Raw genomic sequence first — 110,796 nt, 5'->3', positions numbered from 1 at the left:
CTCAGGCCCCAAAATCTGCCTCCTTTTACACTATTTCCTCTCTTCACTCATGCACTATAGGCAAACACATTTTCACTGATACATGCTTCAGTAGATATAAACATGTTGGTGATACATTCACACACCATTAATGGAGAATATATTTTCATATAATAACCCTTTATTGGTTTGACAGGCGACAGCATCAAGCTGAACTGCACTGTTTACTGTGGGATTAATACAAAAAGAGAATGCATGGCCAGCTGGAGAATTAATGGATCATCAGTAAACCAGATGGAAGGATATAATGAAACCACAATATTGTAAGTATAAAATGTATATTTACTGTTTTAGTTTAAACTTAGATAAAAAGTCTGAATATGCACTTTTCCCTGAAGGGACCTGTATGCCATTAGAACTTTTTATGATATGTTCATATTAGAGAAGTAGAAGAAATGTATTAAATGTAAATTGACTTTTAAATCAATGGCATAACAATTCAGTCAAGACTTGTTGAAGGAGCAATGTAACAAGTTTTTCTCTGTTTATTCGTTATTGGTGTTTTTATTACTTTATAATGAATCAAACCTTTTTTCATTTCCTAGAGAGATCGGGGAACTTTCGAAGAGAACCTACTCCACAGCGATCCTGACCATCAAAAGAGTTTCTGCAAGAGATTTCCATTATGAGTTTAAGTGTTATGGCTCAGGTTTTTATGAAACAATCTCTTCAACTTTAACGCTCAAGCAAAGAGGTTAGTGTGGGCAAACCTTTCTTTTTGTTTTTCCAAATCTATACATTGTGGTCTTCATTATTTCATTCAGCTATTTCACTTTTAAGTTGTTTCTTGTGAGATTTTAATAAGGTTTTTGGCAATTTTTTTTCTCCCACTTATTCAAGTATTTTTTCAATGTTCCACTCATTCATTCTGGAGGTCCGGATTCTCACTGCTGTTTCCCATGAGCAGCTTTTTGTTTCCCCAAACCTGCAACGTCTGGCTTTAATTATAAGAGTTCCAGGAACTTAGGACCCTTGATGTCACTAGCTTTTCTTTGGTAATTTTGCTAATAATCCAAAAAAGTTACTTTATTTACCACAAATGAAAATTATATATTGTTGTAACTCTTATTATCCATATTACATGTAAGAAACATGGATAAAATAAATAATTCCTATTTAAATAACTATGAGTGTGATGTTTTTCTATCTTTTCAAATTAACTGGGTACTATTTAGTCAGGATAGAAAGCATTTTAGTGAACAAATATGTTTAGCAATTTTTTCCGAATTCTAAAAACCCAATTGCTAGCTTTGACTTTGTGACTTTGTATTCTCATGTCTTAGCTTTGGGAACAACGAGTTAGATTGGTTCGTTATTATTTAATAAACCAATCTATCTGTGTTTTTCTTCCAGAATCCATCACTCCCTTCATGATTGCAAGAGTGTGTGTGGTTCTTATTGGTGTGTTTGCTGCTATGCTAGTGAAATACTTTGCCATTGACCTTGCTCTGTTGCTCAGGCCCTACCTCCCACCAGGAAGACACAACAAAGGTACAATATATTCAAGGTTTCCTTCTTTCAAAAGCTGAAATATGAGCCATTTTATGTGTGTATATGTTTGTATCATTTGAAGAAGAAGGCTCTGGATTAATTAACTGAATTTGAACCACACAGCAGTATTTTATCTATTAAACGATCCTAACTAAAGGTTTTTATGAGAGAAATTATGTAGGATGTCCAATTAGCCTTCATTCTTTAGTTTGCTGCACAAAGGTCCAACCTAATATCACCCAGCACTCCTTGACTACAATCAAAGAAACATGTTTCTTTGATTGTAGTCAATTTACCATGTAGTCAATTGTTGTCAATTTGCCATGTACCATTTAGGTTTTGCTAAAATTGCTAATGGTAGCGCTCGTTCTCTAATCAGTATATAGATTAATTCTGAGCCAATTATGATTTCTCCAGAGCCATATTCTACAAAACTGTGCAGGATATCCCATCTCCATTTGTGGTTTATGATTGGTAGGAGGACACTAGGAGCCGACTCATCTTTATAGAACAAAACTATTACAGAGTACAAGATTTTTTTTATTTATTGTTTTGCATTTCCTCAACAGATGAATTAAATGCTTCATGTGTTCCAGATTTGGCCTCACCATGCACTGGTGCAGAGGGAGATGAGTGTGATTCTGATTCAGCTTGGGGAGACCAGGCCACAAGGTTACACACTCCTTTCTCCATACCTGCAGCATCTAATCCGTTAGAACGTCCCCATCAGCTGGCCGGAGGGCTCACACAAAGTCCAAATCTCCAAATGGAACTCGATGTTCTGGAGGAGAGTGCGATACCTGATGCCTACCATACCCGCCGTAAAATGTGATTCATCTTGTATCATCTGAAACCGCAGAGCTTTGTGGGTGGGTAGCTGGGACACTTTCACACACCTGCAGGGAAGCAGACACACCATCTTAACTCTAGAAATATAAAGCGTATATGTAACATTACAGATTAAAGATTCTGTGGGCATTGCAGTTATTCGCCATTCTTCTATGTTCTATGTTGGCTTCATGACACTTTATTTGACTTCATGATACTTTATTTTACTTTTGATTATTTTATACACACACACACACACACACACACACACACACACATATATATATATATATATATATATATATATATATATATATATATATATATATATATATATATATATATATATATATATATATATATATATATATATATATATGTGTGTGTGTGTGTGTGTGTGTGTGTGTGTGTGTGTGAACGCTGGAGATAGGCACCAGCAACCCCGCGACCCCATGAGGGACTAAGCGGATTAGAAAATGGATGGATGGATGTGTGTGTACGTGTGTATGTATCTGTACATGTATATTGAGTTCAGTTCTCCTCAGAGTCCAGCAGGTGTCAGTGTCGAGTTCTAGCTCATCTTACCGTAGAAATTGGACAGATTTTCAGAACTTTTATCCAAAAAAGGTTTTCAGCACTCAATAGAAGATTGACTTTTATTTCAGGTAACCACAGTTTCACACAAATAAATCCACACTTTGAGAAACATTTCTCATGTAGATTGACTATGCCCTCTTTACAGTTTCTTATTGTTTTTTTCTTGTTATATTTCTTGACATTTGTTTGCCATTGCTTCTAGTGACCAATCACTTTGCTGTTAGACCATTCACTGTGTGAGAATAGAAGATATTAATTCCATCCTAAAAATACATACATCAAGAAAACGTAGCTTGCAGATTGTGGCCACTAGATGGAGACTTTGAGGCAGAATTAGAGGAAACTCAGTTCTGCGCCTTTGTATATATGTGTGAAATTCCTGAAGACACAGTTATTGTTTAACTACAGTCGGTGCAGTCATGAAGGAGAACTGTAATATGTGATGGACAGTTAAGCAAAGAAGCCTGGGTTACCATATAAAGGTAAGCAGAGGCCAGTTTTGTTTTCAGCTTTATCTGATTTTGTGTGGCCTCCCACACCAATTCAAGAATTATACCAATTTGTCCTGTTTGTACAGATGATTAATGCCGATAAAAACATTTATTTACTTGGACAATATTATTACGAACAGCTTAAAATCATCAAACAGGGGAACAGGTTAGGTACCACTCAAAGTATTTGTCTTTTAATATTCAATATTAAATAAGCCAAACTTGCGAAACCATTTTTTTTTTTTTTTTTTGTTTTGGGTGATGATTTACCATGATAATACAATAATCACACTTTTTTTAATCAATCAATCAATAATTTATTTCAGACAATCTGATGAAATTTAAAATTTTACGCTTACAGACATTATGTATAAATAATAATATATATATATTTACATATATATTAAAATTTAGTGATTGTGTGTGTGTTATTAAAATATTACAGCCTAGTTTTGTTGTTAGGCCAGAAGAAAATTCCACAATAAGTTTTAATGTGATATTAGTTTACTTTATTAGTATTTTTTTGTGCTTTTTTTTTTTTACTGTCAGCGAGTGCGTTTGACTTGATTACTTTGACTCACATGTCAAAACGTTTGGACACCCCTCATCTAAACAGTCTGACAAAAAAAAAAGGTTCAGCAAGATTATGTCTCTTCTAAGCTTATTAAACAGTAGAACAGTGTCCTCTAATGTAGCAGTCAGAGTCAAAAATGATCTTCAGTAAGAGGGAAGTTGTTAAAAACAGGAATGTCAACACAAATAAGTGTTGTATCTCAAACCCAACTGTAAGGCTGGGCCGGTCTGAGATTCTCCCACTAGCATAACCTTGTGTAGAAGAAACACAATCTCACATTTTTAGGCAAACAAAAACCGCATTACATGATCTAATGGCTTCTATTTTTTTGTTCCTGTGCAGAATATAAGAAAGAACCTGATCACATTTTCTTCTCTATAGAATAACACCAGGAGTTTTTGTGTAATTACTCTATAATGCATTTCGCTTGGTGATGGAGTTACTGCAATAAATAATATTTTAATTTATTGTATGGGTCTGTATTTCCCAAGAGCTAAATTTCTGTAAAGAAGGAAAAAGTCTGGGAGCCATTTTCAGCCTCCTGATCCAGCAGTGTGCAGCAACAGGCCAAACTCAGAAGTACCAATGCATTCCTATTTTCAAGCACGCACGGCATCCTTGCTGAGCTTATCTGGCTTATATGCAAATCCGGTGTGTTGGTGAGCTGCTGTTAAACAACATTTTTTGTGGTTTATGAATGTTACAAATATTTAATTGCTTTGTGATAAAACCTGTACGCAACAACAATTGTTCTTGATGATTTGATGTCTGTTTGTTTTGTTTTTGGTTCTTTTTTATTGGTGGGGGGGGGGGTGGGGCGGGGGGTCGTCAGAGTTCAGCACAAAATCAAGCAGCTCAAAATCAGCTGTTCAATTGGGAATTCCATAACTTTTTAAATCCTAGTAGTAGCGTCATATCATATGATGCTGTGGATTTCCATATAATTGACTCTTCTGGATGAATCCAGCCTGCTTCTTCATCTAATTCTCTGCATGCTCTGCATATGTCCCCATGTGCCCTTTTACCTCATTTTCTGGCAAGATGTGGGTCAGGCTGGGATGGGTGCATGTGTATGTGTGTGTATGAGTGATCAGCAGGAGCAGCACCGAGGCACACTCCTAAAGAAAAGGCTGGGGGATGGGAGGGGCAGAGGGGCTGCTGGATGACGTTTGGCCTGGCAGCTGGGAGCTGTTCCACGCCATTGTTCCCCTCTGACCCCCTGACCCGGCACTCGCCCCGGTGACACACAGACACTTTCACACACCTGCAGAGAAGCAGACACATGACCCCACATGCGCACGCACACACACACACACATACACACACACACATGCAAAAGGATGCTCAAGCATATGTAAATGTGGATCTTTGCTAAATCACACTGGAGCGACATGCACATACGCACATAGCATTCAATAGGGGCGATCTATCATGACTTAATCAGAAAGCTGTGAGTTTAAGTGTGTGTGAGGCTGACTCATTATATATATAAAAAAAGAGAATTTTGCACAAAAATGACAAGAACTTGCTTTTACCTACATTCTTTCGATAATTACATTAAAGGAAAATGTTTTCCCTTCCCAATATTATTTGAAATATTCCAATTTCTCAAATCTAATAATATTAAAGGTATACTATGATTGATATGTTGATTTTCCAGCGAGGCTCCCCCCAAAGGACGAAAGTAAAAGTGCACTGTCGTAAAGATGCTCAGCTGTTCTTGTTTCTCCGTCAAGCCAGGCGCGGTTGTTTTGAGCTTAGCAGACAGGCGAACGCAATGAAAGGTAGAAAAAAACGGCAGTACAAACAATGACTAACACAGTGAAAGTATGAACATCAGGGTTTCCCGCAGCGCTATCTTGGCGAGGCGGCCGCCGCGGCCGCCGCGGTAGCGTCTCGCCAACATAAAAAAATAAAATAATAATAATAATAATAATAAAAAAAACTCGATATGCTTGCATGTTTATGTGACGTTAACACGCGGTTCTTTGTTGTTGCTTTTGCGCGTGCATATAGTGAATGGCAGGGCAAAAACACATGGAGTTCTCGCAGTAAAGCAAGACCGACTCTCGCGGTCTTGCACGAGACTTCTGAGCCTGTGTGTGCGGGCCGAGGGCTCCTGCAATTGCAAGTGCGGTATTTCCCCCACAGACCACCAGGGCGGCCGAGAAAACCTTTGTTCGACCTGAAATGACTCATTTAATCATCCAAAATGGTATGGAACACATTAATTAACTGAAAAATGTTGCATAGTATGCCTTTAAAATGCAGAAACAAAAGTGTTCTGATCAACCCAGCTGAGACACACATTTAGTAAAACTGCCTAGGTGCAGTTAGTAAGAGTTCGGAGTCTGAAAGGAAATAATTGCCAAAGTATGGATGAGGCACAAAAAGGAGTTTGGATAGAGTGTACAAAATATTTGGGCTAAAAAGGGCAAAACAGCTTTATTCCTATGCAGACACACTGCAGAACACCAAGGCATACAGCAGACTGGTCTGAGGTAAAGCTGCGGAGACGTTTAAAGCAGGATTAAGAAAAAAAGCAACGTCCCAAGCTTTGAACAGGAACTTTGAAAAGGGACAAAGTGTCGCACAACTCAGATCCTACATGACCACCCACCATCTGACACTTCCATTCAAGGAGCCCTTTAACTTGTAGTACCTCTGGAGGAGCTGTAGAGATTCACAACTAATTTAGGAAGATCTGTCAACAGGACAACTGTGAGTTAGGAAAATCACAAACGGAGTGGCAAGACGAAGGCAAATGTTAAAAGGAAGCCATAAGAAGTCCTCTTAGCTATTTACCACAAGCCATGTAGGGCCCCTGCAAGCAAGTGGAAAAACATCTTCTGGTCAACTGTGTGTGTGTGTGTGTGTGTGTGTGTGTGTGTGTGTGTGTGTGTGTGTGTGTGTGTGTGTGTGTGTGTGTGTGTGTGTGTGTGTGTGTGTGTGTGCGCGCGCGTGAGCAGGGGGGAAAGTATCGCTGCTTCTTCTCGCCCCGCACTCATCATCCTCACAGTAAAGTATGACGTGGCAGCATCATGCTACTGGGACCTTTTTCTTCCGTGTTTTCTCTACCAATGTTTTAAACTATTCCAATGTTGTTAACGAGACTCTTGTTGTTCCATGACTTCCAAGCAAGTTGCCATGGAGGTTTAATTGGCCTGAGTTATGTGGTAAATCTCAGCAATGTGTCTTTCTTTCTATAGATGTTCAACCACTCCATCTCCATTACACCAAACACAAGCCTGCAGGAAACAGCAGGTGGTGTGTGTGTGTGTGTGTGTGTGTGTGTGTGTGTGTGTGTGTGTGTGTGTGTGTGTGTGTGTGTGTGTGTGTGTGTGTGTGTGTGTGTGTGTGTGTGTGTGTTTTGATGCTGCCTCCTAAAGTGACCCCGAGGCCACCGGCCCTAAAACCACACTTCTGTGCCTTCAAAGTCCTCAGTGACCCTGTTTCATCCCCCTCTACACACGCACACAAACACACACTCCTGTGGTCTGGTTTGTTTAGCTTCCCTCTTCATAGGTAGGAGCATGTGTAAGGGTTGTTAGTATAGTATTTTGACTGTGACGTGTATGCGTGTGTGGCTGATACCAGCTGGACTCCCTCTTCCTCTCCCTGTGTCCACCCCTCAGGCATTGTTAAGAGGCCGGTGTAATCCCTGCTGCCCGGGTCAGTGTTTATCCAGTGGGCCGAAAGAAGGTCTGCTGCATCCTCTGCTTCGGCTGTTTTGCAAAGTATATCTTTGCTCATCACTTACTTCATGTTAGCAACTGCATACAGTGACAGATTTGTATTTGTTGAAAATTGCTGTGAAACGTGGGGCTGGTGAAAGAGGTCGTGCAAAGTTGTGAGTTGGAACCCAAATGATGCATGGTTTTCAAAATTACACAAAGTAAAGAGCTGAAAAGCGTGCTGGGTGTTAGTATTCAGTGCCCTCAACTCGGGACTCCCCTTAAAAAAAAGTCACCCAGTCAGTAAATAGAGTCAGACTGTGTATAACTGCGGCTGTCCTGTGAAGGCCTCAGAAGTTTGCTAGAGAACATTAGTGAGCAAATTTTTAGGGAGAACGTATTGGAGATGTTTAAAGCAGGTGAGAGAATAACATCTCAAAGTTTAAACATCTCACAGAGTTCTGTTCAATCTATCTGGAAATGCAAACCTATCAACCATAGTGTCCACCTAAACTGACAGGCCAAGTATATATTTTATCAGAAAGGCAGCCAAAATACCAACGGCAACTTTTGAGGAGCAATAAAGGCTCAGAGTATGGTAGAAAAAAATCGGCCGACAGGACTGCTATTAACTTTGCGCTGATTACCAACTGGCCTGGACTTAGACCGGGCCATTGAAACACATGGGTATGCAGCTCTGGCTGTAGGTTAAGGTTGAGGTCCTGCTGGAAGGTAGGACATCCACTTTCCCGTCCCTGCTAAAGTAAAGCATTCCCGACGCATGACGTCGCCACAACCACTTATTTCAAAATTTGTTGTAAGTGGATTATTTTCCATCTTGGTTCAAAGCAAACTAGAATAGCATTGTGTTGCCTGCTATGAAAGTGGCCAAAGAACACAAAATAGACTCTTGAACACAGAGGGGGGGAGGGGGGGGGGGGGAAATCCTTCTGTCGTTCAGTGCAGTCTGCTAGCATGTTGAAACAGCTCTGTGTGGTAACAAAGTATGTACTATACAACCGATAAACCGCTTCCTCTCAACTTCTGACTCAGTAGGTAGTTATATTTGGTTGCTGCCAGCCCGCTGAGCAAAGTTTCAATGAAAACAAATTAAACTTCCATCCAAAAATCATTAATAGGGTTTGGGAAGGGAAATGTGAAGAATCCTAAACACACATGCTTGAGTTTAGTGTCTTTATTTTGTCAAAACTTGGATAGGGCTAAAATAAATATATTCTGGGCTACATGGCAGATCAGAAAAACAAGAAAACAATATAAGCATTCAGTTTGATATTCTGCTCTAAGCCCTGTGCTTCAAGCAAAATCAAAGTTGCACATGTGCAACCGGAAATTGTCTGATGGAAAACATTTTTTTTGTATTGAATTCAGTAAATTTAATAGAAATTTACTGAAGCTTAACCTTACAATCCATTATTTGTCAGCATTACAGATGCCGTTTAAAGGTTCAATGACATCCAAAGCCGAACATTTTCGTGAACGTCTCTGATGCAGACGTAGACAACTACCGCTGGAGTTTGGCTGACACAGAAAAACAATAGTTTGACACCCCTGATCGCTTCGCCAGATTAGGCTCCACTTCCATGTGCTTCACCGCCACGTTTCACGTAACAGATTCTGTGCAGGTCGAAGGAAACCGTGCTTATCTGTGCTGCGCAAACAGCAGCAAGGCCATGCAGCTCTGCTCCGTTCGCTGGTTCCACGGGCCTGGTAAGGTGCAGGCAGGCGGCTGAGAGCGGGACACCTGTTCATCCTGCGACTGGAAGCAGATGGTCCACATGGCTCCTGCTCCCCAAGGGCAAAACCTGTCAGCTGAGCCCCAATTAGGCAGTCCGAGTCAGAGAAGAGCTAAGGGGGTGGGGGTGCCGGTGGGTGGTGCTGAATATATGCTCACCAGGAAATTACCCTGATGGAGAAATTATAGGAAAAAGCTGCAAAAGTAAATTCAGAAAAGTGATTTAGTTTGGTTCAATTTTCTCTTTCAGCCAAAAGTGTTTCAACTAACTCAACTGGTTCCTGGTGTCAGGGTACATATTAATGTTTCAAAACTGCTGAAAATGTCTAACGTAAGGAGATGTGTAGCCCCACACCTACATGCTGCTGCACACTGCTGCTCCGCTGGCTGAAAGAAGGCTGCTGGACTTTCTTATGGCAAAACCAACTTCTCCCGTTTGGAAGTATTTCCTGTCACAAAACACATGGACAATCATAGAATGTAAAGTAAAGAAGCACACCGTTGTGAATGTAACTATCATTGGCAAGATACAAGTGGCATGTCTGTAAAGCAGTCGGCTGCGGGCTTGCTAGCAGAGCAAATAGCGTGTCCAATTAACAAGCTAACATCTTTTTCTTGTAACCATTATGTAAATGTCTTCATACGGTCAAGACATGCTACTTTCCTTCAAGATTATATATAGTTTGAGCATCAGCCATCAGTAATAACTGGCAGTGATTTTTTTTCATCTCTGTGGATGGATTTTGTCAGTCTTACTTAATTTTCTTGGGAGGATCATTTATTAACATGAGATGCTGAAATCATTCCACAGCATTTCATTTAGTTTTCAGTTCGGACATTGACTTGGCCACTCCAAAACCAGTGTTTGGTTTGATTTATTTTGGGGCCATGCAGAAATGGACTTGCTGGTGTGCTTTGGATCATTGTTTTGCTGCATAAAGCAAGTGTCCTTAAGCTTTAGGTCATAAACTGGACAGACATGTTTTTTCTGAATCTCCCAAATACAATCTGGTCTCATTTCTTTCATCTGAGGTTTTTCTCTGCCTCTCATAAACATGAACATTTTGCTTCTTCTGACTCTCAGTCATAAAATAGAAGTAGTGGAGCCTTCATGAACGGCTTATACCGAAGCTCACTGGATACATAAACACTGGAAGTGCACATACGCAGCAAGAGTAACTAGCGAGAAACGTGCCCACACATTGGCGTCATGTGAGCGTGTCACAATGATTGGCAGGTGGGACAACCAGTAGATAAGATGTTCCCCTGAAACTGTTAGTAGGGTGACCAGATCTCAAATAACAAATGTAGGACAACAGGATGCTTTGGAGGGATACACGTTACCAACTCTATGATGATGCCATACATTTTAATTTAACACAGACCACACAATACATTCATTAATCTGTGCTTTGTCTGTTAGAGCACAACAAAGAGTTATCAGGACTCAAGAGTTTATAATAACCATTATTTGACTGTTTTGAAGTTTAATAAAACTCTCGCCCATTGAAGATGGGTATTTCCCTGCCCACCCCTACCCTGCATTTAAAAGCGGGTATAGTAAATTGATTGATGGATGGGATGTTAAACTTTAAAAAAGTGTAATACAATTGTTCTAAGTTTAACAGAAAAAAATACTAGATTTCAAATATTAACATTTTTTAAAAATGTATTAGAAAAATTTTTATTAAACTTTTGCGTAAAGTTAAATATTGTTTAAGTTCAGTTTGGCTGCTGTTGCTTGTCTGTCTGGCAGGTGTTTTGGGTTGGAGTAAAAATGAGTCCATAGATCGACAGGAAGCTTTTCAGCTGTTTCTGGTGCGACTAGCTTCTACAGTGTTGCTTCACATCCTGTTCCCCTCCATTTGAAATTGAAAAATAACTTTGGCAAACTTCACAAAAAGCTCTCTGAGAATCACCTTTCTCTGGCCTCACCCAGTTAAAAACTGTTCCCTGGTCTTTGAAACACCATTTCCCTTATTTTTACATAGTTTCCATACTATTCTGTATGCGTCAAAATCCTTTTCGTTTTACTTTTTGAGCATCCTGGTGCACAGCTGCTCATGAACACTCCATATTTTCATTGACAGCTGAAGCAGCTCTCATTGACAATGACTGCAGCTCTGCCTTCTTTGTTTCAGGAAAGTGCATGTTCACTTTTTTTCCCGAATCTAACCCAATCAAATGTGGGACAATAGCTATGTTTACATAACCTGACAAAAGCCAGCTGTATGTTGCTCCGCCTAGCTCCACTCACATACATCTGGGACATCGCCGGTAGAAAGTGATTTCTCCAACCAGTTTTATGGTCTGGCCAATCAGGACGCAGGGCTGGCATTTCATAGATGTGACGTAGTGGAGACGCGACCGTGACGTGAGACTGTTTTGACAGCAATGGCGGCTCGTTGAGGAAGCAAGCGTTAACATTGATGCTGCTATTTCTTCCGTGTTGTCCAAGCTACCTAATATTGTTTCATTAAAAGAACATCAGAGAACGCCTCTGAAGGTTTTTGTTGGCGAAAACAATGTTTTCGCCCTTCTCCCGACCGGATTAGGCAAGTTTTGTTTTACGGGGCGCGTCCGCTGCAGACGCGCCCCGGAGCGGTTAGCGGTTAGCGTGAACCATGTAAGGAGGCCTTTAGTTCTTGACGCGGTCGGCCCGGGATCGACTCCGACCCGCGGCGCTTTGCCGCCTGTCTTCCCCCTCTTCCTGTCAGCTCACTGTCAGTAAAACGCATGCCACTAGAGCCGCAAACACATTATTATTATTTTTTTTTTTTTTTCCTGCGTCGCTATCATCAGCGTCACGGGTTAGCTTTGGTGTGAGTGGTTGAAATAGCACGTCAATAAAGATGACAGACAAGTGGCTTATCCAATCATATGCAAGGAGTTTTGATAAGGCCCAGCCTTCAGTAAAGGTAATTCCTATGGAGAGGTCCCAGATGTATGTGAGTGGAGCTAGGCGGAGCAACATACAGCTGGCTTTTGTCAGGTTAATGTTTACATGCACAAAATTTATCGATTGGATTAAAATGTGTTCGGATGAAGTAATTGGATTGTACCCCTAATATGGGCACACAATCAGTTAATCCAATCACACTGTGTGTGTATATGCACCTGGCTTTATTCAGAATATAACTGCTCTGACGCAGTTATGAAATTCCCCTAAAAAACACAGAAGAAGAAGTGCTTGCGTCTTTGCTAAACTACAAAATAGTAAACAAAGCAGTATTATACAAGTTTGTTTGTCTTCCAAGCACCCAGGCAGGACTTGCACGATGTACTAATTACGTTTGAAACTTTCTGAGTAAGCAACGATTTTGAGCTCTTTTATTTTTTTTCGAACAGAAAGGTGGAGCACAGACAGTTTTGCTTTCTGTGATATTTCCGCCTCTCACCAATGCAGAAATATGTCACGTTTACGTCGGGGCGCACATGCGCGCTTGGGTCAGTTTGCCACATTGAGAATAACTTGAGCGGGACAAGCGTTTTTATGCATGTTGATTATCAATTGACATAAACCACCCCTCTCATTCAGAAAACAATTTCATTCTGATTGAGCTTAATCCAATCACAGTATTCTAATTGGCCTGTTTACGTGATGCATTTTTATTCCGATCTGCCGTTTATTCCCATTACTTTTGTCCATGTAAACATAGCTACCGTTTCAGTTTGGAGGACACTAGGTGTAAAATGGGGCACAGTCCTGCACAAATCGGGACATCTGGTCACCCTAACTCGAAGCCAAGTTATACCTTTAATGTTATTCATCAACTAGTGATGATTTAGGTTTTTGTTGTTTTTGTTTTAGACTTTTCTGGACTAATTATTCCACTCCATGCTCCACTCCTCTCAGCCTATCCAGACTATCCTGTCTGTTCAGTCACCTCCTAATCACCACTCAGCACCTTATTCAGCTCCACCTGCAGCTGCAATTAGTCTCAACTCCTCGTCTGTCACTCATGCTTATGTTTACCTGCTACATGCTACCACTCCCTGCCAGAACATCTTGTTTCACAGCCTGCATTACAATAAACATCTTTAAACATAACTGTGTGTTGGCTTGAATATCAGGTTCACAACGTACTGACATTACACAACTCTGACCTTAACTGAGGCAAGTTTGGCCAGCAGTGCTTTAGATGTTGGTCTGAGTTTTTTGTGACCTCTCGGCTGAGTTATTGATATGCTATTGGAGTAATTCTGGTTGGACCACCATTTTTGTTTTTTTATGGATAGTGGTTCTCACTGCATTGTACAGCAGATGTCAGTGAGTTTATTGCTTTATTTCTTTTACACATAGGAGTCTGTGTTGATTTGTGGGATTTGATAACCTACTTCATGTTGTCTGACTAGGTTCTATTCGACCAATTTTTGATTCTAGAAGTCTGCCAGTAAGCACTACAAAATGAAATTGACCTCAGCCTCACAGAAAATGTGGACAATCACAATTAATTGATGATTTAACAAGAGTGGCAATTCATTTTTTTTTTACAAAGCGACAGGTTGGAGTGGACAGAGTTTTCCTTTTTTCCCCTCAACAAATGAAATCATTTACAAACTGTATTTTATATTAACTCAGGTTATTTGAAGCTCTTAAACATTTAAATGGGACAAAAAAGTGTAATCATAAGAAATGTTTTATGGGCAAATACTTTTTCATGCAACTTTATCCATCTGATGTTACAAATCATGCATCAAGAATATTTTGCTATATTATGTGAATTCATTTATTTTATGCCATGGTCTGGGTGAATACTTGATTGTCATTGCCTACAGGGTGTCCATTAAAAAGTCAAATATCCTGATTGTTGTAAATTATTACGCTGGCTCAAACATTAGCTGGTAACAGCAAGACAGTTGGCAAATCATGAGTGATTTTATTGCTTCCTTTAACCTATTTTGTGAATTTGATCATTTTAAAGGCTGAGATGTAGCAGAAGAAAAAGAGGTGAGTGGTGCATTTGCCCTCTGAAAAGATACTTTTTAGGTTTCATGGCCAGAGCTGATTACCTTTGCAACGCGTCACAACGACAGATATTAAATAGTTATTTGCATCAGATGATTCATGCCTCTGCATCATCAATTGATTTACTTGGACTTAATTCCAAGTAAACTTGCTGTTGCCTTAAATGTACACCATTTAGAAGTTATTTTTCTTTTGAGTCAAAAAAGATTAATCCACATCTAACCCAAACTAAGGCCAAACTGTGTTTTCAAGCTTGTACTAAATATTGTAAAGACATAAAAGCCTGATGTGTCAGTTGAACAAACATGTTATTTTGCTTCTTTTTTTGTAAGTTATTACCAATGCAACCCTGTGCTGCAGCTGTATTTAACAAGGAAGAGCAGGTTTTGTCAGGTGATGAAGTCAGATAAATTTGCATAGTAAAACTTCTGACATTTGCTTTGAAAGCACTCCCCCACAGACAATAAACACTCCTATGCTGGAGCTAAAGTGGAGCTACGTGTAACCAAATGATTTGCATAAACAGTTGTAGTGCCAGGCAACACTTGTAACTATAAAAAGGGAATGTAAAGAAAACAAGTTAGGAATAAAATGACAAAGGCAAACAGGAATAGCGTGCACTATGTATGTATTGTTGGTGCTAGTGTGCTTGTGTGCACTGCTCTGATAAAACGGAGGAGATAAAGCAGATCAAATGAGGAAGCAATCAAAGAAGCACGGATATAGGAAAATATAGACCTGTAGGCTAAACTTGTTGCTGCTGGAATTAAAAATGTGTTTAATAGTACATTTTGATCATAACTTAATTGAACATTGCTGATAGCACTTTACATGCTGCCTTTACAGACCAGTCTCTAAAGGCAGATCAGGCCACCACAAAGGAAACTCCAGAGGAAGCCAGCAGGTCTGGGCCTGCTGGCTGAGTCATAGTATTACACCAGAGGAACAGCTAAGGCTACTTATCTTATCCAGCAATAGCCTCACAGCTGAATTAGGAAAAAATAGACAGCAGACCTAAATGAGATAGGACATCCTATGATTACTGTTTGTGTCTGGCTGTCCAAAAGATTGCGTGTAGATGATGTTAGGAGACAATCTAATTATTTGTCGGTTATCTAAGTTAAACGTCCCCTAAATCAGCGACCAGAGATGCTGTGAGGTCAGCTGTAACATTTATTTTTCCTTTTTTTTTTTTCAAGCTTCAACAGGTCACACAACTTGAACTTTGTTAGAAAGACCATACGCACAACATGCATATGAATGTTGGCCTCAGGAGGAAAACAAGTGTTCACAAGATAATTTTTGACTCAAAAAAAAACAGTCCATGAGATTGATGCTGAAATTTTTTTTGACAATTGAAACTAGCATAAAATTTAGAACAAACATCACATTTCTTCCACTCTCCCAATGAGACAAATTCTTTTGCGTTAGTTTTTATTACATTAATGGTTTGTTTTGCAATATAATAGACTATTATTACACTCTAAATTCTCAAGTTCACTTACACTGAGATTACCAAACCCTTAAACCAAAACCAAAATGATGCCATGTAATAATGATGCAGTATGTTCAATGATGCCCTTGCCATGTAAGCCTCCGATAGGTTAAATCACAATATTTGAGTTACATGGAGACAGATCTGCAGATTTATTGTGAGGCAACACCTCAAAGGCACTGCGCCTTTCAAAAGAAAATCGGGTTAGAAATTAGAGAGAGATCTTTGGACCTCCTCAAGTCCTTTTCTGGTTAATTCTGGGGTACAATTTCTGCATGCCAAACAGTGCTGTCCATCTGTTCAAATAAATACATGCCATTACAAATGCCACAGGATTGTCCAGCCATCGTGATGTTCTAAAAGGGGAAAGGTTCTGCATCACAGAAATAAAGGTGTTTAGGTGAAAATCTGAACATGTATCCTAGAACAAAAAACAAAAAGACCTTGTACAGATGGTGTCTAAAGCTGTTTGGAGTGTGATGAGCCACAGTTCAGCAAGTCCTGCTCTGTCTTCTCTAACCACCAGTCAGTCGAGGCAGATGACTGTTCACACTGAGCCTGGTTCTGCTGGAGGTTTTTCCCTCCCTGTTAAAGGGGGGTTTTCCTCTCCACTGTCGCTTCATGCATGCTCAGTATGAGGGATTGCTGCAAAGCCATCAACAATGCAGACAACCGTCCACTGTGGCTCTACGCTCTTTCAGGAGGAGTGAATGCTGCTTGTCAAGACTTGATGCAATCTGCTGGATTTCCTTAGATAGGACATTTTTTGACCAATCTGTATGATTTGACAGAATTTGACTTTGCAAAGTGCCCTGAGATGACATGTGTCATGAATTGCCGCTATATAAATAAAATTTAATTGGATTTAATTGAATTGAAAAGGTATGGTTCATTTGACAAAGTTCAACGTGAAAGCAGACCACACCAGCTGAGAATGTGCAATTTGGTCCCCAATAGAACCCAATCTACCAGACTTTCAGGGCTAGGCAAGTTATCCATAAAGAACTTTTCAGTAACAAGACGATTAAAAATGCTGATCATGTGTGACAATGGTTCACACATGACCTGTTCATCAATTCTCTACTCTTACTTCTTTCCCTGTATGCCTTGTTAGTTTCAACATGTTCTCATTTCGTTGTTTTCTTCCCCACCAGCTAACCTTCCATTAAAGGTGTGCTAAAGCACATACAAACATAGTCTAGCATTCCAGTTTGGTATCACACACTACCTTTAGCGTAATTGTGTTATTGTCTGCTCCATGCCTGTCCCTCCACCCATACGACAAAGGGGTTTGAGGCAGCAGTCGCCTTTACTGGACCAGGTGCTCCGCAAAGCTCAGAACTGGGTTCTTAGATTTTTTTTTTAATGGTGCTTTCTGATCCATGCATGTGTGTTTGATGTGTGTAAATATGGTGTGTCTGTGTGCAGCTGCCAGTCGAGGGCCCTCAATTGTACTCCCCTCCCCACCATTGTCAACTCACACCCTCTCGTCCATTCATGGGTTGAGATGGCTGACGGGCTGGCGGTGTGTGTGTGTGTGTGTGTGCGCGTGCGTGCGTGCGTGCATGCGTGCGTGTGAGAGAGAGAGGTAGGGGAGGGTGGAAAGGGGTGGAGTTATTTTTACCATATCTTAGTGGTCTTTCTTATTGGTAGATAGATGGGTGTTTGGAGAGTACTCAGAGGAAACTGTGCTGAAGTCAGGGAGTGAGAAGTTCTTGTTAGTTAGTCAGATATTGGTCAATGGAGCAGCTCAGGGCAGGAAGGGAATGGTAGATGCACTGTATCTGTTATCAGTCACAGTGATAAACCTGCAGATTCAGGACATCATATTGTGCTTCTTAATCAAAAAGGACAATGCAAATGGTTGATCTCTTAGGACTGCTTCCAGCTTAAAAGGAATCCCCTTATGTACAACCCACTTGGACTGGCATCATTTTTCCCAGCTATCCATTGGATCTTGTTGTACCATTCACCTTTAAAAAAAGGAAAATTGCCAATATCTTTGCATACTCGGCTTATTTCACCATTAACTGCACTGGAAAATCCCCTCCTTAGACTTTCAGCTTTGCTCCTGAATCGACCAAAGGTTGCATTTCATGACAGAACTTTGAGGGGTTGTTGCTTTTTCTCTGCTCAGTTTTTGAACTGTGTGGTAAGTTGTCTTCCATTTTTCTTTAACTTGAGGCAGCACACATTTTGCACACATGCTTTTTTGTAGGTTGTAACATTTTTGCGATGCACATGCTGAAACCTTTCTATATTACAAATATCTCTCCCTCTGTGTCAGGAGAGGGAGAGATATTTGGGGAAAACTTGCTCTGACTAGTTTTATGATGGCTTTTCCAACATTTATGTTCTCAAAATCATTGAGAGTTTTTCACAGAAGTGTTTGCCGAGCTTAACATTTAAAAATGTTCACTACGTAATTAAATAAAAATCTTTTTGTTGGAGATTGCCAACTATATTTGGTATAAATGGGCGCCAAAATAGCTGTGAATAAATGAATAATTCAGACAATCCAGTGAAATTACAAATGTAACACATACAAACATGATGTACAAATAATTATATGTATAGTTTGGTGATTATGTCTGAAAAGGGATAGTGAAATTTATCTAATCATACCCCTTCACCTAAGAACTAAGAGTGATAATTAGCAGTGCATTTTTCCCATTTATGAAAGCTTTTTCATGTAGAAAACTGGAAATATTTACCAATCTATCATGGCTTTTTGGGAGAATTTGTTCAGGTTCTGCTTAAATCTGACTACCTTTCTCTTTGCTTTTATACATAAGTACAATTGAGAATCATTTAAATGAGGATACCTGTGAAACCAATGCTGATCGGTGACACTTTTCCAAGTGTTTCCTGTGACCTCCGCCATCCTGGTTTTAGCTATGAATGTGGAGATGAAAATAAGGGTTTACCCTGAAACCCCCTCCACCCCCTCCCACGGGGTAACAGAACAGATAGAAAGTGGTGTTATGCATCTTTGAAAGATGAATCTGGACACCACCAGTTGCAGGAAAGCGGCAAAGGTGGTTAGAGGAGGAGGATACTTTCAGGGAGGTCCCCTGTGGCCTTAGTAGGCATCTGTTTCCCCACACCCCTGCCCACATTACCCTTATTTAGCCCATCCCCTCCACCCAGCCGGTTGCTGATCGGGCTGGGTTGATCACTGCCGGGCTCAGACAAATGGCAGCCGTCCGGCGCCGGGCCCTAAGGGACTGGTCAGGGTCTGGTCTCCAGGGAGCTCATCCTTCCCCACACCCCCAGGGGGGCTAACCCTGGATCATCACATACATGGAGAAGCATGCAGTGCAGCGGCAGTGCAGGCAGTGAGGGTCACTGAGGTGGAGGCTGCAACATCTGCTCTCTGTGGAAAAGCTTACACAGAAGGTATCTGGCATAAATAGGTTATGTTTGCTGTGTGATGGGCTATTAAGATTGAGTTTGCTCACTTTATCAGGTACGGTCATAACAGATTATCTTATCTTATGGTTATCATGTTAGTATGAATGTTTCTCACCAAATTTCTAAGATTAGGTTCCCAACCTTAGAAATTGCAAAACTCTGCTAGACTACTGAATAAATGAAAATAATTTAAACAAATGCATTTAAAAAAAACAGTGAAATACAATATTATTGCATATTTTTGCATTCTTCACATTTGATAGATGAGCAGATTGCTGCATAAAAAGATCTTTTCCTATTAAGTTTTGCAAAATCGTTATGATGAAAATGAGAACCTGAATAAATATGTATAAGTTCCTCAATTGAGAGGGTGATTTTTCTGCAAATGAAATATTTTAAATACAATTATACTATCAAATTTCTTTTGCCAAGACAACAGCTAAAATTGGGAAATTTTGAAGTAGACTAATTGGTCCTTTAGAGCATGAATAACGTCAAAAGAATGGTGCCTCACAAGATGTAAACGTTTTTCAAAATGCTTTATTTTCAGAATATAAACATTTAGGAATTTAATATTTCAGCCTAAATAATAGTTGCTTTCTTTTGTCTTAGTTGTGTTAGTCAGCCAGTGTTGTAACAGACAGCACAGACAGCACTGGCTTTTTTTTTTGTTTTTTTTAAGTTTTCCTTAAAATTTCTGCTGACTCCTCAGATTCTATCCACAGCTGATCCTGTGTCTGCTGCATTACCAGCCATATTTTGCATATGTGTATGTGTGAGTGTGATTTGAAAGGGTGGGGTGGGGGGTGGGGTGGGGGGGGGGGGGGCTGAACAGGTTTAAAACCACCCCCAACCCACCCCACCCCCTGCCTGCGTCTGTGCATGCTGCCGCAGCCCGAGAGAACAATACTGCCGTCACAGGGGGACAGATTGGGTGGCAGCTGCATTGTTGAAGGACAGCAAGCCAGACACACTTCTACCCCCTACCCCATCCAACACACACAAGCTCGCTCTCGCTCCTTCTTTTTGTACGTCTTTTGTTGTCGGCGGACTAAATTATTCCAGCTCTCTTGTGGCATTCAGGATGACAAACAGTGGCACGGCAGATTAGACGTCGGGGTCGGGACATAAAGAGGCCCCTGCTTTCCGGTGCCTCAGTCTGCAATCTCAGATATTACTCGTTAGATCTAAAATGTAATCACAAGCACGCTTTTTCATCTTTTGAACTTTGTACAGGGTGGTGGGTAGACAGAATGTTATGCATGTGTATGACACGCATATTTTATTGTCTCACATCAAAAAACAACTACTTGCTAAAGAGATAGTTTGAGGTGAAGGTCTGTGAAGTCATTAGCAGTTATAGCTTCCTTACATGTCATATTAGAGTCAATTTGTAGCCTGTTGTCAAGTTTTTCTGCTCATTTCTCGGCTACACAACATTCATGATACTACAAGAAGTACGTCAAGTATAAAACCTAGAAAAGCACGGGAAAATGCCGTTCTAAAAGTAACCTGAAAATCCTAAAATTTGTAAGAGGCAGACTTAGCACAACAGTGAGACACATTAAACCCATGGCACACATTGTAGTGACACTCTTTGTATCACCTTCCCACCCTCTCCCATTATAATTGTGGAGGACAGATTCTGTTTATATTGGGACGTCAGAATTTCTGTGTTTCCATTCGGGAGTGCATGTCACCTTGAGTCATGACTCCAATTTACAAAGTCTAACAGTTTGAGTTAAATATCCAATATGGTCGCAATGTGTAAAACACTGAAAGTTACAGATATAAACTATGGACACTTTTAATAATTGGAGTTGACACAATGTTATTTTGTTGCAGTGCTTTCATACTTGGATGTAAGATTTCTTGAGCTCCTAATTGGAAATATGACAAGAAAGTTACCTAAAGTTAGAGTTCCCACTTGGAAAGTCGGAGGTATTCAAGCAGTTCAGAGTCCAGTATGGCTGCTGCATGTGTAAAACTCAGTGAACATTGCAGATGGAGTATTACCAATTTATTGACAGTGTGATAGACAATTTAAAAAGCTTGTGGTACATGTAGTGCCGTATTAACTTTATCTAAATTTGTTACCAGCTTGCATTGGTACTTGTCAGCAACATGGCAATCACCAAATTCCACTGGTTTGCCTGCTTGCAGCTTGATGTGTGTCATCGCTTTGTGGGATGAAATTCCCAGATCCCTTCTGAAGCAAATGGGGTGGAGCATTAGCATCCGCTCTCTGTTTCAATTCTTTTTTGCTATTTCACAATTCACCTTTGAAGCTTCAGCCAGAGTGTTGTGGTATTCTTAAATCAAAACGGAGTGCTGCACGTTCTGAGAAACTAGGTCAGCGAAAGCTGTAATTCCTAACAAGAAAAAAATGTTTTCTAACCTAAATACAGATAGATCTTAATCTCCAAGCTTGCACAATCTGCTGGCATCAGATTTTAACCCTACGTAAAATTAGTAAAAGGGCAAGTTGCAGTGTTACATATTACTTCCTGCCTTATTTTCATATTGTTTTTGAGACCTACTTTATATTTCTCAGCCGCATCTTGAGTCTGAAGCGCATCCGTGAGCATCTGCAGTCAGATGCAATCAGATACATGTTAAACAAAGCCTGAAGCACTTTGGTGGAAGTACCCTATAAAATGAAGGGTATTTCCACTGACCAGCAAACCGCTCTAATGTTGTTTGTTGGTGTGAAAAGCAACAGAAAATGCCTATATTGTCTGCAGTTATTGTATGACTGGTCTGCGACTGTAAATACCTTTGGGACTGAACAGTGTGTTTCGCACTGTGCACAAAAGACGAGATTTGGTGAGTCCCAATAAACAGAAGGTATTTTAGTGCACAGACATGTTTTTATGCATGGAGCTAATAAAAGGCTGACCCAAATCCATGGATGGGGAATTATCCCATAGTCACTGAAAGACCCACTATTTAAAATGTGCACTTAATGCTTGTTTATGCACCCTGGATATATAGGAGCAATTATTATTAGTTCTTATTTCTTGCTATTAGGATAAGTCTTTGCATACTTAAATTTTGACAAACTAATTTAAACTGCATACAAGTTTAAATTATTCATATTCACCAGTACAAAAAAAATCCTGCATTTCTTTATGTAATTCCTCCTTGCTTTCCTGCTACAGTTTTTGTTGCTTGTTTTCTTGGTTAAAATTAGTAAGCTGCAAAACCATGAATCAAAGAAACCCAGCAGAAATACATGGGGGAAATCACAAAAACACATTAGAATAACCACAGTTGCACCACCACATGACAGGGATGCACACGCTGCTCCTGGGAGAGTCAGATGCAACAACAAAACCTATGTTACTTTCCACATTGCATATTGTTTGCTGCAGTGAGTTCAAATGGAACCTTTTTGTCTGTCTTCAAGATTTAGCAAAGACTTCCTTAGACTTTTTTATTTCCTAAACCGTAACTATTGGAAGTCAACAAAGTCAATTAAAAAGCTGACAATTGTCAATTTGCCAAATGCCAATTTGAGTCCTGAATTAATACACTTCCTGAAGTTTTTTTCTGTGTTTGAAAGCTGATATCATAGGGGTGTTCTTGTTTTATGAAAGAGATACTAACAGGCAAATTAGATGGGTGTAGCAGGGAGGCTTTGTCTCAACTTGTCCCAGTCACCAGGAAGTGATGCTGCTGTGCCATGCATCTCATATTTAGAATGCATTATCTGCAATACCGTTTTACAGTTTGCTTTGGTAGACATCCAGCCATCCACTCATCCATTGTCTACACCCGCTAATCCATGCTGCGTCACCGGGGTTGTGGGAGGGGCCTATCTGCAACAGTCGTTGATAAGGTGGAGCACACCGTGGACAGGTCGCCAGTCCATCACAGGGCAACAAACAGGCACACACTCGTACCTAAGGACAATTGTGTGTGACAAATTTACCATCGTTTTTTTAGACTGTGGGAGGAAGCCAGAGTAACCAAAGAAAACCCACTAATGCCCCGGGAGAGGATTAAAAACCCTTTTTACTGCCAAGAAACTGCACACACCTCTTCTCCACAGCGCAGCCCATGAACAACAAAGGACGCTAATCAATTTTATTAAACTTTTTTTTGCCTGAAGACACACAATGGGAACACCTAAATATCAAAAAGCAAACTGGTAATGGTTTTTATCCAGCAGAATGGTATATTTAGAGACTGGTTAGGCAGGTATTCTCTGATTTTATCTCTTCGCAAAATTTCATCTTGGAGAAATTACTCATAGCAACACTTGGATATTCAAATCAATGTGCAAATCCTGCTGTATTTCCCTGGAAATTACCCATTTGTTTGTATTTGTTTTCTCCTAGCCTCCTTCGCAGAGCCTGTCGGGGAGCAGTTTTACACCAGCACAAGTTGTGAGCTTGATCAGGTGCCTGGGAGCTGACGGAGGAAGAGGAGCTGGATGCATGAGAAGGATTCATGGGCCTGAAGGACCATCTGGAGGATGGAACTGGCCACATGCTCAGCCTAGGGCTGGATCTGGACTATCTCCATTTGGATGGTGCTGAGAGGCAGGGAGCCTCAAATATTCTGAAGGCTTCTGAAGTCTTGCAGGTCAGAGGTGATGTCCAAAGCAGGAGCAGTTACAGTATTGGTGGGAGCACGAATAGCCTGAGTACAAATCTGAGTTACAGCAGCAGCAGCAGTTGCAGTGTTTTTTCAGAGGAGAGTGCTCTTTCCGACAATGATGAAGAACAACATCAGACCAGCTTTGATTCTGGACCTGACATCTCCCGCCAAGATCAGCTTCACTCACCCCAAAACTCCTCCTTCCAGTGCAAACAAGTCAGGCTGGACCTGGCAACAAACCTGTCCACAGGAGAGCCACCACAGTCACAAGCATTAGCTCCCTCTGACCTCATTTCAGACTGTCGCACCAAGGTTGAGTTTGCTCTCAAGCTGGGCTACTCTGAGGAGCTGGTGCTGCTAGTCCTGAGGAAATTGGGCCCAGATGCACTTATTAATGACATTCTGGGAGAGCTGGTCAAACTGGGAACCAAGACAGAGATGGAACATCAGAAAGGTCCAACTGTGTCTCAGTCTCCTTCCTCATCTTTGTCATCCTTGACTTCTAACTCTTCACTTGAATCCTGTCGGCTGCAGTCCCCGTCGCCTCTGCTGGAAGACAAGGACAACTTTCGACCTGTTGTCATAGATGGCAGCAACGTAGCCATGAGGTGAGGAACAAAGCTCTTCTTACTTGGCAAACAGACGACAGTAGCTCACACCAGCATATTTGATTTAGAAAAAGATCTGCGATATAAGTTGTTATTTTTTCCACTGAGGTTGAAGAATGGGACAACCCAAATATCTGAATGTCCAAATTAGCAAACAGTAGTACCTAACATGCTGGTAAGTTTGTAATCTAATGTTTCAGGAGTTCTGATGGGATCCTGAGTTTATATATCTGGAGATAGTTTCCCATCTCCAGATATATAAACTCAGTGTATAAAGCAGTTTTTGGTGTTGCTGAAGCTTATGTGAATAAGGAAAAGGCTTTTACAGCCATTATTCTGAGTTTCTTTATTAATATCTTCAATTCTATCTATATTCACAAAGTTGATAATTACATTAGAGGCATGATGGTGGTTCATTCATCCCCGTTCTTGCCAATTGCTGATTTGCTGAATCTTAAATATAGACTGTTGGGTGAGAGGGTGTCTGTGTGTGTGTGTGTGTGTGTGTGTGTGTGTGTGTGTGTGTGTGTGTGTGTGTGTGTGTGTGTGTGTGTGTGTGTGTGTGTGTGGGGGGGGCTCTTTAAAAGCCGCGATCTTCAGCAACACAGTGACTGACTGACGGAGCAATTTACCAAGTCTTTCTACAGTAAACAGCATTATTTATTCTTAAGCGAAGCACAGGTTTCACTGTGTGAGTGTGTGAAAGATAGAGAGAAGTAAAACCACACAGTATAATATAAAATTGAGAGTTTCACCATTTCAGTGAAACAAAGTCGAGAAAATAAAAACCGATGATAATAATAATTTGAAAAATCTGTATTAGCAGCATACTATTAGTAGTTGCTAGCAGTCAGCACCATTGGCACACCACTAATTGTAACCACAGTATACTTGTTTTTTTCTAGTTTTTCTAGTAAATATTCTTACTTTGTAGCAAGTTAATTCAAGATGGCCGCATTCCCTTCCAAATCACAAATTATCCGAGGCACAAAGAGATTAAAGGTGCTTAAAACATAAAACCACTTTTTGTAATTCATAAAGTTGTCTAATGAAGCTCTGCTGTGAAGCTCCAACTATCCAAATACAAAGTTGTGATCTCGGTTTACAGTATATTAAAGTATCACTTTCAAATGTTCTAAAAGTATCTTTTATTTTCTCCTTCTCAACAGTAAAGTAGAACCAAAAAGACTGTGATGACAGAGCAGACAGCTCATTCTATAGCAAGCAGCCTGTCCAATAGCAGAGGGCTTCCATGACAAGCTCTGCGTGTGCATTTATATTTTGGGTAACCCGGCAAAATATATTTGATAAATGTCAAAGATCTAATTACATATGATTTATGTGAATACAATGTATATTTGAATATAAAAGTGTGCAACAGTGTATGTCTTTGTAAAATTAGCTACCATAGAGTCTGGATCAGTGGATGGATCCCTGCCTTCAGTTTATTTAATCTAAGAAGGATCAGATTTAGCTCCAGGTGGGATTGGTCACAACTTTGTTATTATTCTTACTACATTATAGAATTTGAAGTCAGAAGCCCCCTGTAAAATGTCTGCAGAAAAACATTTTCCTTATGTCAATTTAAGGTGCTTTTCAGACCAGCATAGTGGGAGTGACTCGTTTCGAATGCAAAAGGAATGCAAAAAAAAAATAATTCACACCATTTGGACTGGTAATTTCCCCCAACACTTTTGAAAGTGGACCAAACCAATTGGACAACATCATACAGTTAGAAAAGCTGCTTGTTTGTGGTGCTGTCACAGGAAGCTGTCCAGTATGAGCAGGAGGTGAGTTAGTGTTGAGTATGTTGTTCTGTATGCATGAGAAGAATGCTGCATAATAGAAGATAAGAGCAGAGACTCGCAGATCATGATGTGCTGTTGTGGCAAGCCAAGACATTGTAGGGATTTGAAGTCTTTAGATTGCATATATTCATAAATCATACATCACATCCTTCTTCAGCTCAAAGTTTAAGGTGCTCAACACTTCATGGTCATCATCTCATTCTCATCTTGATGATTAGCTGTATGCTGTGTTTTCGGCAGGAAACTGTCAAGCAGACTCATCTACCTCAATAAAGACTTGGTTAGACTTTGACAACTAACATTGTTTTTTACCAAAAAGTAAGCAGAGAACCAAGCACCAAAGCTTGATAGGTGGATATTCCCTCTGAAAAGCTGATGAACTATCAGCTTCCATGATTCTTTTTACAACATCAGATGATATGTTTTTCTAAAATGTGATGTAACTTGCCAGGAGGGATGGATAAAGTAAAATTCACCATCAGGCTCTAGCCGCACGAGAACAAGATTAGGCATATTTGCACGTTTTGTCAGTTAGACTGCGCGTTCACAAGGATCCAGCATTTTGGGAGAGCCTAAGCAATCACTTTTGGAAAACAGGTCCCAGAGTTTTACATGTTTCAAAATGCCAGTTCCGTGTTTTCATGTGTACATGCAAACTGCATCTTTTCTGAAACGACGACGTTGCAGCTTCGCCTTTCTCTGTACCCTGCCTGGGCATCACTTGCACAAATAACAACAAAACATGGCAGCGTTTGGTATTGCATTCATGTTAAGGCAAAATATTGGCTTTGTTATGGCTGTCAGTAGCATCCTCGGATTCTTCTCTTCTCGTGAGCCCGCTCTACACAGTCCCCTGCCAACCCACAAAAAGATCATGTTGAACATGTTTAAATGTTTGTTTTGTAATCCCCCGGCATGGTGCTGTGTTTACTTCACGTGAGTTGTCTGCACATGCCTGATGTTTTTTAGGTGTTTCTGTAGCAGTGTCACAGCGCCACCAATGGGCCCGGCATACCTACTGCAGTATTTTCAGTGGTGCTGCATCCTCTCGTGAGGTCATGCATTTTTTCTTTAATGTTTATGTGATTGTCTTCGTGTGGACAGAGCCTTATATTCGATAAGGACTTGTTTGAGAGCAACATTAAAGTGGTCAGTTAAATTCCCGTCCAGGAGAAAACCCCCCAGTCAAAATAAGGTAACACTGGCTGCTATTAGTTTGACGCACACTGAGCTTGACGTGTACTGAGCTGCTGCCCTCCTTCGAGCCTCGAATCCCCTGATCTGCTTCCACCACCACCACCCCCTCACCTCCTCTTCATACATTTCTGACCACCCTTAACATGTCAGCTGCCCTCGCGCTGTGAAGGTAGTTTGAGGTTGAATATGTGATTGTCTGCCTCCTGCTTGAGCCGATACAGGGGAGGCTGATCTGGGGCTGCCGTCTGCTCGCTGCTCCGCCTTCCTCCTCTCAAGTCAGATGGTGCAGCAGCTGGGAGGAAGAGGGGAGAGGGGAGGGGAGGGGGAAGGCTGTTTTCTTGATGGTGTGCTCTGATTGGAGAATATGAATTACATAGAAAGACAACTTACATAGAAAGACAACCTGTTTTCTGATCTGACCGTTTTTGAGCAAATTAAGAAAGCTGACCATCCCTGAGCAGGTCCTTTGTTATTCGGTTTAGATATTAACACTAGCCTCATCAGTGCACAACAAGCCATATTATACCCCCAAAGCCTCGGAAAAATTAAAATTGTTGTCATGGTCCCTTTAAAAGACAGTAGTTTCAGAATATTTTCTGGTGTTTCACACAAGATTGATAAATGCCTACTGTCTAGGTTCAATGTTTTGATGCAGAGCCAACTTTGTCATTCCCAATGTGCCTATGTTAATCACAGGACTAAAACCCATCCCAAATCTGTTATAATAAACGTTTTGTCATGGATGGGCACCTGTCCATCCTAGAATATCAAAAGAATTTAAAGTATTCCGTCTAATGTATGTGTTTCTATGTCGCTAGTTTGACTGAATGTTAGATAAGCTAAACTAAAAAAAAATGAAAATTACGCGCCATGGGTTTTAGAAGCTTTCCAGCTCTTCTCAATGTCATGGAGAAATCTAAAGTCTTACAGTTTAATAATTTTGCTTACTCCTTAGATCAATCATATTCACACTGCAGAGTCAATTTTCTAGCAACAACCACGTGTACTAAATTTTTCTTTCTGCCCATGCAGTCATGGAAATAAGGAGGTGTTCTCCTGCCAAGGGATTCAGCTGGCTGTTGATTGGTTCTTGGAGCGAGGTCACCGTGACATCACAGTTTTTGTCCCAGCCTGGAGAAAGGAGCAGTCGCGTCCTGATGCTCCCATTACTGGTAACAACTACCACAGCTTTCAGTAATCATTTTAAATCCCTGTGAAAGAAAGCATGTGCTTTTATTGTTGGAGGGGAAACGTCCCCCTTCCACAAAACAAAAAACAAACTCTGATCCATTTCCTACTCTATTGTTTTTAATCGTTACGTGCTTCTCCCTCCATTTTTGTAGATCAAGAGCTCCTGAGGCGACTAGAGAAAGAAAAGATACTAGTTTTCACTCCGTCCCGCCGTGTGCAGGGACGACGTGTGGTCTGTTATGATGACAGATTCATTGTCAAACTGGCCTATGAATCGGATGGCATAATTGTTTCTAATGACAACTACCGAGACCTAGCCAATGAGAAGACAGAGTGGAAGAAGTTTATTGACGAGCGCCTGCTGATGTACTCCTTTGTGAATGACAAGTAAGCATCCCCAAATGAAACAAGTCAGAGACCAAATAAAAACCTAAACTTTCCAGGAAAACTACCAAGAACAAAATTTGGGGGGGGGCTTCTTAACTCAAGTTATCTGTATTAGTAAAAATATTGAGGGGTATCAAATATGTGAAAAGGTAAAAGAGCACCTGATGCTGTGGCTGTCAAAGATCTTGATTCTTTGGCATTGCAAAACAAAAAAGAGAACCTTAGCTTTTCAATGTTTGATATACTCTTATTTGATCAAATTTTATGAATTGTGCAATTAGATTCATGCCTCCAGATGATCCACTTGGACGCCACGGACCAAGCCTGGAAAATTTCCTAAGGAAGAGGCCAGTTGCTCCTGAACCTCGGAAACAGCCCTGTCCTTATGGTATTATATTTAAATGTATACATATATTCCAAAACCTTTTCAACTGTGTCTTTTTTGTCATCATCTTGTCAGTAATTGCATTGGTTTTATAAACTGTACACAGTCCTAAAATGCCATATTTTTGCGGGAATAAAACTTTTTTTCCATGTGAGGGGTATATTATGCAAGGAGAAATATTAAAAATGAAAGGATGCATGAGCACAGCCTTAAACTAATACACTGCCTAAAACAATTAAAGGATAATATCAAATCAATCAAACTTTTGGAATATTGATATGGTCAGTTCGGCTGTAAAGGGGGTTATAAATCAGTGTCGGCTGTTCTGATGTTAAAGGTATACTATGCAACCGGGGTTGATTTTCCTGCGAGGCTCCCCCCAGAGGGCGAAAGTAAAAGTGCACTGTCATAAAGATGCTCAGCTTTTCTACTGGTTTCTCCGTCAAGCCAAACGCGGTTGTTTTGAGCTTAGCAGACAGGCGAACGCAACGAATCACCATGTCTACTAACACAGTAAAAGTATGAACATGCACACAGAGAGAGAGAAACCATTCCAATGCAGTGTTTCTCCTAGGAATTTGCTTACCGGATGAGCGGAGCGGGGGGGAGACAAGCTTAGCGCGATGGAGCGGGGGGGGGGGGGGGGGGGGGGGACAAGCTTTTGCGCGACCGGCAGAGCGGGGAGGGGGGGGGGGAAGACAAGCTTTGCGGATATGGAGTTAGTTTTTTTTTTTTTGGAATGTTGGCCAGGCGGTAGCATGAGGGAAACCCTATAATGTTACTTACAATCGCATCAGCAGAAACGCGAGGTCCGCATCAGCCTTGCAGCCTTCTTTTTCTTTTAGCTCTCACCATTCTGAAAAAGCTTGCTCGATGTTCACCCGTGTAGGACTCTTCTCTCTGTCCAGAGCCATTTTCCTCTTTCTTGCCTGCTCCGACATGGGCTTTCGCTGTTTTCTCGCTGGTTCCGCCATAATAACTGCACAAATCTAGCAACGAGCATGCCTTTCACTGGGGGCGTGTAGCAGTTCTCGCCGTAAAGCAAGACCGAGGGCTCTTGCAATTGCAAGTGCAGTATTTCCCCCACAGACCACTAGGGCGGCCAAGAAAACCTTTGTTCGACCTGAAATGACTCATTTAATCATCCAAAACGGTATGGAACACAATAATTAACTAAAAAATGTTGCATAGTATGCCTTTAATGAAATTGGCAAGAGGTGGACTGAAGGGGCGATGATGAGACGACCCCACAAACAGGAATGGTGTTGCAGGTGGAGGACACAGACATTATTTTCCTCCTCATTTTATTGGTTGTAGTCTTCCTTGACCAGGGTCAGTTTCACCACTGACAGCATGATGCGATACCTGGATCTTTCAGAGGTTGTACAGGCAGTCCAACTCCACCAGGATGCCACAGTATGTGCCATTACCTGAACGTTTTATCTGTCTCCCAGAGCATGAAGGAAATTCCAGGAGATAGGCATGTACTCTAGAAGCCGCCTGAGGTCCTTAACTCAGCAGCAGGACTGGTATCTGCTCCTTTGTGCAGGGAGGAACAAAATAAGTACTACAAAGCCCTACAAAGTGACTTCTGGCATTAATTTCTCTGACTAAAGAATTAGTAACAGACTTCATGAGGGTGGCCTGAGGGCCCGACGTCCTCTGGTAGGCCCTGTGCTCACTGCCCAGCACTGTGGAGCTTGTCTGGCAATTGTCAGAGAACACTGGAATTGGCAGGTTCAGCACCAGAGCCCTGCTCTTTTTACAGATGAGAGCAGCTTCACTCTGAGCTCACGTGACAGACATGAAAGTGTCTGGAGAATAAATGGCTTGTACTTGTATAGTGCTTTAACTAGTCTTGACGACCCCCAAAGCGCTTCACACTACAATCAGTCATTCACACACACATTCACACCCTGACGGTGGTGAGCTATGTTAGTAGCCACAGCTGCCCTGGGGCAGACTGACAGAGGTGAGGCTGCCATGCACGGGCGCCACCGGGCTCTCTGACCACCGCTAGCAGGCAAAGCGGGTGAAGTGTCTTGCCCAAGGACACAACGACAGAGACAGTCAGTACGGGGGGATCGAACTGGCAACCCGCCAATTGCAAGACAAACTCCCTAACCTCTGTGCCACGTCGCCCCGAGAAGCTGCGGTGAACGCTATGCTGCCTGCAACAGTATTCAGGATGATCTGTTTGGTGGTGGGTCAGTGTTGGTGTGGGGAACCGTATCCACAGAGGGATGCACAGACCTGTAAAGGATAAACGGTGTCACCCTGTCTGCCCTTCGGATATCATGATGAAATCCTTAGATCAGTTGTTAGACCATTTGCTGGTGTAGTGGTTCCTTCTGTTGAATGATAATGCCTGGCCTCATAAGGCAAGCTTATGCAGGCAGTTCCGGGAGGATGAAGGAATTGATAACATTGACTGGCCTCCAGGCTTCCTTGACCGAAATCCAATAGAGCATCTCTGGAACATCACGTTTAGGTCAATCTGACGCCACCAGGTTGCACCTCAAATTGTCCAGGAGCTCAGTGATGCTGTGGTAAGGATTTGCGAGGCTAATCCGAGGATATCATTCATCATCTCAGACGAAGCATACCCTGACATTGTAAGCCATCCATACAAGCACACAGGAGTTATAAAAAAAAACTACTAAGTACCATTTTTTTTAAAAAACAAGTACTGAGTGTGTTCTACATGTGAAAACAATCTCTTACATTCTCCCACAGTGTCAACCCAAAACCTTAAGTTATCAGGGAGAAAACTGGATACAAAGTACATTTTATTTTTCAGTATCAAAGCAATTTCACCCGTAGATCCAAATCAACAAAGAATGACTTCATGGGAGGAATATTCAAGTTCTGGACTGGCCTAGCCAGAGCTTAAAGATAATTTGACAGAATATCTTTGAGGTCACCTAAAGGGTTGTGGACAAGGGATGCCTTCACACTCTGATAGATGTTGAAAACTTTAGCAAATGCTGGCAAGTCAAGAAGTAGGATGCTGGTAGATTCCCAATAGAAAAGACTCAATGCTGAGGTGCTTCAAATTAGTACTAGTATTACCAGTATTGCACCTTTTTATTCTTCTTTTCCTTTTATCCGATTTGGGCTCTTTCCAGTTGAATTGCGAATAATTTGTGTCACGTCATTGGTGTAAAACGTTTTGATAGTTTACAATGGCCCTTTTATTTATATCACAAAAACATGTTTTTTAACAGGCACACTAAGAGCCACTGGTTATACATGAAAGTACCTTAATGTATTTTTTTTATTGTTCATCGACTTTAATATCTGAAAACGTGTCAATTCACAAAAAATACCCATATTTTACACTCTTCTTTGTTCCCTAGGAAAGAAATGCACATATGGCCATAAGTGTAAATTCTACCACCCAGAAAGAGGAAGTCAGCCCCAGCGCTCAGTGGCTGACGAGCTCCGTGCCAGTGCCAGAATTTCATCAGCAGCTTCCAGAGGCCTGATGGAACATGCCTTGATGGGGAAGAGCCAAAGCAGGTGTCAACCAGAAGAGATGCCTGAAGCTGAACCAGGACATGGTAGTAAACTTCCAAACCAGAGTCCCAGGAGTGCACCTTGTGAGCTCACGGAGGACAAACTTCAAATGTATTCCAAACCAGAGGGGTTTAAGGGAAGCAGCATCAATCGGGGTCATTCTTCATTAGGACATCTGGACAGGTGGCCGCAACTCGAGGAGAGTCACGGAGCTTATGGTTCAAGTTTAGTTGACAGCTACAACAGATGCAGTTCTCCAGTGGTGGGCTGCAGGTCTCTGGTAAAGGCCTATTCAAGTCTCCGTCTCATGGTGCCAGAGACCCCAGAAAGTAACTTACCAGCTGGTCTGCAAGCAAGTTCTCTTCCATCTGACTGCAGCAGTGATAACAGTATTAGCTCAAATTATTTCCCCCCTGGCCCTATGTCAGACAACTGCCCCAAATGCCAACATCAACTTCCTCACTACCATCATCACTATGGTGGCCCATATGGCCATGCAGCAAGTCGGGTGTCCTCTGGAATGGGCCAGCATTCCCCTTGTGGTTATTCCGTTTCTCAAAGATTGCAGAGAACGCAAGGGTCTGTCATTGAGGAACTTCCTTGTTCAGTTAGCTCTCATGCATCTCCATGCCGCCGCAAAACCACTTCAGCTAACATCCTACCCCAGCATCAACATCCCCTGCTAAGCAACTATCCAGGGGAACAACCACCTCATCTACCTCAAACATCAACTTCTCATCCCCATTCCCAGAACTCACCCTTCCGTCCTAATGTGTTAACTTCGTGGGAAGGTGAACTCCAGGACTCGGCAATATACAAAGGATCACCCCTTAATACAAGAAAAAACTACTCTGGGGTAACCCGACATCATCAGGATAAGACACATTGGGATTCTGACCACGAGCCATCTATGAAGCCTTGCTATGATCTGTTTTCCTACAAGAGCTTTCCCCCACTTCACGGCAAGGGTTGGCACTCTCCTTGGGGCCAGCAATTCCCATCGGCCCCACATGGTGTCTCAGCTTCAAGTGTCCCACCATCCCCACAGCAGTCCCTCAGATCCAATGCCACTCACAAGAGCCCCCCGCTGAACGAGCGCCACTACTCTGGGCAATTTTCCTCGGGTCAGTATCAGGACCTCAGAGAGAGGGTTTTTGTCAACCTATGTGCCATCTTCCCAACAGATTTGGTGAGGAAGGTGATGACCAAAAACCCTCACGTGACAGATGCCCAGGAGCTTGCAGCTTCAATTCTGCTAGAGAAATTGCAGCAGGTTTCTTAAAAGCAGACTACAGGGGAAGTGCACACAATTACTGCCCCTTTCAGGTTAAACCCAATGAAGTCGTCTCAGTATTGAAAGCCTACTTTAACTTTAGGGAAGTTATTCCTTTTATGGTATTTTTGAATACAAAAGTTTTAAAATTAACATATCCTTGTCTAAATATGCCTTTTATTTCAGCACTTAAGATGAGGAAAGGTTGGGGTTAAATTATTTTATTTTCTGAGAATTGATGGATGGCTTAGAGGGACCATTAAAGAGGGACACAGTTCTTCATATTTATTTGTTACATTTTAAGTTATATAGTTTTTTTAAATTAAGTTTTTGGCACTTTCTGTAGTTGTGTTGATTTTTTTCTTTTGTCTCGGCATATTTTAAAGGGGCAATCATATCAGGGTATAAATTAAACTGTCCGTCTGTCAACATAGCGTGTATAAAATAATATATTTATTTGTATTCCTTTCCCCTACTTTACTTTCTTTAGAAATGCATTTGTGCATTTTATTGCATTTCTGCTTTGGTTGGCTTAACTTGCTGAGCTAGTGTTTCAGTCTGCGCTGACAGGTGCCACATCGGTTGTTGGGAGATGTTGTGGATTTCCCCCAAAGGGAAGTGAAACTCTAACAGCACCCACAAAAAAAGATAGCAAAAACTCCACTTGAAAACCCCAAGCCGTTTTTCACCACTGAGAAAGCGTTATTTCCTCTGCTCGGCTCACTTCCTAGTTCATCAGGTTTTAACACAGATTTTCTTACTCCCAAAAACCACAAAATTCTCCCTCTTTTTTATATTAAAAGAGTATAAATCTGTTAAATGATATTACAGTAATGGGTGAAAATGTTCACACTGAATGACGTTTATTTTATTTTTTATTGGAAAGGTGTTGATTACATGACTGTGTTGCGTAAAATCCACAGTCTGTGGCATCCACCACTACAGTTTAGTCTTCCTTAGATGGGGAATCATTTCTAACCATCTGACCATTTTCAGTATCTGTTAATTGTACCTTGTGTAAAATAACATTCACAGATCATTTGACTAGACAAACAGCAACGTAAACAAAGTTATGGTACAAAAAAAACTACCTCTTTCAGTCTTGTGTTTTTCACACCATTACATGAAAGTCATCTTGTGTACCAGAGTGTATTATTAATTAAATTTAACCTTAAGGGAAAACCATGCAAAAGATTCAATAATTAGATTGTTTTAAGTCAAAGATGAAGTCAAAATAAAGAAGCTCAGCTCAAAAACAAACCAAAGTACCCATAATCAAAAATAATCATTTTAAAACCATTTTTGGCAGCAAAGGATTGATGCAGTCATTTCTGTATGATTGTACCAGTCTTGTTCATTGTTGCGGAGGAACTTTGGCCCTCTCTTCTTAACGTTGCTCCAGTTTATTGAAGTCTTCTTTTTCATCCATTCTGTTGCAGATTTGCTAATTTATTTGACAATTATCTGTTTTTTCCCAGGCGCATTTTTTTTTAAACTTTAGTGCAAAGAAAGTGTAAACATGGTGGTATCTTTTTTGTATTTGTTCAAACTCTTGAATCGAAAGAGGGGGTGCTTTTTCTTGTGCGAGACTGTTAACGGTATATTTGAGCTCTACACAATGTTCTTGGAAACAGCTGGAAACTGTGAAGTTGGAAAAAAGAAAGTTGGACCAAAAAAGCTATTTTGATCAAATTTGACTGCACCATTCTCAAGGCAAAAAGGATAATATTCTATTTGTAAGTTGTTGTTTTTCCAAATGTTTTTGTTGTTTTCATGCCTGTGCAAATTCTCAGTTATCCGGGACATCGCAACAGTAAACAGGCTTGAAACGGACTTGCGCTCAGTTTTTTTTTTTGTTTTTTTTTTTTCTGAAAACGTTTCAACACCTTTCCAAGAGTCTTTGTCAGTTCTGGTGCCACCAAGATTTGCCGTTCTATTTATTTGATTATTTTTATTATTTAGTTAATTACGTCAGTCTTCTTTGTTGGGCTCTTCAACTCTACTGTTGCATCCAAAATTATACATACACCTGGTAGATTTCCATTACAAATTAACTATGAAGAAGATCGTCTTTGATTAAAAAAGGAGGAATCCAAAGAAAGTAAAGCAATATTAAAAGGGCTTAAATTTTAAATACAAATTCTATTGCTTAGATTTTCTAGTTTTATATACATTGTATTCGCAATGTCATATCAAGATATTTACACCCTTCTTAATAATCAGTTTATCTGTTTATTATTATCGGCAATGTATCAAAAGAAATTAATTGTTATTGTGATGAGCTCCAAGTCTTTGAGGTTGGGAGGATTCCTAACCATCACCCAAATCCAAAACATCCAAACTCCTTCTGCCATTCAGAACAATTGGTAAAACTAAATGGCTAGTTTAAATCTAAATATGCCAGGGGTTTAAATAATTTTGGGCTTAACAGCATCATGGTGTGAAAAAAAACACACGGAGTGGAACACAGAGTATTCCGCGGAATATTGTTCAAATTAGTTTCAAATGCGACATCCCAATTATTCAGCTTTAATTTATTACAACCGTTTCAAGAGTCACATGTGCTTCCCTTAGTAGTTTGATGTCCTTTTGAAGCAATTTTTCAATTTTGCTAGAGATTCTTTAATGTAACCGACTTAAACTGCAACTGTTAAAAGAAATAGTCAAGTTTATTTATCCAGAAGTTGGGTCATTTGAATGCTGAGGAACTTTCTGGAGAAAATTCATGCCTAGATGGCATAATTTATAGTAGCAAGAATAACCCTTCTTTGTTGATACAAATTGTATCCTTAAACCTTTGAAACAAGGGCATTGTTTTATATGAAAGTTAAACAAAAGGGTTTTGCGCTGAATACTTTAGATTGTGTGGCTAACTTTTGTCACCTTTGGTACCGAGGCTTTTATTTGACAGGGATTTGTATTCCTTTTTGCAAGATTGTGATTGCGAAGAAATGGAAACTGTCAAGTGTATTTTTGGGAGAAGCATTTGTTTGTGAACTCAAATTGTAATACAATGTAGTTCAAAATAAAGAACATATCTTTACCACTGGTTGGGAAGAGGCTGAGTTGGTCTGGGTGTAAGTATTTTCCGATATGTACATAAAGCTGGGGTATTCTCACTATTTATGGGACAGTTACTTAGTCAGGGTAGAACAGGTATGAAACCAAACAGTCTGTAATAACCTGTGAAGTAAATCAATGACTAAAAGGTTATCAGAGCAGCACAACAGGCTTTAAACATTTATTTTCCTTAAATGTGCAACCTTATTTGTTTTACTGCTGCCTGGAATCTCTTGAGCAGGCAAAACCGCTCTCCTCCATCACTGCTATTTGTTCAACGGAAAGCTGATTTCCCTCCTAACAAATGTTTTTGTATCCTGCTCACCTGGCACTGTGTGCTGTGTAAACTTATCACGCCCTTAGGGATGTTCTGTTCATTTTTGCATGTAAGAACATTTCGTTTGTGTGAGAGCAAAGCATTTTTTGTATTGTCCTAAGGTTTTTTTGGAAACCAATTTTTCCAACTGTATTTTATCTTAAGAGATTTAGTATGTTTGACTGATGCTGAATACATAATAGTTTTTAAAGATTAGCCTACACCAAAACAACATTACTTGACGCAATGATTCCAGATTAAACTTGAAACAAATATCCAGTTTTCTGTTACTGGCTAACCAAGGTTGCTATTGTTCGTAAGCTGCATGCTAGCTTATTTTTGGGAGACATGAAAACAAACAAATTTAAAACAAATGTTTTGTGTGTTTTTTTTCTCGACTTTTTTGATAGTTTTTTTTTTTACTTGATATGAATTTCCAAATATCGTCCTTTTCCACCAAATTATTCAACACTTGTTAAGATTTTCATTTTTTTTTTTTAGAACAAATGCAACAAGGCTGCAAGCTAACATAACAAGTGTATACAGTACACTGGGATGTGCATTTCATTCCTGTTTCTTCATGCTCAGGCTAACGGTGCTTATAATTTGCAAAATGCAAATTTGTCATTCAGTTTTATAAATTTGCAAATTGCTTCCTGAATTTAATGAACAGTAATTAGTCAAACCCCTGTAGTCAAGATGGAGACTTGACTACAGTCAAGTCTGAATACAAAGTCATAATTACTATCTGCAAATTACATTTTTATAGTCTTGTCCAACACTATAATTTGGGAAAGGTGATTTTTTTTTTTAGACATTATGTGGGACTACAAAAAGGTTGAATGATATTATCTGCTACCAGTTTTGTCACACCACCATTTCTACCCTGCTGTAACACAACTTAATTAGCGCAACAGTAACAGGGTTGCCATTTTGGAGGCCCAAGCCAAATAAACATGTAGGTTCCAGCGTTTCTTTATGCTCAGGCTAACGGTGCTTATATTAAACCAAAAGACATTTTAAATGGCAATTCAAGAGTTTACCATTGTTTCAATACCAACTCTTCTGTCAGATATGAAGAGCTTTAAAGCAAAAGACGTTACAATGCTGGGTCCTTAAACCCCAAAAGTTGTTTACTGCATATTTCAACATGGATTCTGGGGAATTAGCTAAATGAGGCATTGTGACTGTTCTTGTATGTGATTTAACTAAGACTAATAAAAGCTCTACTCAAACTTCAATACGTTGCTTGGATCTGCATCTGAACAGAGAATGTCATTAAAAGGGAAAGCTAGAACATTATCCCACAGATTTTTAACTTTTGTTACTGTATGGTTAATAGTTTGAAGGTGGTAGTACATCAATTCTGCATATAGTTTTCTTTAATAAGTAAATTTGCTGACTGAATCAACATTGAGTTTACACTAAAATCTCTATGAAGTACGGGATTAAAAGAATGTATCGACTGTGATTGGTAAAGTCAGAACCTTATATTACCATTAAATAACTTTTTTAACTTTATGTTATTTAAAAGATCACAATATTTGATGAATATGCAAGTTAATTATGGATAACACAAAATAAACCGGCTTAAACCAGCTACTACAGGCTCAATTCTTTGAGTTTTAATCAACACTGCGCATCAGAATTTGTGTTTCTGCCAATATCATACTCTGAACCCCCACAAGAAAAAAAATAAAAATAAAAATTAACTCAGCTCTATAAACTCCGACTTCAGTTTAGGACCATACTCCAGCTGCATATTTGGAAATATAAAGTCCTTCTTTATTATGGGGCAAAATACATATTTCAACAAATGTCTCAACGGACAGAGAGAAATAACAGAACGTAAAATAAGCAGATCTGGTTTGCATATTGGTGACCTTTGCAAACTTATATTTCATGAATACATTAATGTAACAACAACAACAGAAAAGTGACTGTCCAAAAATATGACAACTAAATGGAAGAGAAATGGTCAAAATAAGGCGGTTTAAAAAAGAAATACAAGTTATGGTCAAGACAAAAGAAATAAGAGTACATATATTAAAGCGTACCACCATCATCAGCGAGCTACAGCTACAAATGGCCTTTTTTTTGTTTAGGGAGAGCACATCCATTTCAGTCCAGTCTCTAGTTTTATCATGGGGTCTTGTAATCGTTTAGTTACAACACATGCGAGGATTAAAACAACCAGAGATGTACAATCCAAGGACATCTGCCATTTTTTTTCAGCTTAATTTAACAAAAAATGTGCTTTGTTAGGTCAAGGGCGGAGCCCTGATAGCAGAAAGGAGTGCAATAGGCCAGCTGCTTGCAGGCAGACCTTTAATGAGGCTGGACTTGCAAAGCCTCGCAGCTGCTCTTCCTCCTGGGCAGAAAAAAAAAAAGCAAAAAAGGTCCTGGAGTGGCAAGCAGGTTTGGGCTTTTACAAGTAAAGTGAGGCGTTGACATGGCAATGAGACCAAAAGTCTCTTCAGCTTTTATCTGTCCACTGTTCTTTGCGCTTCACATGGACTCAAACTCATCGATGCGCTGCTTGGTGTTGCCTTGGCGGATCTGGCGCAGGGTTTTGTACTTGTCTCTTCCTGCCCTGACGTTCTCGGCGTGCAGCATGTCGTTCTGAGTTTTCTTAGTTTCATCCCGAGCGTCGGCCAACTCTGAGCTCAGAGCCTGCAGGAGGACAAACAGTATTGTAATCCAGCACAGGCATGAACAGTGATGACAAATGTGATTTTAATCCTGAAGCCAGTGGGTGTTGAAATATGAGTTGGGTTTTGTCAAAATTAAATGAAGCTTTAATATGACACATTTGGCATCCAGTGTTTAGACCTTGAAATGTGCAACTACTTGATTGGTTCTACCAGACAGCACTAACACCCTTCAGAGCAAAAGTTTTGGCTGCATGAAGATTCTCCCAATTTGGTATCAGCAAGGTGTTTAAAATGAGGTCAAAGGAAGCCCAAACGGCTATAGAAGCTTTTTGAAAGAAAACTTTGTTATATGAAGTCATGTCAGCCGTGCATTCAAACTGCTTCAGAAAGACCCTGGTAATTTCCCTCCTTCCTCAAATTAGTCTTTTGTCCTGTGGTGGTGTCATGCAGATTTCAACAGGTTTGAAAGAATGTCATCTCCAAACGGACGTCAGCCTTTTCCCGCCTCGGGGACATTTTGTCAAATTTACAGTTATTTTCCTTTTCTATTTCAGCAGCTATGAGAAAGACTGAACGTGTGATAGCAAAGTGCTCCGCCTTGTAGTTTTGGTAGTTTTGATCAGCTGTTTATTGATGGAAATTGCTGTATTTGGAAATGTTGGCAGCATTTTGGACATCGAGTTAAGATCTGGGTATATACACGTAAATATACACTCAAGAGGATACAGCCGGAGACTGATGTACACAGTTGCTAAAAACTCATAGCTTGCATAATATGCAAAATGTCAGCCTCATCATCATTTTCTCTTTGTTGTCAATTAGTAAATCTATGTTTTATGGAATGTGACCTCTGCTAAAAATTAAAAAAAATTAATGACCTCACAAAGAAAGGTGAGAACTTTTTATTTTTTTTTTAGAGGATTACATAATACCTTAAGAGTATCGGAACCAGCAGAATTTTGTTATCAACAGACTACAACTTTACAAAAACCAAATATCAGAACTCCGCTCTGACTGCTGCATCTCTAAACCATGCCTATATATTGAATTAAGACTCTTTATGGCATTTCTTATGGTGACCATCCTTGCTCTCTAACAGTTTGAATTTATTCAAAATCTGTATGACACCACAGTTTTTTCCCTATTAAGTGATAAAACATCAAAAATAGCTATTGCCAAGACTTTTTTCTCTTATTTATCCTACAAGGACCACATTCATCTCTGACACACCATGTTTCAAGAAGGTGAGGGTATCTCCATGCAATGTTAACTAAATGATTGATCTAAGATTGTGTCTATAATCAATTTCTTCTAAGGAACTTGGATTGAAGAAAAGTGAAACAAAAAATAATTAGCATGTTAGGAAACGGGAACTTTCTAAACAACAGAAGGCAAACATGTATTTTCCAGTTGGATTAAGTAACAGCAACAACAAGAGACTAATGAGAGTGAAAAACGAAACAAAAATCAGATGACACAAAGGGGCCCGTTTACTTGAAAATTTTCCTGATGTGGCCGCCAAGATGTGCTCTGATGCCTTTTACAGGGCTTTTACGGGAATCTGCCTTTTCATAAAAACTGTACACCTTTTCATTCACTGAGGGAATGCTCTTCATTTGTTCTAAACATTGTTTACATCCCACCATAAGCCTGCGCAACAGACACTGGGAAAAACCTGCACTTGGAGCCAATAACAGAGGAGGAGAAAATGTACCCAGACTCTCTCGTCGTTGTTCTTGAGGATTTTAAAAGTGCATTCACATTGAGCGCAGATGTGTGAGGCCGAGCGACAGATTTACATGATGTCCCCATGCACAGGTGCCACACGGGAGCGTCGTGTTGCAATTCTAGTGCAAAACCAGCAATTTTGCCAAATAAAGTGATGCCAGAGTGACACGACACCTGTGATGGATGCAAAGCCACAGTTGTTTGTTTTTAAAAAGCTGAACTTTTGTGTCTTGTCGCACCGCGCCAACCAATCAGGAACCGGATATAGCTGGAACGTGGGGTAAAGCAGAGACAAAGCAGTTTTCACTCAACATGGAAGAAAAACTGATGGTAGCGGTCTGTAGTCGGCCTGAGTTGTATGACAACAACTAATTGTTACTACCCAGACAAGTCCAGAACGGAGAAAGCCTGGAGAAGAGTGAGTGAGGAGACCGGAGTGGCAGTGAAAGCATCACTAGATAGCGCCATTGTTCTGCTGTATTTCTGGCTTGTCGCTCGCTGTGTATATGCTCTCGCCTGCTGTGAGAACGGCCGGCGACAACACGCAAATGTGGCGACTCTGTAGCACCAATTTGAACGCACCTTTAGAGCTCAAACCTCACTGATAAACTTCCAAAATACAAACAGCATGTAAAAATCACCTACCAGAGATTTAAACACTGCATCCCTGTTACACAGCATCTCTGCAGAACCCACACACCCTTGACACAAGCACTTTAGACTGTTCCCTTCAGGTCTAAACTATTCTTATCTACTATTCTTATGTTTCCTTTTTTTTGTATATTTGTACTAAAATGTCTTCATTGAGAGCTAAGTGGAACCAGAGTCAAATTCCTTGATATATGGACCAACTTGCCGATTAAAGCCGATTCTGATAACAGCGAATCAAAGCAGGGGTGGCCAATCCAGTCCTCCAGAGCTACTGTCCCACCACTTTTAGACGCTACCCAGCTCCACCAGAGCTGAATCATGCGGCTGAATACCCTCATCAGCATGTCGATCAGCTCTGCAGAGGTGTGATAAGGAGCTGTTCATTCAATTCAGGCGTGTTGGAAAGTGATGCATCCAAAAGTCAGGATAGTAATTTCGCCGGGACTGGACTTGTACACCGGATCCAAAGTGAAATGTAAAAAAAAAAAAAACGTTTTTAAAAAAGAAAATGGAAATGAAATGGCACACTTTTGTAGATGACAAAAAACTGGAGCTTTTAAAGGTTTCACACATTTGACTTGACAGACCATTATTAAGAATTAAAACAGTTTGAGTGTCCAAAAGGCTATTGCATAATGGGACATAAAATTCATTTAATTGTAGATTTTTAATCATTGCTTTTTTCTAAGGAATGCAAAAGTCTCAAAAAGTTGTGCGGTGCAATAATTTCTCACTTAATTTCTTTGAAGTAAAACAACTTTTCTCATTTTTACCGCATAGTTAAATCTATAAGTGGGTTTGTTCATCTACATGCTTAATAAAAAAGTAAATTATTTTTCAAACAGCATATTCTGCAGCGTAACTTAGCAAATAATACATATCTTTACCTTTTCCGTTGGATTTTATGTGACACACCAAAACAAAGCGTTGCTTGATTATTAAGTGGAAGGAAAACGGCACCGTTTTAAATTTTTTACAAATAAAATCTAAAAAGCGGGACATGCATTTTAAGTAGGGATATCCGAAGGACTGAATTTTTATGCAAAAAAATTTCAAAAACAAAGACTTTCTTTTATGTTTTCCGAACATAACATTTTGGACGGCTCTATAACAGCATCTGTGTGCATACCTGCAGCTGTTTCTTCACACGTTCGTTCTTCTGCGCCTCGGTGATGCGTTCCTCTTCACTGCGGTGGCTGCTGACGCCGTCGCTGACCAGCTCGGCGCTTGCCTCCTCATTCGTTTCATCGTGCTCGTCGTGTTCGGGCGCCGGCGGAGAGGTTATGGCCGTCTTTAGCTCTTCCTTGGTCTTCTCCAGGTCCTCCTGTGCTGAAATGGCCTAGAGGGGAACAGATGAGTGGTCTCAGACAGGAAACACTTGGGTGTCTCTTATTTATAGTCCTCTGTGGGTTTTGGTTCTGAAATGTACCTTGATAATTATATGGGTGTATATCTAAATAACAGCAGAGCAATATTTAAATAGAGAACATTCTGTGTATAAGTAGTGAACAAAAGACCAGAAAAAGAAACAAGCCCTATTTAGTAGTGCTGGTTGACTTTTGGTCATTTTTAATCTTCCTTGGAGTCTCCACTGAGATTTTGCAACCATCACGTGTCACAGAGACTCAATAACACAAAACAATAGCTTTTTATGCATCATGTCGACGTGTACAAAGACCTGAAGGCAAGTGTTTAGCAATCTAACCTCAAAGTGCAGGAGCCAAGGAGCTAATGTGTCACAAATATATGACAAGGTCTAATTACTTTGTGCTGCCACTCTGACGCTTCCTCCTCTTTTTTCCTTTTTGCCTCCTCAAGCAGAGCGATTTTGGCGGTGAACTCTGCTAACTCAGCTGCCTGGATAAAGCAAAACATGCCAGGAAGAAGTTACAACACAGAGCTCACGGATAGCATCTACGCAACAAACACAAACAGAGTCATTGATGATTTATCATGACAAAATTGATACTAGGGCTGAACGATTTTGGAAAATAATCTAATTGCGATTTTTTTTCTTAATATTGTGATTTAATGCGATAGATACCCCCAGTTTAATTTATCATGTCTTTTTAAACATATACAAACAATAAATCAATCTGTTTCCTCGCTGTGCAGATTAGTTGCTAAAACTAATCAGCATCTAAACTCAGAGCAGAAATAATTGCGTTCTGCCTACAATATATTTCAACCAAAATTGCAATTTTGACTTTTCTCTGCATTAAACACAAGCAACAAAAATGGCCTCTAAAAAAAGATGTTTGTAAACACGGACTATTTAAAACAAGAACTTTTAATGTTTCTATGAATCAGAATATTGTTCAAGAGAACAGCTTTTAGTTGATTTGGACATCAATCCTTGTTGAACATAAAGTGCAACCAGTCTATGTATTAAACTGATTGACCTGTACTTAATGCTATGTATGATTATATAAACTCTAAAACAAGTAATACATATAGATTATCTCACTGCTGCAACTGTCTTCCCTTCCATGTGGAGGCAAACCCACTTTAAACATTTTCCTGACACCTAATGGACGTGTCTAATTCCCCAATTGTTACATAGCCAAAAATTGCAGACTCTGCGATTTGGAAATTGCGTTTTTTTTAAATCGCGATTATACTGAAAATGCGATTAATTGTTCAGCCCTAACTGATACAAAAAGACAAAAAAAAATAATAAATACATATAAATAATCCTGCTGTAGTTGCAAAAACAGCTAGAACACACACTCCAGGGGTTCTATGCTCGTTTTGTCTGCTAATGTAGTCATGAAATACCAACAAATGGGAAAATAAATGTGTGGCAACAGATACCAGTTGTTCCTGGGTCTTCATTTGGTCGGCGGCCTGCTGAGCCAGTGCTGCCTTGGCCTCCTCGGCCGCCTGCCTCTCCCGCTCCAGCCGCTCGGCTTCTTCCTTTGCTCGCTTTCGTTCCTGCTCCAGCTCCAGGGCCCGGCGGGTCTGCTCCTCCAGCTCTGCGGGGACACACCAGAACACATGAATCGCTGTTTGTGATCAGTGAAAATGTAAATGCCGGCCACTGAGCAACCAAATGCAGCAGGTCCAGTTTATGATCTTGAGTTTGCACACCAAAAGCTACAAAATCATTTTTACAAGGTTTATTTGCAAACGTTGCAACGGCAAAACTAGAAAATGTAGGTCCAAACAATAAAAAAAGACGACAAGAACCATTCTTGATCCTCCTGAAGATGTTCCCTTTTACACAAGCTGATAGTCTTTACATTCTTGTTTTGACATACCTGAAAATCTGTTAATTTGATACCTCAGAAAACATTTTTAGGCCCCAAAAAATGATGTCTGCACATTTAAAACACTATAGGTTCAAATCTGTATCACTTGAGGGTGGGGTCAGGAGTGACTGGCACACATTCACAAAATTAAAAATGAAACCAGTGAATAAACAAACACCGACCTGAGACCGGCCAGCTGCAACCTCAAAAACCTTTTTTAAGAGAGTATAAACGGCAAACTTTACCATCACTGGGTTCTCCTTTCCTGATGATTAAAAAAGAAACTGTCTCTATGGCTCGTCAAGTGATGTTTCCGGTTCATTTAAGCTTCAGAAGGCCAAGAGGACCAAATAGTGCCGATACAAATCAGTCGCAAAATTCAGTGCAGCTCTGTCAGGAACCACCGTAGCAGAGAGTAGATAAACGGGAGTCTTGCCAAATATATTCAACCGGTTTCCAGTGTCTGTTATTTTGTCCTTTATTTTACCAGTTTGGTCACTCTGTGTAACATCGCACCTGCAACGTGGATAACTCTAAAGAAAACATTAAGAACAAATAGTCAGAAATCAAGTTCAAGGTTTTAGGTTAAAAGACAAAAACTTTTCAGTAAAAACTTGATAAAACATTGTATAAATTATAAAAAGACAACTAAACCCGCTCTCTTGAACTGTTTTAATAAATACAAAAACGGTCAAAACTATCTCAGAGAAAAAGGCTTTGTGTGATGATTTTTATGTCATAAATGACAGGATAGTTTCAATGAAAATCTATTTTATTTGCATCAGCCTGCAGTGCACTGAGTCGTCATGCCCAACAAAAGCAGTTGCTCTTGTCCCTTAACTGGTTTAACTTTTCCAGCGGTGAAAGAAGCAGACCGAAGGCAGGGCAGGAGTATCAGCATGTCAGCTAGTTTCCTACCTTTCTGGGCCCTCTGTGTCTGCTCTTCGATCTGCCTCAGCCTCTCGATCAGCTCGGCCTTCTCTCTTTCTATTCGCTCCTTCTCCTTCTCGGCGAGCTCGCGCTTTTTCTTCTCGTTCTCCAGCTGCGCCCTGTCCGAAAATCAAAATCACAACACCCAGTTGGCCGTCAAACCATCTTTCAATTGACGTTACAAATACACGTCTGCATTTTATACCAAATCCTCAGCGCTGCATTTTAAACCAATCTGCTGAGTCCAGACTGAAGACTACAACATGGTACTTTATATTTCAGCAGGACAATAAAATCTCGTGAGCCTAAGAAGAGATGAACCGTTAACATGGATGAATGCAAGGGCGTGTGGGTGGACTGCTTAGTTTTGTTTTTGTGTGTAAATGGGTTTGTTACAAATCGAATCACCAACTTGTTCAACTGCATATTCTTGAAATTTCCGTTCCTTTTTTGCACACAAAGCAAAAACCTAAATTTGTTCCCTTCTGTCCCAGCTATGATTTTTCTCTCCGCTGCTATAACACCGCCCCCTACTGTTCACTAGGGGTTATGAAAGAAACAACAAAATATGTCAATGCACGTGTGTTAGTAAAAATTGGCCGTCAAGGTGAACTGAGAGTCTTGTTTAGTAGCCGGTGCCGTACCTCTCCATCTGTTTATGGTGCTTCTCCTCTCTTGCCTGAGCCTTCATCTGCTGCACCTCGATGGTGTCGGGCTTCCGTCTTCTCATGTACAACTCGTGGTTTCCCATACACAGCGCCAGGATGCGCTTGTTGATCCGCAGCCGAGGGGCATAGAACACAAAGTCCTGAAGGAAACGCAGATCATGATTTGAAATAAATGACGTGTGCATTTAATAAAAGACCGTCACAGAGCGATTTGGATAAATCCAGAGGGACTTACTGGAGCTTTCTTGTCAATGGGTTTGATCACAAACTTCTTGTCGTTGAAGGAAATGTTTCTGATCTCGCTCCAAGGGAAGCCGATCTTTGGTGACAACCTGGGGAGATATTGGATAAGCTGTTACTGAACATTTAGGATGCAAATTTGGATTTACTCACAAGTTCACAAATAACTCTCTTCCAATCAATCAATTTCGTGGATATTTTCACAGCATTGGTCGTGCTGATTGTTTTACAGCAGAAGATGGAGCTAGAGTGACATGAAAAACACTGCAGAGCTCTCAAAGCTGGTTAAACACATCGGATCACTGCATTAAAACAAAAATTTTAAATCAGCTGTCAAATAAATGCAGCTTCAATATATGAAAAGAAAATAAATTGAGTTTTCTCTTTTGATCATCGACCGTTATGCGAGGGCAATAAATAGATCTAGAGTGGGTGTTGCTGACAGTTCGGTTGTGGTTTCACTTTCCTCCTCTTTTATGTCAGTTTTAAGTTTCCTACAGGGCCTTGCAAAAGTATAAAAACTCAATTTGACCACCTTCTGCTCTATCATAATGTCCATTCATTGTTACAATACAGCCAGCTGCAACAGATATTTACACTGTTCATAATGTCTTACATATCTTTTTCTGTACAAGATCTAGTTTGCTGTTTGCTGCTACATTTCTGAAAAATGTCACAATAGCTTTTTAATTTGTTTCTGTGTCTTTTCTATTTTTCTATTGCATATACTTATATTTGCACTGTTTTTCTTCTACTTATCATGTCTTCTGTTTTTATTCAGAACCTTGTAAAGAAGCTTCGCTCAGATGTACATTGTAAATGCGCAGTTAAATGACGATAACGTCGGAAGTGTATGTGACTCATAAAAAGCTGTACATAATTATGTAATGGAAGGAAATGTTCACCACATGTTTATTTTATTGATTACACACACACACATACATATATATATATATATATATATTTTTTTTTTATACACTCAGCCATAAAATTTAGGTCACCCAATCTATGTCCACCTGAGTGTAATTTAATCTTCATAATGATTTATCAGAAGTTCTTTGGACGTCTTGTGTGAACAAAAGGTCCCATGAAAACCAAGAAATGGTCGAGGACGGTTGGGGACGCATCGTCCCCAATGTGAAACACGGTGTTGGCAGCATCGCTCTGTTTGGACACTTTCATCTAATCTGGCTGAGTTTGGACTATTTTGCAAAGGAGAAACAATAAAAAATGTAATCTCTTGATGTGCAAATCCAGCAGAGACGTACCAATAAGTGTTACTCTGTTGCTTTAACAGCAGCGAAGGTGAAGTTACAAATGATCAAATTTATTATCTACTTTTGATTTCATCAACCCGGTTCATTAACTTCAGCAATAGTTCCTGACCCTCACCCTGCTGTGAACCAACATTCAACTGTAATGCCTCAGAAAAATAAAAAGAATAGTTTCTGATCAGAGTTGCATTTAAAGCAAAGAACTTGTGAGCCACACCAGCTAAACTATACCGTGTAACTTTGCATGTGTGTGAGGTTTCGTTTTTCGTTTACTTGTCTTCGTGCTCGTAAATGTTGAGCCCCAAAGCGTCCACGCCCAGCCACAGCTCCGTGCCCTTCTTGTTTTTGATTTCAAAGTAGTTAACGCCGTACATCTCCAGGTCCTGAGCAATCTTCAGGTACTCCATCATTGCGTCCTCCCTGCACACGCGCACAAACAGAAACAACAGTGAACAGAGGGACTTCAACGCGACTTTAGAAATGTAGCGCATCTAAAGGAATAAACGCCAGCCAGAATCCCTTAAAATACATTAAAACGTGACAAACTCGAGACCCATAACGTCTAGCTACGCACCCAGAAAAGGCACTCACCTGAGCATTCCTCTGTGTTCCTCATGCCACGTCTGTATTCTGTCCTCCCACTGCTCCTTTGTCAACTTGTGTTGTTCCAAAACTCTACAGAGAAGACAAACGCATAAAAAAATAATAAAACCTGCCAGTCCATACTTCTTTGTTGGAAAACTGGAAACACTCGGGGCAGAAGAACTGAAAAGCTATTTATCTTGTGGCATTCAGCATGCAAATAATCTAGCGACACAACATCTATTTTAGAATACATGACAACATAATTCTCTCCTGACACTGCGTGACCCTGAGGGTGCTGCCAAACAGCAGTATCAGTCAATTCCTCATGATAACGTTTAAAAGGCCTTAAGCCATGATGCACCTCTTTCAAAATTTTGTTAATTTCTGATCTGAAAAAAGGTCTGTTTAAATAGTCATCAGACATATGACAGGGAAAAAGTCGCCTAAGGTATAGCAGCAGCAATGCAGCCCAGCTCTACCCACAGTAGCATGGCTTTTTTGCTAAACGGTAAGCAATGAGGTAGACTACAGTCAAGATACTCCAAAGATTTATTTTTCTTTCCCAGAGACAGATCAGGGGCGATTGAGAAGATGGTAATGGTAAAAGGCTCGTACTTGTACAGTGCTTTAACTTGTCTAACGACCCCAAAGCGCTTTACACTGCAGTCATTCACCCACTCACACAGTCGTTCACACCCTGACGGTGGTGAGCTATGTTACCAGCCAGAGCCACCCTGGGGCAGACTGACAGAGGCGAGGCTGCCATACATCGGCGCCACCAGCAAGTGTCTTGTTTAAGGACAAGATGACTCCCTAACTCCTGTGGCACTGTCGCAGGAGTTAGGGAGTTATGTAGTGTCTGTTGGGTGACAAAAACTGGGAAGACTGAGCTGAAAATGTGCCGTTATTTGTACCAACTTCGGTTATTATAAGAGCCGAAATGAGTGTTTTGTTGGTGAAAGGACGAGAAATTATTATTTTTCTCTGGTGTCTTCAAATGTAGAGACTTTATTATTTTTATTTGATCTGTTTTATCGTTGCATACTAATGTGAAACAGTAGGTTCACCTGGAGCAGCGGATGTATTTACGCAAATGCTCTTAAACTCTGTCCTTCAAAGCTACAAATCAAAGAATGTCAAAGAATGTGCTGAGTTACTTATTCTTTGATTATTACAAATCGAACAAAATGTAGTAAATGAAGTAATGAATAAATAAAAATAACAATGGCACATTTTCTTTGTACTGCACATAGCATAATAATAATAATAATAATAATAATAATAATAATAATAATAATAATAGTTATAATAATAGTAATAATAATAATAATATCTTGTGTTTGCCTATTATGTGTAATCTGTGTGCATTCTGAGCTGGTGTCCCATTACAAATTTCTTTATGGTAACACACAGAGACAATAAAGAGTCTTGATTCTGGAGTCAATATCCAAATTCCAAAGTCTTACGGGATTTTAAAAACAAATTTACTGGGAAATATAGCTGTTAACAAGGTCAGTTAAAACAACAACGCTGCTTTTTTTTCTCCTGTTTTTACGGCTCCGCATCACTCGCCCCGTTGTCTTTTACTGCTCAATTTCAAGGATATGAGGAGAGATTGTGTCTGCATGTTCATAGCATGCTTGACTGCATAGCAGATTAGTACCACTTTACAATAAGGTTCCCTTTATTGAGGCTTATAAATGGTTTGTAGACACATAATTATCATAATTTAATCTGTGAACACTTTATAAATCATTAACAACAGTTTATTACGCATTAATAAAGAGTAAGAGACAAAAGTGACCGGTTACTTTCCAAATAGTGAGCCAAATCTATATTTGGATAAAAGTTTCAAATTGTACTTCATCACTGCATTATAAACACCTACAGCTGATAGCTGTGGGTGTTTATAATGCAAAAAGTATAAAAAGTGGACTCAGCATGGGAATTGGATGGGTGCTGACTCAGCATATAGAGATGTGAAAGATACTGATATGTTCCACAAACTGGGTAGCACAACAGTATATTTTCAACAACAACAAAAATAAAACTATTAGTGTAGTTTGTTCTTGTTTAATAGTTTTGTGGTGAAAAGACTCACAAAAGGAAGGCCTCTAAGTGTGTCTCTCTATTTACTTTACCTCTGTGGCAGCAGTCGGTCGTTTGCCAAGTAGCCAGGCTTATGGATGTCTTTGCTGTGATCTCCATACTTGGCTTGAACAGCATAGGAGGCCAGTAAGACGGCCGTTTCTGGAGGACAGTAGTTCTCGTCGTTCAGGATGGCCTCTTTCACCTTTAGAAGGGAAACACATATTCAAAGGTAGAATCAGATTGCAGCAGCAGTAAAGCCACTTATTGCGTTTCTCAATAGAATCAACCCTTTTTAGGGATACTTCAAGAATCCGTAAGAAATGTGGAGAAAAAAGAGCAACTCAAGATCAAGATTTGCTTTGTGGTGATGGCTTGGATTGCAAGCAGCTCGTCTTCCAGCAGAGGGCGCTGTTGCATTAGAATTGCTTTCTTATTGCCAGGTTAACCTCCTAATAAAAACAATTATGCAATGTTATGTTTGCTGCGGAAACACAGTGAACTGGCAGATAAAAACCTTCTGGGATGAATATCTGCAACCCAGACAAAAAAAAATATTTGAATCAGTTTTAGAAAAACTCTTAATTTTGGAATATTAAGCTGTTTTCACTTGGTGTAAAGTTGACTTTTATTCTTTTTGATGATAAACCTACACAATCAACTGCTTACTGTGTGTTAGGCCAGAATTGTGCATGTCAGTTTTCATGTCCGTGACGTAGGTGATGTTTTATGTTCCTCTTTTTAGTAAAAGCAAATGGATGGGGGTTCGTGCTAAGGCTAGCTTCTACACTCCTAATCCAGCTCCCTTCCAGCGGGTTCCTAGAATTCCTGTTAATCATGTACGAAAATAAAAACTCAGTCCATTGTTTGGCTGCTTCATAAATGTAGCACTTTGACTTAAACGGCATTATTTTTGACTTAAGCTGCACGGTCTGCTTTCATCACGTTTTTCCCACACGGACAGCGGTGCGCTGTTCAGAGGAGACTTGAGGCTGAGTGCAGAAACATGTGCAGGGAGAGGCATCCAGTCAAACCCAGATTTGTTTGAAATATTAAAAAAATGCCCACTTCCTATTGTACAATTTTACAAAAAAAAAAAAAAGGGGGGGGGGCGGGGGGGGGGGGGTGTAGATTAAAAAAAATTGGTAGTGCAAGACATGGCTGCATGGTTGGCCTAGTTATGGTTTACACATATTAATTAAGTTTGCTCTCTATGCAAGGACTGCACAAACAAAACAACATGATTTGGTCCATACTTTTTTTCTTGTTTGATGTGGAAGAGCCATCGTCTTGAAATGTTGCAGTAGGAACAGCCTATGAAGACCTTACAAGTTTTCAACACTTGGAACACTTTCTCTGGCCCAGACATTTGAGACTTCACAAGAACTCATGCTCTTGCCACCCGTGTAAAAGCACACATTTCTCTGTTCCTGCAGAGTTTGGATTAACCTCATCACCATGCCTGGTTACCATCTGAGAAAGGCAGCCAACCTAAAGTACATCATATGCCCTTCTCACCCCCATGAACCGGTCTGTCTCCATGTGGCGGGCTGCTTTATGTTGGCCAAACAAATTAATCTGATCCCTTTGCATACTAAATCTACTTTGTCATCATTTAATTTTTGCATCAGTTGAACAAGCAATTTGTTGAGTACCTGAAGGAAGAAGAGTTTCTGTGTGATCTCCTGGATGAGCTCCTCAGAGACGTCTTCTGGGAAGAACTTCGCTCTGAACTTGAACTGCAGAGGATTCTCCTTTTTAACATCCTGCTGGGTCACCTGACGGGGAACAGGCAAACGCATTTCATCGCTCGCTTATACAACTCCAAAAGTCATCATGCATCATTGACTCGTTTCTATAACTTAATTAAAATGAGATTAAACAGGTAACACTGTCAAATTTATTTTCAGCTGAAGATGGCTCTGGGTATTGCCTGAAAAACTGAGTTACAGAAACAAACTCCAGCTACATTGCCTGGCAGATTCAAAGACTGTCCGTGGGGTAGATGTGCAGTTTCTCACCTTCTTGTTGAGTTTGAGCCACGTCACGTAGCCTTTGCTGTCTGTGTACTGCAGGCCGAAGAACCAGACCTCCCTCAAACCCACAGTCTTCACCACCTGAAACAACAGAAATACTTTCTGTTCCGTTTACAGCCCCCTGTGCTCGGTGGTAGTTGGAAATCGTTCACTAAGCCTGAATAGAGCTTCTCCAAGCGTCTTTATCCCAACAACACTTTGTATTATTCAACCCATGTGTTATTGTCTTTAAAAATAGAGAGCTATCAGAAAATCTGATTTGCTTTATTCATATTAAGCCAGTTCACCACAATGGCCATGTTGCGGCACCTAAAAGAACAAACCAGCTCAACCCAGATAGCCTGTTGTCTAAATTTCAGTTCAAATCCATCCAATTCACTCCAATGCAATCCAACTGCAGTGCCAAACAAGACTCTTTATAACCTTTTGTCATGTTATAACCACAAACATAATTGTATTTGTTATTTTATGTGATGGGCCAACACAAACTAGAGCTTAATTGTGAAGAGGAGGAAGGAAAGTGAAAGATGGATCTCAAAAGTTTTGCTAATTTAAATCTGGAAAGTGTGGCATGGAGGTATATATATTCAGTCCCCCAAAACAGTCGTCATAAGACATGATTACACTTTGATCCATTCCACCCCACCGCCATCTGTATGTGTAAGGCTGTTATCCTGCTGGAAGGTGAAACTTTGATCCAGTGTCATGTCTTTTATAGCATTTACAGATATTCTGGAGTGCGTTGCATTTAGCTTACCACATCTTCTCATCAGCTCTGAGCAGTTCTATTGAAGAAAACCATCTCCGTGTTTCACCGTAGGAAGGAAGTGTTCAGGGTAATGTGCAGTCAGAGCTTTTTGCCTCACAGTGTTTTACACGAAGGCCAAGAAGTTTACGTTTGTTCTGATCTCATCAGAACACCTTCTTCCACAACTTTTGCCGCGGCGTGGCGTGCAACAAACTGCAATCCCCCTCTGAGCTTCACACCTCTGAAGGTCTACAATGGGGCTCATGGCTGCTTCGCTGTTTAATGCCGACACCCTGTAGCTTTTTCCTTTGACTTCACATTTTGTGTGCTACTATGCATCAGGCCGTCACATAAAATTTCAATAAAATACACTAACGATTGCTGATGTAACATAAAACACGTACAGTTTATTAAAATTACTGCAAAGCACTGTACTGTCAGATTGTAACCAAAATACATTTTAGTTACAGACATTGCTGTGGTTATAAATTCAAATCCCTGTTGAGAGAATAAGCAAAAAAAAAGAGCAAAAGGAAACCAAAACACAAACATTTTCAATTCTGGTACCACTATGTTTTCTAGAGGAGATAAAAAGCTATGGGCCTACATGATCTCACTGGAGACTGATATAATTTTCCTCTTCATCTGCTGTTTATCCTCCTCCCATCCTTTAAAACACTCCTTGTTCAACCACACCATCATCTAACCTCAACCCATTTCCCAGAGGGGATGTGGACGCTCCGTCTGACTCTTAAGTGAATTTACAGTCAATATGGCGGCACTCCCAGCGTGTAATTAACTCTGTTTTACGTGTCAACAGAGAGACCGGCTCACATAAACAAATTGAAAACGTATGTGAATCAAATAATCACAGAAACGCACAAGTCGCACATGTAGTCGATTAAATAGCGGGGGTATCTGGGAGAATGATTACATTTGCTAAAATACGCTCAGTCCTACAGATCCTCCCGGGAGATGCAGCACGAAGCATTTGGAGGCGGATAAATCAAGATGAACTGAGGGAAAGCCTCAGAGAGAAGATGAATGGATTGAGGATGAGAAAGAGTGAGTTACAAGTGGACCAGAGAGGAGGACTCTGTGGTCTCATATTGGATTAAAAAAAAAAACCACTGGGTGTGTAATTATCACTAATCAAAGAGTCTGTGTTCAGGCCGGATTAGCTTAGGAGCGTTTGATTTAAAAGCTCACAATGGCCTTTTTCATCTCCATGAGTGTGTGTTTAAGTGAGCTTATGGCTGCGCACATTTAGATCTGCAACCTCTCCATCAATGGACTCGCTTCTCATTCATGGGAACCTGGGATGATTTCAAATGAAACCACCGTCAGTCAAAACGGAAGGTTGGTTCCTGGGAGATGTAGTAGCTTAAAATGCATCTCCACTGTGAAACCAGAATAGTTTTCTAGGGTCCTAATTTTACACTATGTTGTTTCCACTGCAGGAACTGGGGCCAAGTCAAATTAGGAGCGCAGAAATATACCTTTGGGGGGGGGGGGGAAAGCAGCTCTGGTAGGGAGGTAGGACCTTGGTGGAAGGGTGGTAAACATCCCCCCCCCCCCATTCATCCCCCAGTTAAACTCCTCTGCAATTCATGTTTTATGTTAACTTTTAAATATACCACAGGACTAGCTGGTATTGATGTTTGCAAACACAATATTTAAAATTAGTCAGTCATGTGAAATATCACAACGCTTCCAGTGATCACATTCAAAAAGTGGAAAAGCTAATTACACGGACTTCCCCTTTCAGCCTCTGTGGCGGGGTAGAAAAGGAACTCTTGTCCAAGCCATTGTAAAGGGCTTTAAACCAGTCCTACAGCATTAATGTTCTGAAATATAAATGAAAACAATAACAACCCATGGGAATGGGAATCAAGTATGAAAGAAAAGAGTCTGCCTCAGCTCTGCGTGCGTGAGGTTAACGCCTGTTCATGTTACAAACCTCTTCTTTAAAAGATGATTATCTTACAGTGGTTACACTGTGAAACAACATATTAATCAAAGTGATATCTTTAGAAAACCAGGTCCAAGTCCAACCTCTACTCTCCTATGCTCTGCTCCAAAAGCGAGAAAACTCAAAGTCTGCGATATTTGCCACAGTTACACCTTTCCAAATTGTATGGAGTGACTTTAGAGAAGTTATAAAGTGTAATCGCTGAGACAAAACTTTGGTTGCATTATGGTTGCAGAAATATCACACAATCTGAGTGATTTTTCATATCTGGGGGAATGAATTTACATTAATTTCCACCCAGCAGAGGTAATCACTCAAGAAATGGGAAGGAACAAAAAGTTGGTTCAGGATATTCAGCTCCGGTGATAATAGATCCAGGGAGCATGGCCCTAAAGTTCACTGTAGAAAGTTCAAATTGTAGAATTTCCAGAAATTTAACATCCAGTATGTCAAATATTTATTTGTCTAGGACTATGCACAAACATGTAGTCAGAACTCTAGCACTGTTAGAGAAACTAGTTCATTGCAATGAGAATTTAAATGTGAAACTCCAGTTTTTGAGTGCCAGTATTCTCCAACTTTCAACACAATGATCCCAATTCTTATGTTATGTGGCATCCTTGAGAGCCTGATTGTATTTTCAAAAGGTAATTCAGTTATTTGATTCAGGTGTGTAGAGCCAGGGACACGTCGAAAAATTAGAGGACATCGAGTTTGAGGACTGGAGTTTGACACCTGTTTTCAATTATGGTGATAAATTAACAATATAATCCAAATAACCTTTGCCAAAGACAAATCCATACATTCATCTAACATAGCGGTTTGCAAACATTTTTAGCCGTGCAACCCTTTTGTGTTGCAAAAAAAAAAAAAAAATGCAACAAGCTTATTTATAGCCATGCTCAAATCAGAAAATTTAAAAAGTTTTTTTATTTGAGCGTTATAAACACACCCATGGCAACAAACCTCAGCTCTCCGCAGCCCAACCACCGGTTGCCAGTTCCCCTATTTCCCTGTTCGAGTCTGAATATGCACTAAAACTACATCTGTAAAATGAAATGCACCTGTCTGAATCATATTATCCAATTATCCAATGAAAATTGGATAATATTCCCCGATTTCAGCCAATTGAGCATATTTGTGAGAATAAATGAAGTAGACGCCTCAAGCTAGGTGTGCATATACAGCACAATGCGCAGAAGACTTCTTCTATATTTCATCTTAAAATGAAACGTAGAAGAAGACTTCATCTCTAAATACATACATTTTCGTGTGGATATACTATTTATTTATTAAATTTACAGTTTGGGGTTTTAATTTTTACATAGGAAATATTTATTTACACATCTTTATTGTGTTGGGAAAAACACTGTCAGAACGCCATTAAATTTTTCATCTTGCGCACCCCCAAGGGAGCACGCAACACACTTTGGGAATCCCTGATCTAAGACATTAAAAGACACATACAGCATTTGCTGTCAGTAGTGTTTATTTGGCATCAAAAATATAAAGCAGAACAAAAGCAGAAAACAAAGACATGTCTCTTGTTCTTTCTTCCTTCCTCCATGTCACCAGAAACACAACAACCCTGCACAGTCTGACATGAAACAACTCTGAAAGCTGCCCTTTTACTTCACTTCCACACACACACACACACACACACACACACACACACACACACACACACACACACACACACACACACACACACACACACACACACACACACACACACACAAACAATACACCCAACACTACAATACACCCATCTTCTGTCTTCTAAAAGATCCCTGATTAAAACAAAAGGACCTTTGTGTATGTCGCCACAAAACCAGTACCAACCTAAAACCAGCCGAGCTCTAACTGGTACAACCACACCCAACAATTACAGCTGCACAATATATAAAAAAAATATACCATTACTTCAGTATCTGTGAGCCACAATAATATTGCAAAAGACCGCTAGCAGTTAAATATTTGTTGGGTGTCTAATATGCAGCACCAACAATATTATGCTTCCTGTTGGTCAGACTTAAACAAACCACAGGTAAAATTCCACTCAGATATATTTTTGAAGATCTGCCGATTTGAAAAATGGATAGGTTTACATGAACGTTTATTGTTAAGAAAATAAATAAATGACACTCTCACCTGGTCAAAAAGCTGTTTTCCTGTTGTGTTTGGCTGGATGGCAAACTCCAGCTCAGCGTCCATGGTGGTGACGCGTACATTGATCTGGAAACACAAGAAAGGAAGAAATACATGAAGGAATGACACCCGCTTTTAACCTGAAATTAATTCCAAGGCATGTCATCTGGACAATAAAGACACCTATGCCTGAATAATATAACTTTGTTTTATAAGATAATAAAAGACAATTTTTTTCTGCTTGGGCTTAATGCTCCCACTAGTCTCTGGATTCTGAAAACTCTTGACTCTTGAGAGCATAGTCAGTCTGCATAGAAAAAGAAACACTTCTAACACCATCATGCTAGGTACTGGTTCCCATTAAGGCTGTGTGCTTGGCCCACTGCCGTTCACACTGCATACATATACAACTGAGTAGCCACACATGAGGAAAACCAGTTTATTAAGTCTGCAAATGTTACCAAAGCAGTGAGACCTATAAGAATGATGACTCAACGTAAAGGGGAAAGTCAAACACCTAAAGTACAGTGGCAGAGTCAATAAGGTTCACAATGTGGACTAAATTGAGAAAACTGTTGACTGTAGTGAGCTAAGCCCATAACAATCTGCAACAACAAACAGACCTTTGACTTCAAAAAGGGATTTAATTTAATCTAAAAGAGGAAAAGGAGTAAATAAAAATAAAAATAGTTCTTGTTACTGAACTAAACAGAATTTAGGATGTCTAGGTTCAATTTAAATTCAATTTAGTTTAAATTGAACTCCTCTAATAGAGAGAAGAATTGAGATGCAAAAAAGAAGTGTATAAAACTGATAAAATAGAAAATAAAATCCAAAGCAAAACAAAACAGTCAAGTTAAATAACGCAAAGTCTTTCTATCTGCTGGTGAGCATTGGCCTTTTAAGTGAGCGTGTCCTCCCGTCTAACTTCTATAAATATGCTTCACCCATAGTGAACACATGCACAAACACAGCGTAACAGCCAGCATCCATATATGGAGCTGCGTGTTTACACTGTTCCTCTCTGCCAGACAGCAGAGGGGAAGTTGCTTCCACTTCACTCTAATGAGGAAAAATCATTAGGAAGATTGAAGGCAGTAACACCTGTAGCCATTTTCCCCCTGCTACCAGTCACTGTAGAGTGATAAGTGTTTTTTTTTAAAGTAGTTTCCTATGGAATGATAGAGTGTTTCTACCATTGCTCTTCTTGAAGTGTTTAAAAGGTCGAAGCAGGAAAGATTGCAAAAATTCCATTAGTTTACCACATTTATTGATCCAGTAAAGCATACTTTCTGTTTAAACTTGGAACTCTTTAAAGGTGCAGTAAAATAGCATATGTTTCATCAGTAGTACACAGTCCACATGGGTGTGATTGTGTCCCACTTGACTCACTTACCAGTCCAATATTCATTTTTGTATAACATAATTTCTCCCAGGCGGCGTGCCTGCAGAAAAGACTTCCCTGTCTGAAGATGTATTTGAGCCAATACCAACTCAAGCAACAGTCTTCCATAAACTTAAGTTTTCATCTTCTCCTGATGTTTTCATGTAGAATAGTGTGCAAACCGAGGGTGAACATCGGTCAAGTTTTTGAGCTTTGGTGCTGACTTAAGGAAGCAAAGGGGCTCAGAAGCCACACAGAGGTTGCCGCTTTCCTTCTGGAAGAGTAAGTTAAATGTTTGCTAATCATAATGCTAATGGTAATGCTATTGGACCTGGCAACCGTCTGGAAAACAGTAGCGGGTGAGCGCAAGTGCGCTACCTACTGGCCTGGAGGATCTAAACTTGTAGCTATATTCATTAAGTTTAGTAGGGGAACAGGAAGGTATGTCTCTTTCCTATCAATAATATAAAATTAGTTGTGATTGGCACAAAATGGCCCTCAAGTGCCATTTTCACTGCACTTCAGCCCAAGGTCCTTTTTACGCAACATTTTTGATGAAAATGGAAAAACAGTTTCGTTTGTCCATTTACACAACAATGGCTTTTGTTGTGTAACGTGCACATTACATCTGCCTACAGTTTTAAAAACCACAGGAGATGAAAATATCAACAATGGCAGATAGCAAAGTATTGTTTGTGCTGCTAACTCTTCTGAATACAACCGAATGTGGTGGTTTTAAAATGCAATGCAAATTCAAAGCAACAGCTGAATCTTGGCGTCTGTCCATAGGAAAACTTCATTATCTGCCATTTCCATCAAAACCTGGAACAATCTAGAAGCAGTGGGTTTAAGGCAGAGTTTTTGTACATGTGCATGTTGAATTTCAAAGAACATTGCACCAACTAGTGGTGGGAATTACGTAATTTTCAATTCACTGTTGCCGTGTAAACATAGATTTTAATTAGAACGTTTTCAATGGATTATCAATGGATCGTTGTCAGGTAAACAGGGTTTTATTGACCCTCCTTGGTGAACAAGCTAATTGCTCGACAACACCTGCCTCTAAATAAGAATATCTCCTTTTATGAAAAAGATGTTTATAGCACATGTAAAAATAAGTCCAGACATCAAATGTCAAATGAATTATGATTTACTGTCAGCTGTAAGGCATTCAGTTTCTTTATTGGGTTTCAATCAAAACCTCTTTCTACATCCTGGGAGAAGTAAACAGCAAAGGAATGATTACCACACTGCTTGCACCTACCTTGACCTTAGTACTTCTAAATTGCATTGATTTAAAAAAGTCATTGCTCTTTAATTTTATAAAATTAACTTGAAGCCAATGAAGCAATTAAAGCACTGGAGCGGTGTGGTCACTTCTGGGTCATTTGGTTAGGTTTAGATGGGGTGCAACATTTTGGACTAGCTGAAGGTGGCACACACAGTCTTAAACTGAAAAGTATCAATGATTAAACATTGGTGAGGAGACTAAGCTAGTTAAAACTTGCCCTGACAACAGAATCAATCTGCCAAATTTTGAAGCAGTTGTGGAAAGTAACAGATTTTTCACTTTCTGACTGAAAGTTTAGGCTAAACGAAAACCCAGGCCATCTAATGTTTTAAAAAGTATGTTAAAGCAACAAAACATTAAGTCAGTTTTGTTGAACTGATGACTTAATTGATTACTTGAATTATCATTAATACAAGCTGACTTGAAATTTGATTAAAAATATTAAATTTGTGATACATTTTCACTAAGCAATTAACATCCCTATTTTTTCCGTATCCCATGCTAAACACTCTTTAACCTGTTTGCTCATCTGTAAAATGACAGCGATTTAATAAATCAATGTTCTGCTTTCCAGATTTTATTTAATTTTTTGTAGTGAGTTAAGTTCTACAGACTTTCAGTTCTTTTTTCTGATTTCAGCCAACCTGAACTCAAATAGATGGGTTTCATTCTGAATTATTAATAAAGTAAGGTTTTGTTGATGCTGGCAGAAATGAGGTGGTGTACAGTGGTGCTCAGCTGCAACAATATCATTCACAGGAGGCTGTTTAGTCAGGTGGGAAGAGCCAGAAATCAACATTTTCAGTCTTAAACTGACATTGACAATGAAACAGACAGGCATCCCTACTCTACTGTGGGATTAAACCATTGTCCTGGGCTCATTTTAAAAATACTGAACTCTGATTGATATACAATCACACCCATGTATCCGTTTATCTGAGCATCTATCATTTCCCTCAGGAGGTGTACTATATTACATTAAACTGTTCCATGTTTTTATCTGCTGCAGTATGCAAGCTCCTTTCTGCAGTACAACCCATCAGCACTGTCCTCAAGTAACCCTGACACAATGCAGAAGACCCAGAGAGAGGCAAAGAAGCTGAGAAAGGCAACAAACAGAAATTTACCAGCCTTAGGCATGAAACTGCAGAGGATTTTTGAGCTAGATTTTATCCTAACAGAGTCTAAAATCAAGAAGATTGCTATACTTCTGAGGTCTTTTGAGGACAAAAACATTGAGTTAACTTACAGAGGGTCAGGTTTTGAGGTTAAAATTGCTTTTGGCATATTTTCAGTATACAGGGCTGATTATTTTTGGCACGAGTTAGAGGGTAGGTACCATTTACTCTACATAAATTCCCACCAAGATAGTACGACAGACAAGGTTTATGTGAGCTCTGTTATTGAGGAAGAAAGACAGGGACAGATAATGCCTGTGGTGAACTCAATGCATCAATCTCTCTCAAGAAAGCAGCAATCAGAAGACAGAAGGACTGCAGACTGCGCAGTGATCCGAGACAAATACAGGTGTATGCACCAACACACGCGGCGCATCAAAAAGAATGTTCCAGAGAGCAAAGCAAAGACACGGCATCGCTTTCCCCTTTATCATAAATGGACTGCAAAAATTAGTAGTGTCTGGGAGAATCAGCTGTGGTGGCATATATTTTTTTCCCATTGCAATTTGCTACTAAAATCTACTGTTAAGAAAGGGAGAAAACTGTCTTTTGAAGATAAAAAGGTGTGTATGCTGCCACTCAGTTCAGAGTTTGATGATGTGTCTGTGCTATAGCTGTCAGGAAAGTGTGGGAACACAACCATATGGTGGTGGCAGCGGCGGGGCGCGTGTGGACAGCTTCACAATGGTACTTCCGCCTGTGCCTCTGTACTGCAGCACAGTGATATGGCTGCATTGCATTAAAAGCGTCTACAACATACACAGGGTTTCATTGTTCCGTGCACGCTGCACTGCACGTTGAGTTAAAGTCTGACTGATAACGTCGCCATGGCAACGTCCTTGTGGCTGATTTTTGTGTCATTTTCTAAAAAGCCATGTGGCTTCCCGCAGAGGGGATTTTAACACTTTGACAGGGTGGCCTAGAGAGAATTGACTGTTCATGCAGAACAATGCAAGTTTAAAAGGTCAGGAGAGAATCAATAGCAAACAACAGAGTGCAACAGGGAATACACATTTATTCCTTTGTATATACTTTAGCAATAAGTAAGTTTGCCAATTCGGAGTGGGAGCTCACAAGCAAAACCAGTATAAATGAAAACCGGCTAGCATTAAAGCTGATTTCTAAACAAGAGGTGACATTTTCACAATGATTAGAGGCAAAACTAAGAATTCAAGCATTCTTTGTTTTCACAAAGAAGGTTTCAGAAGTCACCAACTGTGTTTTGAAAGAATCTGTAATAAGTGAGGAATAATTCAGTCCAGGATTTATTAGTCTATATCAGGGGTCTGCAACATTTATGATCCAAAGAGTTATTTTTGACTTTAGTCCAACTAAATAAAACCCATCCTTGAACCACAAATGTTACAACACCATTTTGGGGGGGGAAAAGATCAACTTATAATCTTTGATAAACGACTTTATACTAGTGAAAATTTGTTGTCCTAAAAAAATAAAATAAAATAAAAAGGCATTTTATTTCTATTTTTAAGTTCTGAAATAAAGAAAAACCTAAAACTTGCAAAAAGAAGATCTTTTTTTGTGCCACCACTCAAAACATTCTAAAAGTGGTAGAGGCTTCCTTAATACCTGTGTAGCTGAGTAAAAATATGAATCTAACACATGCTGTCTAGTGTGAAGCATTGCCCTTCATAGAGCTTTCTGAGACAGACTTCAGTGCGTGGAGAAATATGGTGCCGTTTCAATAACGTGAGCCACAAGATCTTGTTACATCCCTGAATAATCCGATTGCTTGTGCTCATTTTCTCTACCACATTTTCTCCTTACATTAAACTTTCCATTAATGTGCTTGGATACAGCACGCCTTGAACAGCCAGCTATTTTAGCATTGCCTTTGTGTTGCTAACCCTGCTTTTGGCGGATGTCAGTGTCTACTGGCTGGATAGTCAACTCAGCAATGTATCACATGATTGGGATTCCATACTCCCGATTGTGTATTGAAAATCCTGTTTTAAGTTTGTCTTACAATAAATTGCAATTTTGTGATTAACACTATTTTTGGCCTTCATTCACAGTCTGCTATAAATCATATAAAATCAATAGAAATAATGCTTAAGAAAACTCTCTCTGTGTAAACAATCTATAAAATATGTATAAGTTTTGCTTTTGCAATCTAATTATATAAATATTCTAATTATAATCTAATTATATAAAATAACTTTTACTATAATAACTTTATTTATTGCAATGTATCTTTATTTGAAAAGGCAGATGAATGAGAAATTGTTGCAAAGTTAGAGTCTGCACTAAAACACCCACCTTTGTTGCATGCTTACTCAGGAAGCCGGGTGGTAGCAATATGGCAGAAACACATGGATGCTATTAAACTGTGGCTATATAAATGATAGTTACCAAAATTAATAATAACGTGTACTGTTCATTATGTCCAAGTGCAATAATGCATAATACACTAATCTAAATCATATCAGTTCTTTAATTACACAATTACTGAAATGCTTATTAGGTTTAGTCTCAAAATAACTTCTTTGTTTCCAGTTTTCAAAGATCAAGCAAGAAATTTAATATTTCAATGAATCTACTGATGGATCTGAAGGAATACTTAAAGCTTGATGCAGTGGAAAATCTAATCACAGCACAGAGTCTTATTGCCTGTTTAACTGGGCCAAGAAAATCTCAGTTTTGTGGAAAATCCCATGAAGTTGTCTGAAGATGCAAAAGACATATGACTGGGATTTGAGACAGTTTTTACATATTGAAAACTATGTAGTAGAAGGCTTTCAACTATCAGTCATCACTGACACTAATTAGACTGTTTTGAGAGACATATGACCCCAAATTGAGGTCCAAAAAACCCAGAAAAAATGTCAGGAACCCCTTACAGACTTGGTATGAAACTGTTTGTCCAATTAACTATGCTTGGAAACAGAAATAAATGTAGTATCAGTCATCATTTTGGTGTTTGCTTTTAAAGAAGTTATTTCAATGAATTATTAGGTAGAACCGATGAAAAAGTTTGTTAACTTGTTTGCTCCCTGGAACCCATTTATTTTGTTGTTTAACGCTTCCCGCTTTGTGTCATTTACTTGCAACACCCAGAGTTTAATATATTATACCCTTAAATGACAGCTATTTAAAAAAACGATAGAAGAAACGGCTGATAACGATTTTCTGGAGAAAAATTAACAACACTGTAGTAGCAATGCAGAATAAGATGAATGAAAGTACACTGGTGCATTCTCCTGCACACGTCATGTTTAGAATGTATGCATCTATCCTCAGCAGTTTTCTGAGACTGCTGAGGATAGAGACCGATAAGGAAGCAGAGCAAGCCTTCTCCCTGATAACAGAATACGTTAAAAGATAAAGTTGGTAGTTTCAGTCCACACCAAGACCGCAATCCATAGCCTCTCTGCCAGGTGACTGCTACAGATAAAAGCTTTTTTTGCTCATGTGTTGCAGAGATTAAGAGTTAATTTGCAACTCGTACAATAGCAAAATCTTATATCAGCAAAACCTTTGTTTTTACTTTTATTTTGGCTCCAAGTATAAAATAAGGCAAAGGCAACTGATAAACAACCTGTCTGTTCAAGTGCCTAATTCAGAGCCAATTCCGACACATTTTTCAAACGATAAAGGTAGCTGGAGATGCTTATAGAAAACATGGCTGAATTTCTGAAAAAATACATAAACTAGGGGAAAAAACTAAATGTAGTCAAGTAAAAAACATAGAAAGGGCTGCACTTTCTTTAATGTATCTAATTCAAACAAAAAGCCCAAATACTCAGTTGCTGTCCAGTTAATGCAAAGACCGCTGCATGTGTGGGATAGGGGCACATCCTCAAAAATGTGTTTTTTTTCCCCTTTCTTACTGGGAATAAGACTCTTGTCTCTCTCTTGAAACGTAAAAAAGAAAAAAATATATATATAAACCTATCAGGATCTATTAGAAAGAGCCAGCGAGTCCTGCTCATGTAGTTCTGCAAATAAAATCAACTCCTCTGAGTCATTCAATAACCAAGTTATTCTCCCCGCTCCATTCAGGTCAGAGCAGAAGTGTGGTGAATAAGCTGTTACTACTAAACATCACAAGTGTTGTACTAATCTACAGAATTTCCAACTAAGACACAAGGACACACTACAGACTGCAGTAATTGTATGTAGTTTTCGAAGTATTGTAAAAACCTAAACAAAAATTACTTTTTTACCATTAGTGATGTTCCTGTCTTTGAACATCCATTGACCAAAAATCCTATCAGGTCATGTTGTTAATATATTGTTCCGTACAAGGTATTATTAAAATCTATTAGGGATCGTCCAATATATTTATCTATGATGTTGGAGTCGAACACATATGTTTGATTATGAATGAGACCAGGTTGGACCCGAACCACTCTTTAGCGTGACAGTTATTTAGTGAAGAGGACTCTACATACGCTATTTTTGATATCAATAAGGTGTTTAACAGAGTTGTACAGCCATGTCAGCTGTTCATCCAGGCTGATACAACAATAGATTAGATTTAGAGGGTAATGTTCATTTTGCTCCTTTACCAGTAGTTTAGTATCCAGGATTTCCACTACATGTAACTGACTGCGGTGCACCACCACGGCAAAATAAAAGCTCTCACACCTTCAGAATTAATACGTTAAAATAATGTAAAGCATACAAGATATATTATGTAGAGCCTATATTTGCACACTTATACTAACCATAATCAGAGTATAAATTTATTTAAATGTCATGAAATGTTCAAATGTACCTTATTTGGAAAAACCAACACCGCCTGCTCCTTCCTGTGAAGCTGGCTAGCAGCTACTGTGCTGCCTGTGCTGTGCAGCACAGTAAGGAAGGAAGATGGAGCACTGCTGTTTTTAAAGACATGGAGGGCCATCCTCCCAGGTGCATGCTACGTCAGATGCAAATCAATGACCCACTCGCCACTGTCCTGGGTCGTTAGAAGCTATCGCTTGTTGTGAGCAGAGTACTTGGTCGCCTGAATTATGATGAGACTGCTGATTTAATTTTAGTGGGATACTGCAGGAAAGTGCAAGATCTCTTACTTAGTGTTTTAATGTTATCAAAGGGATGCTGATTTCTACGTTGGCAATGTGACTGACTGTTAACAATGTGTGTCTAATCAATGTTAAACCGTACAAATTCACCAACCTACAGATCTCTGGTCGTTTATTTCCAATTGACTACCTTGGCACCACAAAGTATTTCTGTCTTCGGCCTCAGCATCGAGACTTCAACGTAAAAAGCGTACGTGGAACATTATAAACATTACAGTTGGTTTACGTTGAGGAGAAAAGGCGCTTGAACGTCAGATGTTTTACACAGGAACAATGCAGTTCAACTTCGCCTTGATTTTGAAAGACCCTGATAGGCTGACATAGGTTTCAGCTTTGCAGCTCACTGCCCCTATGAGTCTGGCATGTTTAAAACAACGAATTTACACGAGTTTGTGTGGATGAAAACGTTTCTAAAAAAAAAAACGATCCGGTGAGTACAATATTATTATGTGGGGGAGATATATAATTTTTAGATGAGATCTAAGGAAAAAAAACAATTTGACAGTGGGATCATCTATGAAGGTCTGTTCGTCTTTTGTCTTCCAGGTGTGTAAATGGCTGATACTTCAGTTGATTCAACATGTGAAATTGAAGTCAGAAAAAAAAAAGAAAAAAAAAAAAAAGAAAATCACCCTGACCAACCCTCTATACAGCGACAGATTGTACATCTGAGGAGGCAGTTTGAGGCTTGATAAAGTGCAATTTTTCCTCCCCTCTGAAGCTGCAAGTATAAAGTAAGACAGCAGGGAGGCCTGTTGTCGCCGATTGTCCCTGACAGTTTACTGTTTGAGATCCTTTATGGTGAAATTGTAGCCATTTAACGTCACAGGAAAATGAAGGCTGTGTGTGTTTGCGGCCGTCTGTGTTTGCCAGAATCCTTTAGTAACTCCGTGTTATTTACAATTAGTGACAGCTTAATACTAGGCTAGTGTGTACAGGCAGAGGCCGCCCACGCAGCACAGCTGAACTTGTTGACTGTGCTTATGAGACTGAATGAGAGATGCTAAGACAGCCATGATTAAAAGCTGTTGGTGGCTGAGCTACTTTATGAAAGGTTTTAAAGCCAGTGTTGTGTTGCCTTCTTAACCATGTCTGTTATCAGTTTTTCATTATTGTTTATAATTCCACACATCTGCCATAATGTTTGTTTTACACCTCTTCCCCGCTCATCTTTTCCACACACCTGTCCCGTTCTACATCAGGTCCTCATCCAAAAAAAAAAAAAAAAAAAACATTTACACTAGTTTCTGATTCAATTTATTTCTGGTTTATATTTTTCAATGCATTCATGATGGATACTTTACGTTTACGTCCCAGAAAGCATTAAATGAGCATGTGGCAAGGTCTATCAACGTCATCCCAGATCCTTTAGTTATTCCTGGAATTTGTGCATTTTAAAGAATTTGGAAAATGACTCTGCTGTGTGGGCTGATTTGGACTCAAAAAGTTACCATGGCAAATACAGCTTCAGTAAATGCATGTTCCACAGAAATAAAACGACATGAGTTAAACAAATCAATGATTGACAGAAGTCTGCAAATAAAATGTATTTAGTGTTAGACACTGTCTCTTTCCCTCATCTCCATTTTGTGTTTTTAAACATGTTTTGTTATGAACACTGGACTCCAATCAGGCACTTTTTACCTAAATTTATTCTTGACCTGAGATTCATAGTATTCCATAAAACATTTCAAGATGTATTAGTAGGTTTAAACTAATATATTCAAAAATACCAATATTAGTTGTCCTCCTTAATATAGAGGCCAAATAAGACAATAATTTGGGCTGCACAAATTAATACTTTATATGTTAATAGCATATTGAGTCTGATGAATAGTCTCATAGCAATGGATTCTGACATTATACACAAATGATATTTGCGATGATGCTAAAAGTCAAGAGTGATCAGAAGCCTCATAAAAACAGGAGAAAGATGAGTCAAGGAAATAGAGTTTTATTGAAATAATTGCGCTTATTGAGAAATTCAACAAAATTATAACTGATTTCTTGAAATTGTGTTGCCATAGCAACAATACTGAGTGTGTAATTAACATGAGGGAGGGAAGAGGGAACCTGGATGTGCATACATTGCTGGGTTTCCTTTGTGATAAACAACAAGAAATTACTTTAAAAAAAAAAAATCTAGAAAATGGGCCCGTATGTGGGTACATTTTATGATTTCTTACGTGACTTGTGTTGGTTTTAAAACAATCAGACATTAGCTATGTTTACATGCACATAATTTCACAATCGGATTAAAACGTATTGGGATTGAAAACAAAAAACTCATAGGATTAGGTTGGATTGTCAGATTTTGGGCTGCATTTAACTCATATGTTATTATGTGACGGAAACCCATGTGTATTATGCAAGTCAAATCATACAGACTTCACACAAGCAAACAAATGTATCTTGTAGCCATTATTTTATGAATAGATTTTGTTTTTAACAGGAATTTGTGATTACCGGTATATGCTAAGTGACCAAGGTGTACAATATAAACAAATAATCTCTTTAATTTTCAAGGTTATATATATATATATATATATATATATATATATATATATATATATATATATATATATATATATATATATAGATATATATATATATATATATATATATATATATATATATATACATACACACACACATTATATTTCATCACATCTCACGATTTTATTGCTTCCCTTGATTTAAAATTTTGCCGTTACACTATCTTTCAGATTTTATTTGCTGTAGACAACAAAGGCGAAGATGGCCAAAGACCTCGTATCCACATAGATGACCAACAAGTCATGTAACGTGAAAGAGTAAATTCCGCTACTTACAAGTTCACGCACTCTTCTCTCTAGACATTTTCATTAATTTCCGTGAGGTGGTTGTACTTATAGGTCACATCACACAAAGAATTGTGGGATTCCTTATAGCCTCAAAGAGCTGGTAAGGGTCATTGTGAGGTTCCAATGCTAAAGAAGCTGTGAGAGGAAGCATACAGGCTCCTCACTGCACTATTCTCACAGCACTCATCATAATGAACACTGAAGCACTTCTGCTTAGGCCAAAGGGTTCCTACCCAAAAGAGGTTTTTCGGATGCAGCCCATGTTCTCTCAGAGCAGCATTTGCGGCCATCTTTAGTTGAAAGGAAACATGTTGTTGGAGGTATTTTGACTGAGGCAGATGAACAGGAAAGGCCTTGGATGTTGCAAAGCCCTGATGCTAGGTGTGCTATGAAGTAAAGTATCACTACAAAACTAGAGATTAATCTTAGATACGATGCTCAAAGACATTTTTAAAATGTCAGTAAAGCTCCTGTATCTGCAACAGTAAAGTAGTAATAGTATTGGATGGCATTTGTTAACAATATCTGCTTAAATATTAGCAAGTTCCTCCTAATATAATGTTGGTTTAAACTTCCCCACAAAAATACATTTCCCCACTGATTCTGCATTGCACAGCAACTTCACCTTACCACAGGAATAAATTATCACAATAAAATGGCCAGGAGCAGATGGCTCCATCAGGTAAGAGATGGTGGCTAATGTGACTAAGAAGAGTAAACTCTAAAATGTCAACCCAGAATGAAGCTGAAACTTTCAGCAGAATATGATGCTAAATTACCAGAAACACACAGAAATCAAACTGTGCTGCTGCAGAGTACATTCACAATAAACCAGGAAAGCAAGATTTTATGATTTTATTCCAAATATGTGCAAGACTTCCAACTGCTTGATGGTTGGGCCCTAAACAATGAACATACTGTCACATTGCAATGAGTTATACTGTTCTAATCTGAATCAGAACCCTGTGCATTCCAAAAAAAAGTTGCTGCAGAATTATAGGTAGCGATTTTTTTAAGGATCATATTGGATATAGGATTGACCTGACTAAACCTAGTGAGGGCAAGCCTATTAAAAAATAAGTAAAAAAAAAAAAAAAATCAGTGCAGCTGTAAGAGTGAAAATATGTCTATCCATAAGGATATTTTCATTCTTTCATTACCTTTTTATTACTTTGCATGAAAGAGTGAGAGAATTTAATGAAATTTGAAGGTAGGCTTCCCAGCACATTTCTCACCCTCCCTATAATTAGATTTAGTGACTTGGATAATTCCCATCATATTGATGAAAATGGGCCTCCGATATATTTAAGCTCACCAGCAAAGCCTCAGTGCTGCAAAGCCTCAGTGCTGCACCCCCTCCCCACACACACACACACACACACACACACACACACACACACACACACACACACACACACACACACCTACTTCTAAAAGAAAAAGAAAAAAAAGCACTGGCTCTCATGGACACCATCGCCAGCAGGGGCAACATGTGCATAACGCAGCAATAAATCAATAATGCACGATGTCCCATCACCTCTCACACCCTCAATTAAAGGGTCTGACATAAACTTAGAAACATCTAAAACACCAGCTGTGCAAAACATACAAACACTCAGGATATCAGATAAATTATTTCATATTCACACACACACACACACACACATTACAAAATCAATGCATGTTCCAACAACCTTTATTCCTCCAGGGTTCATGAAAAGGTTTGGTTGCACCAATTATTAAGGTTTGTTTTCGCTCTTCATAATATCTTCTCATGTAACTAGCTTTCCTTTAAAATTTCTAACGAGATTTTCCCCTTTTTCAACGCTAGCTATACTGATTCATAATAATGCATACAAAAAGCATGAACATCTACCCGACACACCACGCAGACATGGGAATCTTAGATCTGCTGCTCAACTTAAATGGATCGAAATATTATCTGGAACAAATAAAACAAAACTTATTACAGAAAATCAGTCCAGCAAAGAGGAATTAATGTCTATTCAGCTATTCACAAGAATAACAGTGATGTTGTTCTTCATATAACTCTAGTCATTGTATTAAATATAATTCAAGAGGCTCCAGGTACAAGATTCAGACTGAGCTTTTCGATTTAAAAAGAAAAATAAAGAAGATGTAAAAAAAAAAACATCTGTTATAGGCAGGGATCCAAGGTGCTATTCACAGGTGTCCGAAAAAATAAAAAAATAAATTATAAAAGATTAATATCGGCGCATGATCTCATTTAAAATAAATTATCATTTTTTTTCTACAAACTGCAAGTTCTCCTACTTTACCATTTGGCTCAACCGTTGAATTATTTTTTTGTCACTACAGTACCACAATGTGATGTGTGAGGGGGGAAAAAAGATTTTAAGCCATATCCTCTTTATTCAATTTAATAACCACTTCTTTGTAAAAACAACCTTTTCCTGGTTACTTACATAAAACCCAGTTTGTACAATCCCCACTTATGAAAGAGGTGAGTGTGCACACAGAAACACCATTAAAACGCAGCTCTAGGGCAGGTTACGGTGCAGAGCAAATTCAATTTTAAAGGCTTGCCTGCAAGTAACTTCTTTTTTAGTGTTTTCATGTGGCCACCGGAGACTTTTATAGAGCTCAATAAAAATAAAAACAATTGTTACAGCTCTTAGTTGCAGCAAAATCATTTTTTTCTCTCTTTTGCTGTTCTTCATCTACAAGCTAATGGCCTAAAGTTAGTTTGCGATTATCATGCAGGCTTGCACAGCCAACTCTCTCCTTCTAATGCTGAGTGATGTTTAAGAATTTTCGTGCTTTCGGAAGGAAAAAATAAAAACACGGGATACACAAACAAAACAGTGAAAAGGCTAGTGAGTTTAGTATCCAACTTTAGAGCTTAATGTCAAAGTGCAGTTTAATGTAATTGGAGTGGGGCTTCCCCCCGAGGGCAGCTGGGGTATCATTTTTCTGAACGGGTTGCAAACAAAGTCCCTGTCACTCAGTCCCTCCTAAATCCTCTTTTACCCTTTGTCTACTTTTTTTTCCTATGGTATGTTTAGACAATCTAAGCTTTAGCTCATCATTTCAACTTTCTCTTTCACTCTTGCTGCTTTTTCCTTTTTCCAGACTGGTCACATTTCTCTGTTACGTTTCTTTAAACTACATTATTTCTATAACGGTTTCCATCTGAAACAATCCCCCAAAACTCCACTATGCTTTATAAAAGAGAAAGCAGTTGATAGCTTCCCATGAAATTCATCATGGTGCAACAAAATAGACATATAAAAGGACAAGTCACCCGCCTGTAACACTTAGCACCACCCCTATGCTTTCCACATGCACGTCCTATGTGATGTTAGCAGGGTTCATTCTTTTAGAAATATTCTACATGCCTTTTTGGCACCAAGAGGGGTTACCTTGGTGCAATATCAGCTATGAGCCACAAGTCATGCTTGCAAATATACTAAAATAAAAGTATTACTGCAGTTAAAAAGACTATAACCATTATAATGTATAGTTTGATGTATTCCTATATCATAAGAGATCACATTCACAAAAAAAAAAAAAAACTTGTATTTTATTTCACAACAACATTTATGGTGTCAAGTTTGATGGATTCTAGTGTACCAGATTTTAGGGATGTGCTTTTTTTGTCTGTGCTTTTGTGTCTCTGCTCTGTCTTCTCTAACCCCCAGTCGGTCGAGGCAGATGACCGTTCACACTGAGCCTGGTTCTGCTGGAGGTTTTTCTCTCCACTGTCACTTCATGCTTGCTCAGTATGAGGGATTGCTGCAAAGCCATCAACAATGCAGACAACCGTCCACTGTGGCTCTACGCTCTTTTAGGAGGAGTGAATGTTGCTTGTCAAGACTTGATGCAATCTACTGGGTTTCCTTAGATAGGAAGCTTTGACCAATCTATATCATTTGATTGAATTTGACTTTATAAAGTGCCTTGAGAAGACATGTATCATGAATTGGCGCTATATAAATAAAACTGAATTGAATTGAGTTGATCAGGACCCTGATCGATTAACTACTATTGGAAAGTGTATGATGCTGGAAAAAAGAAACGTCTGTAAAAGAATAAATTAAAAAAAATATACACAGACCTCTCAACTTTTATCAAAAGTTAAGAGTGAGATTATGCTAATTTGGGGGCGGGGCTTGTTTGGGGGCGGGGCTAACCGGACCCTGGAAGAGCCGGTGGAATCAACTCCATCTCATTTTTATCCCACCAGACAATGAAGTAGACATGTATTACTTGTGTTAAAAAGAGAAAGAGACGTATTAATACTTTATTGTTCAGTTAATGGATTAAGACATAAAAAATACACAATTGTTCAAATAATACTGAATAAAATTAAGTAGTTTTAAGTTATTGACCGAATTATTACACTGTTACACATTCATCTATGGGTTGTTTATCATTGTAAATCTATAACCTGATTGGTGAATCAGGCTGAGTTTCATCAAGCCTTTATGGTCAACAATTTCCCCTCAGCAGCAACACTGAAGCACACAGAGGTTCCCGCTGCGTCTTTACGCACGATCCAGCTGCTGATGTCTCCCTCCTTTCAGCTCAATGCACTTCTAGACTGTTACAGTTTAAAACATTCTCATCACCTTTCACAGCGACAGGTTTCTCCGCCAGTCGCCGCGCTGATCAGACGAATTTCTATTGCTCTCGTCAGCTCTGGGCGGTGCGGTGGGCGGATTTTACCCCGGGGTACTGACAGGTCTGAGATGAAGCCCCTGATGTTACAAGTTCTTTAAAATGACCCTTAAAAGTGCGCACCTGAATTAAAGCGCGAGGCAGCACGCCCACCGAAGCGCCACTGATTCTATGTTGTTAAAAATAAAATAGCATGAAATACAGCTACTAACTCTCCTATTGACTTTAACTGGCACACGTTGCTACCGATGTGAGGACATTAAACGTAGTGATTCACGTTTTGAATGGTGAACAGTGATAAAAGCACCTGCTCCGAGGGAAAGGAGGGGGGAGAGCAGCAAGCGCGGAGGCACAGAAATACGATGCATGTAGTTAAAAAATGCAGAATTAATAAAAACTAAACTTATAAACAGACTAAGTGGCGTTTTAAACTGCATCTGGTTAGCAGAACAGCTTTATGATCCAGCGTGCAGCCATGACTGGTTCTGAATAAACTGATTATCTGGCAGCAGCTCTCCCCCCGCCCCCTCCCCTCCTGTGTACGCGGTACAGGACTTTACCGGCTTACTTTCACCACTGTTAAGACTAAAATTATTCATAATTCTGATCACTCTTCCTGCTGCTCTGTTAAAAAGAACTGCAGCAGGAATTACTGATGGCCACAAGCTGTGAAAGAAGCCGAAACAGCTCAGCAGAAGGTGGAGTTTTGTCGTCCGCAGCCCAGAGGGGCTTTGTGATTTTTATGCGTGAGAAATTCCATGTTTGCGTGTGAAATGTCATGTGTTGCGTGTGAGCGTGTGGAGTCAGTGAAATGCGTGTGTCACACGGTCAATGCGTGAGAGTTGAGAGCTATGTATACATTTGTATGCAGACAAGCAGGTGATTAACTGGATGGGGTGAGCCAAATGATCAACCACTCATTAAAACAGAAAACATGCCAACAGAGCTAACATGCTAATATTAGCCAGGCTAATATTAGCATGGCCTGGCTATGCATACTGGGTTGCATATCTTTAAAAACTAGTTCTATGGCTAAAGCAAGTTAACCCAGTGTTGGAGCAGAATACATAAATATTGTCCAAGAGAAACTCTAGTTGGTATTAAATTTAAAATAAGAATCCATTTGAATGACTTCAGCGACTACCAGTGGCTAATATTAAATGGCTTAGATCCATATCAAGGACAAAAAGAACCTCGACCCCGAGTATGTCTGAGGACATGCTCTTTACTGAGAATTAGAAAATAGACTTGGATGCTGATAAGAGTCATAGATCAACCAACACAGCTTGACGGAGAGCCAGCAAAAACATGTCAATGTAACATGTCAATGTAGGTTTAAATTTTTTTTTAAATCAGCAACAAGTGATTGACTAATTAAAAAGGGTGTAATTTTGCATAAATGCACAAATGTATTATGGATTAGTCTGATAACAGTAGTAAAAATGCTATTTAATTCACCTATTCAGTATCTGAGTCTAATATGCTTGAACATCTCCCACTCTTCCTTCTTAAGGTTTACTTTGCATTCATGTTTCACTTTTGATTTCTTGCTGCTTTGTTTCTCCTTGATCACATATCACTGGACTCTACACAAGAGCCTGGCCAAGTTCCCCATTACCAAGATTGAAGGACCACTTGTTAATCACCCACAAGCTCTGTGTAACTACACAAGGAACCGGTGTGTAACGAAGGGATAAATACAAGGCAATGACAAGCCGTATTTAATGATCACAGTTTTCCCTGATCCCTAATCAATATGTTCTGACACTACGGTCAGAAATAAGTTTATATAGGAAGGAAAGGTGAATGCAAAAGTCTTTCATTTTTGACTAGAGTATCACCTAACAGCTAAGGATTTACAATGTCAACTGATTAATTTGTATTCTAGTAGAGTCAATGCAATTTTCCACACTGTAATTCCATATTTATTCACTTTCCAGCTGACCATGGAAACATTCAGGTAAAATTAAGCATATAAATGACTTTAGAACCATCCACATCTAATTCTGTTATTTAGGTTGCTGTGCGATCTCTCCCTGTATGTGTCACAGCAACATGAAAGCTTCCAGTGTCCCCCAACTTAAAAGTAGAGCAGAGAAAGCCTCTTTGTATTTGTTCCTTTCAACAGAGATTTCCACAAAGTGTTCCACTGTTGCACTTTTCAGTGAGCCTGGTCCATGTGTTTTCCCAAAAACTCTGGACCCCTTCACTTCTGGCTGCCGGAATGGCTTACACTACTTGTATAGAAACTAAACCTGCATGACGGTTATGAATGGCACTAATAACCTAATTTATACTGCACTTTGGAGATAAACAAGAAGAAAGAAAGGATCAATTACTCCCATCTTTCGTACTAGAATTTAAAACGGATCCTGTGCAAACAATCAACCCTCTTTACCAATAGATTTTTGCCTCAGGAGGATAATTCACAGAGGTCTAAACAGAGTATCTGGAAATAAATAAATTGTGCTCCATTCATGTTGATTCAGTCCTAGTGCCATGTATAAAAATTTGCATTCCAGTAAATCCCAAACTAATAATGCTAAATTTAAAAAAAAAAAAGTGAACTCACATAGCTTGCATTTAGCTCCTCTTGGCTTTCCATTCAGGATGTGGAAAGCCATCAGGAATTTATTTGGACTACTCTGTGGAAATCTCAAACGAAATAACAGAGTTTTCTCCTTTTAGTCAGGGATTTAAACTTGAGGGGGGGAAGGTTGAAATCCAAGATCCAATGCTCTGGTGTATAAATTGAACACAGACAGTAGATGTCCACTTTAAAATATTCTACATATCAATAAATTGTTACCCTCACCAATTTCAGTTCAATTAATAGAAGGACCATAGCACAGCAGCTATGCAAACAACCCTTCCAACACAGAGAACTGTAAAACTCATAACAAGTATGAATCAAAGAGGACAACACTTAGTTTTTTTACAGAAAAAATGTGGGGGAATCTTGCAGTGCAAAGAAACACAGCAGAAGAAGAAATTTCTAACATGTCAGTATTGCACAGGGCAGATTATGAACATCAATTAATTTCTGCAGTAATCCCAGCATATCAGGTACCAACCGGTTTGGGCATCTTTCCCTCTGCTCTCGTTCCCAGTCGATGATTAAACAGAAAGAAGTCGTCCTCCGTCTTCCCACCGCTCTCTTGGGCACCACCGTCTGAATCACAAATAAAAAAGGAAAAAGTTTCAAACATCATGAAATGGTTTAATTTACATTCCTACTTTTGTTCTAATTAGGCCTTTTTTTTATATATGCAGGATGATTAATGTCCCTACTGTTGAACCCCCCCCAGGCAAATGCAAGGAGTTTCTTGACTTTCCTCGCTGTCCTTATTTCTCAACCACTCAACACACTCCACTGCAGTGATACACTATATTGACAATACTCCCGCTCAGCTCCCCAAATGATTAATTTTGGAAGTTCCAGTCACTTCCATGACCACAGGTATATATGACCCAGCCCCTAGACCTGCAGAGTTCTTTTACAAACATTTGTGAAAAGATGGGGCACGCTCAGGTGCTCAGTGAATTCCAGCAATGCACCAGGATAGGATGCTACATGTACATTAAGTTAAGTTGTGAAAATTCCTCCTAACTAAATATTCTACATTGAGCTGCTAACAGTATTATACCAAAACAAAAGCCTCTGGTATTAACAACCAACTCAGCTGTGAAGAGGTAGGCCACATAAAATCACAGAGTAGAGTCAGCAGATGCTGAGAGGCACAGTGCTAAGAACACAGTGTGTACAGATCGTCATAAAATGAGTATTCATGGTCGAGCAGTTGCATCTAAGCCTTTCATCGCCCAGTACAACGTAAAACACTGGATGGAGTGATGCAAAGCACAGCACCACTGGACTCTAGAGCAGTGGTGACAAATCATGCCTCAGTGTCTGGACAGCTCTGGGTTTGGCAGCTGCCAGGATTGTGTCAAGTGTAAAGTTTGGTGCAGGGAGGATTATGGTGTGGGGCTGTCTTCCACGAGTTGGGGTCAGCCCCCTCCAAGTGAACAGAACTCTTAAGGCTGCAGCGCACTGACACATTTTGTACTATTGCATGCTCCCAGCTCTGTGGCACAGTTTGAGAATGGCCTTTTCCTGTTTCTACATGACTAGCGAAGAAAGACAAGATTATTTGGATAGCCCGATTTATACATCCGGTATTCCCGAGGTTCTCACCAGGATTTTTGTCAGCGTTATGAGGGACTCGCAGCATTGTGTAGTGCAGCTCGAAGGGGGAGCACAGACAGAAAACCGTCACTGAACTGTTCCTCAAGCTAATAACAGCTAACGCTAGCTTCTGTTTACAATTTCGCCGATGCACGTGCAAGAGCTTTACTGATCTTTCTGTTTTACTCTGAAACATCCATGTCGTACTGTTAGCCAAGCACGTAGCACTGAGCGACAGATTTACATGATATCCCCATGTACAGTTTGCCACACGGGAGCGACGTGTCACAAAGCGACGCTAAGCAAGGCCACAGAGGAAATTCTAGCGACGCAAAACGTCTAATGCCAAGTAGTGATGCGTTTTGTGTTAACAACGTAGAATCAGTGTCCAAATTACTTTTACAGAGACTAAGCTCAAATTAGAAAAGTGAACTCTTTGTGCTCAGGCAAATAAAATACCTATAGAAATTAGCAATAATCAATGAAAACCTTTCTGGTACCGACCAATTGTCCCAAAACAACACTGAGAGAGACTTGAAAAAATTACAATAACTCATTGGTAATGATAGCTTCCAAAGAACATTTTACAATATGTAAAATCAGTGCTCTTCCTGTTACCAAACAATTGTTAGAGATAAAAACAAAACAGGGGAAAAGGAACAAAATGGGTAACAACAGATAATAGAACCATGACTAATATACAGAAAAGGCCAATACATGATCCCCCACCCACAGTACCATGTGATTTAGAGATGGAAACGTGTCTACTATAAATAGCAGAACCAATCTTTGTGAAACTGCTTTTAATATTCCACCACAAAAGGGCAGCAGGTGAGTGCAACTGAGCTACTTAGTTAGCTCCACTACGATGGCTGCAGCAAAAACTTCCACTCCAGGGAATGAGAGAATGGCAGTCCTGGAGACACATGAAAAAACTGCATGTCAAGTTGTGACTATGGCAAACAGGTAACAGAGAGAAGGAAGCCAGTAGCTAAGAGATATCCTCAAATGTAGCAACAGAAATCACAGGAGAAGAAACTCAAACAGCTAAATGAAAGTAAAGGAAGAAAAATACTATTCTGCTTCTTTTCATTTTCTCTGCGTTCCCCACAAGAGACCTTGCGTTGCAGCTTTACCAACACCTTCAAGATGTTAAAAAAATGGTGTGAACGTAAAATAAAGAGATCAGTTGGTGGGTATCCCAAAGGTGCCAGATCTTTGTGATGTGCTGGGCCAGAAATAGATGTCTCTCAAGTGTCAGTGCAGAGAATTAAACCAGGCTCAGTCACCAGCTTTTGCTCCGATTCAGGCCAGTCACAGAATAAAATCAGTTGTGCTTGAAGACTTTGACATAATGTTGCTCAGAGACGGCAGAATAGGAAAAAAATGACAATAATGTAGCAGTAATACAGCCCTTGATTGTCAGACAAACAGTACCTGGCAGAGATTAGCACCTTCCTTGAACTCTTTCCACATCTCTTAACATTACAGCCACAAACATCTATGTATTTTATTTAAATAAAAAAAAACTTTGATCAAATTGATCAAACTCATTCAGAGTGGAACATCAGAGAAAATACATTTGCAAGTCCTGGCAAAGAATCCCCTTTGGACTTTAACTGAGCCATTCTAACATGGATTTGCTTTGATCAGAACCCTTCCACTAATGCGCTGGACATATGTATTTGGTGGCCGTCCAGCTGGTAGGTGAATCTCTGCCCAATGTCAAGTCTTTTGCGGCTTCTAAGAGGTATGTTCACACCGAAAGTGAAAAAGGGGAATGGAGTGAGTGATTTACATGTTTTTCCTATGTAAAGACAGTTCAGGAGCGAATAAACGGTCTGGGATGCGAAAGACACGTTTAGAATGATGCGAACAGCACAAATTGCAGACTCCCACCGCACACCTGTCAGACTGTCTGCTTGGACCAGCTCAGTGTCACATATAAAACAGTTTGATGCAAAGACTTCTTGCCACTGAGCAGTTTATAGTGTGACATCACATATGTAAAAAATTGGTCTGCACGTACCTATATGTGCGTAGTGACGTATGCCCGAGTATATGGGGGTCTTAATAGTTGCCCTGATTGTTCCATCCAAGCTATGGATCTCTGCTGATCCTCCTGAGTTCCCATGGGTATTTTGGGATATGATGTTGTTTGTTCTCTAATGTTCTATGAGAAACCCCTGAGCCTGTCACAGCACAGCTAGAGCTAGACCAATATTAATTTACATACTGGTGGACTCTGTTTACCTATTAGCCGTTTTCTGAAGGCAGATGGTTGTGCACCAAATCTTTAGTGGGAATACTTAGCAAGGCAGTGCGATTTGAATCATTTCTAACCCAGTTTTGCTGAATTGCACATTGTAATTGTTCAGCTGGGTGACAACGAAATCTATCTAGGTCTAAGTTTTTATTTCACCTAGAGCTTTGTTTCCACACAAGTTAATCTAAGGTGGAAAATCAATATTACTGCTTTGATACCTGAAGAGGTAAAATGACTTTGAATACTACTACTTCTTAGACTAACCTTTCATTTCGTTTAATCTATTCATCTATATAACAACTTACAACAGCCAACCAGGCAGCCAACGTTTTTCACATTAAAAAATAAAAAATTAAATAAATAAAAAAAAAAAAATTAAACCAAATAAAATGAACTAAAAATATTAGAGTAAACAGAGGTTAGAAGTCTGGAGAAAAAATGCCACAGTGCTACTGAGTATTAGAGACCTTCCTGAATAAAAAAGTCTTAAGTTTGGATTTTAAAAAGGCCCAGCTCAGTGATTGGCTGGAGATCCAGAGGAAGGTGGTTTCAGAGTCTGGGTACCGCGACTGAGAAACCCAGAGCACCCTAATGTTTATATTTTGATCTTGAAACACTAAAAAAACCTGGATCTACAATGCAAACAAAAAATTGAGTAAATTAAAAATAATTAAATCAGAAAACTAGAAATGCTTGCATCTGGAGATGTCAGTTAAAAGACATGCAGCTGCACTTTGACCAATTGAAGCCTGTTGAGGGATGACAGAGACACTGGCATAAAGAATGTTAAAGTGGTCAACTGTTGAGCTGATAAAAATGTGTAGCCTATACCTGTCTCAAGATCAGCACGGTTTAAAAAAAAAAAAAAAAATTTACGAGTCATACTGACCACTCAAACTGCTTTACACTATAGCCACAACCTGGAATCGATCCCACAACCTTCCACAACTCCTAGATGACTACCCTCCATAAGATACAACATGGAGTACGTCCAAGGTGTTGGAGTGGTCCAGGCACAGATTGTGGCAGATCAAAAGATCCAAAAAACGTAAAATGATTCAGCAGGACAACAGACATGAATGTTATCACACTTAGTAATAGAATCCACTAGACACTCAGAAAATTATTGAATAAAAGCCATGTGATGTTCAGGTGGGCAGTAAACAACCACAAAAACATATCTGCAGTTCAAAAGAAGCATATGTCTTTGTAGGCAAAAGTCAGCATTTAAAACGGTCACTGTGGACAACTCAATTCCTCCATCATGACCAGTGGGGCGTTGGGGAGATGAATAATGAGCAGAAAATGTTTTTACACATATTTGAAATTTAATAAACATTCTTTGGGCTAACTGAAACTTTTAGGATTACAAAGAACTATCAATATGCTTTTGGAGAAAACAAAATACCACTGTTATTATCCTACATTTCTGCATTGTGTGAGTCTTTGAAAACTTGCCTTGTATTTGCCATTTAACTAAGAGACGTGCTGCAAATCAATATTAGAGCTGCCAGATAGACGTCATCTTTTGGTTCAGCATTGACAAAAGTTGGTCCTACAAAGCCGTTATCCTGTTAGTTTCATGTCTTTCTCTGATGTGCCCCACCCAAATCAAGAAATCAAAGTTCACTAGACAGGACTCCGTAAGAAAGTCATTCAATCAGCTGCATTCTAACAGGGACACGTCTAAAGCATGCAGGATACTTTGGGCTGGGTTTGGACACCCGTGTTCCAAGTTATCTACAGTGGTATTAGCGAGACTCATTTAGCAGCAGTCCAACTCAGTTCTAACATTCTGTTTCCTATGGTGCCATCTTCCAGATGTTCAAAACCAGTGCCATAGCTAAAAATCTCATAGTTTTAACTGCCGCTCATATGGTTAGTTAAAAGGAAAACGAATATTCAAATAAATGACAACTTTGCTACGGACTAGCTGAATTGCATGCATTTTACCTAGCTGTGTGTAGAGTAGAAGAACAACTTGCTCATGTGGACTACCACGTGTCCTTCCACTAATCTGGAAATCCATTAACCTCTTCTGTCATGACCTAATATCCTAATGGACAAACTGCAGCATAAGCTAATGGAAATAATAAGCTTTAGACCACAGCTGTAATGTGTTTGATCTTTGAATATCATTTCATGCAAACCAGGTTAGCAATTTGTCTTCAACTTCACCTGTTTCTTCGTTTCTTGCCTTCTTCCACTGATCAACCAACCTTAAACATTTAACAAGGCTTTATGCTCTACTACTAAAGGTGTTTTCATTAATATCAGTTTCCCATTTTGCTCGCCTTCTTGGGCAAAACACAAGTCAAAGTTTACAGAACAAAACCCCCTCAAAGGGCCGTTCCGCTGAAGAAAATGTTTAAAGAAAATGAAATTTTTTTTTTTTTACTAGAGATTGGCCAAGAAATGCACTGGTTTCTGCTAGATCTGGACAATTTCCAACTTGATCTGTGAGTCAGTAACTCAAAAATCTCAACTTTTGATCGGTAAATGCAGCATACGTAATGGCTACCAGGTCACGCTGACAGCACTCTTCAATAAGGAAGTTGTGACTCTTACTCAAAGACTTTTAAAATTAGCATATATTCAGCATCAGTGAGATGTTTAAAATTAAGTCAGAGGACAGCACAGATGAAGAAAGTGATTTAAAAGAAAGATTTTCTATGAAGGCATGTCAGCCGTTCATCCAGGCTGCTACAACAGAGAGCTTGGCTTCACTGGTTGCCTGTCATTTGGGTCTTTTGCCATTTAGGACAATGAATTTTTGTAATTTTGTTCAGGTAGGAAAAGAAATTCTGACATCTGCCACAGGACAACATTTTGTATTCGGCCTTGTTTCGTCAAATTGGCAATGGAGCAAATTAAACCTGCACAATAAAGCAAGCTTTAAAGTATAATCAGAATATCAGTAAGTCCAATATCACAAGGAGTGCTTGGTTGACATATTTGCTAGGATATAATATTTCAAGTGTCATTCGCTCACACTTTTTACAGTTAAAATATATTTGGCCACCTGAATGGGCTTTGGAGTGTAACTCTCACCGTATGCTTTGACCATGACTGAGAGTTGCAAGAAGCACACTGCGTACAAGTTTACGAGAAGAAGAGGACGGCCTCTGTAGAAAGAAAAAAGATCAGAGTGGATTTGGGAGATTTTTATTTATTTTTTTTAATTGATCCCCCTGAGGAGCGGAGGAGCAGGTAAGACAGTTGAGCGCATGTGCAGTTATTCAAAAAGAGACCTGGGGAAACTTCCAGAAAAATCACTGACTCTACCTTTAAAGGGGGTGTATCTTAAAAAATGCTACTTAAAATTCAATATAACCATGATCATTTTCATGATCATTTCAACAACATCAAAACTAAAAGTTTTCCTGAAATCATACAGGGTAAGAGCAACATGGTGCCCTGATGACTTCATGAGATAACGGAAAGGCTGAACACAACACCATTGTTACCATTTTATCCTTTTGCACTTTCAAGCCTCTGTCTGTGACTGAATATAATGCTTTAAATAGTGGCAGTCTTTAGGAAAGCTAAGATAATGGTACACATTCAAAATAATACACAAAATAGATGTGAACTCTAGAGATAGCTTCTAAATATGAGATAAAGATCTTTTTAAATATTTTTCCAAAAAAAAGGTGTTTAGTTCAATCTATTGTGCTCCTAATATAAATCATTAAACACCACTAATGGCAGGGGGGGGGCGGAAAGACGTTGTAAATCCAGTTTAATATGAGTTGAGAGGAATTTGGAACTCAAAAAGTTGGTATCAGGACATCAGAGATTTAAAAACATGGTGGACGGGAAGTGACCAGAAATCTTTCATCTGTCTATCTATCTCTACTATTTATAGAAAAGAATGTTATCTTTTAGATAGTTCATGATTTTATAGTGCATCTTGCTTTTATTTCTTATCTGGATTATTGCAATTTACTGCACACGTATAAGGACAGACCGCAATTTGTACAGAATGCAGCTGCAAGGCTATGTCTAAAACCAACAGATCACACATTACTCCCCTTCCTGAGGCTCTTCATTGGCTTCTGATTGGTTTTAGAGTACATTTAAATTTTTTAAAATTACTTACAAAACTTTGCATGGCCAAGCTCCATCTTGGATGTAAGATGGTCGCTCGCTGAGGTCTTCGTGTCAAGCCCTTTTAACTGTTCCCAGAACAGGTTTTAAAACAAGAGGCAATCGTGCTTTCTGTTCTCCAAGGCTCTAGCACTCTCTCCTTTAGCCTTGAGAGCCTTGGATTCTGTGGAATCTTTTAGAAAACACCTTAACCTTAGACAAGCTTTTAACTAGCCAATATAGTTTTATATTTTACATTTTGTTTTATTTTATTCTTTGTTTTTGTTTCAACTGTGAAGTGCTTTGTGACCCCCTTTTTTTTCTTTTCTACATTCTATCCCTACTTGCTTTTATTCCTATATTTTAATCATGTAAAGCACTTTGCATTGTCTCTGTACTGAATTGTGCTCTATAAATAAAGTTTACTTACTTACAAACTACACACACACACAGTATTAATTTCTAAAAGCTCAACAATGACTAGAACAATTTCACTCCTGTCTAGAAACACAAATGCAGCAAACATATTCAACATGTTTCCAAAATGCGAGTTCATATTTGCCACAAATCTATGTCGAGGCAGTGAAGTGTTTTCCAAATACTTTAACAAACTGTTTCAATTTAAAGCAAGTAAACTTAAATTAAAACTAGCTATATTATAATGTGATGTTCCTCCAAAATGTTCCTTCTCCTCATTTTACCTTATCACAATATGAAAGAGGAGCAGAGAATAGCGAACGGATAATAAAAGAGATAGAAAAAAAATCTGACACTGTGTGGGTGGGGGGTATAAGTATTCAAAGCTTAACCTGACCCACATACCTGCAGCCAGGAGATATTTGAAGGGTCTGAAAGGGGAAATAACTCAAACTCATTGTAATGCATTCTTTTCTAACCAAGGTGAAAGGACCATCTGGTGTCAAGAGAAGGAAAACGTTTAATACAAACACAACACATCAACACCAGATTGGCTGTTTTATTTCTTTCATACATCTTCATTGTAATGATCTGAATTAGTCAAATTAATACTTTATTTGAGCAAGGTCGGGTACATTACAATCTAGAAAATGGAATCCATTTAAATATTTTAGGCTTTACAGACAAATATGAGCCTCCTGGCTACAGCCACCTACATCTGGGCTGCGGTAATGTACGTCAAGTAAAAGTTAGAAAGTAAGCGTTTCTGGAGAGCACAGGCCTGCTCCTTGTGTTCGTGCACCATTTCATAAACCTGGATATACAAGCCTTCAGGGCGTGTTTGTTCATTCAGTCAGGCCAGAAGGTCATTCCCAGTGGATCGAGCTTCCAGGTTACCATTCATGTAGAAAGAAACTCTGCACCCTGAGCACACTGTGCTCTTTCATCCTGTTTTCTCAAAGCTAACACTGTAACATTTTACAAACAGCCCTATGCAGGTTCCTCGCTGGTTTACACATCTCTGCTACTTCTCATCTGCACCCCCTCTCCTCTTTCACACTACCTTGTCAAGTTAAATATTTTAAGGAATTGTGAATTCTGAAAGCCCTTATGTTTTATAATGATAGATATTTATGCTAAATACATCCTTTGTTATTGACACTGGACTAGCCAGAGGTTATATAGTACAATAACTTCAAATAATCTTGTACTAATAAATGCACGATTTGAAAACAGAAATGTGAAACATCTAGGAATTTATCCAAGCGTGTTCTTACTGGGCCATAACAACCATACGTTGCTTGCAGGTAGATGCTGCAAGGCAAGGAAGGCATTCATCAAACAGGAACACATCATTCTCACTTAGAGATGACGTATACGTTTTTATTTTCCAATAGAGAACTAGTTCATGAAGAGACTCTCTAAGGCAACCCACACCGGACTAATGCAAGAACGGCAGCTAATAACACACAGGAGATTGAAACTCCTCCAGCTGGGTTTTCTAACAGCAGTGTACAGAGCGCGTATTTTCTGATGATGTGGCAGATATAGGGGGAACGGTGGAAACATAGCAAGGCCAGTCATCCTTTATTAGTGCAATTATGACAAAAGGTTTGTGTTTTCATCCAATACACACTGGATGTCAGGTGTCATTTTAACCAACTAGTTTGCAGCTTGCTGTACAACACACCACCAGGTACCCCCAGAAAAAAAAAAAATCTCACTAGGTGAGTGTCACTTCAAGCGAGTGAGCTTTAAACCTCTGATTTTCGTTTTGTTTTTGCATTGGAAAAACTTGAACCAGCCACTTTTATGACTGCTGCTGCTAACATGACGTCCCATATTGCTATATCGGTGACGTTTACTATCCATACCCCTAATCGCGTGCCATCAAATTATTGTCCAGTATTTAAATTATTTTTATCACGCAATCTTTTGCAGAGCAGACATGGATTTTTTTTTTTTAACATGAGCACATCCACCATTACATCTTAAACGTGATAATATTATCACACCATTCCCTTTATCTCTCAGAGATTCACGTGATGATCCAAAGAAATGGACACTGATTTTGTACACCAGCATATTTATCTGCCTTGTTAACTCAGCTGCCACAGACAAGAGCCGGTCAGATTTGACTTATTTCTGAATTAATTTGGTGTCTTCTATGCTTTTAAAATTGCTAAGAAGAAATCAGTTGGGTATATTTAAAGAGGTAATTGTCCCTTTGTAGTTGGAGAATAGTCAGAGACAGGAATTTAGTGCACTAATAAATTGTAACTAATCATAAAAGGAGGCAACAACGTTAGTCATTATTTCTGAACCCCAAAATCACATCTGATCTGCTCTCAGCTGTGCTGTTAATCCTTTTTAGAAACTAAAGTTTCATTTTCAGTGATCCGTTTTAGCCCACAAGCCGTAAGGTATTCTTTACTGGATTCCTTGTCTGCTGTTAACAGATGAAAAGTGATCTACTGATCACGCTAACGTGATCAGTAGATCATGTTGGCTAAACGCTAACCCAGTTAGTTCAAAAATGCACCTTACTGCATATGAAAACAAAGCAGTTCGCTGCAGCTATCATAGTTGCAAAGTTGTTAACATAATCCATCAGCTGCACCGCTGGGAATAAGGTTGATAAATTACGGTTTATGAGTGTCAGAACACAAGTCTGTGCACTTTGAGAGTCAATTTGTTTGAAATCAAGAGTCTGCTATTCCATGTGCTCATCACATTTACTTAAATTCAGTCTCAATTAGAGGTCCACCTATACTTTGGTCGGCTGATATTTTGGGCCGATATTTGCGTTTTTTTTCCCTGATTCGGCCAATAGATGCATGAGTTCGCCAATCTATTCGCACACTAAGCAGCTGTGCATTGAGATCATGTGAAGAGCATACATAGCCACTCCCTCCCTGGCAGAGAGCGGCTGGTAATGTTGTAAGACTGAGTGCAAACAGCAACAGGGGTACATTTTCAAATTTTACTGTAGTTTTAACTGTCTAATTTAGCTGTATCAGCCCTTTGAAAATCTGTCTCGGTTTCACTGTGAGCGGGAGGAAATAGCGGTGTGTGTCCACTTTGGTGTCTAAAAACCCACATCTGATCTCCGGCTTTTGAGGTGCCACCGCTGTGCATGTGTTGGTTCCCATGGAGGATCATGTACAGTATGTCCATGAGAAAAATTACAACTCACTACGCGCACAGCATCTAACTCTACATACAATAATGTCCACACACTGCATCAGTGTAGTCCATGTTTTTTCTCCTCTATCTCCCCGATGAACTAAAGAAGCTCTTTTCTCGCTGTGACACGCTCATCAAGTGCGAGCAAAGCGCTGCCGTGAGAGTCGTGATTTTTTTATTTTTTGGTGTACCTTTCAAACTAAAGTCAAGTTTTGAGACTTGTGTAACATTTGTTATAATTGTGTCATTTTTATATGAAAAAGCAAAACTGGCTTCAAGAATTGCCCCACTCCCCCCCAAAAAAATAAAAAATAAATAAAAACATAAGTGGCAGCACATATCAGGTATTGGTTAGATTTATGTCAAAATAATCGGTAACGGCATAGGCCTTAAAAAAATTATATTGGTCGATCTCTAGTTTCAATACTACAGTAATTTTTAGTCATACAGTTCCTGAAGTTTAATTCTTTAAATGATCGCCCAGCAAAAGCACTACGGTCCAGAATCGTCTCAGGTTCTATCTCGTCTAGGCCAGTGCTCCCCTTCCCCCACCTGTTGCTACATACTGCCAGCTGGAAAGGAAACTTGCCTGTAAAAAAGATGAAGTCTTTAATTTTGAAATATTTTGAGAGGCACCACTTCATCGGCGAGAAGCCACACATGCACAGAGAGAACATGCAGACTTCTTGCTGCAAGGCAACAATGCAACCAACGCTCAAATTTTTATTTTTAATAAAAGCTATTTGATAATTTTGTATGTTTATATTTTACACTGTCATTAAATACCATCAAAACCACATTATTATTAATCAAGGGTAGACTGTGAGAATATGGAACCACCCTGTGGTTGTACGTCACTTTCTACGTTGCATAAATGAGGACAAAACTATTAAACTGAATGTTAGGGACACTAAAATTAAAGCTATCAATGTTATCAAACTGTGTCTATATAGGGGGGAAATTTTTAAATTTCTCTTGGGCTTCAAAATCTATTTAGACTTCCCCACAATCAACATCTAACAGCTGTTGTAACAGCAGGAAGCTTTGCTCACCATCTTGCCTGGTGTCTTTAGTTGTGCCACTGAAGATCCCACTCTTTCCTTAGAGTGGGACTGGAGCTCAGCGTTTGTTCAGCAGCACAAATGGCCTATACAGGGTATGATCTCAAAAAAAGGCCAAACTTAAACACTGGGGGCAAGAGTCACAATGTAATCTCTTTGATTTTAATCTTTTGGTGTCAGTCAGTAGCTCTCTGAATTTACATTTACATGTTTTAATCACAAAAATTAAAAAAGGAGCATAGCGCAAATTCCAGGATTTTTGCAGAAGTCTGCCCCCTCTGGCGACAAACTGAAATGACACCAGTGTTGTGCACGTACATGGAAAAAGAGAAAAGGCTTCTGCCGCTGCGACTACAGAGGTCATTTGTTTAGAGACATAATGTCTTCTAAGGTAAGGCAGCTAAAAAAAAAAAAAAAAAATTAAGTTAGCCCGTGTTCTCTTGCTAATGCATCAGTTATGGTGGAAATTCAACAGAGTAACCAGTTGAACGAGAGCGTGCAGAGCATCACACCCAAGCGCGCGCCAGGAGGATTTATCCCGAATCCCTTGCTCCTGAACTGATTAAACCAGCCTATAGAGGCAATTGTAAGGGCATGTATGAGAAAGAAAAATAATATTTAATTTCAAACTTTGCACCATGCACCTTTAAAAAGCTACTGGAGAAAAGAAAAACAGAATTATTTCAAAAGGTAAAGATAAATGTATAAGCTCGTTCATGATAACTATGATATCAATCATTAGAAGTGGTATACATTGTACAGAATAAACCCTTTCAGGGTTCTAACTTTATTCAGTTAGCTAATTACTGCAGTGAAGAGCAACATCCTGGTTCAGCTTGGACCTGAGTGTAGCTATTACTTATGCATGGCTTCACTTTTAGAATCCAGTAAATGGTTTGGACTAACACATTAATTCCTGTTATTCCCAATAGTTTCCTTTCAGTTTGTAGCTGATAGGAACAGATAGTGAACATACCAAATACTAGTTTCAGTATCTTCATAAGAAATATAAAGAGCTAATCTATGAAAGATTTGATCATCTTATGTTGAAAAACTAGAGCGAGAGAGGCCCTGATTGATTGACTGATTGATTGATTGACCTTATTTCAGACCCATTGGAAGAAATTAAATGACAAGACAGGGAGACATATAGCAATTCAAATAAACACAGATAAACAATCGTCAAGATGTCCCATCTGCCTGCTATGATGCAATTCCTTGTCCGAAAGGGAATGAGTAGAAGTAAACATTGCCCCTTCTCCCATTTAACATTTTTTGCACAGTCAGTTTCCATTAACCATACTTTCTCTGTCCAAACAAAATGCAAAACAACTTCTTAAAATTATGCTGCAAAATAAAGAAACAGAATTATTATAGCAAAAATAAATAACTTATTAGCCAACCAGAAAAGCCATATTCCCCTGTTAAATGTCAAACCCTGACCTCCTCCTGTGCTGATCAAGCATCTTTCCTTTATACCTTATTCTAAACTGTTTCAGAATCCTACACTGCTTCAGCTCCACGTTTAAACTACTCCACAGCCGAACGCCACAGATTTCTATTAATATCGGAGACAACCCTTCACACAGTTTGAAAGTGAAACCAACACTAAGATAAGTTGCAGGCAATGGCAGCAGGTGAGTCAAGACTAAACTCAGAAAGTTTATCATAGCCAGACTGAGACAAACTCTACAATTACCCCTCCACTCTTGACACGGTTTCTGTCACGTAGGAAGTACATCAAACCCTGACATGTCACCCTGTCATGAACAGTGTGCGTCAGTGGGTGGGAGACAGCTGGGTCAGAGCATCTCCAAAGCTGCAGCACTTAAGCACTCACAGATCCGTTGCTAACGTCTTGGTAACAGATACCGCGGCCTTCAGGACTTGAGAGGAATCCGAGGCTGTGTCCGAAAAGCTCTTTAGCCAAAGCGGAAGTACAGTCAGTAAGGAAGGAGGCAGGAAAAGGAGCCTGTATGCTCCCTATCATAGTTCCTTTAGCATACAGATTTGCTCGAGATGTCCCTCGTTGGCACTGAGGAGCCATAAGTAATTCCACAATCGTGACATGACGTATAAGCACAGCCCACCTCACGGAAACAAACAAAAATGTCCAGGGAGAGGAGAGCATTATGAGTGGAGTGAAGCGATGCTAGGTCAATCGGTAACGCTAGAACTATTTACAGCGACATTATTAGCTCACGTATACGGTGTGTCACATGCAAAGGTACGTGCCTTCTTATGTTTTGGTTTATGTAAGGGAGAGTTGGTGTTGCAGATGTCAGAGCTCTGGGTGCACTTGTGCTTGCATCTGTGCCTTCAGAAATAAGAACAAATTATCCTTCGTAGAAACCTCAATAAAATGCTTAGCCCCCCTTCCCTCCTCCCTTAGCACCTGCAGAAACAACATCTCTGGAGTCGTCACTGGGTAAGCCAATAGGAGCCTGACCTTGGAGATATGGACCCTACCTGCAGAAAATAGGAATGTGGAGAAAGGAGACTTGTGTCTCCTTTTCTGGACTAACAAATAATGGACGTGCAAAAAGAACTGGGAAACAATTCTTCTTCCCCGGTCTTGACCTCCAGGATTATTCAACAAGGCACAAAAAAATAGCGCAGCTGATAGAAATCCAAAACCAGCCGTCAAAGGTAGCCTATCTCATGTCATCATGCGCGGAGCCTCTTTCTCAAATGAGTTGTAACTTGGTCCCAGCGGGGGCGGGCCGGCACAGAAAGCCGGAGAATGACTCCTGCTACGTGGACATCAACCAATAAAACGCTCCACATGCGCGAAGGCGGGCCAATCAGCGGCCGCTCGCTTCTCTGGCGCCGCCGACGGAGCGTCCCGCTGCCGCAGATGGACATGTGTTGGGAGCGCTGCTGGAACCGGATTCCAGACGCAGGTTTACGTGCAAAGGCTTAACTAGTCCGTGGATAGGGTTTCCATGACGGACAGTAAACAATAAGGCCTGATAATAATAAAAAAAAATAGTGACTAAAAAAAAAAAAAACACTGCATGTATGCCAGCCTCGATCTTCACTAGTTTTAAAGTTTTTTTTAAAAAAGGGGTGCAAGCAAATTTCTGCTTCGACCGGTGATGCAAAAATAAATAAGCGCAGAAAAAGCGGAATCCTAACTTCTCCCGAAGCGAGCCTATATCCCACATTTCACAGCGACCACTTCACATCTCAGAGCTCCAGCTGGTTTAGAGGACTACAGGAACCGGTGTTGTAATCCTGCCGGGTGGATGAAGCGTCTGTAAGCGAGGAGCCGCCAGCATCTTATTACCAAGGCTACCCTGTTGCGTAACGTTCACCGACACTCGGCACCGGAGAGACAAGCGACACCGCCTGGCGTGAGCTCGCTTCCGAGTCCGAGCGACTCACCCGTCCTCCCGTTAGAAAGCCGGTCGGATAACCTAGGCGATGCCAAACGCCGCTCGGCTGTCTCGTTTCAGGCGGCGGCTTGCTGCTTAGACAACTTGTCGGCGGTCCCGAGTTTAAAGCACCTCCGAGCTCAGACGGGCCAATAAATCCGGCTTAAAGGTGAGGCGGCGCACCGCAGATGGAGACGATCAAACTCACCTCTAACGCCAGCCGGCTCCTCTGGGGATGTGCCGTGCCGTCACCTCCTCCTCCTCCTCCTCCTCCGGGCTCTGGCAGCGCTGCTTTATATATCCACGGCGGGTAAAAATAGAGCGCCTCACCTTCCCGTGCGACCCCGATGCGCTGCTTACCGGACGCGGAGCGCGCTTCGGAGCGCACAGCAGTGACAACGCGCAGGCTTCCCGGCCAAGTGTAGTTCCTCTGCCCGCTTGCACGGCAGCAGAGGAGGTAGTCAATATGGCTGACGGACTCACCGTGCTGCTGAGGCGTGGTGAGCTGAGTCTTGCAGATTCACACCCCCCTCCCTTCAGCCGGTGGCTCAAACTGCAGAGCTGCTGGCTGTGTGGGGTGTGAACCAGGGGCTCCAAACTTTCTCATACCCAATAAGGAGAGGCTTCAAACCTTACTGCCCCTTCTGGTAAATGTGTTGGAGAGGTTCACCCTGCTACTTTAGGAAACATTTAAAGATTACCCCCACACAAGTAGGCATGTTATTATGTAAAACTGAAAAAAATGGTCCTATGGGTGGGTGTCTTTACTTGATTGGAATTAGACCTGCAGTTTACAGGGGGTGCAGTTAATAGCTCTGTAACCGGAGCATACACCGCTCACATTAGTGATCATATCCTGGGTGGTATAAAAGTAAACCACAATTAGCCTAGATTCCAGCAAATTTCACAAGAGAATGACACACATAAGCAAAACATCAGCTCTGCCGTGAAGAGTTGTGAAATAAAAAGCTGAGTTACAAGACGGAGAAGAGACCACACACAAAAAGCCGGACATTGTTTTAAAATGCAGCTGTAAAAATTAAGAGTGTGGCAAAAAAAACAACAACGTTTGAGTATGTTCATACATAAATTACGTTTACAGTGAGCGAGGTTACAGTAACATGAACAAGTGCTTTGCAACATCACAGACATCAATGCCAGGGTTCTGAACGATGATTACATAACCAACACAAAGTGGTGCATAATTGGGAAGTATAAGGAAAGTGAAAGTGACTGTGAGTGTGGAAAGTTGCTAACACTAAACTACCACACAAAGAACCAGGGCATGCTTTATTCATATCCATAAACCAAGGTAGAGTAAAATTACTTTAGAGATCTAAATTGAATTTAAAGGTCAAAAACACATTGGAGATCACGAGCAGAAAAATGTTTCAAAACATCTGTGAAACAAATACCAGAGTCATTGTTCTCCAAGTCAAAAGTGAGTTTCAAAGTCTTTCCACCCAACTCTTGAGTCACGTCGAGAGTAAAGGCATAAAAGACGTCCAGTCCAGGGCCAAGGCATGCAAATCTTGAGTCAAGGCAAAGACTTAAACTTTTAATTTCACGTCGTAAGTCTTTTGACAAAATATGTAATTTATTCAGATTAATAATATCCATGAAAAATTTTCAATATTTCTAATGTGCTTTACCCACTGCCACAGCTAGCATCAGAATGTGAACTTCAAAATCGCTTGAAAAGCTGTGCTGATGTTGCTTTTTACAATAAATATTAATGAAAACAATCCCATCCAGTACATTTAGAAAGTAATGAACAATCTGATCTGAACATTTAAAAATAAATAACCATCTTTCTTTACAAAACACAAATTATGTTCATGTTAACCAACTGCAGCAGAACAATTCAATCTGAAAAACTCACACAGAAAGAAAAGGCAATTAGAAGAATTTTATTGATACAATATTTTAAGAGTTTGGCGCTCAGACCTCGGCAGGAAAAATTCACGCTGAATTATACTTCAATATGCATAAGCAGGCGTATGAGAATAGGGATATTTCCCCCCAGGTCTGAAACTGGTGGTGGAGTGGAGATAGAATAAGTTTGTTCAGTCCATATGATGATCTATTTGAGCTAGATGTCCAACTTGATAAACACAGGTTTGCACAAACTGTCCATGATGAGCAAGCTTGAAGCAACTGTGGAGAGGAAGAACTCCCCTTTGGGAAGAAACCTCTGGCAGAACCAGGCTCAACATGGAGGTCTCCTGCCGGACCGTTTTAAGGAGTGACTAGGAATTCCATGAGAGTCCAGGAGGAATTACACTCTGATAGGGACGAGGTTGAAGGAGGACCGTAGGAAAGCCAGGCGAAGATTGCTACGATGGTGGAGAAGGGGATGGAGGTGGGTTGAAACCGGTCAACAGAGTCCAAACCGGACACGGCGCAGCCACCGCTTGCTCGCTGAGGAGAAGGCCGAGATGAGGATGTGGAGTTCTTTTAAGATGAACCCAGGATGCTGATTGGCTTCGAGGAGGAGCAGTTCAAAGCTGATTGGCTTGCGTCAGAGGCGGATGAGTCTTTGATTGATGGAGGTAGGCAATAGAGTTTCTTCAGTTTGAATTTTCGCATAGCTCCATATCTACTTTTAGAATATTGATTGAGCGACGTCAGATTATTAAAACAACTCAAATCATTAATACAAATAATTTATGTTATCTGCAAGCTTGGAGCACTGACTTTGTTTGTGGACAAGGCTGAAATTGGGACCTGTGACTTTCCAGGCTCCTTTTATTCTATTACAGGGCACAAGAGAAAACTCAGTGTTCAAACTAACATCAAACATACACCAGGCTCTTTTATTAGCATTGATTCATAATTCTTTGTTTAAGTTTAAATGTTAATAGGACACTGGATCTTGTCTCCTTTCATCTTTAGTTTTTAACTCAACGTGTCTTCCGAACTCAAATGTATCTCTTTCTGATCACGTTGCAGTCTGGGCAAGCAAATAGAATTATCTGTAACGTTTTTGTATTGTGTTAGATCTGAGGATTATGGAAATTTGCTACAAACTCGCTGGAAATGGATAAATCTAACTTTAACTGAAAGGAATGTCCTGTTGCATCTCAATAATCCAGGTAGAAAAATAAAGAAGTTGGATAGGTCATCCAGACAGGCTCTTGTTTTTTAAAACGTTCCAACTCTTCTCTGAGAGACTTCTTCAGTCTGTGGAGTTGTAGGTAAACTCAGCTTTTGTGTCACGTTTAGGTGTGACAATCCAAACTGGTTCCTCCCTTGCAAAAGAGGACCATCAGTCTAACGACCAATCATTAGAGCTTGCTAATGACTGGTTGCCACTTATTAGCCCCATTTACACTACCCTTGTTAAACCGATCCAGGCCGAGCTCGGTACGAGCTTGGATCAGTTAACCAGGCCGAGCTTGGTTCTGACAACCATTTACACACCACGCTATCACGGTTCCTCTCCTCCTAGTGACAATCTGCGGTACTACTGCTCTCTAGGATTGAAGGAGGAAATCAAGCAAACAAAAATGGCGGCGCCTGTAACATTCAGGAAGTTATGCTTGGTTATAATTGCTTTTTGCGGAGACTAAGGCGAAGACGGCAACCTATGGTGAATTTACTTGACGGAGTCGGCTTTTGGGACGTGGATAAGACAAACGAACGTCTAATCAGGGCTTACAGACGCAGGAAACAACGACAGACGCTGAGGTTCATCACACTGATAAGCAGAATCATCACTGGAAACCGTGTGGCACGGTAAGGAAGCTAGTATTTTTATGAATGTTAGAAACCACAAAACTAGTCAGCTGACTGTAAGGAGATGAGGCGGTCTGCTCATGCACTCTTTGTTATCAGAGAACCGAGCCACTGATAAACCAGGCCGAGCCCACCCATCGAACTGATCTAGATTTAGCGGGTCCGGTTGTGTCTGGCAAAATCCAGCTCAGTTTGCGCTCCATTTACACTTGAACGTTATCTCAGTTGCTGAGCTTGGACTGGTCTCGGCACGGTTAAAAAAGGGTAGTGTAAACGGGGTAATTGTTCCCAGGGGACTGAGTCATGCTCACAGTAACAGCAATGTAAGACGGGCAATTGGACCCTGAGGGCACCACCTGTTTAGTGACGGTGGTTTCTCTTCACAGAAATGTCTTTCTTTTCTCCCTTTTCGATCCAACACTCTTCTCTATCCAGGATGAGAACATCTTCCTTCCAAAAAGTGACCACCGCTCTGCAGATGAGTGGAAATAACAGAATCTTGGCCTGAGGATGTTGCTCATCTGTCCTGGTCCATCCATTTGGCCAGTGGCTGCTTTGTTTCCTCAATGCAGAACTGTTCACCGTCCTCCTGGCACTCAACAGCATACACACTCGGTGCCAGGGGACCGGGTCTTTGGGGTTAAATAGTATTTCCCTTGATGTGTTTTGGCCTTTGAAAGCCAACGGGACGTTATGTTTTAGATGTTTATTTTTGCTTGACTTTAAACAGGAGTGGAGGCCTCTGGGTTCAATGGTCCCCCATTTTACAATAGTGTTATTGCAAGTATGACTCAGCCCCCTGGGAACAATAAGCAACCATCAGAGCACAGAACAATTAGTTGGTAGCTTGATGGTCCTCTTTTGCATATGAACAACCAATTTTGATTGTCACCATTAAAGTTGTTGATCCGCTATGCAAAGACACTGTATATAGGGCTGAGTTCACCTTTAACTCATTAGACTGAGGAAGTCTCTTTGAGTAACAAAACGTTTCAGAGGATCTATTCAATTTTTTTCTTTTTTTCTTTTTAATCTTTGCAATAAAGGTATATTTGACACTTGAGAAAATGCATCTGATCATCAGAATAAAATAATTTTTCATTTAATTCCCACGTTGCATGTGTAAAACAAAAATAAATGAATAAATACAAATGTTTTTAGCATTTTAGTTTAGCATTATAGTTAAACCTAACTATAACATGGAAGCATTGCAAGCCTCATATTTGTGACATTTTAATGAAACCTTGATCATAAACACTTACTGTAATGTAAGGGTAAGTAGTGTGGGCATTAAAATGTATACTTTTTGCTTTGTTTTGTTTTATTTATTAATTGGTATTGTTTTGTTTTTTGTTGTTATTTCAACAAAAATACTTCTGTGATACTTTAGGGAAGACATCATGGTTGCTCTCTACCTTAGAGTATTTTGTGCAGAGTCCATCACCCAACAAATTGCCCACAAATTTATGGCACATCTGGCAACCCGTACTAGCTTTCCATCACTGGTTCCAGAGTTGCTATTAAGAATCTGTCTGGGAAACTTTCTTCTGCCTGGATTCAAAATCTTACTGAAGGGGCCTGAACATTATGGTGCAGAGGTATGCCGCCTGGCAGCCTACCCATTGTTGGGGTTATGCTTTAAGCAGCTTTTTTGTAAAATTTTAGAAGTCTGTGCAGACTTCCTTGCTGGATGACAGGGCCTCTCCTTGCCATATTTGCAGGATCCAGAGAGGGATGAAATATTGGCCAATGGCAGGGGCACGTATTGCTTTGGTAGGCACGCCTGATGCTTTTCCTTTGTAACACCATTTGGTTTTCAGGTCAGAGGAATCAAGTCATAGTGAAGTCTTTTATTATCTCATCAGGCTGAGTTTAAAGTCATTCAACATCTGCCTCTTTTCTGGCTCGATTCTAAGTTACATGACTGAAATCCACACCTCTGACAAATACTATCTATCACTTTGTATTCTAAGTATTTGATATATCAAATGCAAATTCCCTCCAGAGTTGCAGTGATGTCAGTGTGACATTTTGCCGCACAAAAACACAACAGTAGGCTAATAATAATGAGCATTTTATTTCTCCCGTTCTCTCCTCACCTCAGCAGGCATGGCTCATCCATATGCTCCTCCTGAAAAAGCCCACCATTCATTACCGCCTGTTAATGAGGGCTTTTGAAGATAGCCTTGTTGTGAAAAAGAGCCTATGTATTCATGATGAGGAACGTCTCATCTTTGGTTTGTGAGTCACCAGCATGCAGCTTGCCTGGACCTGAACTCATGATAACGAACAGAATGCACATATGATAGTGAGGGTCTAAAAAATGTGGCTAGAGCTTTTCTTAAAAAAAAGAAACAAACATTTGTTCAAAGGAATCTATGATAATGCACCTCTAATGTACAACAAGAAACTAATGCTGATAACTGAGTTTAGACAACAGCTTACAATAATTAAAAAAAAAACTTTTGTGGGAGAGTGATTCATCTGTTTACGTCTCTGATCTATTTCAATATCTCAAACTTAAATAGACATACCGGTAAGCGGAGAAATGGAACACGCAGTGTGGCATACAAATTCAAGTCTATTGAACTTCTGCCCTTTTTCCCCATTAAAACCACAAACATCAATGTATTCCTTTGGGATTTTATTTTATTTATTTGATATTTAATATAGATATTTTTATATTTTATATGATAGACCGACAGAAACTAGTTAATATTTGTGAAGAGTGTGCTGTGCATTTGTATATGGCCCCCTTTACTCTGATGTAGCTAACTAAAATCCAATCCAACTAATTGGTCATATTCTGAGCACATAGAGTCCACTTTTTGATGTTCTACATATCTATATCAATATATGAAAATACTATTGTTAATCATTGATGATATACTTGATCACTATGATATACATAATGCTAATTAAATGTACTTTTATGGTTGTAATGTGACTAAACGAGATTCAGGATCAGCCTTATCAGGCGATGATTGTGTGTACAATCAAGGAATTCGCCTCTGGTTACACCTTTCACAGTGCAAAGACATTTTGTATGCAATATAAAAACAGGATTTTTTTTCCTTTGTGTAGAGAAAAGAAAAAGGGGAAGGTTGTGAAAGTGCAATGTACTTATTTAGTTTCACAGCACTGAGGCCAACTAATCAGACGGTAAGGTGTTTATTGTGTTCATCAGATTGACAGCATGGGGGAAGAAACTGTCTCAGTGGCGATAGGTTTTTAGCGCTCTGTAGCACCAACCTGAAGGCAGAAGTCTAAACAGTTTATATTCAGGATGTGTGGGGTCTGCAGAGATGTTGGCAGCCTTTTCTCCTGACCCTAGACCTGTGAAGGTCCTGGATGGAGGGAAGATCAGCCCCGACAATCGTCTCTGCAGACCTAATTGTTTGTCGCGGTTTGGACCAGTCCTGTTTGACGGTTGAACATAGGACAGACTGAATGATGGCAGTGTAGAAGATGACTCGCAACCCCTGTGGGAGGTAGTACTTCTTGAGTTGCTGCAGGAAGTACAGTGTCTCTTGGGCCTTCTTCCAAACAGTGTCTATGTGTTAGGACAGTGTTGTTGAGGATGGTGCACTGCAAAAAAGGACCTAAAAATTAGTAAAATGTTCTTAAAATGTGTGTTTTTGTCCTAGATTTGAGCAGGTAAATAAGATTATCTGCCAATGGAATGAGTATTTTGACCCCTAAAATAAGATAATTAGATATCCTGCACTTGAAATAAGATGATGGAGATGGATTGTTCCTATTTTAAGTGCAAAAATCTTGTTCCATTGGCAGATAATCTTATTTACCCACTCAAATCAAGGACAGATACACTCATTTTAAGAAGATTTTACTCATTTTTAGTTCCATTTTTGCTGTGTGAGGGGAGGCAGTGTGGAGGAGGTTCTCCAGACATCTTCATATTCTATAGCGGGTTCGTCGATTTCTAGGATCAGATGAGTGACAATGATGTCATCTGCAAACGTGTTTCACAGACTGATGCACTAATGTGCAGTCATTTGTGTACAGAAAGGTAAGGCGTGGGGATAGAACACACCCCTGGTGCGCCGTCAGTGCTGATGGCTAAGTATGAGAAGACCGAGGGCTGGTACGGTGAGCTTCTGGTGAAGGATGACTGGGCGGATGGTATTGAAGGCCTAGCTGAAGTCCACAAACATTATCCAGGCTTGCGTCCATGGGTGGTCAAGGTGGCGCGGGATGAAACGTGATCCCAGGTTGACTGGCTCATCTACAGACCTGTTTGCCTGGTAGGCATCGGCGGGGGGTCCAGCAGGGGGCCTGTGATCTCGCTCAAATGCTTCAGCACCAATAGTTGAAAGGATTTCATAACCACACAGATGTCAGGGCAGCAGGGGTGTAGTCATTTAACCCCGTGGTAGGTTCTGGGTCTTTTTTGAACTTCTGACACTAAAAGACCCCATTTACATCTTTCCTAATTTAGACACCGTTCAAGGAGCATGAAAGCTCTCACAAAGCAAAGTAACACTTTTCCCTCCTAAACGTCTCAAACATGCATTCATTTTCTCCCACAACAAAACTTAAAAGAAATAACTTCTCATTGTTGACAATCCTGTAGTCACCCTCCCCTTTCAGGTGGTCACATGGAGTATGGCAGCTGTCAGTAAACACAGGAGAAAGTGCTGGCGTGAGTCCTCCAGCAGCTGGGACTGGTTGAGGTCTTCCCTGCCCGCTGTGTGAAAATGCCCGATATCTCTTAATGTTATTGACATTCTTCCCACACACGGTTCCTGTTCTTGTTCTCATGTTGTCAAGGCCGCGTCCTCTCTCTTCAATTCATGTGTTTTCCGTCAGCAGTTTTTAGGAAGCAACGTACATTAAATGGGAATGCAATAATCTCTACAGTACAATCCAGTGACACCGCTGCTGGTGGGATTCTCTATAAGTGTCTGTTTGATAAATAATTATAAGATGGAACCTGGCATTGTGTTCCTGCACACTTCAGATTAAGTTTAGATGGTTTTAGAACCGGCTAAGCATTTTATTAGGTTTCCGATATAGAATCCCTACATATGAAAGAGGATGTCCTTTCCTTTTACCAACATGATCCAGTTACAGTGACATGACCATTACCTCTTCAGGTTGCTAGAACTCTTAGAAGGGAATCCCTGTAAAGGCAAAAGGAGATGATGAGGAAATTAGACACATCTATACATACAGACATTTAAATACACAATCGAGGGTGTGTATACAGCCATGGTCAATAAGTACACACTTTAAGTTTAAGTAAGGGTCATTTGTCAGAATAAAAGTACTTTTTGAAAACCATAGCCTTGAAGCAGGTATTAAACATAATGTAATTTTCATTAAGCATGCATTCTGATATAAAAATGTCTTTTTATTGGTGTGATGAAATATTCTAATCTTAAATCTCCTGTTTACATTAGCTGTAAGCAGAAAAATCATCATCATTAAAATGAATCACGGCTTGAAAAATTCATGTAATTAATCGGTATAATGTGATACACTGAGCTACTGAAGTCATCCATCTATCCATCCATCCATCCATCCATCCATCCATCCATCCATCCATCCATCCATTTTCTGACCCGTTTATTCCCTCATGGGGTCGCGGGGGGTGCTGGTGTCTATCTCCAGCGTTCACTGGGCGAGAGGCGGGGTACACCCTGGACAGGTCGCCAGTCTGTCGCAGCTACTGAAATCATTGATTCTTTATGTATATAGTTACAGTAGTTCTATCATTTGTCAAGATGTCTATGTTACTCTTAACGAACATGTAATAAAGTCACATCAGAAACATTTTCAACTGTAATTGTTATGTTCTTGATTAAAAAAAGGGAAAAATAAAACTAAGAGCCTGTTTAAATATTTTCTGCTGTGCAACACTGACATCTACTGGCCCATTACGTAAACACAGCTGTTTGTTGGACTCCGTGGTAACCTAAGAGCACCGCCTTCCTTCTTTTAGCCAACAGGTGAAAATAAGAAAGAGGAAATTTGCTTAATTTAACAGAAGTGGAGGCTCATGAATTGGAGTTTATGTTATTTTTTTTAAACAATTTTGCTATTTTATGTCCGTCTATCACATAACAACAAACAAAATACACATAAAAGCATTTTATTGGCATAATGTTTTTTAACTGATACTCCTTTATTGTTTTTTTTTTTTGTTGTTGTCTTTTAAGAGATGTCAGTCCCAACTCTGATCAGAATCAAACTTCTCGGTTAAATCAAAAATTATTTTAACTTAAAATCTCCCAGGGTAGGGGTGTATTTACAGGGGGCTACTTCCAGCCTTGCACACACACACACACACACACACACACACACACACACACACACACACACACACACACACACACACACACACACACACACACACACACACACACACACAGCCATTTCTGATTCATGCCGTTGTGTGGAATCTTACCCATTTATGCAGTCCTTTGTTTCTTTGCACAATGTAAGAGGTAACTCGTAAACTTTGCCCCAATGATCTGGGTTGTAACTTGACTTGCTGCAGGTGTAATTAGAGCTTGATACTACACTTTATCCATTGCAGTGTAACTGGTGGTTCCATTTTATTTCTCGTTTTCACACATTTGAATATTGATTTTTGTTTCCAGTGTTAATCTATAAGTTGTTCAGCAGTGAGGCCTGTGACTGCCTTGGATTTTATTGCACGTTGTTAGAAGCATGCATGCATGAGGAGAGGAAAACTCTTGTTCATCGACGGCATTAAAGGAAGATAAAGGAAACCTTAATCTACTGGGGGTATGAATAATGTTGCTGCTAGTTGTTTATACTCCCTTCCAGTGCCACTGTAACATAGTAATATATAATTATTAGTAAAGATTAACTTAATGAACCACACGGCCCTCAGTTACTGACAGGGTTGCTGCAGCAGGTCCCTCACCACACCAGATGATAGCACTGAGGATGTAGCACAAAGAGAGACAGACGATTAGAAGGATGAAGTGAAGACAAGGGGTGAAAACTGCTGTGAGAAGGATGAGGAAAGGACATAAGAAGGAGGGGAGAAAGGAAGAGGCTGAACAATGGTGGCAATGTCTCAATTTAGAGGTTAAACTAAGGTCACACTTACTACACTGTCCTATACAAAGGAAAAATGATCAAGTGAACATGGGAGTCCACTAAGATGGTTTATACATAGGGGCCAGTAAATGACTGCTACACTCCTAGAGATAAGCAATGAATGAAATCAATGTAGGACAAAAACCTGTTGTTTTCCAAATGCTGAGCCTTTGGAATTTAAAGTCTGCTTTGATTTATTAAAAATAGATATAATGATGGATTTTAACAGATTTAACAGATTTTATTAAGCCTAAGTATTGTGGTTTAAAAATTTTTTTTCTTGTATATTTATCCAGTTTTTAAGTCTTGCTGTCCTTTTCTGTGTTCTGGTTTGATTTGATTTATGAAGAAGCCTAGAGAACCTTAAGCGCTGTGGCATTTAATGGAATGGTTCTGGTTGTGTTAAGATGTTTGTATGAAGGTGTGAATGATTGAACCACTGCAAAACAAATCTACCTAGAGGTAATAAAGTAACTTTGAACCTTAAGAGAAGACTTTAGGTTGCAGCTGCTCTGTGATGAAAATCCTTTCCTCAAAGCTCTCAGCACTGTTCTTTGACTAAAATGAAGGCAATATGTGTCCACGCATAATATTCAATGATTTTTTTCTTTAGTATTTGCGACCCAACTTCCTTTTTTTTAAATTCTTGTTCTTTTCATGTATCACTGAAAATGTGTTATTTGTTTCTAATCGAGAAACATTGGGAAAATATACATTAACTGCTTGACAAAAAAAAGCATTTTAAAAATTAAGATAATCAATTTAAGTAACATATTTCAGATGTGTTTTTGCAGATAAAGGCTTTAGGAATGTACACATTATTGTACAGAAACATAGTTCTTTTCCTAAGAAATTTTGGAAATCGTTCCAAGATTTTATAAAATAAACAAAGTCCTGCTAACAGTTTTTGCAACGGCCACAAGAGGGCAGCAGATCACCGCTTGCTGCTGCACCCAGGCGGTGGATTTTTCCATCACCTCCAACACTTCACAAAGCTGCACCTTTTAATCTTGATGTTTGCTCGTGGCATTTTCCATCTTTTGAGTCCCTGAAGTTTTAAGCAAACACATGTTCAGTTTATTTGATGTCAGAGTCAACACAGCATGCTGTTTTCATTATGCGCTCGTAAGGAGTTCCTTAAAAGTACCGCACAGCCCACAACGGCCTGTGTTTACACTTAATGCTGGTTTGTCACTCTTTGCTGAGGGAAAAAGCTCCGCGGCCACAAACTATAACACTCATCTGTAATAGTCTAATTTAAACCTCTGAGTTGTTAACATTTACATTCTTGTTTCTCTGTTTAGAAACTTTATCTGCAGTAGGTCTCTACTTCTTCAAAAACAACAAATTACTGTATGCAATTGGCATGGGAAATGCTCCACAGTTGTTGTGTCCAATCATACAGCAAAATGATGTCACGAACAACTCCAAATTAAGATTTGTAGCATAAAAATTGAGGAAGCCTGAGAATTATGGTTGTTGCAAAGGTAGAAATTTATTTTAGCGTGTAAAAATAAAAACTATACACAATATTCCTATGCTGGTATACTTTAAGTTTGGTGTGTAACTGAATGAAATGTGTCAAATCAATCCCAACTGACTCTGTTTTTAGAAGTTTTATTTGTTTTCCCAACTGCATGGCAAGGCTGGATGCACAGTGGTGCAGTTGGTCGGACTGAGCGAGAAGCTCCTGGGTTCAAACCCTGGCCTGGGGTCTTTCTGCATGGAGTTTGCATGCTCTCCCTGTGCATATGTGGGTAATCTCTTTCTCCAACAATCCAAACACATGACTGGTGTGTGTGTGTGTGTGTGTGTGTGTGTGTGTGTGTGTGTGTGTGTGTGTGTGTGTGTGTGTGTGTGTGTGTGTGTGTGCGTGTGTGTATGGTTGTTTGTCCTGTGTGTCTCTATGGTGCCCTGTGATGGACTGTCCAGGGAGTTTGCCACCTCTCGCTCATTGACCGCTGCAGATAGACACCAGCTATAGCAGCTATAGATGATGAATGGATGGATGGAAGTGAACTTTATTGATATAGCACCTGTCAAGTAAAATATTGGCAGAATGTAAAACAAAAAATTTATTAAGTGGGGTGTTTAACTAAAACAGGGCTCTGCAACCTTTACAATTCAAAGAGCCATTTTTACCCTCGGTCTATCAGAATAAAAGACAGTTGTTACATGACCTTTGCAAAAAAAAAAAAAAAAAAAAAAAGAGAGATTTTTATTCGATTTTATTACTGTTTTGAAAATAAAGAAAAATGTAAAGCTTTTTCAAAAAGAGGATGTTTATCATTTCTTCAATGGGTTGTTAGTTGTGAAAAATTCTGTGAAGAAACATAGATTTGAAAGAAATATTGCTGGTACTTTTAGTTTCCTTCTTTATATAAACATAAGTTGGTTCTTTATAAGTTCAAAAGAGCTACAGGTCTGCTTGCAGCAGCAGAGTCACAGGTTGCAGACCCCTAAACTAAAAGCTTGTCTAAATCAAAGTGTCTTAAGCTGCTTTTTAAAGGAATCAACAGAGTCGGCCACACAGAGAGACAGGGGCTGCAGCCTGAAAGAACAGCACAGGTTTTATACCGGGTCTTAGGGACCTCCAGGCGGTTCTGGGCCGAGGATCGAAGATTGCTACCAGAAGAATAAGAAAACAACATTTCAGTAATTTTTTGGGGGGGGCTGTCCATTAAATGGATAGATGGATGGCAAGGCTGAATTTACAGCAAGTCTGGGGGAAAAAAAGCACAGCTCCCTGTTTAAAATGCCACGCTTCAGTGATGTGACAAAATTAGACCATGATCTAGCATTTCTGTACCATTCAACTGAGAAGCAATAAATAAATAAAAGTGTCAGGACGGGAGATGTAAAATAAAAACACCAAGAAAAGCAGCAATCATCTTTTTGCTGAAGGGTCTTCAAATAATGCTCTGCTAAATAACTTTCTATTCATTTTCAGTATTATTTAAGTTCATGACTACCTGCCATTGACTTGAATCAGATAATCCTGAAAAATACATAGTTCTGCTTTTCAGTTGGGGTTTATGGGTTTTTTTTTCTCTAAATTTGCATCAATTAGCCAAAGCGGTTTGCAGAGAGGCTACAAAAGATCAGGATGAGCTCATTTTCCCAATGTAACAGTCAGAGGAAGGCTGCAAAAGGTCCCATAGGATTATTTACAGGCGATAATACATGAAGAAAATCATAAATAACTGGAGAAAATATGGGGCAGTACGGACCCAACCAATTTGGATGTTTCTCCGAAATTATTGAAAAGACAGAAACTGATCATGGAGATTGCCCCAAGGCACTAAGGCACAGCTATATACATATCCTAGGCAGATAAAAAGATAAGTCAGATATCAGGTATTTATTTGTCTTGTCCAGAAGTCCTCTTGTTGTTTCCAGAGACTGCTTTGTGTTTTAGTCGCTTCAGGGCTACACCTGTTATCAACCACGCTGTCATTACTGACCCCATTTTGTGGCTTTTGCATACAGCACCCCACAAAACCCAGATCCTCATTACAGCGACTCTTGTTTTCATTTATGTCTCAGGGCTACATAATGCTGCCTTTTGTGATGTAAAAAAGGAACGAAAATCAAAGTGAGCTGATGACTATGTGTTCACCTGAAAGAGGGATGGAAATTCATCTTCTCAGCTAAATTACAATAAATGAATAACATTTCAATTTTAAATCCAGCATTACAAAGCATTCATGTGATTTCATTTCTACACTTCGTTTTGAGTCGTTTGTTCATCTGCCAAAATTCTGCTTCCTATACCAAGGATTTTATGTTAGTTTTGTCTCAAAAGTCATCCAAAAACTAAATGGCAACACCAACAAAAGGTCTGCGATGTTAAGCCAAATGGGTATCATCATTTACAATTATTTTTCAATCTTGGGCACTCATTACTGTCAGCTTTTTTTTTTTTTAACTAAAGCAACACTTTTGCCTGCTGTCCAATCAGTCACTCTAAGAAATACAGTAGCTGTTGTTGTTCCAAGACGTTTACATGGCGCTAGATAGCGAAGTTACATTTAAGAGCACAGACTCGAAAAGGAGGCGGAGAAGGGTTGGCTGTGCAAGAAAAGAAATGAAGAAACAATGTATAAAAATGTCCATCAGTGGGAAATACTGCTGACTGGAGCCGGATGAGCAGGAAGATAACCAGACTGATTGAAAGCAGATGGAAGGTAATCATTACAAATAGTCAGACAGCAAGAGGACTGTCATAGGTGGTGTGAGTGTTAGTTTGGGGTTGGTTATTCGTGTCTATTCATCCCTTTAGAAACACTTTAGCACCTGAGAGAGAGAGAGAGAGAGAGAGAGAGAGAGAGAGAGAGAGAGAGAGAGAGAGAGAGAGAGAGAGAGAGAGAGAGAGAGAGAGAGAGAGAGAGAGAGAGAGAGAGAGAGAGAGAGAGAGAGAGAGAGAGAGAGAGAGAGAGAGAGAATTTGCGTTCACCGTTATGCATATTAAGCAGACAGCAGGCAGATAAAGATGATCTAATGTAGGTCATCATCACACCTTAAATGCAGTCTGATGTCATTTCAGATCTGATACGCATTTTCTTTTAATTGTTAAGACAGCAGTGTCAGATTATTATAGTATAATAATACCATAGAGCATTGAAAGATTGACTTTTGCTGAGATCTTTGTACCTATTGATGGTGAGAACGCTGATGTCTGTAAGGTTGCTCACAGCATGAAAATGTGAACTGGTGGGAATGGTGGCCTGGTGGCTAGAGAGCAGTGTTCTCCTTTGTCCTGGAGAGGCTGCAAGGTTCCTGGTTCAACTCCCACGGACTGCTACTCTGGATCTCTGAGCAAGACCCTTAGCCCCAGGATGCTCCCACTGCTCCCTAAGGGACGGGTCAAATGCAGACGATGAATTTCATTGGAATGTATATTGCAATGACAGTAAAGATGAGGATGATTATAATTACACCACTTCGTAGGTTATATTTCACTTTCACCAACATAAGAGACCATGGCTGTGACCTCAGACTGACAGTAAAGACTGGCAAAATGGGAGGGGCGAATCTGAATCAAGCTTTACTAAAAAACGCTGCAAGTTGGCAACCGTTGTCAAGCCGACCTGAGATTCACAAGATCTGATTAGATGTTTCTAACCTATTCCTGTGAACTTAGCAGCCACCTTATTAGCCACACCTGTCGGGCAGATCCACCTTTCACCCTTCGTGTCCGAACTGTCTTACTTCTGCAAAGCACAAATTTAGTTGGTGTTAGGCCATATCCATGTGATAGTTGCATAAGGCTGCTGCTCATTTGGTGGCTGCAACTTTATGATGTGGTGCTCCTGGTTCTCCGGGTCCATAACCGTTCGGTCTCAACGTTACTTCACCCCCTTTCAGCTTTCATGCTGTTAACAGCAAATTCTGACCCTACCAAGGGATGTTCCTGCTGAAATCCAGAGTCTTCGCTTTCATGTCTTTTAAAAATCATCTCCTGTTGGTGAGCCTGTGTACATTCCTCTGGTGGGTTTCGGTCCTTTGCTGCTGTAGCCCATCTGCTTCAAGAATTGATATGTTTTGCATTCAGAGATGGTATTCTACATTCTTTGGCTGTAATGATTGGTCCTCTGAGCTTTTATTCTCGTTCTATATTTGGTCTTTTTCTGATCCTTCTCTGTAAAATCAAGAGTTGCTGATGCCTGCGTTGAAAAAGAAGGTATTTTGTGCTGTGTGTGTATTACTGTCCTCGTTGTATGGGGCTGGGGTTAGAGTCTGAAGAATCAAAGCAAGGGCATGGGTATCTGGAAGCATGTCAGTCGTGCCTTTGTGTTGGTCTCCTCTGCGTTTCAAACACAGATAAACATCCAAAATCCACAGAAAGCTGAGGAGGTCACACTGTCAGAAAAGATGGAAATACAGATGTGGCGATAACCATGAACTGCCTCTGCACAGCAGAGAAATCCATTCCCAAAGAGTAAAAAAATGTCTGGAATTCAGCTGGACTTTGGATGATTGGACTTTCTCTAAAAGGGAAGAACTCAGGGTTCAAGTTAAAGTTTTAACCTATGACCTGGTTCAGCAGCCACCACTCAGGCCTGCCAGGACTAAATTCAAGAGTCCTTTAAAACTTGTCTGTATCTCATTTTCCTTCTGGTTTTCTATGTTCGTTGTCTTTCAGTCATTTTGCACAATCTTCAGTTCACCTTTCCCCTAATTTAAATGTCTATTTCCTCATCCTGGCTTCCTTGATATTTTGTGGTGTTTTGTAATTTTCAGTTTTTACATAGCATTGATTGTTTTGATGGAAGTCGTATCACATTTTGTTGGGTTGAGTGCTTCAGATCGATTGATTGATTGA

The 110,796-nt window shown here is 39.8% G+C and overlaps 2 protein-coding genes across 6 annotated transcripts; one reads left to right on the top strand and one right to left on the bottom strand.

Annotated features, from left to right (window-relative positions):
- Positions 1-17,580: 17,580 nt before the first annotated feature.
- On the top strand, positions 17,581-38,915 carry LOC105938343 (probable ribonuclease ZC3H12C). 3 transcript variants are annotated; one of them, XM_036138953.1, is made up of 6 exons: positions 17,581-18,063; positions 23,669-24,538; positions 28,576-28,715; positions 28,887-29,121; positions 29,403-29,509; positions 32,866-38,915. In XM_036138953.1, exons 2-6 carry the CDS (start codon positions 23,781-23,783, stop codon positions 34,305-34,307), a joined length of 2,682 nt encoding a protein of 893 aa, XP_035994846.1. In that variant the 5' UTR covers positions 17,581-18,063; positions 23,669-23,780; the 3' UTR covers positions 34,308-38,915. The 3 variants fall into 3 exon arrangements, with proteins under 3 accessions (XP_035994846.1, XP_035994848.1, XP_035994847.1); XM_036138954.1 differs by lacking the exon at positions 17,581-18,063 and adding an exon at positions 23,210-23,478; XM_036138955.1 differs by lacking the exons at positions 29,403-29,509; positions 32,866-38,915 and having other exon boundaries at positions 28,887-29,125.
- A 492-nt stretch (positions 38,916-39,407) lies between these two features.
- Positions 39,408-94,194, bottom strand: LOC105938368 (radixin). Of its 3 annotated transcripts, none has more exons than XM_012880076.3 (15): positions 93,847-94,194; positions 78,131-78,228; positions 58,651-58,734; positions 53,765-53,860; positions 53,399-53,521; positions 51,797-51,948; positions 49,662-49,745; positions 49,344-49,490; positions 47,792-47,888; positions 47,533-47,696; positions 46,877-47,007; positions 45,522-45,682; positions 44,472-44,564; positions 43,837-44,046; positions 39,408-40,347 (listed from the first exon to the last, which is right to left on the bottom strand). In XM_012880076.3, the coding sequence occupies exons 2-15, from the start codon at positions 78,140-78,142 to the stop codon at positions 40,183-40,185; spliced, it is 1,719 nt and encodes a 572-aa protein (XP_012735530.1). In that variant the 5' UTR covers positions 78,143-78,228; positions 93,847-94,194; the 3' UTR covers positions 39,408-40,182. The 3 variants fall into 3 exon arrangements, with proteins under 3 accessions (XP_012735530.1, XP_035994849.1, XP_021162983.1); XM_036138956.1 differs by having other exon boundaries at positions 40,183-40,347; positions 94,122-94,144; XM_021307308.2 differs by lacking the exon at positions 93,847-94,194 and adding an exon at positions 93,649-93,768 and having other exon boundaries at positions 40,183-40,347.
- Between the last annotated feature and the right edge of the window lie 16,602 nt (positions 94,195-110,796).

Source organism: Fundulus heteroclitus, chromosome 7, assembly GCF_011125445.2.
Source record: "Fundulus heteroclitus isolate FHET01 chromosome 7, MU-UCD_Fhet_4.1, whole genome shotgun sequence".
Classification (NCBI taxonomy): Eukaryota; Metazoa; Chordata; class Actinopteri; order Cyprinodontiformes; family Fundulidae; genus Fundulus; species Fundulus heteroclitus.
The sequence above is the reverse complement of the archived record's forward strand: the minus strand, read 5'-3'. Positions and strand labels throughout refer to the sequence as shown.

What these genes read in the sequence shown, in the direction of transcription:
- LOC105938343 (XM_036138953.1), top strand. Translation starts at nt 23,781, where the DNA reads ATGGGCCTGAAGGACCATCTGGAGGATGGAACTGGCCACATGCTCAGC. An exon ending in TACTCCTTTGTGAATGACAA is followed by an intron (nt 29,122 to 29,402) that starts GTAAGCATCCCC and finishes TTGTGCAATTAG; the next exon opens with ATTCATGCCTCCAGATGATC. An exon ending in GAAACAGCCCTGTCCTTATG is followed by an intron (nt 29,510 to 32,865) that starts GTATTATATTTA and finishes TTTGTTCCCTAG; the next exon opens with GAAAGAAATGCACATATGGC.
- LOC105938368 (XM_012880076.3), bottom strand. An exon ending in GAAAACAGCTTTTTGACCAG is followed by an intron (nt 53,861 to 58,650) that starts GTGAGAGTGTCA and finishes CTGTTGTTTCAG; the next exon opens with GTGGTGAAGACTGTGGGTTT. An exon ending in TGAAGACCCAGGAACAACTG is followed by an intron (nt 44,565 to 45,521) that starts GTATCTGTTGCC and finishes TGCTTTATCCAG; the next exon opens with GCAGCTGAGTTAGCAGAGTT.